This window comes from Euleptes europaea, chromosome 16 (genome assembly GCF_029931775.1).
Source record: "Euleptes europaea isolate rEulEur1 chromosome 16, rEulEur1.hap1, whole genome shotgun sequence".
NCBI classification, from domain to species: domain Eukaryota; kingdom Metazoa; phylum Chordata; class Lepidosauria; order Squamata; family Sphaerodactylidae; genus Euleptes; species Euleptes europaea.
The window spans coordinates 33,333,529-33,436,711 of record NC_079327.1 but is presented as its reverse complement, the minus strand read 5'-3'; the positions used below and the strand labels follow the sequence as shown (position 1 = coordinate 33,436,711).

Below are 103,183 nucleotides of genomic sequence, written 5' to 3'. Positions count from 1 at the left end.
GCGGGAAAACCTCCCAATCCCAGTTTACGGACTCGCCAAGCTAAAGGAGACAGGTAAGTGCAAGGACCAACAACACTATAGGTACAAGAAACAGGTATTAATAACAGAAGCTGAAAAAACACAAGGAACGATAAGAACCATTATAAAAAACATTAAGAAAGAACTCCTTCTGTGGTACGAGATGGCGGACGAAGCTGAAGCTGCATATCTGAAAGTGTAACTGAATCAGAAAAAATGATTTATCAAACACTGCTAACGTCTGGAGGTAAACTACTCTTGGGCGGGCAAGATGCCTTCGATCCCAGAACAGAAGGAGCCCTCACGTAAGTAAACAAGGCTCCATTCTCGTTCTGGGCTCTACAGGCATCTTGCAGACTGTGGGATCTCCAAGAGCTGATTAGTTTGGGTGGGCTTAGGTATCCTCCATGACATGTTGCAGAACCCTTCTGCCGAAGGCTGTGTCAGAAGAGGCCATGGAGTCTATTTTATAGTGTCTGGTAAAGGTAAACACTAATGCCCAGGTGGCCGCCCGACAAATTTCCTCCACAGAGGCCTGCCTATCAAAGGCCGCCGAGGTGGCTGCACTCCTTACAGAATGGGCAGTAATGCCAGCTGGCACCTGAATCTTACTGGCCTTGTAGGCTTCAGCGATGCACTGTCTGATGGCGTAACTAATGGCTGACCTAGACATTTTGAGGCCACAGTTTGGGTTGTTTATGGAGACAAATAGGGACTCTGAACGCCTAATGGGGGAAGTACGCCTAATGTAAACTTTTAGTGTTCTACGGAGATCCAGTTTGTGCCATTCCCTTTCTTTGGGGTGACTGGGATTAGGGCAAAAGGATGGGAGCTGAATCTCCTGTTTTCAATGGAATATGGAGTTCACTTTGGGAATGAATGTCGGGTCAGGCCGGAGAACAACTTTGTCCCTATGAAAAACACAGAAACCCTTTCGAACGGATAACGTGCCCAATTCGGAAACCCTACTGGTGGAGGTAACCGCCATCAGAAAAATCGCCTTCATCCTTAGCATTTTTACAGGTATTTCCCTAATGGGCTCGAAAGGTGACCAAGTCAAAGCTGTCAGCACTACATTTAGTCTCCAGGTAGGGAAACGGTGAATGGGAGGTGGTCTAGTCTGAATTATGCCTTTTAGGAAGGTTTGAATGTGAGGGTGTCTGGAAGGTATGATACCGTCCACTGAGGTGATAACTGTGGAAATGGCCGCCACCTGCCTGTGCAACGTGGCAGCCCTGAGACCCTGCTCTGCGCCCTCATGAAGAAATTCTAAAATTCTGAAGACATCTGGGATCAAAGGATCAGCCTTCTTACGTCTGCACCAGAGAACAAAGGCCTTCCATGAAAGGTCATAAATTCTCCTAGTAAATGGCTTTCTGGATTCAATCATGGTATTAACAATCCCAATACCATAACCTTGGCCTAGGAGGTTATTCTGCTCAATTTCCAGGCGGTTAAGTGAAGCCGTTGTGGGTCTGGATGAAAGAGTGGTCCCGGGATCAACAGGTCTGGGACCGGTGGCAGTTCCCACAGTTCCTGAATGGACATCTCCTTGAGACTGGGAAACCATGGTCTCCTTGCCCAGCAGGGGGCTATTAAGATGATCGTAGCTCTCTATTGTCTGATCTTCCTCATTACCTTCGATATAATGGGGAATGGTGGGAAGGCATAAAGAAGACCCTCGGGCCATGGAGACATCAGGGCATCCATTCCCTCTGCTTTAGGGTGGTAGTATCTCGTGAAGAAGCGAGGAAGAAGGTGATTCTGCTCGGAGGCGAACAGGTCCACTGATGGATGGCCGAAACTCTTTGCTACCTGCTGGAAAATGGATCTGTTGAGGGACCGTTCCCCCTCGTCTAAGGTCTGACGGCTCAGCCAGTCGGCTTGGAGATTGTGTACTCCCCTGATGTGCTCCGCCGCGATGAAAACCACGTTGTTTTCTGCCCAGGAAAAAATTAAGGTTGCTTCCCTGTGAAGCTTTGATGATTTGGAACCCTCCTGCTTGTTTAGATGTGCCTTGGCAGACACATTGTCCGTTCGAACAAGAACATGACGACGTGCAAGCAGGTTCTGAAAATGAATCAGGGCTAGGCATATGGCTCTGAGTTCGAGTACGTTGATGTGTAGTCGTTTCTCCGTCTTTGATCAGATGCCTTGAGCTATGTGGAATTGGCACGTCGCTCCCCATCCTGGCGTCGGTGAACAGTAGGATTTGATTCTCTGTTAAGAAGACGAGACCCTTGCTGAGGTTCTTGGAGCTGCACCACCACGAGAGGCTGTTCCGGAAGTCTTGATCCCAGGTTATAGACTTGTCTATCTTTCTGGCAATCAGGTGCTGATGAGGTTGTAAGAGGCTCTGTAGCGGTCTCAAGTGGAACCTGGCCCAGGGAACACAACTTAGACAAGACACCATTAAGCCCATGAGTTTGGCCAGGAACATAATTCTCCCTTTGTTGACTCTGATTAGTGACTACGTTATGGATTTGATTTTGGAAATCTTGTCCGGAGGCAGAAAGACCAGGTTCTGGCTGGTGTCTAGAATAGCACCTAGGTGTTGTAGTCTTTGTGTTGGGTTTAGTTGGCTCTTTTCTGAATTTATTAAGAAGCCACACTCTGTCAGCAATTGAACTACCCTGTGTGTGAGATATTGATTCCCCTCTGGATCTGGAGCATATTACAATGTCGTCCAGATAGGGAAAGATTCTGATTCCCTCCTGTCTGAGATGGGCCACGATGGTTACTAGAATCTTCGTGAAGACTCGAGGGGCTGACCCCAGGCCAAAGGGGAGGGCACTGAATTGGAAATGTTGTCCGGCATAACAAAACCTGAGGAACCTTCTGAGAAGAGGGTGAATGGGAACATGCAGATAAGCCTCCTTTAGATCTAATGAAGTCATAAAATCCCCTATTTGGAGGGCATCTAGGATGAACTTCAGCGTCTCCATCCTGAATTTTCTGTATTTTACCGACCTGTTTAGATGTTTCAGGTCCAGGATGGCCCTCCAATCCCTGTTTCGTTTTGGGACTGTAAAGAAAGTTGAGTATGTCCCTTTTCCCAATTCTAGAAGAGGGACTGGTTCTATTGCCTGTATGGAAACCAGATGACTTATGGCTGCCAGGGTTCTGGAATGTTTTTCTTGCTTCCCTGCTCTCAGGGAAATCAAGAATCTGTCCCTTGGAGTGTTTAAGAATTCTATTAGGTAACCTGAGGACACGACTTGGGCTACCCACGCATCTGTGTGGGGTGGAGGCCACTTGTGACTGAAGTTGAGTAGCCTCCCCCCAACTATCAATGAATTGGCGTCATTGTTTTGTGTTTTTGGAGAACTTATCTCCCTTGGCATTGAACTGTGTCTGTTGTCCCTGTTGGGGATGAAAAAATCTGCCCCCAGCCCCTTCAAAAGGATCCCCTGTTGTTATTCCACCAACCTCTTCGCTGCTCTGGTTTGAAGCGGTTGAGGGTATGAAAGGATCTGAAGCTGGGAAAGGAGGAAGGATTTCTTCCATCTTTCCTGTAGGATTTTGGTAAGAGTTTCTTTTTGTCTTTGTCCTCGACAAGAATCTTTTCTAACCTTTTGCCAAACAGTTTTCCCCCTTGGAAAGGGTAGGAAAGAGTAAGGGATTTTGTCTTAAATTCATTCTGCCAGGGTCTTAACCATAGGGCCCTATGGACCGCTATGTTGGAGGATAGACCCCTAGCTATGAAAGTCATAGAGTCAAGGGAAGCATCTGCCATAAAGGCTGCTGCCTTTAGAGGTCTATTGAGCCCATCAGTGATCCTGCGGTTGTCGCCAGAATATAGCTGGGCTATTTTCCTAATCCACATAGTGGAGGCTCTAGCCATGATGGATGTGGCTGCTGAGGCCTGAATGGCCAGCGGTGAGGAGTCATGGACTTTTTTAGTCAAAACCTCAGCTTTCCTATCCATTGGGTCTCTTATATTTCCCATCCCATCCTCCGCAGGGAGGTCGGGAGAATGCACTGCCGCGACTGGGGCATCAATAATGGGATTTTTAAGGAGATCCATGACTTGAGGGACAATAGCATACATCTTTTTGATATTGGCTGGGAATTGTCTGTTGGCTAGGGGTTTGTCTAGTTCGGCTCTGACCTGGTTTTCAAAGAATTCTGGAAAGGGAATGGTATGGATCTGAGAAGTAGATCTAGGGAAAAATCCTTTTGCTCTCCTCTTCCTAGATTTCTTGGACTCTGGGGCAGGCTCAGGATTCTTATCCAGGTCAAGAGCCACCAGAGCCTTGCTTAAAAGGTTCGGGAAATCCTCAGCCCCCAAAAGGCGAGGCTGTTGTTCTTCTAGTATGACTGGGGAATCTTCCTTAGATTCATACTCCCCGTCCTCTCTACTTTCGTTTTCAGAATCGGACATTTTGGAGGAATCATCCTCCTGTGTAGGTCTAAATTGGTTTTGAACAGAGGCCTTTCTGGCTGCCTTCGGCCAAAGTCCTCTAGAGGGTTCCCCTTTACCGTGCTTCTGCTGATCTAAATGGCTCTGGGAGAGAGGATTACTCCTTGGATCAAGTCCAAGATTTTTCAGGAAAGGAGAAATAGATTCGCTGAAAGCTTGAAGCATTTGCAACTGTCTATCTAGAACCTCATTAAACAAACTGAAGTCTTCCCTGCGAAACAAAGGGGACTCTGGGTTGCTTAAGCTTACGTTACTTCCAAACTACGATACTGGACTCCATGCAAGAGATCTATCCGCTCCTTGTAAAGGCTCTCCCGCCTCATTGTGGCGCGTGTCCCTTTTGGCGCCATTTCCAGGCGGGCCGGAGGCGCGCGCCTTTTTTGGAGCGCTGGGACCGTCCGCGCCGAGCTCCGCGGGATTGCAAGAGTGGCCGTTGGAACGATCTTTACGACTCTGCCCTGTCAAGGCGACGAGGGCTCAGTCGTTGTCTCCCTCGGAGAGGAGCTCCTCTTCCAAAACCTCTCATTTGGCCGCCATCTTGCTCTTCAGAGCGAAGAAGAAACAAAAAAGGGGGGAGGAGCGGGAGGGAGAAAAATGTTTTTTTTTTTTTTGTGAAGCGGGGTGGGTGATAGATAAGACGGTGTAGGTAGAAGAATGAAGAGAAAAAATCCTCCAAAAGGTCGTCCTTTGACGGAGCCGAATGGCGAAGCTGCCTCCCTTTACAAAGGCAGGACGGAAACTGGGATTGGGAGGTTTCCCGCCCAGGAAGACAGGAAGTGAAATTTTTAGTCCTGCCTCCCTGGGCATGTGATGGTAAAACCCACAGTCTGCAAGATGCCTGTAGAAGGCAGAATGAGAATATTTATTTAAAGTATTCAAAGAGCATTTATAAATATGAAAGCAAGAAAAAATTCATACTGTAGAATCTCACTAAATTTGTTCCTGTCAGGGATGAACAGAAACAACACTGGATGCAATCATCCACGTAAATCCACGTTTATACCTTTGGGCTACAGTTGTATGCACACTTACCTAGAAGCAAGTTCTGTGGAACACAATGAAGTTACTTTTGATTGAATATGCAGAAGAGCAGCCTGTATGTCTTATTTGATAGACTTAAAATTTTCATACATGTGTTTGTCTTGATTGCTTTGATGTGAGAGATGCAAAATGTTAACAAACCTTGTTTTCCTGTCTGCAGAAGGCTGTGCCCAAATAAGTGTTTAGTAAGGCCAAGGCCGATTGCAAGCATAAACATAAGAAAAGCTGTGCTGGATCAGACCGAGGCCCATCAAGTCCATCAGTCCGTTCACACAGTGGCCAACCAGGGGCCCCTAGGAAGCCCACAAACAAGGTGACTGCAGCAACATCCTCCTGTGTTTCACAGCACCTAATATAATGGGCATGCTCCTCTGATGCTAGAGAGAATAGGTGTGTCATGACTAATATTCATTTTGACTAGTAGCCATGGCTAGCCCTATCCTCCATGAACATGCCCACTCCCCTCTTAAAGCCTTCTTAAAACTTACATACCTGCCTGTTACTGACAGTCCTCCACCCCAGTTCAAGCTTGATTAAAGGGAGGGGACATACTAAAATCCCTGAGCCCAACATCTATCTCTTGTAGAGCTTGGCTTGTTTTCCATTAGAGTGCTATCTTCTATTAAGAAACAAGACACTGCGTTTTGAGCATTACATGTAAAAAAAACCCAGACTATTACAATCATCAGTGTGTTGTGGGCCATTTATGAATAAAAATTTTATCTAATTTTTAAAAGTTTATAACTATTTTGGAGTACAATTCATGTCCTGTTTGGGGAAAGAGAAGAGGGGCAATTGTCCTCATTTTTTACTTACCAAGTAACCCAGTGGTTTTCAGCTGCTTGAGTATATAATCTTTTGGCAATTTGGGTACATGAATAATCCTCAGGAGACAGTTATGGTCCCATTACTGAGAAGGCCCTGTTGTTTATGGCCACACCCTAGCTGGTAAAGAAAATGGACAAAGGCACCCAAGAATTATCTGAGATCAGGCAAGTTTTTAGACGAACAGCCCTTAAAATATCCCTACTCATTATACAGGGCTTTAAATGTCGCTGTCTGTTTCAGAAACAAAATGACAGCCAGTGCAGAGCCGAGAGATCACTGAAACGATATACTCTATTCCGTCAAAAATTCTGCACGAGCTTCAATTTCTGGAGCCATCTTACATACAGTATGCTGCAACAGCTGATCTGTGAGATCAGCAAGCAGTGATGACAGTGGTGTGGTCTCTGTTCTCCAAAGGTAGTCCTGCCCACTGATGTCAGCTAGGCATCCAGGAGCAAACTTGGGTCACAGAATATCCCCCAACTGTAAACATGCCCACTAGAGAGAGAAAGAGAGAGAAGGGTGAAAACGCATGGTCGCTTTAGCCTCCTTTATTCCCGTTTCAGCCAGGATCAAACGCACATTCAGCGAAATGCATGCGTTTGATCCTGATTGAAACGGAATAAAGGAGGCTGAAGTGACCATGCGTTTTTGCCCAGAATAGTCCCTCCTAGGCCAGGCAAACCCACCACCCCTAGAGAAAGCAGGCCAATCAGTACCATTTCCAAATTATTTAGTCAGCCTCCACTTGTGTGCACATGTAAGTTAATGTGTGTGTGTGTGTGTGTGTGTGTAAAGTGCCTTCAAGTCGCAGCCGACTTATGGCGACCCCTTTTGGGGTTTTCATGGCAAGAGACTAACAGAGGTGGTTTGCCAGTGCCTTCCTCTGCACAGCAACCCTGGTCTTCCTTGGTAGTCTCCCATCCAAATACTAACCAGGGCCGACCCTGCTTAGCTTCTGAGATCTGACGAGATCAGGCTAGCCTGGGCCATCCAGGTCAGGGCATGTAAGTTAATACAAGGCAAAAAATCAGTGTGAAACTGCATGTACAGTCTAATATAGATTTTACATTCACACTGCAGGCAGGGCTAAAGGGAGTTTTTAGCATGATGCAAAAATGCTAATTGGTTTCACTAGAATTTTAGCATATTTAACATCTGTGGATGGTGCCTAATATCAGTTAACCCAACATCATATAGTAAGTAATGTCCAAACATGATATTCTGAACTCTTGAGTTTATTACAGTTCCCTATACAACATTAAAAATAATTTAGTGGAGACTAAAAACTTAGGCTGCAGTCCGAAACACACTTGCCAGGAAGTAAATCCCATTGAAAGGAACAGGATTTACTTCCAAGTAACATACTTAGAAATATTTCAGTATGTTACAGAAATGCAAGTTAGGAGGAGGTAGATTACATTATATTAAGCCACTGGAAATGATGCAAGTCTCAAAACCTACAAAATGTTTAAAACCTTTCTAAAAATATATATAATTAAAATGTACATAGCATGAGTTATTTAAAATCAGAAATGTTGCTCATCCAAAACTGGTCTTGCATTTTAATCCATTTGCAGAAGGGTTAATACATACACCATCATTTTTACAAGACATAAGGGAAAAATAAAATCCCTCCTCCTCTTCACATTCATTAGTTTTGTTACAATCTAACTAGCATTTGGTTATTTTATTGTACATAGTCCAGGATTAACCATTGCATTTCTTTCTGTAAACCAAATAAAGTACACAGAAGTGGTTGTCGCAGTTACTAGACAATAAAATAGAGCACAATCCAATCAGAAGACAAAATTTCTTAGAAGTTCATAACCTGCAATTAATTTAAAAAGTAAGGTATTTTTCCCCAGTCCAAACCATGCATTTGTACTGCAGACCAGGTTTGCCAAATTTAAACATTTGGTTGATGCAACAAAATGTGAAATAATTTTGTACTGATGTTGTTCTAAGTTTGAGATGAAGCCCAATATTAACTATAAACAAGTCTGTGAATAATGCTCAGAATGAGGGACATCTTTGAACATGTGCTTCATTTGTTGGAAGTCTGTCTGTTGTTTGCAGCTATGTGTTGGAAAGTTGGCTTCTACTGATTTTGCCAGAATGCTTTTTTTGGTAAAACACCACTAGAACCATATTCAATGGCATATAATAAAAGGTGTGTTGCTGAAAATAATCAGGTCTGCCCTTCTGTATAGGTTCTCAATACTGAAAGCAGACATGTCCAAAGCACAAACACATTTGCCCAAAGGGGTACATGGTTTTAGAATTAAGCTTCCTTCAGCTCCGGCTGAGAGCAATACCATAAAGCCAGCCTGACACATAACCTACATCCTGAATTTGAGATGTTTAAAAATTATGGTCTTTTGGTGCAGATACACAGTGCAGCCACAAGCTTTGTCTTCCAAGTTAGAAGCTGCTGTTTCTCAATTGACCCTCGAGCCTTATACACACGAAGCGTGGAGTCTGCCACTGATCTACTGCCTTTCTGCAAACTGCATAACACCACATAATGCACACCTTCAAAAAGGGTAAAAGAAATACATGTATAAATTTATACATACATGTATAAATATATGTATGAATATACACACAGAGAGAAATATAAGGATTCTATCACATAGAATCTACTCTTTTAATGACTAGTACTGCAAGGTTCCTATGGAACTACAGCTGGAAAATTGTCCAGCGGTATATTGTACAATGTCCCCTCCCAGTAGATCATCTGTAACGTAAGGGGGCAGAATCAAGGCTGCTCCCCCAAATTTAAATCACTGTAGACATTCATATAAACTTGATCCTTCACTGTATTCAAAAGGTAGGCAGTGTAAGATTTTCTGCTTTATCTAGCAAAGTCTCATCTTCAAGCTAAATACAAAAAACGTATACCGGTAAATGCTGCCTTCTCTTTCTCCATAATAAAGATTATTGTTTTGCTTCTAAAAGCAGTAATGTAGCCACTGACAGAGCAGACCTAAACACAGCTACATCCCACTGACTTCAGTGGACTCAGAAGGGTGTAACTCTGTTCAGGACAACACAGTGAGTCTAGTGAAAGCGCATTCCTTCATAGGCTCTGACCACTGCAGCTGCAAGGTTCAGGAAGCAGGTACAAGCAAATGTTATCTTTAGTTTCTGCCGTGATGTGTGTGAGCTTGGAGAAGGGCATTTTTTTTTAATGTGCAAAACTTAAAGCATGCAGACTCTAGAAGGCTGTGCCTCAATACTGCAGACATCGCCAGAGTTCTCCAGCAGTAGAAAAGATCAGGGTACGAACACAGTATTTCTGAACACAGGGCTACAAAGAGAAACTAAATTACAGCCTAGTCCTTGGGCATGGATATAGATTAACCCTTCATCAGCTCTGCTCAGTTGCGACTTCTCCCCCACAGACCACAACGTGCCACAAAACTAAGAGAGCTCCCTCACATGCTCCCTCCCCCACCCCTCACCTCATCTAGGAAGCGATGACTGCATGAGAGATCTCAGCTTTTAAATGCAGGTCCTTCTTGCCCCTGTGATAAAGCACCAGATCAGGACTTGAACAAACACAGGATCACCCAATTCAGTGCTGATTTTTTTAAAAATAGTGTTTTGAGGAGGTAGGGGAAGGAGAACATGACACTTACTTTTGAAGCAGTGTCTGAATAGGCCTTATGAATAAAGTAATGCTGGGCGACTTAACTGGTACAATGGAGATAAATAGTGTGTAATACTACCCACTTTTCTTCTTTCAGTATCTGTTATTTTACAGTCAATTTATTTTTCATGTGTTTCCAGAGAGGAATTATTATTAAATTCTTACCGAACTATATAGAGAGTTTTTATTGTTTAATGTCTGGGTTTGAAATTGCTTGTAAGATTCGATGTAGTCAACAAACATCTGTATGGAGGATAATTTGCTAACTAGTAAAACAATGGTTAACACATTTTAGTAGACACTCTAGGCATGTTTGTGACAAATCACACTGCAGGGAAAAAGAAATGCAGAAAGTAAGAAATAACTCCTGCAGAAGACTATTTTTCTGACACTTCTTCAAGAGATAAGCAGGCCTTTATCACACCTTTCTAGTGGGTTAAACATATAAACATGGTTAACAATTCTTCCTCCACGTTCTTGTTTTAAAGCCTCTTTGATGCTCTGTGGATTTCATTGTGATTAACTGTTTTTTATCAATTTAATTAAAACAGTGTGTTAAATTATCCTAAGTAGCAACTACTACCAGTATAAAATGCTTGCCCTATTTTATCATCTGGGGCATGTCGCTCCAAGCTTGAGATTTCTTTTTGGCAAGTTCCATCCACGATGGCTGATCTGAGGAAGAATGAGTGACATTCTTAAACAGCTTCATGTCTTCTTTTTCCGACGGCACTGAATATTGAACTGTGCGGAAAACAAAAATATTTCCACCTTAGCATCTGAGGGCCCAGCAGTTATACATGGTTTCCCCTTATCGTCTTAACTGTTCTGCTACAACACTGAGGTGCCATCAGGGAACTGCAGTAAAATTTTCAGAACCTTGCCTGTGGTAAATGTCCTATGAATAATATCTTTGCTACAAAGGCAATTCTGTAGCGTACAAGCGCTAATTTCATCAAAACCAACATTGGTAGGGACACGTTTATTGAGTGCCTGGGCTGTTCCATGCACGATACAGATGCAAAACTAGGTTTGCTACCAAACAGGCACTCCGCAAGGAACAGGAGCCGATCCTAACTCTCTCATGTGTCTGTTTATACAATACGTGCATTTACAAACACGTTTATCCCGTTCACACTTTGTTTTCAGGTGCACACTTTAAAAATAGAAGGGTGCAAAGTGGCCCTCACATTAAGGACATGTGAGAAAGGGGAATAAATTTGGCCTGCAAAGAGCAGTATTCTTTAGAATAAAGGTGCAACCCCCTCCCCAATATTATGAACACATAACATGAACTGGGAATACTGACTTGGATCCGATGGTGTCCTGATACCAGTGGCAGGAGGTGGTATTTCCCATTTCTACCCACCCCACTCAGAGCTGCAGCCCCCATGCCTCATCAAATGCCATTCTTCACGGTCTTCTTACCCTCAAGAGTTGCCTTTCTGGGGCACAGGGGTTGCAGCTGGAAAGAGAAGGGAAGCCACTGCCTAAGAGTGGAACTCCATTTTTAGGGACTGCACATTCGACCTGGGGTTTATATCAGTATCATGAATGCTCGATTTCCTACCAGGGCTATGATGTGACAGCAAGCCAGCTCTGGGCAGCAGCTCCTGTGTATTAGATGTCGTTTCTTTCATCTCTTCTTCAGAAGGAACTGTGGATGGCAAAGTGCTCCGGGTGGGGTCTGTCTGTTGCTTGACAGCTTCCTAAAAAGGGGTGGGGGACAGAAAGCGGGATAATACTATACGAAATAACTGAGCGTGAAAGATCCACAGCAAGGATTTAAAATAACACGAGGAATTCAGGAGTAAATATGACTAAATATTGTCGAAGGCTTTCACGGTCAGAGTTCATTGGTTTTTGTAGGTTATCCGGGCTGTGAGACCGTGGTCTTCGTATTTTCTTTCCTGACGTTTCGCCAGCAGCTGTGGCAGGCATTTTCAGAGGAGTAACACTGAAGGACAGTGGAGAGACACTGTCCTTCAGTGTTACTCCTCTGTTGATGCCTGCCACAGCTGCTGGCGAAACGTCAGGAAAGAAAATACCAAGACCACGGTCTCACAGTCCGGATAACCTACAAGAACCAAAATATGACTCTCCTTCTCAACAATGGAATAATCCTGTCACATGGCACTTGCCTGCCCTGTTTATGTCGTTTGACCTATAAGCGCTCCAAAACATTTTAATGTTCTGTGGGCTGTTAGGATGTAAATCTGTATTCAAGATTTTGAACTGTGTAACTACAACTACCTGGAAATAGGTTGTAATCACCATTACAAATTATTCAATGATTTCTGCTCTTTGGCAATGAGGACAAACACAAAGAAAGCCTGACAGAAAAAGGCATGTGATGGACAAGAGGTAACTGTGGAATTACAGTAATATTCTATGCTCTTTCAAGAGAAGCACACAGTTGTGCGCATCTTTGTCCCAAAGGTTTTTTTTTTTTTAAAGCCACAAAGCACCTGCTAATTTGAATGGAAAGGGGGTAGGGGTGAGAAAGATCTTTCCAACCATTTCCCTGCTCATAATCACTTCCATCTGCCAAAGTGAATGTGTAACGGAAAATACGAACATCTTCCAGAACAACATTCAAATAAACTAAAGGTATCAATAATGTTCAGAAGATGTGTTTATCCCCTGCAAGTGAAAGATAGTGTGTGCATAAGAAAGTAAATTCTACGCTGCTAAAATCAGTGCACATTTACAGTCATCTAAATGATGATTAACAGTGCCTTCCTAAGCAGAATAACCCCTTCTAAATCCATTGAGATCAATGGGCATAGAAAAATATAACCCTATATTGGATTACACTGTGCATTTCCTCTGAGACCATATCTACCCAGGACAGTCCAAAGGAAATTCTGCAGACTAAAAATGGAAGTTTGCCTGGACGTTATTGTTTGGAAATTTCTTAAGAAATCAGATAAGTTGTCATTCTTTGTTATAAGTACTACTAATCTGGCTGAAGGCTACTGTGTGCTGAGGTATGATTCAAAAGCAACATTCAACACAGAGATGAACCACGGGGAAAAGTACAGTTTTGATTAAACCACAGCTGCCGTAGTTTGTCTTCTTTTCATAATTTAAAGGCTGAACTAGTCATTATCACAATGCAATGCAGAAACATTAATTTACCGGAGAAGCGGTATGTAAGGATTAGAACAGGGTAAAACCCTTTTAAAGCACCATTACTGTGTCATGCGAGTCTGATTTTTCCATATATGATGTTCCAAAATAGTCTCGCCAGCCTCCAGGTGGGGCCTGGAGGTCAGTTTCCCTGGAAAGAATGGCTGGAGAAATTGACTGGTAAGACGGAGGTCCCTCCCCTCCCTAAAACCCCACCCTCCCCAGGCTCCATCTCCCAAATCTCAATGGATTTCCCAACCTGGAGTTAGCGACCCTAGCTCCAAATCTAAATCACAGTGCTGGCCTTAAGCATTAACAAGAAAGGTTTCTGATTCGTTTCATTTTTCTATATCCTGACATTTTTTCCATTGCCGTTTTGAAAGTCTAAAGTTCTCACCACCTCAAGTCTTTATGAAAGTTTGTAGGCATGTGAAAAGGTAACCTTCCCCCCGCCAAGGAAACGATCCCCCCCTACAAAATGAATTGTAAAATATATGTATGTATCTGATCCTACAAATATTTATTTAAACTTCCAGTACATGTAATCAAAATTGTTTGCAACCCTCCCTGCTGGCAGATTTGAAAGAGACTTTCAGGGGGGGAAATGCAAACATTCCTAAACTTAGGTATGAAGGGTATTTTCTGTTAACTGGAACTTAAGGCGCTTTCAGAACTGACTCTGTGGCTCATTTCACACAAGCGGGGATTTTTCCTTGCCTGGAAAGTAGGAAGCCCCCACATTAAAGGGAAACGTCCACAGGGTTGTGGCATTCCTGGGACTTTCTCCTTTAAACCAGATTAAAAATAAATATTTTATTCTAGTTCAAAGGGGAATCCATGGAGAGTCTGTGGGGACATTACCATATGAGGGGGGACTAAGCTAAGCTCCACTTTCAAAATGGCACAAGGCAGTTCATTGTCCTGCACTATCCCCCCCTTGTATCCCCTTTAAAGGGCTTTCCCACTTTCCCTGTCAAGCCATGCTGTGGGGAGGAGAAGGTAGGGGGCAGAAGCAATGGAACAGGGCTGTGGAGATGCCAGCCCCACCATCTTGCTGCTGCTGCGGCTTCTGCTGCCATAGCAAGGGTATGGTTTTTTTTGCACCTTGTGGATGCAGTTTGCATTCCCATTTCCACATTTGTAAATCAAACAACAGCCACACAGAATGAATATTTGATTTAAAAGTGGCTCCCTTATGCCAACTGTGTTGCATGAGCAACATTCAGAAGCGATGCTCTAGCAATTAAAAGGCTCTCGGCTCTTCCTAGCAACCATATTATTGCAATTGTACAAATGGAATGAAGTGAAGCATTCGCCTATGGGAAAAAACCCACTTCCTGCTTTTTTAACAAAGAAAAAACCCACAGGAGATCTGAAGTCTGGTGATTGGGAGGGATGGGTATATATATATTGCCCCCAAAAAACAAATTTGAAAATGCAGAAACTACATAATATGGAGGAAAGGGCATCACGTCTGGTGCCCGGAGTGATAAGAGAGCTCCCTGTAGACTGGCTGCCATCTGGAGTGGAGTCCTGGGCCAGGAAAAATCAGTGATCTGACATTGTATAAGGCAGCTACATACCTTTGTAAGATGTAATAAGTACTATCCAACAGGTGCCTGTGTCAATGAACAAGACAGCAAGTTTTGCCACAATTACAGTGTGAAATTTGAGTAATGAAAAAAAGTTGGGTTATTCAGAAATGGAGCTGTGATTGGCAAGAAAGACATCTATATCCCTTTCAGCCAGAATACCAGACAATCAGAGCCGTTCCTCAGTTGAACAGGCTTTCTTGGGAGGTGGTGGGCTCTCCTTCTTTGGAGATTTTAAAGCAGAGGCTAGATGGCCATCTGACAGCAATGCTGATTCTGTGAACTTAGGCAGATCATGAGAGGGAGGGCAAGAAGAGTTGTGTCAGTGTTTGGCCCTCGTGGCCCTTTCTTACATGCCCAGGGAAATGCTGATCACCACTTTGGGGTCAGAAAGTAATTTCCCTCCAGGCCAGATTGGCCAGGGATCCTTTTTTGGCCATCTTCTGGCCATGGAATAGGCGTCACTGGGGGTGTGGGGGAGGAGGTAATTGTGAATTTCCTGCATTGTGCAGGGGGTTGGACTAGATGACCCTGGCGATCCCTTCCAGCTCTATGATTTTACCTTAATCTTAGCAAAAGGTAAATAGTCTATACACAGCCTTTGTGTTGTACATCAAAGTGCTTTAGGTTCACAATGAGAGCCAGTGTGGAGCAGTGGCGCTACAGTGTTACATTCCCAGGTTCAAAATCCTACTTTGCCATGCTTCAGAATCCTACTGGGTGACCTTCAACCAGTAACCATCACTCAGGCTAAGCTTCCTCGCATTCTGTGGCTAAATTTATTGCATCAGATAATGATAATATGCAATCACAAGAGATCTCAGAGAATCAATCACAATAGTGAGATAAGCAAAGAAAGCCACTGTAACATTAGAAAGAAATCAAACAAATAAGTGTGATCACCTCTGCTCTCTCCATCTCTTTTTTTTGCTTTTCTGCATCCGTCTTAGAATAAACCACTGGTTTTTCTTCTCTGCTAAACTCCTGTTCTATGACTCTCTGCTTTTGCTTTGCTATAGTAACCCAGGCTGGTATTGTCTGGCTTTCCATTCCTTTTGAAATATCCACAGCACTCACAGGAGAAGGCACACGTTTCTCTGTGGAGAGAATTTGAGAGGGAAGTTATTTAAAAAACAGAACAAAACAGTTGTTCCATTTTGGAAGCATTCACCAGGGATGCACAGCGCAATGGAGAGCACGCCAGCAGTCACACTTTTGTGATAAGATGACATCGGTACAATGAAAGAAACCAGGACTCCCCAGACCCCATTAACCTAAGCCTTGAGACTCATATCACTGGGCAAAGCCTGGTGGTGTCATTGGAGAGGGTCTAGTGATGTCATGAGGTGGGACCTGTCGATGTCACTCTGAACTGCAGCATTGTTGATTTATTTATTGTTTATACTTGTATCCCACTCTCCTCATGAGCAGGGCTCAGGGTGGCTAACAACAAACAAATTAGTAGTAGTAGTAGTAGTAGTAGTAGTAGTAGTAGTAGTAAAATGACCCTGGCCCTTGTGGTATCCCAGAAGTTGACAGTATATTTTCATTCCAAGCTCAAGGTAAGCAGAATAGGAAATATGTTAGTCACTAGTAATTACAGCAATTTTGTATGCTATCTAATCCTTAGGGAAGGTTCAGCACTGTGCCCATATTGAGCCCAGAATTAAAATGAATCAGAGATGAAACAGGGTTCAGGGAACTGGCTTTCATTCTATGTTTCCGTTCCTCTGATTTACAAAAATAGAGAATTAAAAAGCCTTTGCTCCTCTGCAACTCTGAGGTTCACTTCCTTTAGGCATTTTGACTCATTACTGTAAGGTAGGTTTTCATTTGTAAATGTTTTTGCATCTTTACCCCCTGAAGTTTCATATCCAATTGTGCAGCTACAATGAGTGGACCTTGCCAAAAACACTTTCTAAAAATATGTACTCTTAGGCATTGTTTAGACATGTAGCAGAACAAGGTTCCAATGAGAGCCACTGAGCAGAATGGACCGTTTTCCACTTCAGATACAGGACAACCCATTTCAGATTTCCTCGACAATATTAATTCCCTGTAACTGGAAAATTAGAACAGCATCTGAAGGACTAGGCCAGAACCTCCCTCTGTAACATCTAATGTTTACTGGAGAGTTTTTTTATATGGGGGAGCATTTCAATGTGAGTCTCTGTACTTGCAAGTATGAAGTGGTACAGCCTCTTTTGCCACTTCATAATTCTACTACCGGCTGCTACCAAGCTTCACTCTCTACATATTAAGGGAAAACTTTCATTGCATTAAGAAAGAGACAGAAAAGTCATTACTAGAAATGGGTTTCCTGCATCTCAGGGCAATGGATGGTACAGTAAAACAAGCCAGGAAGGGTCTAAAAAAACGAGCAAAAATAGGCGCTTCAATGTACAGCTGACATTGCTCTGCATGACACCACCTTTAGAATCATATGATTGGTAGAAAGAAGGTGCACAATTAGTGACTCGATATGAAATCTTTAGTATGTAAAGATGCACGAGAGGATTTGTAAGCCAGCATGAGAGAGCAGGCATAAGAGAGAGAAATGAAGCACGTACAATGTCACAAATTTGCAAACCCATCTTGTACACTAGTTCCAGCATTAAGTGAGGAAAGACAAGGACTTTTAATGAAACCCACAGCCCCCATACCTTGATTCCCACCCTTGAATGGAACTACAGGAAAAAAAACCGTCTGCAGCTTTTTAAAGACAATAGCGGTGGGGTGGGGGGGGAGTCACAAAAGGTAGGAAAGATGCCTCCACCCAGGTCACCAATAATTTGAGCACTGTTCTAGCCACTAGTGATAGCGCTAGGTAGACTGTAGCAGGTGTGTGAAGGAAGCAAAGCAGTCTAAAGCCACCACATTTAAACATTCTATTCAAAACTTCTGGAAATTACCAGCTTGGATTTTGGTACCTGTACCTCCTCCAAGCCCCTATATACTTTTTTGCCCCAAACCTGGAAAAATCTGTCTATGCCAATATGCACAATCAATATATCTATTTCCAAATCATGCCATCGATAGTATGACTAATAGAGATGCAAAACAGAGCTAGGGACAAACTTGGGGGATGCTCTACAAACCTGAGGGAAGTCCCAGGGTTGCAGAATATCTGAAATCTAAAGGGAGGGATTAAAACACCACAAAATAACAGAAACAATGCCTGCACCTTTGATAAAAGAATGCCCACTGAACTCTTAGCAGCTGTAGGGAGTTGCTAGGCAACTACAACAATATTACCAAGCCTTCTTCTGTAAAGCAAACTGGTGTGTGTGTGAGGGGGGGGGGGAACAGGAGTGGATTGGAAGGCTGAAATAGCCCTGGGAGAGGTTCCACCCCCCCTTCCACTGTAATGTCCTTTGATGGAAGAGTACACACTGGGGTCAAGTCCAAGGACGACTACCATAAATTCACTATACACACAACTTGGTCCAGTCCGACCAAGGCCTGGGGGCCACTGTACAACTTGGCCAGACTTTTCTTGGGGAGAGGCTATCAAGGGGAGGTAAGGAAGGAAAAAGCTGAATACCGGGGTATGTGTGTGTGTGGTTAGATAAAGGTTGGTTGGCTGGTGGATGGGAAGGAGAAAAGGAAGCAGGAACAGAGAGAGAGCCTAAGGGGGCTGCCAGAGAAGGAAAAGGGGAAATGGTGGAGTAGGAGGATACAGGGGAAAATGAGATGTCCTCACAGGTACCTGAAGATCCCTCACTTCTTCCTCAGATACCTCAGATCTCACTTTGCATTTGCACGTTCCCAGAGAGAGGAGGCAGCTAGGTAACTCTTCAACAAAAAATGATAATAATCTGTCTTTTACTGTTCTTCCTTCATTTGTTAACCATCTTTGAACTGGCTATTGTTACTTTATTATTATGTTTTCAGTATAAAATATAAGTGCAACAATATCACCTTTACAAAGAGAGATGTGGCTCATTATAGATTGGGAGATATGTACAGAGGAGGAATCCTAAAACCTTTACAGGAGATAGTAGAAGAGATAGGCAAGCAACATTGACTAAAAACAACAGGCCTTTATAGAAGGGTTAAAATGATTAACGAAAAAGGGGAAATATGGTCAGAGGAACCAATGGAAGAAATATATAAAGAAATGCAAAAATCAAAACAAGGATTGGCAGGAAAAATCTACAGGAAAATGATTTCAAATAAAGATAAGACAATAACATATTTACAAAAAACTTGGAGTAAGGAAGGTCAGATATCAGAAAATACAGCATGTAAAATTATAAAAGGACTAGAGGAAATAAAAGTGATTAAATTCAATGAATTGGAACATAATTTTTTTACAAAATGGTACAAAACACCAGCGCAATTAGAAAATATGTTTCCAGGACTAAGCCCCATGTGTTGGCATTGTAGACAATCTAAAGGTTGGTTCTCCCACATGTGGTGGGAATGCCCAGAGGTTAGGGACTTTTGGACACAAATATTAGAAATTATAAGGAGAATATGTAAAGTATCCTTAACCATAGATTTTAAGCTAATGTTAATGAGCACAACAGGGAACTCGGGGGTAAATAAGAGGGATCAGGCCATACTCAAGGCTATGCTATTAGCAAGCAAAGCAGTAATAGCTCTGGGTTGGAAGGATAAAAGTAAATGGACTATAGAAATCTGGCACAACTATCTGTTTGAATTTATACAGTCGGATATCGTCGAGATGATGCGCCAGAAGACTTCATGGGAAGACAAGAGCAGGGAAATCACGAGTAGATGGAAGACCTACTTAGAGTGGATATCAGTGGAAGGAAGAAAAGACATTCGGTGGAAGATCCAGACTTTGTGCCCGTGGCTGGGGACAAGAGACTAAAAATTACGAGGAGAAGGAGTGGGGCTAGGGAGGGGGATGGGAGGGATGGGAGGGAATGAGAAAAGTATGTTATACAAACATTGTATGTAGAATAAGAAATATATAATTGAAATTTGTATAAAAAGAAATAAAAAACAAAAACAAAGAGAGATGCGGCTCAAGACATTTTTAACACCATAACAACTATGTTGCCAATCACAGAAAAGTTACTATATAAATGAGACGAGGTCTTCATTTTCTTTTGATACTCTTAAAAAAAAAAAAAAAAAAAAAAAAAGCACAACCCAAAACCATCATGTTCCATTGACAGGCATCATTTGTTAAACAACATAAAATGAGTAAAGAGAATTACAGTGTGATCCTAAGCAGAATTACCCCCTTCTAAGACATTGACCTCAGTGTTGATATTTAGGATTAGGTTATGGGATCTTTTAATTAATCAGAATACTACACATGATGGAGACAATACCAGAAGTCTAAACTTCTATATAAGCTTTTGGCCTGATCAGCCCAGACCATTATTATGTCCTCCGCCCCCCAGTATACCACCTATGCAGGCTGCACCATCAGTTGCAGTTCCACAGTAGCCCATCAACTGCATGGACCTGCGTGTGAGGGCTACAATGATCTGATGCACATCCCCTAAATTAGACGTGTGTGGCATATGGCCACTTTGTGATGTCCAAACTACATGTGATGGTAGCAGATCTTTAGAACTGCCCCAAAACAAATCAGCCCCCCCCAATGTAACCTCCCCCACCACTCACCCACTATTTTTTGCTCTTTAAAGTCAACTCCTCAATCCCATTTTCTGTTTAAGCACAAAGAACTGCCATCACCACGTGACGTTTGAGCCTAAGATTGCTCGAAACTTTGAGTTTAGAGAAGGAATGCAGGCACAGTGCTCTCTGAATAATTGCTTGTAACATATTACTTTCAATTCATTTGCCTGACACTAGGTCACCTTGAATGATTTTGTTTTTTCTGTCATGTTATAGTCTAGTGAGCATTTGTGGCTCACTCTGGCAATGCAAAGCACTGGGGAATTCGTAAGCCAGAGTGAAACCCTGAATCTTTTTACACAGCCTGATTGTTATTTCTGTCTGCAACCACCACAAGTAAAAGCTATAAATGGTTTGATTTATTTTGGGATCACCAGCAGGCTCTCTATACAAGGAATCAGGAAGGGTGAGGTGGCATGCCTCAAGGAGAGGATCTGGGATACCATTAAAAGGCAGAAAACTATTATTGTGATGCTAACATGGGGGGGGGGGGTTGGATTTTATGCTTCAGGTATCCAGACAGATAAGAGGACAGATGAAAAAGGGAGAGAGAGGGTTAGTTCACAGGGAAAGGCTGCTAGGAATACTCTTTTCTTTCCCCTTGTGGTTCTACAATTCTGCACATCTTGTCCGAATAAACAAGCAAAGCTTTACTGGATCATTCAAAGCACATTTTGAACAGCAAACATTTTCGTAATGAGTGAAAATGCCCGTTTCTAAGCATGACTTTTGAATTACTAAAAAAAAAAAATGGGTTGGATACATGAAGAGCACAAAAGCATGGAAGCAATTTTTTAGCCTTCTTCTCCCCTTAGCAGCCCTCTACACCCCCTGAAAAGCTGATGCTGTGTGTCACTCTTTGGAGCAATATGCCATGTGACAGAAGTGGTTGCTGCAAGGAAGTCACCTAGGAAACTCCAGTCAATACAGAATGCTACAGCCTGGTTGCTATCTGGCACTCGGTGGAAAATGCATGTTCCACCCATTCTGCAGACATTCCACTGGTTACCGACCAGTTATCGGGTTCAATTCAAGGTAACAGTTATTACCTACAAAGCCCTTAATGGCCCTGTACCAACACACCTGCAGGAGCATCTCTACTGCTGTGCCCCACCACAACAGCTACTCTTATTTGAGCATAGCGTTCTGAAGGTCCCACCCTGCAAACGGGTAAGACCAGCAAGTGCCCGTTCACATGCATTCTCCTTGGTAGTTCCCACCTTGGAGACGACCTGCCTGAGGTTGTCAGGAAGGCCCCCACACTTCTATAATTTCACAGAATGAGCAAAACAGAAATGTTCAGGAGGGCTTCCTTATAAAGGGATTAGAACTGTAGTATAATGGAGCAGCTCAACTGGTCTTTTCTGCAAGGGTGAGTATTGCAGCCTATTGTAATTTTAATGGATGTATCACCTCCTTTTTTACTACAATGTCTTCTGCCTTTATAACCCTAACAGATTTTGTCTCTAGCAGATTTTGTTGCATTGTTTTCAACTTCTGTAATCCTATTGTACTATATACTGTAAGTCTTTGATGTCTGATTGAATTCCTTTTCATATTTTGTAATTTTCTCTTGAATCTAAGTGAGAAAGGCAAGCTATAAATGAACGCAAAACAACTAGCACAGCAGGGAGAAAGTTTTTTTGTTGTTATGGTGTTCTTTTTTGTTTGTATTACGTTTTTGTGTTTAATGTAAGGAAGCATTCAAAAATGTGATTCCCTCCCTCACTCTGAAGCAGTACAATCTATTCTAGCACTTCAGGAATCTACCACCGCATTTTGTCACATGTGCTGATCAGGCCTTTTATCTTCTGCATATAGAAAAGGCTTTGTTTGACTGTCGCCCTTTTGTTATTTTACCCAAATTCCATTGTATAGAAGTTAGGGTAAAGGTAGTCCCCTGTGCAAGCATCGGGTCATTCCTGACCCACGGGGTGACGTCACATCCTGACGTTTACTAGGCAAACTATGTTTATGGGGTGGTGTGCTTCCTCAGTCGTCTACACTTTACCCCCAGCAAGCTGGGTACTCATTTTACCGACCTCGTAAGGATGGAAGGCTGAGTCAACCTTGAGCCGGCTACCTGAAACCAACTTCTGTCAGGATTGCAGTACTGCAGCTCACCACTCTGCGCCATGGGGCTCCTTATAGAAGTTACTCTCTCTCTAATTTGGAGTACCTCTTAAAATCTTATAAATAAGAGGTTCACGGTGCTCTAGAGAAAAAGAGGGTTCCGTTGAATATATGAAATCACACATTTCCTAACTTCCAGGGGCATATAAAAAGGGGAATGAAAACTGGATTCAAATATATAGCCTACTTGTACTGCTGAAGCAGCATACACTGAACTTATTATGAATGAACACTTTATAATGACATTCATTCTTTAGGATTTAGCTCTGTAAATGATGGCCCAGCACTGGCATAACTTATTCCACACATTTAAAACATAAGACCCTCCTGAATTATGATTAGTAAAAGTTTTTGCTTATTCATGTACAAAGTCACGGGCTACAATTGCAAGTCAACAACTTTTTTTTGCATCTAAAACACCATTGATGGAACTTATTTGTAAAATACAAGAATATTATTTTTAAAAAATCTTAAAGACAATTTTATTCAAAGACAGTGTGCGCCATATTATTTACATAGCCGACAAAACCACTGAAATACAGGTAACTCTGGGTTAGAGGATGGCTGCCAGCTGGCACTGTACCAACCTTCGAACAGAAAAAACAGAGAACCTCTGTACAAGATCACATTTTAAAAACCTCAAAGAACAACCACATTTGCAAATGCTTGGAAAACTGAATGAATTCTCTGCCTCACTTTATGAACAGCAGCGGTACAGGAGGCCTCAAATAGAAATCGGGTTGCCAGGTCCCTCTTTGCCACCGGCGGAAGGTTTTTGGGGCAGAGTCTGAGGAGGGCGGGGTTTGGTGAGGGACTTTAATGCCTTAGAGTCCAATTGCCAAAGGGGACATTTTCTCCAGATGAACTGATCTCTATCGGCTAGAACCATGTACGGTTCTAGTCTTTCCTCAAGGCAAGAAGCAAGAGAGAGAGACCTAGACCTTTATTTTCGGCCTGTAATTTCCCAATACTCAGGCTTTTCTCCTCCAGCCTGCAGGTTAGTTCTGGGCAGGGAAGAGCAACACAGGGACAAGACTCACACCTTTGCTTAAGTAATATAAACAAATTTATTGGTTGCGAGAGAGCAAAAAAGAAAATAAGCTCTTACACCATTACAGGCAATTTAAAAAGTAAAACAACAAACTCAAAGCAGCTAGAAATCTACTCTACTTACAACACAGTTGTAACAGCAGATCTCCAGCTATTACCTGGAGGTTGGCAACCCTAAATAGAAAGCACAGTACCTGTGAGGCCATCTCCCCTCCATGCGCTCCCACCTGCCCTTTTCTGCTCTCCACTGAGGCTTCCAGTGAGTCTGCACTGGCCTCAGAATGGGAAGAAGAGGAACAGCTGGACTCAACTCTTTCCCTGGCTGCTGGGCTTCCCATTGTGGAAGAACCTCTCAGCCCGCTTTGTCCTCGGCCTTGACTCATCAACAGCTTTTTAAAGTGTGGGCTCCACCCCTCAAGCCCATGCAACTCACCTGTGCTTGCCCCTGCAAGTTCATGGCTCGTTCTTTCCCAATTCCACCCGCATACAGACCTCTCCCTCATCCGTGCTTGTCTTCTCTGGTGGCTGTAATCCCCTGCACCTGGAGCCAACCCCAGGACTTGAGGCGAGCCAACTGCTCCAGCCTCGTTGGGCATGAAGCCCTTTGCTGTTGGATGAGTGGGGTGTGTGTGAAAGGAGGAGGGCTGGGATGCATGAGTCTGGGGCGGAGCTCTGTAGAATCCTAATGAATTGTATCCTTCCCCACACCACACACACACACCATGCAATGTGTAGTATGCTTCAAAAGTTATTTAAATGTTTTTTAAAAAGCCAGAAGTCTTACCAGGCACTTCAGAGGGACCAGATTTCTTCTCTAAACCTTTCTCCTCTTCATTTTTTGATTCAGAGCCTTTGATCACCTTTACCTGCTTTTCCAAGCTGGTATTAGTGCCAGTAATAACGTGTTGTAAAACAGGTTTCCTTGGCAATGGAGGTTTCACACTGGACTGTTCAGAGGCCTTTGTTTTAGTTTTGCAGGTTTCATTTAAAGTGTCACTGATATTTATGTCTGTTATTTTTCTCACTTCTGCCTTTTCACTTTTCAACAAAGGTGAAGGCAGCCCTTCTTTTTCTAAGTTAAACTCTGCGCTGTGTCTTTTAGTCTCCTTTGATTCCCGTGAGGAGCTGTCTCTGTATCTCAGCGATAATGAAGTCGATCTCAGTTTGACTTGAAATGGATTTTCATCTCCACAGCCTGACTGGCTAGCACTTGACTGCTGTGGCAGGCCATTGCCAGAACTACTCAGCACGGATGCTGGATTTATGGCCTGGGGCAGTGGCTCATGCACCTCCCTACCTAATCCCCTACCTGTGCTCTCCATTTCTGACTGTGGAGGAGGAGATGTCTGTTTGCTACTGCTCTTATTCTCTTGAGAGGTGCTTGTCTCATTCAGCTTCTCATTTCTTGAGGAGCTTTTAATTTTGGTCAGCAATGCCTGTATGTTTATTGGATGTTCACATTCTGCATTATCTTTCATGTTCAAGCTGCCAGTCCTTAGCCTCTCTCGAGATGATGATACGGAAAATCTTTTCAAGGCATTGAGCTCGCAGGCTTCTTTCTCAGTTTTCTCGCCCAAAATCAATGTACCAGGTGGTGCTGGAGGGCCGTTTTCCTTATCAGAGGCAGGGAGCTCTTGCGTAGGTTTCGTCTTGACTGGAGTCCAGAAAGAAGGTGTGCCTTTCTGTGATGAAAGAGCTGTACATGGTGATTGAGAATAACTACTATTCTCAGGACTGGTTACATCTGTAAGCTGGAAATAACTTTTTGGTAAAAGACAACTAGAGTTAGCCAATGAAGAAGATAACTTATTGGAAATGTCTTCCACAAGTGCTGGGGCATCCTTCTGTACATCTTTGCTTGTTTCATCTAATGTAGGGAGAATATCGGTTTTGTTTGAGACATTCTTATCAGACAGCAAGATGCTCTTGGAAGGCACATCAGAAATGTGTTTATTTTCCTGGTTTAAAATACTACTTAAATTCCCAGAGCATATCTTTTGTGTTTCATAGCCCTCTTTGTCCCTTTGTGTTTTCAGTTCTGGAGTAAGATGGAGGGTGGTTATATTTTCTTTCTGTTCAGAAGAGGGCAACGATGGTACGGTGTGTGATAATCCTTGCGCTGTTTGGCAACCCTCAGAAATATTTTCCCAGGGAGGCAAGTGCAACGGAGAAGCAGAGGGCAGCACGGAAGACTTTTCATCTTGGTGACTCAAGCTAGGCTGTAGGCCCTTTGACATTTCAAGTTGCTGGGAGTACGCTGCATTATTTGACGAAGCTGTGCTTTCTGTCAGGGACTGACAGTTGGAACTGACACCTTCATAGGCCAGCTCAGCCACTGCCTCTTTCCTTTCACATTCATCTTCCTCAGGGGTAGAGCTCAAGTCATTTTGAGACTCCGAAAGGCTCTTCTGCAAGAAATGAACAATAATATTTTTAAATTCTCTGCATCAAAGCATTACTTACTTTGATTTGCTCCCAGCTGAGGTGGCAGAATCACCAGATGTTTACCCTGCCCTGGTAGTCTTCAAAACATGTAATACATCCATTTCTTACTGCGTAGTCTTGACAGCACACACACAGAGAAATTATTATGCATGAGAAAAAAAGGAATGAGATTACTTAAAAACTTTGTTCTACATCAACTGAACAGAGACGGTGAACCAGAGGAGTGTAACGGGGGGGAAATTATGAATCAAAGTTTCATATTTCTTACTCTCATATCTTTCCTGGTTTAAAAAGGGGGGGTAGATCAGTCGATTCAGCCTATTATCTCACAAGATGTAACAAGATGCAACAACCTGAAATCTTTTATATTTGACATCTTTTTTTTGCTTTCAGGTGGTAGCAATGCTTTCAGAAAGCTCATAAATCATGAATTTATATCTGAGGTATTTATAATATGGCTTCAGAAAACTTGCTGTATAAATATGACTCTAGGACTGGCAAACTACACTGGATTATTTTACAGCAATCAGTTTATTAAGCATCTTCCTGTAATGCTATATTTATCTGCTTATATCATTGAAATCTATTCTGCAAACAGACTGAACATCCAAACAAAGTCAAATATTTGCGTTATATAGAAGTCCAACTTTTTGTGGCAGTTATTTCTTTATTATATTTATATCCCACCTTTCCACCTAAAAAATCTGAGGCAGTAAAACAAAAACCAGAAACAAAACAAGAAAGAAATGCTATAAAACAATTTAAAACAGCATCAGTTAAAGCCAAGAGAGTCATATGCAAACAACTATGAGATAAAAGAAAGACAATCTGATGAAGCAGCTAGTACGATTGCATGATTATGGAACAACCTTCCCAAGGAGGTGCACCTGGGCCCCCTCAGTTTTGATCTTAGGAGGCAGCAGAAGATGGTTTTATTTAGGACTGCATTTGATTGAAGCAGTCCTAAACTGTGATTTTAATTTTTTGTTTTATGTATTTTTATGTATTGTATTTATATTGTAAGCCAACTTGAGCTCCATCAGGAAGAAAGGCGGCTAATAAATGTTTTAAATAAACAAATGAACAAATAAATGAACAAACAAACAAATATAAATCTAAACTATACATAAATAAATAAAACAAAACAAAACATACCTTAGGGCCTACTTTTATCACCCAAACTGATCTGTTATTTTAACCGTGAATTATTTCAATCTGTTTTAATTATAAAATGAGTTTATTCTGGAACACTCATGGAGCCAGCAAGAGAAAAAGTAACCTCTGAGTTAGTCCAAATTGGTAACCCATAATAGGGGTGAAATGTGAGCAGCTTTAATATATTTTGCCTGGATTTTGTTGACCAAAGCTGCTGATTGTGAAATGAAGTTTCATATCTCTTATGTTTTGGTATATTTTACAATGGCTTGTTTTGATGCTTCTTTAGAATTATTGTTACCTGTCCTAAGATCAAACAAAATGGTGAGTTCCCAAAAAACTAAGCTAACAGTGCAACCCTAAGTAACATTACACCTTTTTCAGTCCACTCTGGAATAGAGGCTATTGTTAGGACAGAATATGGAGAAACAGAATGGTTTCCAATTGGCAAAGATGTTAGACAAGGATGTATTTTATCTCCCTATCTCTTCAATCTGTTTGCAGAACATATCATAAGGAAAACTAGATTAGATTTAGATGAAGGTGGAGTGAAAATGGGGGGGCACATTAACAATTTGAGATATGCCGGTGATACCCCATTGTTGGCAGAAAATAGCAAAGACTTGAAATGACTACTGCTGAAAGTTAAAGGAGAAAGTGCCAAAGCCGGACTACAGCTGAACATCAAGAAGACTCTTTGGGGAGGGGCTGTGGCTCAGTGGCAGAGAATCTACTTGACATGCAGAAGGTCCCAGGTTCAATCCCTGGCATCTCCAGTTAAAGGGCCTAGGCAGGTAGGTGATGTGAAAGACCTTTACCTGAGGCCCTGGAGAGCTGCTGCCAGTCAGAGTAGACAATACTGACTTTGATGGACCAAGGGTCTGATTCAGTATAAGGCAGCTTTGTGTTTAAGTAATGACTTCTGGGAAATTACTCAGCTTTGAGGTGGACAATGAGGAAATTGAAACTATTCAAGACTTTCTATTCCTTGGCTCCATCATCAACCAAAAGGGAGACTGCAACCAAGAAATCAGAAGTAGATTGAGACTGAGAAGGGCAGCCATGAAGGAGCTAGAAAAGATTCTTAAGTGTAAGGATGTGTCACTGGCAACCAAGATCAAGTTTATTCATGCCATAGTATTCTCTATTACTTTGTATGGGTATGAAAGTTGGACAATGAAGAAAACGGATAGGAAGAAAGTATATTTCTTTGAAATGCAGTGTTGGAGAAGAGTGTTACGGATACTGAGGACTGCCAAAAAGACAAATAAGTGGGTTCTAAATCAAATCAAGCCTGAACTGTCCCTAGAAGCTAAAATGACTAAACTGAAGCTATCACACTTTGGTCACATCATGAGAAGACAAGAGTCACTGGAAAAGACAATAATGCTAGGAAAAGTTGGAAGTCCCAATGTGAGATGGATTGACTCTATAAAGGAAGCCACAGCCAGTTTGCAAGACCTGAGCAAGGCTGTTAACGACAGGAGGTTTTGGAGGACATTGATTCATAGGGTTGCCATGAATCGGAAATGACTTTAAGTCAGTGGGCTTAAAAGAATGTAACTCTGTTTAGGATTGCACTGAAAATAACCGTTCCACAAATTCTCTTGCTCCAGCTATATTTTGTTACTTTCTACTCTCCCCAAGCTTTCTAGCTCTTAGACTTACAGAACAAATTACAGACTATCATTAGGAACAAACTGGAAGCAGACAGCTTTGAGTAGCAGATTCAGACACAACTTCAACTTTACCAGCTCTCCTTTCCACTATATTAGTCTGAAAGCGTTCTGCTTTTCAGGTGTATTTAACTCTCTGGGAAAAACATACATGCAGCTCTCATTATACAAGATAAAGAAGCAATAACGTAAATAAGGGTAGAGAATGGAATGGGCATTATGTCTTGGATTTTTTTGTTTCATTACCGAAGGTGGTCTTCTCATTTTGCTGGACCTCTGGTTCCGTGGCTTTACTAAAAGTTTGTGCTTAGCAGCCGAGTTATCCAAGACAGTGGTGAACTCAGCAGGAGTATCAAAATCTGCAGGAGGTGAGAGGCTGCCATCAGAGATTGGTACAGCCATGATTTTAACACTCGACTTCCTGGGGAATAACTGGCATTCTGCAGAACAGGTTCTCCAGGGGCTTGATGTGACCTAAACAAGAACCCCAACAGGGGGGAAAAGTGTTACATAGAAGAGTCACAGTTTTAATGTTTTTTAATTGATCAGCAACACAACCAGCAGCTATAGCTGCTTCTCTCACACATATAGTTTTTCCTCACTCAGACATTAATCTCTCTCCTAGAGAAAGCTATCTACTTTAAAACTTACAAGCAGCTGTACTTGTATGTAGGCTTCTCTGTCCCTATGTAGTCAAATAAGGAAGCCAACACACGCAGTGGCTTTCCATTCATTGCATGGATTGCCTAATAGACACTTGCAAATAAACCTTTTGAAATTTTCATTTTCTTATGATACAGATGCCAACATTCAGAAAAGTGAAGTACAAGAGGGCAAAGGAGAATTATCATGTTAAGGCAGTAAAACACAAAGTTGCCAACTCTACTGAGAACACATGGCAGGATATTCATTTAGTAAATTAAAACAAGACTACCTTGCCCTCACATTCACATTTCATTTAGAAATTATGAATCATATTTAGACTGAAGAAAGCCAGTGAGAAATTATGGGGACTGGGGGATTTGGAAATTCCATCTCACATCTCAAAATGTCCCCCTCAAACCACCCAGGGCCTTGAGCATGCTTATTCCCCCCCCCCCTTTAACTGACACTAAGATATCTCACCACTCTGTCTCTTCTGGAATGTATTTTGCTATTTCTGACCATTGCTAAGGGTTTTCTTGTCTTCTGGTTATTTTATGAAGTCATATTTTTCTGCATAGCTGAGAAGCTTCTCTGCTTGATCAGTGGATGGCCTTTGCAGTTACTGTTATCCAGACAAAGGCCAGCTAGCTTACTATTGGACACAGTGATACTGAAGGGATAGCTCTTCCCATTCCCAGTCATCCAAGTCACTGCATTCCTGCCTATTCCATTTTCCAGTTCTATCGTACAAAGAGAAAATACTTTTTACAAAGTCATGTTTCTTTTTAGGAAAATATTAGAATGGCACTGTGAAACTGGAATAGTTTTACCAAACGTTCTCCTTCAACAGAGCCTACAAGCAATCTAAAATTTTAGTACCTTACGTCAACAAACATATGTTTTGAGTACTTCAAAATTTTGTACCTTTCTGCAACAGAGGTTTAATTTTCTGGTTTTCTCCCATTTTTTTAAAGGATGATTGTGTTTGAATTTTATATGCAATTTTTAGCCCCCATTCACAGGTACAATGTAATTTAAAAAATGAATTTGAAGAATAAATCTTTTAAAATCTTTTAAAATGTTTCTTAGAAGAGATCTGTTCACAAACCTGATAGGATTTTATGTAGACATATTCTTGCCGCATTTTATTTAAAATATTCCTAACCCTCCTTTTTCCCCACAGGGGACTTAAAGACTTGCACAATAAAAATTCAAATTCACAAGTTCCACAATAATAAAACCAAAACAAAGAAACTCCACTAGACAATGCCACTATCTGCTTACAAATATATATATATACACACACATTTATATATAATATACATTTACATATGTATATTACAAATATAATATACATTGGGGGGGGGGCTGTGGCTCAGTGGTAGAGCATCTGTTTGGCATGCAGAAGGTCCCAGGTTCAATCCCCAGCATCTCCAGTTAAAGGGACTAGGCAAGTAGGTGATGTGAAAGACCTCTGCCTGAGACCCTGGAGAGCCACTGCCGGTCTGAGTACACAATACTGACTTTGATGGACTAAGGGTCTGATTCAGTATAAGGCAGCTTCATGAGTGTTCATGTGTTTGTGTGTACATATAATCCTCTGTTGCTACATACATGGTACTGGGATATGTGGAGGCAGCAGTCAAGATGAACCATCAGGCCAGGCCTCCAGGGGCTACACAACTCCACAGGCTGCTTTTGGGGAGAACTTTGTTCTCAGTAGAACAGCTCTGTCCGACAGGGCTGGTTCAAATGTATGTGCAGCACTCAGCATGTCATCACACAGAGTCTTGACTTAATGTGAAAAGCACCGTAGTATGTCTAAGGCAATGTGAAGGAACACAGAATCCCACCTATGGATGGAGTTTGTTCAGTGACATTGTTTAATGCATGTAAGTCACTGCTTAATTCTGAAGTCATCCAACAGTTAACACTGCATGTATAAAATTGTCTACAGCCATACCTTGCTGAAGCTCAACTCATCACTAATTACCCACACTGACAAAGGGAGCTTTGGCTCTCGGACGTTTACCGGTATATCCTGAAAATCTTGTTTGTCTCTAAGGTGCCACTGGACTCAAATCTAACTGTTCTACTGCAGACCAACATGGCCACCCTTTGAAACTTCCCACACTTGGAAACTGAGCTAAATGGTCTGATCACTTGTCCATGGCCAAAGCAAGTTTACAAGTCCAAGAACAGGAGTTTTATGGCTTGTGCTCTGCTCCCCGGACCAGCGCGTTCCACAAGAAAGTGATGCACAAAGCAGTAGGCATTATTATTCTCTAAACCCCCTGGGTTTAAAAGTATACTCAGTACATCAAGTAAATGTTCACTTAGGAAGTAATAAAAGAGCTAAGTAGTTCCGTTATCCCCATTGCTGCACTCTCCCTCTACCACATGCTGACTGTCTTTAGTTCTTTTCCAGCTGAGAATATCTAAATGTGATCTTTCAGGGGCTACTACAAATACTCTTCAGTCTTCTGGGTGTGTGTGCTGCTGATTAAAGAAAGGCATCTATTCACTCTACTCAAAGATGTGTGTGTGTGTGTGTGGGGGGGGGGAAACATTATTTCCGAAATTATCTTAGCTCATGCTGGGCTGGCTGAGAGCTGACTAAGTTCAGAGCCAGGTCTCTCAAGACCAATTGTCACCATCAGCAAAGAACATTGGGTTAGATCGTAGATGGAACAGCGATCAGGCAGTTAGAAAGGAATAAGGGGATCGTTGTTCCCCAACTTAGTGGACTGTTATTTTTAAAACTTATATCTAGCCTAAATGGCTCTCATAGGGGGCTTCCGAATAAAAGAACAGAACATTCAACAAGAGAGCAAAAGAGAAACCAAAAAAAACCTTCCTCTCCAGCAACAAAAAACAGATTAACACTAAAACCCTCTTAAGTTACTTATAATAATAAAAATGAGTAAAATTCAGTAAAACAACTACAGTGACAAATCTAATACATGAAATACTAAAAGGCAGCAGGCAGAGGAAGGAAGGGAAAAACTGGTCCCAAATTGTTCAGGGCTTTAAAAGGCAGTAACTCACATTCTGAATAGGGTCTGTAAGTGAATAAGGAAGGGTGTAGCTCTGTAAAACCAGGGGGTTACGTAAACTTGCATTTTGTACCAACCGAAGCTTCAAAAGGCACCCTCATAGACAGTGTACTGCAGTAATTAAGTCTGCATTTGGTCACACAGCATGGGGAACTGTGGTTGATTCATGACTCTTAAGGATTATATGATGAATATTGGCCCTGATCATATGCAAGTTCTGGGCAAGGAAAATTGGGAGAGGATGCGCAAGAACTCAAGACTCCCCTGTGTTATGATGCTGACTTCCCATACTGAGAAGTAATCTGATTAAGTCTGTCTCCATTTTGCTTCTATCTCCATTTTGCATTTGAAATTTCAAAGCAGGGCAAAGTATAGTAAATAAATGAACTCTTCCAGTATTTATAATGCAGTCGTGTAAGCCCCTAGGCAGGGAGCTTTTTGTTAACCTCTCAGAGAAGAGAGTTCTATCCCCTCCTTGTGTACAGTACTATGGAGGTACAGGAGCCTTACAGTGGACTGGGATCAGTGCCATTATGTGTTGTGTTTCTGCCCCTTAATATACATATAATATATAAGATTAAAGTTACCTGTTCTTCTTCTTCACTGCCTGTTCCAGCTAAACTCAAAGAGCTAAGATGCTTGTGAGAGTCAGAAAACTGTGGGGTGGAATGAGGAAAAGATTCAGCGATGGATGACAAAAATGAGATGAATTACACACAGAAGTTATATGCTATTCAAAGTACACCAGGATACAGAAAATGTAAGGTACAAGTGGAAAATCTCGGCAAAGCTCTAAGAATTAGTAATGAAGTTTTGAAAATCTTAAATTTTGGGGTGGGGAGTGAAGGTTCCACATAACAATACTGATTTAAAGCAATGTTACATTACTGTATGTTTCTTAGGTAACAGAAAGTATCAACAGGTTGAAATCAGTCATAATTTCATTCTTGTAACTTCTCTGCTACTTTTCTGGCACTGATACAGCGTCCCAGTCCAAATAAACAAATAGCCAAATATATTCCGGAATAATCTGCTATAACCAATAAGTCTTTGCCAAAGATATTCTATCAAGGTGTGTTTTAGAATCCTTACCTTTGTACATTTTTCTAAATAGCCTGCCTTTAACAGAGCAGGGTCCTACCTACAGACTCATATCCAGCAAACCAGAAGCAGAGCTTTGATCACAGAACACGTTCGCTTTATCTCCCCTTTCCTGGTGCAGCCCTTCCCCAGACTCCAGAAGATCAGAGGACTGCCAGGAACAGCATGAGATGTGGCATACTGGGTAGGCAGAAATTGCCACCCACAAACTCTGGCACATGGACAAGTCTGGGCACAAACTCTTGGTTATCCATCTCTGTGACACTCATTTCTGTCTTTTATTTGACTGGCTGTTTCTATAAATTGGAAAACCAACTACTAAACACAACAGAATATATTACTCCCCTGTCCTTTTGCTTTGTTTTCACAATAACATTATTGAATGGCATGCTTTAGTTCTTAATATTGCAATTTATCCTACCTGTGCTGTTCTGGAATTCAGAATTTCCTGTAGCAAAGACATTTCAGGTGGGCTTCTGGGTAGCCCGTCATCCTCTGAACTCATCCCAGCATCATCCACTCTCTTTGATGGAGTTCCAAATGGAGAAGAGCGGCCAAATTTCCAATTCTGTTGCAGTTTCAACTGCAACAAAATGTTTCAAGCACATTTTTTATGCATTTCTGCTACCATCAAACGACTGGCTCATAAGAATTTGTTTCTTCCCATGAGTGCATGCATACATAGAAAAAGTAATGTGAATCAGCAAATGCTGTCTTTACAATTTCTCTTAACCTCGGTAGCCCCATTTCCCTCAGATATGGCAATGACTAGGGATGAACATTATGAAATTAACTAATCAGGATCTGATCTGAATGTACCCTGTTTATTAATCTCGGAAGGATAACTAATCCAAATGAATTTCTTCTGACTTTGGAACCAATTAGCCCGGATCTGATCATTTTTCTTATGCTGTCAGAAAACTTTACACCAGCTTTCCGGGGGAGGGGGGGAGTAAAGAGTGAATCATCAGATATGCACCTGAAAAGCACATCATCCAGCCAGAATACTTTGTACCATACACCATCATCCCTGACTGGTGTTCATTCCAGTAGCACAGTGTTCATCCAATCCCATTAATGACTCACTAACATAGGGAGAACTCTCACACTATACATACGGGGGTGCTTGGTGAGATTTAGTTTAAACGAACAAAGGGACCTTGGTATTCCAGTTTTTTGGGGGGTAACCAAATACTTCAGAACATTAACTTAAAAGGAACTTTATTGAGAAATGGTGCTCTATATTAATGCCACTTGCATGTTGCTCTCAAGACAGGAAAAAGCAACTGCTTTGTTCAAGTTGGAACTTGGCAGAAAAATGCATTGTATATATTTTTAGATTACCTGCAAAGCCCTAATCCGACCGGAAACATTTTCTTGAGAAAATACTCGTCCTGGCCTTGCAGGCTCTTGTGCAGCCTCGGGAATGAAAATGCTGTCGTGGGACAGGGCTCTGCTTCCCATAATACTGTTGTGTATCCTAGAAGACAGAAAGCTAATAAAATTGCCTGTGCTTTGTTTTTAACCTTCTTAGTGAATATTTAGATTTTTTCACAATTTTGAAATTTAACTTTAAAATCGGAGAATAAATAAATGAGAGAACTGAAGGCCAAATCGATTTAATGGCCATCCAACACAGTAACCTGGGCCTCCATATTTTTAGGGAGAACATTCACTTGTTAATATTAAATGGATAAGGGGTGCAAATCCAAGGGATATACCACAGGATCTTTTGTGACACCACAGAAAATGTAGGAGAGGAAGTCTGGGCTTGGGCTTAGTCACAGCAGCTGTCCATGAAGCTTGGGCAAATGGAGACTTGCAACCCAGCATACTTTGCAGCATTGCAAAGGATTCTGGGATATACACCTGATCTAGAGCCACTTTGTACAGCATCTTGACGGAGACAAAAAATTCCCAGGTCTATTATACAGCAAACCTGGCTAAAACTAAAAGCCACAGGACATAAATCTCTGTGTTTCTTTGAAGCACCCCCCCATCAGTTCTTCTCACACCCATCTACAGTACTCCTCCCCACAGCCAAGTCTGCTTTTGGGAACTCTAATTTTGCTTCCTATTTCTTCTCGGTTCTCCTCACATGGCTTTCCTGATGATCATTCATGTGTCATAAATATGCAGTTTTCAGTTTGGGGGTGGGGAGGAGAGGAAAAAGTCTTTCCTTAAACTGTTAAATCTGCAGTAGGGGTAAAGTGTCTTCACCAGAACTCAGAATGTAACTTCTATTATAAATCTTATGTGAAAGCGCTAATGCAGGCTTGACAAATTTTCTTTGGCTGCAAAGCCAGCCCCAAAATTTAGGAGCCAGACTCATTTTTTCATCCTTCAGAGTTTTGTATTCATTACCTTATTTTTTAATGATTGCTACCCAAAAACCTAATCCTACACTCTTCACAATTTCTCATAACTTTATTAAAGATATGACCGGAGTATTGTAGTACAAAAATTAGTATAGGGGGTAACCCTGGTTATCATCACCAAAATAAAAAGCTAACCTCTGACCCTAGCCTAACCTCTCCACATTTTTCTGTAATTCTATTATTGTTCAATTTCAATTTAATTGAATTCTGAAGCCAGTATAGAAGGCAACTGATTAAGAAATGAATTTATTGAATGGTATAAACTTAACTTATAAACAAACAATAACAAGAACTTCATGCACAATAATTTTTATGCCATACAACAAAGCATTTTGATGTTTTTGTTCCATCTCAGCCAATTCGACAAGACCCTGTTTTATGTGGCTTTTGTCCATGCAGGTCCCATGATCCCAAACTCAGCCCTTTTTGGTGGTCAAAGGGGATGCTTTCCTCCCTTTTTCACCAGTGGAAAAACTGGTTGGATCCAACCCTTCATACATCCACTGAGAACTGCTGAAAGACACTACACAATATAATCACTGCTGAAAATACTAGGCACCACAATGAAGTTTCTAGGCACCACAACAATCTGGCTCCTGGGATATGTCAAGTCCTGCACTAATGTGATGAATACCCTGTTCCTAAATAAAGTTCACAGGGCAGAACTATGAACAATGGAATTTCAACCCCGTCTGGAAACATCCAAGATAATTTAAGCTGTGTACTAAACTTTATAGGAGCCCCGTGGCGCATAGTGGTAAGCTGCAGTACTGCAGTCCAAAGCTCTGCTCACAACCTGAGTTCGATCCCAACGGAAGTTGGTTTCAGGTAGCTGGCTCAAGGTTGACTCAGCCTTCCATCCTTCCGAGGTCGGTAAAATGAGTATCCAGCTTGCTGGGGGTAAAGGGAAGATGACTGGGGAAGGCACTGGCAAACCACCCCATAAACAAAGTCTGCCTAGGAAACATCGGGATGTGACATCACCCCATGGGTCAGGAATGACCCGGTGCTTGCACAGGGGACCTTTACCTTTACTAAACTTTATGCCATCGCTAATGGCATACAATAGTTTACAACAGATAAAGATGCTATTGTAACAAATTCAAGGGAAACACAAATTTCTCTGATTTTTATTATTTTAATTTATAGGGTTTTATTGTTGATTGTTTATTGATGCCGGTGTGATTACTGTATGGTTTTAAAGTGTTGTTACCTGCCCTGAGCGGGCTGCGGCTGAGGAGGGCGAGTTAGAAATGTGAAAAATTAAATTAAATAAATATGAACGGGACCAATGAAATTATGGTAGCAAGAAAGTCTATAATGGCATTGGTTAAAAAACAGATTTACCCCACCTAAAAGAACTGCTGTAGAAGGGGGGGAAATCATATCCAAGTTCAATGAGTTGGATCTTATGAACTGTGAACAGAAGAAGTTTGTGGAATGGCTCTCTCTCCCTTCTCCCTACAACACTGTGTTCTCCTTAGGGTTAGGTACCCTTGAGATCAGAGGTGAATGCAATGAGGGGGACTGCAGTTCAACAGCAGAAATCGCCCCCTCCCCTCTTGAGGAGAGCTTCTCTGGAAACACAAAAAAGCCTGCGAAACAACAGGGGAGAATTTAATGTTGATTTTTCATTCTTGCCATAGCCCACTGCACTGCACCTACACTGGTCTTCAGAGTTGTAGGGGGACTGGAGCAGAGAAAAGAATTCCTGTCTATGCACACTTTCTGTTTATGGTTGTGGTTGTTAGGATCCAGCCAAATGTGTCTGGCATCATTAAAAGGCAGTTTGAGCTTTCTTTGAAATGAAGGGAAATTGCCTAGAAAGAACTGCTTGACTTGAGCCAGGTAGCACTTTAGAGACCAACAAGATTTTTGGAGTATACGTTTTCGAGAGTCAAACTTAGTGGTAGTGGCTCAGTGGTAGAGGATCTGCTTGGCATGCAGAAGGTCCCAGGTTCAATCCCCAGCATCTCCAGTTAAAGAGACAAGGCAAGTAGGTGATGTGAAAGACCTTCGCCTGAGACCCTGGAGAGCTGCCGCCGGTCTGAGTAGACAATACTGACTTTGATGGACTGAGGGTCTGTTCAGTATAAGGCAGCCTCATGTGTTCAAAGCTTATACCCCAAAAATCTTGCTGGTCTCTAAGGTGCTAATGGGCTCAAATCTAGCTGTTCTATCACAGACCAAGATGGCTACCCACCTGAAACTTAGAACTGTCATGGAATGTGCAGAACTCTCTTATTAAAACTCTTCTGGCTTTTATTTGCATTCCGTGGGTGCATGAGCTCTGCAGGGACCTCCAAATTTGTTTCAAATTTCACTTTAAGCAAAAATACAGTGATAATCTAGAGATACATGGAACCCTCTAGGATATTTTGCTGGTATTATCAAATCTCTTATCAAAACCAGTTTTGGCCTCCTTAAAAATTTGCTGTAGGTGACCTTTTTGATGGTAACTCTAAATGCAGTTGTTTTATAGCATTTACTAGCATAATTTTTTTACAAAACTAGAAGTTATAAAAAAACTAAAAGGAAGAGATAAAGTGTTGGGTTTTTGTGAATTATTACAGAAGCTCTTCAGCAAGCCTAATCTGAAATACTTTAACTTTTCAAAATTGTAAACCAATGCTTAACAAAGCCAAAAATTAAGCTGTTGATGTTGTGATCTGGCACTCCCTAGTGGTACCACAGTATAAGCTTTTAACAGCATTAGAAGCTAAGCAAGAGCCCATTTTTATAACCTCTTCTTGGTTGGGCTTCATTTTCTCTGTCTGGTCTCAGTGCCACTGTGTGATCTGTTTCCTGTGCCACTTTGGCACTATGTTATTTTTCTACAAATTAATCAGCTGGCCAGTGCAGCATCAGGTGGTACTATAAGAACATAAGAAAAGCCCTGCTGGGTCAGACCAAGGTCCATCATGTCCAGCAGTCTGTTTTTACAGTGGCCAACCAGGTGCTTCTAGGAAGCCCACGAACAAGACAACTGCAACAGAATTGTCTTGCCTGTGTTCCAAGGCACCTAATATAATAGGCGTAAGAACATAAGAAAGGCCCTGCTGCATCAAACCAAGGCCCATCAAGTCCAGCAGTCTGTTTACACAGTGGCCAACCTGGTGCCTGCCTTTAGGAAGCCCCCAAACAAGACGACTGCAGCAGCACCATCCTGCCTGTGTTTCACAACACCTAAGATAATAGGTATGCTTCTCTGATCCTGGAGAGAATAGGTATGCATCATGACTAGTATTCATTTTGACTAACAGTCATGAATACCCCTCTCCTCCATGAACAGGACTCAAATCACAAATACTCTGCCCAGCCTCAACTTAGGCTGTTAAATACTTAGGGGGGCTGAAGTATCAGTTACAAGTTTCATGACCATCACACATGAAATTAACTGCTCTAACTATGGAAGTTTTCCTTGGGCTTTCAAATGATACCTTACACATTACATATTAGTCTTTGCTGGAACAGAAGAGACATTTCTAGCGCTTATGAAGTAGAAACTCTTCATTGTGTTACATGGCATCATTTTTTAAAAAGAAGTACAGTTGGTAATTCTCCAAATACACCATAATTCTGGCTATTTTGGAGGGGTGGGTGGGACAGATTTTGTGTTCCTTCTGTCCATGTTGATTGAAAAGTGTTATTTTTTACATGCATATTAAAAAAACTGTGCTCTTTTTATATAATGTATTGTGATACTTTACATGCTCTGTAGACCAGGTACATTCAGGCTACAGTCCTCCACACACTTACCTAGCAGTAAGCCCCATTGAACAAAATGGGACTCACTTTTAAGTAGATGCCCCTAGGATCGCAGGGTAAATAGCTAAACGTACTGCATGCAACCAATGTTCACAAGTGGAAAAATTAAAACCTATTTTCCAACAAAAGCTTTAAGAACAAAAGCATGTATATAAGGTTGGATCCAAAGAAGCCCTTGCTTGACTGGAAGGCACTTTTACTCTATAAAAGGAAACTCTGTAATTTCTGTTGATTTCCCCTTTGAGCTGCAGCCTCCTCTGCTGAATCCTTTGCTGTTTTCACCATGACACACTTACATGACCTTGTCCAAGTTGAAACAATCAAACTTAATTGCCATCTTTTCTTGATTTGGGACAGAGGTAAATGCTTGAGCAGGTAAGAACCCAAGACAGAATGTTGGGTATTTGATCCACAGATGACAAACTGGCGTTGTGAAAAGTAAGTTCTATGCTTTACAAAGAACAGGGGTTTCTGAAAGCTGACAGATCAAGATTCCCTTTGGGCCATCTTTACACCACCCAGATCCAGCCCAAACATCATGTGAAAACAAATCATGTGACAAGGATGGCCCCATGGGCCCAAAGTGACCACAGCCTCTGGTATTTTGTCTCCCCCACCCCAGCAATCCAGAAAACAAGCCACAGATAGTTCTGAGACTTACTCAGGTTCATCTTCTGAATCGTAGCCTATATGCATGGACTCAGCGGTTGTGACATCACTTGTGGACTGATATAGTTTCAGACTACCACTTCCCGAAGATGGTAATGTCTCTTTTCTTTTCCTTTTTCCAAAGAATTTTTTTATAGACTTGAACTTAGATTTTTTCTTTCCTAAGTAAATAAATATTAAGAAAAGAGTTAAGATTAGTGCAGTGAAATGCTGTTCATAAGGTAGGTGTGTGTAGCAAGGGAGTAGTTTCCCCCTTTTCTCTCTTCCACCAATGTTTTCTTGAACTCACTCATCTGCCTCTACACTGATTGCCACATAACACCATTACCAGTGCAAATGGATTGTGACAGCATAGGTCTTGTTTAAAAATAAAGACTATTTAATTATATATTCAGCTACTGCCCAACTAAGACTTATACTGCAATACCATGCAAAGTTACTGCAGACTAAACCTATTAAAACCAGTGGGCTCAGACTGGAGTAACTCTGCACAGGATTTGAGTGGTAGCATAACAGGAATATGAAGTATATATTACATTTTAACTGTAGAGGACAAATTAAATTGTGTGTGTGTAAAGTGCCTTCAAGTCGCAGCCGACTTATGGCGACCCCTTTTTTGGGGTTTTCATGGCAAGAGACTAGAGGTGGTTTGCCAGTGCCTTCCTCTGCACAGCAACCCTGGTATTCCTTGGTGGTCTCCCATCCAAATACTAACCAGGGCTGACCCTGCTTAGCTTCTGAGATCTGATGAGATCAGGCTAGCCTGGGCCATCTAGGTCAGGGTCAAATTAAATTAAAGTCTGGTAATTCAGCATTGCTCTTCACTAAACAAACCTTAGATTACTTACTGTGAAGGTTCCTTCTGCTCTGAGGTAAGGAGGGCATCTTGCAACATTGGGTAATTCCCACTGGTCGCTCGGGGAGGCAGGATCAAATTTCAACTTCCTGTCTCCTAGGCTGGAATCACCCACTCCCAGTTTGAAGACTATACAAGCTACAATGAGGCAGGAAGGAACCAGAAGCTATACCTAACTAGACAAAAAACAGAATAAGTGCCAACGGTTACACGAAACAGAGTGAAGGACAATGGAAGGACTGCAGAGGATCACTAAATTGACCTAAGTTGTCCTCCCTTTAAGTATTCTCAAACTTTGCTTGAGATTGTTCCAATAGGGAAAGCAGCTGCCAAGGGTAAATAAATTATGATGTCAGGGATACATCAAGGAAGGTGACCCTTGTAAGATCACGACTTGCCCCTGGGATGCAACAGTCCTGGGTTTAACTGATAATCTGTAGCATGGGCTAGTATAGCTCTTGTGATGATGGCTGAGAACACTGTTGTTCGAATGGCGGGAACTGGTACCTGTGTACCTTCTCAGGAGCTAAGACTGCTCTCCTAACAAAGGAATCTTGGTTGAACCCCAGACATCCACTGATAGTAAGCTCTAGATAGGAGCTCCTCTAGAGGCACCCCCCAGGTCACCTATGGCATAGCCATGGTACAGGGGACTGAGATATAAGGCCCCTTTGGTAGTGTTTGTAGTGATCTGCTTGCCAGGGTTTTTCCCCATTCGGCCTTAACCAGTGACTCAGACATGCTGGGAGCTGTACTATTTTAACTGAGCCTATTTGTATGTGAAAACCTTAGAGCCCTTGGCCAAAATGCCTTGGTCTGGCTCCTACGCTGAGTCTGGAGTTTTCTACAGGACCCGAACCATTAGGTTCGGCAGGGAATAGTACTCCTCTTCGTGGAAGATGCTGGTTATTACACCTCAATTTGCCAGTTCATCCCTTTTGAAAGGAACTTTCCTTCCTCCCTTACCTTGTCATTAAGGACAGGAGGAGGTAGGAAGCATGTTGTGCCACGTGGCTGGACTGGATTCCTCAGGGGATAAGCTTCCTAGCTGCCTTATTGGACCCTTTTCTATGGTCCTCGCTGTGATAAGCATGAAGTCCCATCCTTATGCTTTCCTGATCAGAATGTCCTTGCAGGGGGAAGCTTGGGGGAGAACCCTGCATTCCCCTAATGAATGTGGAGGGGGGAGGGCAGTTGAGAAACTGCAGTCCCTTCCCAAGGGCATTTATATGCTATACGTAATTGGCATACAAAACTGGTTGACCCCCCTGCAGCTGCTGCAGGGGGAAGGCTGGTACATTACTGTTCAATGAAAATCTCCGCTGGAGCAGTCTGCATCAATAGGCTGCCCTCTAGAGAACTATGCATACTCTCATGGCTGTTAGTCTGGCGAGCAATTTATTAGCCTGACCTTTCCTGGTCACCACGTCATTGCTGTTTTCTGTGGCCATCGTCAGTTTGCCCCCGTTTGCCGTGAAAATGGCTGCGGGAGGTTTCGTCGCTCCTTGCCCCTGCTCTCCTCCTCTGTTTTGCCGTGAAAATGGCTGCAGGAGGTTTCATCACTCCTCCCCAGATAGGCAGCGAGCGGACCCATCCAGGTCTCCCTCAGGGATTAATCTGTCTTTGGTGCTGCCGATCCACCATTTTGTTTTGGCGGGAAGAAAAATACAGAGAAGAGAAATGGCAGAGGAGGACAAGGTTAAGAGGAGAGAGGGCAAAAGCCAGCTCAGAGATGTGACTGGAAATGAAAGAAATACTTTTAAGAAAGAATAGAGTAACGTAGGTTTCCTAAATTAAGAAAAGAACTATTTGCAGCAGAGAGCCTGTGCCAGGCAGGAAACAAACTGAGAAGTGGGCAATTCCAGCCCAGGAGTCAGGAAATTGAAATTTGATCCTGCCTCCCTGAGCGACCAGTGGGAATCACCCAATGTTGCAAGATGACCTCCTTTTCAGAGCGAGAACTTGTGAATGATAAAATAAAAGATAAAGGTAGTTTTGTTACAAATTACAAGACTAATTTAGACACAAATAGCTCAATCAGGTGGAAAATAAACTCTTGATAGTCTGAATGGTAATTATGTTACCATGTTGTGCTTCAAACATTAACACAAAAGCCAAGCAATAATCTTGAAATGTTACGGTAAACTACATGCCAAAGAAAGAAAGCTTAATTAGGGATAATTACAGGACTCAAGCATACCTACTACTACTGATGATACAAGGTTTTTTTACCAAATGAACAAGATTCTAACTGCTTTTGGAGGTGAATCGCTAATTAAATAAACTAATATAGTACATGCTTGAATTCTGAACATTACATAAGACAAAAAGTGTTATCAAATAAGTTTGACTATGTCCTCTTTAATCTTCCTTGAACAGCCAGTTTGTCTTTCCTTGCTTTAATCTGCACCATACAATCTGAACAATACAGATTAATGTTTTACAGTCATCTCTAGTCTTGAGTTGGGGTGCTGTGACTGCACACAGAATGTTCATGAACATCTAACTGTTCAGGCCCAATGTTGACAAACAGTGCAACTTCTGTAAATAAGCAAACTGTCCCTCTGGGTAACAAAATCCCTCATAAAGGTAGTTCTGTAGGGTGTGTGGGAAAGCTGAAGGTTTGGAACAGGTGGGCAGATCAACTTGGTCCAAAGCCACTCAGTGAGCTCCCTGACTGAGCAAAAGCCTTGAACCTCATCATGACACACTTATTTGACCTATGAGTGAGGCCACAGAAAGTGAGAAAGTGGAAAGGGCATGAATTAGAGGAAGCAGGAGAGGCAAAGGGGGTGGGCGGAAGCTCAGAATGACAATAGAATGAGCTCAGAATGTCTTATTACAAAAGGGAGGCTAGAAAATTTTCACTTCTGATACATACTTTTTTGATTAATATTAAATGGACAGCAAAGCAAACTTTGAAGGCAGGGTACTGAGTGGAAGGAAGAGATTACATGCTTCATATTGATTGGAATTATGAATGCAAGTTTATGAATGCGAGAATATTGAATTATGAATGCAAGTTTAATAGGGAAAGAACTGAGGAATCTGACCCCACGCAAAAAAGACTAGAATCCACTTCCATTTCAACAAGTCTGTGCGTCATTGAAGAAGCAAGATTAAAACCTAGGTAATCTCAGTTTTTGTTTTCAAAAAATTGACACTCTCGTAGATGAAGAAAAAGGCTTGAAAATATGAATCAAAAACCACAGGAAATTAACCCAGAATAGTCAAGTTGACCCATGCATCTAAACCCATACATACAGTTCTGGTCTAAAGTCCCACATACAAGGGTCATTCATTAATCAGATAATTAGTAAATCTGCTTATAGGACATTTGAAACTCTAAATTTTGATCACTATAAATTGCAACTGAACATGCCTTGTTTGCTTTAGCATAAGGTGAAACAAGCATAGGAAAGCATTTATCGAATAAGCTATGGCTATGATTCAATTAATTGGTTAGCTTAATTGATTAAAAGGGCGGCCAACTAAACAGGGACCTATTTCTTAAAGTTGATTTTAACTAAAGTACTTCTCAAAACCACAGGTAGTAGGCATTCTTCCCCTTTCACACAGGATGAAACACATCCTCTAAAATGATACAACATAATCTGAGTAGGTCTTTTTTCTCAGAAAAATGCTTATTCATATGTAAATGTATTGAAAATTTGATGCATTAATTTATCAAATAATCTATTCTCATTTCTATGATTAATTGGTTAACAGTTCTTAATCTGGTGAGAGCCTTAGAACAAGTAGAACGTAAGCTCCACAAGAAGCTGCAACTTAACAATATCCATAATAATGAGGTTCTCTCAAATATAACTTTAAAAAGATATTTTACCTGAACTTTCCTCACCAAATCCTTCCGCCTCCTGTAGTTTGATATCCATTATCCTTGTACAGCTCATGTGGCAGACACTAACATGGAAAATAGACAAGTATCATTTTAACAATTTAAGTTAAAATTATTATCATAAATGTATTATAAAGACTTATTTATCTATTACACCTAACACCTTAAGATTCAGAAAACCTGATGCACTCCAAATCATCATGCCTTTTGCAGAGCATGCAGTTTCAGAAAGCAAAGTGATTTAATAATGAACAACCATTGCAGATGACACCAAATTATTTAGGGTGGTTAAAACAAAATCGGACTGTGAAGAGCTCCAGAAGGATCTCTGCATACTGGAAGAATGGGCATTAAAATGGCAAATGAGATTCAATGTAAGTGTAAAGTGATGCATATTGGGACAAAAAATCCCAAATTCACATATACGCTGATGGGATCTGTGCTGGCAGCAACAGACCAAGAAAGGGATCTTGGGGTGGTAGTGGATAGCTCAATGAAGATGTCAACCCAATGTGCGGCTGCTGTAAAAAAGGCAAATTCCCTATGCTGGCCATAATTAGACGAGGAATAGAGAATAAAACTGCTGCTATCATACTGCCCTTGTACAAATCTATGGTGAGACCACACTTGGAATACTGTGTACTGTGGAATACAGTTCTGGTCACCACACCTAAAAAAGGATATTACAGAGCTTGAGAAGGTGCAGAAAAGAGCAACCAAAATGATTAAGGGACTAGAGCAACTGTCCTATGGGGAGCGGTTAAGACGCTTAGGGCTGTTTCGCTTGGAAAGAAGGCGGCTGAGGGGAGACATGATAGAGGTCTATAAAATTATGCATGATTTGGAGAGAGTGGACAGGGAGAGGCTTTTCTCCCTCTCCCATAATACTAGAACATGGGGTCATCTGCTAAAGCTGGAGGGCGAGAGATTCAAAACAGCTAAAAGGAAGTATTTTTTCACACAACACATAGTTAAATTGTGGAACTCTCTGCCCCAGGATGTGGTGATGGCTGCCAACTTAGAAGGCTTTAAGAGGGGAGTAGACCTATTCATGGAGGAAAGGGGTATTCATGGATATTAGTTAGAATGGATACTAGTCATGCTGCATACCTATTCTCTCTAGTATCAGAGGAGCATGCCTATTATATTGGGTGCTGTGAAACACAGGCAGGATAATGCTGCTGCAGTCGTCTTGTTTGTGGGCTTCCTAGAGGCACCTAGTTGGCCACTGTGTGAACAGACTGCGCCTTGGTCTGATCCAGTAGGGCCTTTCTTATGTTCTTAACCAGTTCTGTTGCCACTAAAACCAATGGCCACAATCCCATGCAAAAAGTCTAACGGTGCAATCCTAAACAAAGTTACACCCTTCTACAGCCACTGACTTCAATGGACTTACAGTGCAATTCTAGTAGAATTACACTCTTCTAAAACCACTGATCTTTGTGGGCTGAAGAATGCTCAGCTCTGTGTTGAAGTGTAATATCGAAAAATTAAGTTGCTTTCTTCAGCTAGGTGAAATTTAAGATAAACTTCTAATGCATGTCCTAGAGTAAAGTAGGTAAACTCACAAGATTTGTGGCAATTTTGTAGTGGTGAAAAATAAAAATTGGTTTATGGATCTCTGAGTATGCATGTGATCATGACTGAGGATATCAAATTAGAGACTGAAAGAGGCAAGTGCACCTATCAAAATCAATAATATTATTGACACTGAAGTGTTGGACACATATGCAAGACTTGTGGAAGTTTGTGGAGCTCCTCTTGAATGGTTCTGATCATCCAGGTCAGGCAGGCCCTGGAAGAGTTAGACAGCAATAGATATCTGCTTTTCATCTGCTTGGGATTTTCCCTATGGTGTACTACATGGGCCATCCTGACTGCCTCCCTGTTCATCATAAGAAGTAAGTCTTGTAGTTTTATGTTTACCCAGGTTGCAGGAGAGCAAATGATGTAAACAATGCCAAACATAAAAGTAATAATGTTTGGGCCCCATGATGTAGTGGAGGCTGGGATTCCCACCATAAACAGGGTTTAACTTCTGGTTGCCACACAATTTAGTAGTTGTTGGTTGATCCTACATCTGTGTTTGGAAGCCATTTTCTTATCTTCATTACTTCAAACTAGAATTCTGCAATATGCTCTTTGCAGCAAAGCCCTCAACAAATATTGAGAAGCTTCTGTTGGTGCTAAATACAGTGTCCAGAAGCCTGATGAGGGCTGATGAAGAAAGTACATTATATCAGTGCTCTAATGTGCACACTGAATCCCTCTTATCTTCTGGAACAATTCAAGGTGCTTTGGTTCTTGTAGGTTATCCGGGTTGTGTAACCGTGGTCTTGGTATTTTCTTTCCTGATGTTTCACCAGCAGCTGTGGCAGGCATCTTCAGAGGAGTAACACTGAAGGACAGTGTCTCTCAGTGTCAAGTGTGTAGGAAGAGTAATATATAGTCAGAAAGGGGTTGGGTTTGAGCTGAATCATTGTCCTGCAAAAAGTAACAAAGGTAATGTGCTAACCATTGTCCTGTAAGTATCAAGATAATGTGCTGATGAGGGTGTGGTATGTTAATATGGAACCATTGTATCCTGAAGTGATCTGTTAATGTGTGAAATCCAAAGCTAATCTGCATGGCTATTGTTGACTGTAGTCTTTGTTAGTCTGGAGGTTTTCAAGACAGGAAGCCAAGCCATTCTTAAACTCTCTTCTTTTCTGTTAAAGTTGTGCTGATGTTTATGAATTTCAATGGCTTCTCTGTGCAATCTGACAAAATAGTTGGTAGAACTGTCCAGTCTTTCAATGTCTTGGAATAAGACCCTGTGTCCTGTTTGTGTCAGTCCATGTTCAGCCACTGCTGATTTCTCAGGTTGGCCCAGTCTGCAGTATCTTTCATGTTCTTTTATCCTTGTTTGTATGCTACGTTTTGTTGTCCCGATGTAAACTTGTCCACAGCTGCAACGTATACGATATACTCCTGCAGAGGTGAGGGGGTCTCTTTTGTCTTTGGCTGATCGTAGCATTTGTTGTATTTTCTTGGTGGGTTTAAACACTGTTTGTAGGTTATGTTTTTTCAAAAGTTTCTCCATCCTATCAGTGACTCCTTTAATAAATGGCAAGAATGGAGCCTTGACTACTTACCGTGAGGGCTCCTTCTCTTCTGAGGCGGAGGGCATCTTGGAACTGTGGGTTATTGTCCACGCCCTATCTGGGGAGGCAGGACCAAATAAACTTCCTGCTGCCCCCTATCGGGACACTAACCCGCTGTACCTCAGTCACAGGCTTGCCTAGCTCCTAGACAGGAACAAAACGAGGTATAACGGAACGAAAACGTAACCTTAACCAATGAACACATGAAGAAAATATTCCTATAACATTACAAACAGACAGGAAATGGGACCGGAATTAGGTCCGAAAATGGCTGTCTTCTGAAGGTATGGTCGATAGCACGTTGTCTTGACTCTTCGCCCGGGTGGGCAAGATGCCCTCCGCCTCAGAAGAGAAGGAGCCCTCACGGTAAGTAGTCAAGGCTCCATTCTCCTCTGAGGCTCGGGCATCTTGGAACTGTGGGACCTATAAGAGCTCCCATCAGGGTGGGTCATGCGTTCTCTTCCACTATGTGCTGTAAGACCCTGCGGCCAAAGGCCGCCTGTGCAGATGACTATGTACTAATCTTGTAGTGCTTGACGAATGTTGACACGCTTGACCACGTGGCTGCATGGCAAATTTCGTCAACAGGAGATTGCTTGTTAAACGCCGCCATTGTAGAGGCGCTGCGAAGCGAATGAGCCGTAATTCCCGGTGGAAGAGGAGCCCCCGCGGCTTTGTATGCCTCAGCTATTGTTGACTTTAAGGCATAACTAATGGATGCCGCTGACATTCGGAGACCCTTGTTAGGGTTGGATATGTTGATAAACAAATAGTCTGTCTTTCTCAGGTCTGATGTTCTATCAATGAAGATGCGCAAAGCTCTACGTGGGTCGAGAGAGTGCCAAGATCGTTCCTTTGGGCAAGATGGTTTAGGACAGAACGATGGTAAGGAAATGTCCTGACCGCGATGAACAGGAGAGTTAACCTTGGGGATGAAGGTAGGGTCTGGTCTTAATACCACCTTATCCCTATGAAAGATGCATAGTCCCTGACGAATAGACAGGGCTCGCAATTCTGAAACTCGACGAGCCGATGTGATGGCTACGAGGAATAGAACTTTCATCCTAAGAAGCCTAAGAGGAGCTGTCCGAAGGGGCTCGAAGGGTTCCATCGTTAGGGCCTTAAGAACGATGTTAAGATTCCAGGTAGGGAACCGGTGAACAGTAGGAGGTCGAGTCTGGGAAACTCCCTTCAGAAAGGAGATGATATGCCGATGCTTGGATAACGCCACTCCATCCACCATTGGAACAACTGTTGCTATGGCCGCAACCTGTCTGCGAAGAGTAGAAACTGCCAGGTTTAGTCTCACTCCCTCCTGTAAGAACCCCAGGATGTTGTTAACTCCTGGTTGAAGAGGGTCAAACTTCTTTCTACGTGCCCATCTGACAAACGCTTTCCATGATGCGGAATATATGCGACGGGTTGCAGGTCTGCGCGCCTCAAGAATGGTGTTTACGACCTCTGTAGGGTAATCCAGTTTGACCAGGCTCATCCTCTCAAGTGCCAGACGGTCAAGCAGAACCAGTGGGGGTCTGGATGGACTAGAGGACCTTGGCGTAGAGTCCCCCACTGAGTTGGAATTCTCCATGGTTCTTGAACTGCTAGTCTTTGTAGAGTGACGAACCATGGACGGCGAGGCCAAAATGGGGCCACTAGGAGCACATTGGCTTTTTCCATCTGGATCTTGCGAAGGACCTTCGGAATGATTGGCAGAGGCGGGAAGGCGTACAACAGAGTCCTTGGCCAAGGACTGAGAAGAGCGTCGATTCTCTCTGCGTCTGGGTGGAAGAATCTCGAGAAGAATCTTGGAAGTTTGGATTGTCTGACGAGGCGAACAAATCGACCTCTGGAAGACCAAATTTTTGAGTGATGAGACGAAAGGAGTCCTGGTCTAAGGACCACTCTCCTTCGTTTACTTGCTGCCTGCTCAGCCAGTCGGCTTCCACGTTGAGAGCGCCCTTTATGTGTTCCGCTCGTATTGATAGAACCTTGAACTGGGCCCAGAGGAACAGTTTGACTGCTTCCTGATGTAACGTCGATGACCTTGTGCCCCCCTGCTTGTTCAGGTGGGCCTTGGTAGTCGTATTGTCCGTCCTGACTAGGACGTGATGGTTGCAAATGTCCGCTGAGAAAAATAGAAGAGCCAGTCTCACTGCTCTTAGCTCCAGCACGTTGATGTGAAGGGTCGACTCCTGAGCAGACCAACGTCCCTGGGCCATTTGCCCATTGAGGGTGGCTCCCCACCCTTCCAGACTGGCGTCCGTAAAGAGCTGGAGAGGATGCACGAAATCATGTGCCCTAAAAGTTTCGCTAGGGACATTAGCCTGGCTGCTTTGGAACTGGCGGCCGAAGCTGCCCGACTGACAATTTTTTCCACTCTCTCTCGGGACAAGGTTACAGTATTTTTCCGAGAGTCTATCCGCACTCCCAGGTGTACCAGAGATTGTGCGGGGCTGAGGGAACTTTTCTCGAAGTTCACTAAATATCCATGGTCTTGAAGAACCTGGACTACTCTGTTGGTATGGGTCCGGGATTGTTCCCTGGATTGTGCACAAATCAGGATGTCGTCCAGGTACGGATGTACCTGGATAGACTCCTGTCTGAGGGTGGCCATAACAGTCACCAGGGTCTTTGTGAAAACCCGGGGGGCAGAGGCTAACCCAAAGGGGAGGGCCCTGAATTGATAATGATTGATGCCATGGGTGAACCGAAGGAACCTCCTGTGGGCTGGATGGATAAGGATATGGAGGTAGGCCTCCGTCAAATCCACCGCCGTCATGAAAGTCTGAGGCTGAAGGGACTCTATGATGGATTTTAACGTTTCCATCCGGAAATGTTTGCGCCTCATTCTCCGGTTCACGTACTTTAAATTGAGGATAGCCCTCCAGTCCCCATTATTCTTCGGAACCGTGAAGAAGATGGAGTAGATCCCCAACCCCCTCTCCTGGTTGGGGACCCTCTCCACGGCTCCTATGTGCAAAAGATGTTGAATTGCTGTGGCGGTTCTGGCCCTCTTCTCTTTCTTTAGGGGTAAGGGGGAAGAAAGGAAACGATCCCGGGGCAGGGAAGGAAACTCCAGGAGATATCCCTGAGAAATTATTTGGGATACCCACAAATCCGGGTTGGATCTGGCCCAAATGTGACTGAAAACCTGAAGTCTCCCCCCCACTGCCAGCAGTGAGGCGTCATTGTGAATTGTTGTTTTTGGGGAACTTATCCCCTTTGTCGGGCCTAGTCTGGCCTTGTCTCTGGAACTTCCCCCCTTTCCGAAAGGATCTACTCTGGTTCCATGAGTTACTCTGGTTCCAGGAGCCCTTTCTGTAATCTGCCCGGTATCTGGGAGGGACCTTGGAAGAACGAAAGGACGGGTAGGAAGAGGATCTATTCTCCTTCCGAAGTTGCCTAGGGAGGACGTGTTTCTTATCCCTAGTTTCAATCAAAATCCAGTCCATTTTTTCTCCGAAAAGCCGGCCCCCTTTAATGGGGTAGGACATGAGAATAGTTTTAGATCTGAAATCGGCCGGCCAGGCCCTTAGCCACAGGGCCCTTCTAATGGATGTGGTAGAAGCCATGGCCCTAGCCGTGAAGGACATTGTGTCCAGGGAGGCATCTGCCATAAGAGTGATGGCGCTAAGCACTCTCTCCAAGCCCCCAACAACCCTGCGGTTGTCAGGCGGTACCAATTGTAGGAGTTTTTTGACCCATAAATAGGAAGCCCTCGCAAAAATGGAGGTAGTAGCGCTAGCCTGGATGGCTAGGGCCGAAGCCTCATGAGACTTTCTTGCCAAATGATCAGTCTTCCTGTCCAGCTGGTCACGGATGGATCCCACCCCATCCTCAGGAATCAACCCAGGGGTCTGAAGGTCAGCCACTGGAGCGTCGACTACATGAACCTTCAACATCTGCATGGCGTGAGGAGCCAGACTATAATGTTTTTTAACGTAGGCCGGGACCTGTTTATTAGAGGAGGGGTTATCCCACTCATCCGTGAGGGCCCTAATAAAAAACTCTGGGAAAGGAACTAGGTTGCTTTGAGTTCTCCTTCTGGGGAAGCACTCCCTAACTCCTTCTTTGAATTTTGATTTGGGTTCCTCTGAGGACTGCTGTTCCTCATTAAGATCCAAAGCGATCATAGCCTTTGCCAACAAGCCCTGGAAGTCCTCTCCCGAGAACAACCTGGGCTGTTGGTCATCGGGACGGGGGGTCTCGTCCTCGAACTCCCCCTCCTCGCGTTCTTCCCCTTCTGACTCCTGGTCGGTGGTAAGGGCTAGGGGATTCAGAGCCAGATTGAGAAATCGGCTGTGACTGTGCCTTTCTGGCGGCCTTAGTGGGCCATGAAGCGGATGTCTCCCCTCTGGATGGCCCCCCCGAGGTGGATGAACTGCCCTCTTCCCCCTGGGATTGGGGGACTAAGGTAGGAGGGGATCCTGAAACCCTGCCAGAGAACTGAGGCAGGTGCATTTGAAAAGCCTGGAAGGCTTGCCACTGCCTCTGCAAGGCTATATTAACCATGTCGTTAGCTTGATCTGCAGTTAAAAACCTCCCTGTTGCCGCCCCTGAGGTGGGAAAGGGGTTAAAAAATGGTTGCTGGATTGATGCCTGCTGCATAGGCATAAAGTGGCCCCCTATAGGGCCCAAGGAAAAGGCGGGAATAGATACGGCTGGCTGCCTTTCTGTTTGCTCCGAAAGGGGGGGAGATACGTTACCACCTCCCGACGGGAGACCATCCATCGCCACAGGATCTGAGGTCGCGGGCGAAGTTGCTGATGAGGAGGGCTGGATTCGCGAGTAGACAATCGGGACTTTCCCGTTGGCTCTCGCTGCGCCAGTGAACTTCCCACTGCCGCGTTTCCTGCATTTAGCGCCGGCAAGGGTCGGCGCCGCTTTTCGCGCCTTTTTCTGTTTGGGCTGAACGGCGGCTCCCCGAGCCTCCTGCGGCTCTCCGCTCTCCTCCGCCGCCAAAGTGGATCCGTTCTCGGCGCCCTTGGACAGCGCGCTGTTGGTCGGGGCGAATTGGACCAGCCCTACTGCGTAATCCTTCTCCGAGAGAAGGTCGTCTTCTCTGTTCAAAATGGCGTCCGCCATTTCCCCCCCCCCCTCTTCTTTCCGATTCAATGCTCAGGACGACACCAGGAAAATCGGGAAAAGAGACACCGGGTAGGACGGGTCGGGTGGGGAGGTATGGAAAGAAGGTTGAGGAAAAGTTTAAGGGAAAAGACACAAACAAGCCTCTAAACCTAAGCCTAACTCACAGAGCTGTGAAAATCACTGCTCTCCCCACTAGGCAGGACAAAAGACTGAGGTACAGCGGGTTAGTGTCCCGATAGGGGGCAGCAGGAAGTTTATTTGGTCCTGCCTCCCCAGATAGGGCGTGGACAATAACCCACAGTTCCAAGATGCCCGAGCCTCAGAGGAGAATACCTTTCCTATGGGAGACTGTTTTTTCTGAGTTTTCTGATTTTTGTTCGGTTTAATGGCCCTTCTGATTTCATTCCTGGAATAGCCGTTTGCTAGCAGTGCATGATTTAGATGATTAGTTTCTTCCTTGAGAAACTGTGGTGCTGATTTTGTTGTTACAAATGGCTTAGATCCATCAATTCTATTTCAACCACAGCAAAATTTTATTCAGTGTGATGAACTTGGGATGCTTTTCAATTATTATTACCTCCTCACATCTTCAAAATAAATGGTTATACACTGAGATATTTAAATAAAAATATCTTTTAAAATAATGTACTTTGGATGCATAAATATTTTGTTTTTGCTCCAGCTAGTCATAAAGTTGCACAGTCCACATCCAGCCTTTTTTTTTTGAATAAGCTAAGTCCAACATGCTTACCAATCTGATCATACAGAGGCTTGTCAAGTTTTTTATGAATGAAAGCATTGATTGTCACAATAAAAGGTCAGCAGTTCCTCACAGTTGCTATATTGTCCAAACTTTATATCAAGTACTTAGTCATCTTGATGACTAAAGATCAGGAAGAATGACAACCAGCCCCTCCCTACCTAATTTTTTGTATATTACCTCTGCATAAAGGAATTATTTGCTTATGCACAGTAGTTTATAGATTTAAAGGGCTCAGCATAACAGCGCTAACTGTGGTTTGACTGAGAGTATCTTTGTGGCTGAGATGAGATCTCACGGAGTGATTTTTCAGCTTACATTTCACACATACCCATGATGCTATACCAGTAACTATACAATATATCTTATATAACTTTTTGACAAGGGAGACTTTCCTAACAGCATTAGTTCTCGCAACCTTCATGATGGAAGGGGATGCTTAGTGATGGGGACACCAAACTGCAGTCATGTCTCCTTCCTACAGTATGCAGTGAGGGACAAAAATCCATCAGTAATAACATCCTCTGACCTTCAAGCTAGAATTGCAAGTAGTTACATGAAATAGGTCACAGGAAAAAAAGATAATGCTTAAGAACAACCCACTGTATTGGTCAGGAATCCCTGCAGAGTAAATAATGTGCCATGGACAGAAATAACTTAATTTTACCATGAAAACCAGTTGCTAATTTTTTTTTTTATTGGAGCAGATGGTGTGGCTTGGTGGAAAGCAATCCATCAGTCTAGTATATGATATTATAATTAGAATATGAAAAGTCAAAATGTCAAGTTGCTTCTCATTAAGCACTCTCTAGTAGTAAAAGGAAATAATGTTTCCTGTTTGAAGCTAATGCACCTCCTCAGCCAACCTACCAACATGTCTAAGTCAAAAGGAACAAGAAAGGTGTACAACACTAATCAGAAGCTGGAAACACTGGAACCCACCCAGAGAGAGAGAGAGCGATCAAGACTTTTCCCAGCATTCTTTAGGCCTTATAACACTGACCAGAGTCTAGCCACAAAAGGCAGTAACTTCCAACACAGAATTACTATCCAGGAAGTTGAATCACAGCCAGAACAATCTCAGTCCACTGAAATCTCCCCAGGCAACAAAGCTGAGTTACTTTAACAATAACCACTATGTGGTAAACACATTCCACAATCTCTTATTTCACAAACTCCCTCGAGGACCTAACACAAAGGTGAACAGGCTGAAGTCTATTAGCTTTGAGCTAAAAGATGCATGGGAGATTTCTTTCCTTTCTCCTTTAGAAGTTCCTTGATTCATAACTCTTGAGCAGCATAATTCTAAATCTATTGTTTAAAAGATATAAGGACTAAGATGAATTTTGCCAATGTAACCATAGGATCACTTTCACTTAATAATTATGGTATTAGCTCAGACACAGAGTTACTAGTCCGATCTGTTAGAAGAGGAATAATATAGCTTGATCTTAGATCCTCATAAAAACGATATTCCAGGAGAACATGGGCTAGAGAATCAATAGAACCAGAAGAACACGGGCAGGTCCTTTCCTAATATGGTAGGTTCATGTATATACCTTGCATAACCACAGAAGGGTTAGCATTCAGTCTAGCAAGAAAAAAGTTCTTAAGAAATGAGGAGTTGTCAAGAAATAGATATAGTCAGGCAAGCAACATGGGGGAGGAACTCCAAAAAACAGAGACAAGCAAACGCGACGAGCACAAAACGATATGCTAACATAATCAATTTTTTTAATCCATTTTATTTCAGAAGGCCTCTGATTTCCCGAGATCTCTTATCATATCCCATGATTTGCCCATTAATGACATTTTCTCATCAAACATTTTTTGCCGTGAGGATCTATATGAGTCATATTTTTTAAAAAAAACAACCTAGATATCCCTCAGTGCTAAAAAACAGCCTAAATTGTAGTTTAAAGGCAAACAACCATGCCCTTGCTTCAAGAGCTATTTGGCCAAACTTGGCATGAAGGACAACTCCAATGACACTCTGAGGGGCATTTATCAGCCTCCATAAAAAGGATGATCTATAAACAGCAGTTATCCAAATAGGAGCACCAAAATGAATAATGGGAATAATTTTAGATGAAACAGTTTAATAGCTCCAGGCATATATTTTCCATTTTTGGTATAAAAATAATTAACAATTGCCCCACACCATGTTTGATTTTATTAGATACTGCCTTTTGGTGGACGTTCCAGAACAGATTATAGGAAAAGAGAATACCAAGATCAACTAACTCCTTAACCTGATCAACAACAATGCCACCTAGTACCCAACGGAAAAAGGGCAGTTTTTTCTTCTTAGAGAAGTTCATAATCTTTGATTTATGGTGATTTATTGGAAGACCTTCCCTAAAGCAATACTCAGAAAAAAGTCGTAATGATCTTTGCAATCCAACTCTTGTATGAGACAAAAGAACTGTGTCATCAGCGTAAAGCAAGATTGGAATACTATAGTTTGCTAGGTTTGGTGGGTAACAAACATTTTGAAAATTCGCTGCTAAATCATTCACATATAAATTAAACAATAAAGGAGTTAGAAGGCAACCTTGTTTAGTGCCCCTCAACAAGTCAAAAGACTTGGTCAATTCCACATGGTCACCACAGAGAACCTGAGCTGTAAGATTTGTATGAAATTGCTGTATGAGGCATAACAATCTTCTATCCATGCTGGGATTAGATAATTTCCTCCAGAGTCTATCCCTAGGAATATCATCAAAGGCTCCTTTAAGATCCATGAACCCAGCATATAGAGCCCCATTAGGAGGGGAAGAATAATTCTTAGCTAGATGTGAAAGTATCAAACAATAGTCCATAACAAACCATTCCCGTCTAAAACTGATTTGCTCCCAGCCAAGGACATCATTTCGCTCAATGCAATCTAGTAATTTCCTTAGCGAGTATGAAGAATACAGTTTGCCCAAAGAAGATAACAGGCTGCCTGGTGATAACAACTTGGATCAGAACATTGACTCTTTTTACAGACTTAAACTATTATGGTGTCTCTCCATGATTTTGGAATGGCTCCCGAATCACTGATCTGTGTGAAAACAGGAGCAAGAATCTCAGCCCACAAATGAGGGTTAACTCTAAATAGTTCAAAATAGTTAACTCTAAATAGTTCAAAATATTTAACTCTAAATAGTTCAAAATATTGTTGAAGGCTTTCACGGTCAGAGTTCATTGGTTCTTGTGGGTTATCTGGGCTGTGTAACCGTGGTCTTGGTATTTTCTTTCCTGACGTTTCGCCAGCAGCTGTGGCAGGCATCTTCAGAGTAACACTGTCCTTCAGAGGAGAGACACTGTCCTTCAGTGTTATTCCTCTGAAGATGCCTGCCACAGCTGCTGGCGAAACGTCAGGAAAGAAAATACCAAGACCACGGTAACACAGCCCGGATAACCCACAAGAATCTAAATAGTTCATTTGGGATTAAATCAGAACCTGGGGCTTTTCCCCGATGTAAACAACCAATGAGGAACTTAATTTCATCAGGGGATACATCTGGTAGACTAACCTCTACCATGTGTGCAAAACGGTAGAAGTTACTACCATTCCAGATCCTTGATTATCTGGAGGAAATGAAAAAAAGGTTCTTAAAATAAATTACCCAGATGGAAGATGGAATACAGGTAGGGACTTTCACATGACCGTTATTTGTAAAATTGACAATAGACTAAAAGGCTGAGTTGTTATTTATAGCTGTAATCAGACATCTCCAGTTCTTATATAAATCCTCCCTTTTCTTCCAGTTAATCAAGCTCTTATAATTCCTCTTGAGATCTAACAACTCCTTCAGAACACAGATAGAACTACTGCTTTTGAATTGTCTATGTTTCCGAGAAATTGCTCTTTTAAGGAGACTGTACTCTCTATTAAACCAATAGTTTTGCCTAGTTGAAACTAGTAGTTTTAAAATATTTTTTTTAGTAAATAAAAATTCAAATAAACCAATTAAATTTAAAAAATATTTAAATCAATGACAAAAGTCTTAGGCCTAAGAAGAGCTGTTCTTAGTGAAGTCACCTCTGAAGACACCATTCTCTGCAGCACTAAGGAGTCAAGCTTAGGGTTGCATTGGACACGTGCTAGGCCCTTTTGGCTTTGGTGTAATGAGTGATGATGAGTGTGTTAAACGACAAGCACAAGATAAGTTAACTAAAAGAGAAATAGGGAGATGATCACTACCCATATAGTCACAGACTTTCAAACTATTAATTAAAAGCAAAAGGGCCAATGAGACTTTTGGGGAGGGGCTGTGGCTCAGTGGTAGAGCATCTGCTTGGCATACAGAAGGTCCCAGGTTCAATCCCCGGCATCTCCAGTTAAAGAGACTAGGCGAGTCAGTGATGTGAAAGACCTCTGCCTGAGGCCCTGGAGAGCCACTGCCAGTCGGAATAGACAATATTGAATTTGTTGGACCAAGGGTCTGATTCAGTATAAGGTAGCTTCATGTGTTCATGTGAGACCAGGAAGTAGTCAATAACACTGGCACCATTTTGTCCCCAAAAAGTAAAATCTCCATTTGGATCAACTCACGATCACCCATTTACTATTATTAGGTATCTCTGAATAGCAAATTGAACCAAACAAAAAACAGCAGAGTTAATACAGAATCCTTGATTCAAGTTGATTATACGGTTTGGCCTTCTTCAAAGGTCCGTATCAGGTTTTGGAAAAGGATGTAATCATCCTGCCCTATCCGTGCATTAAAGTCACCAGCTATAAGAATTGGGAGTAGTTGGCTAGCTGTTTTTAATATAAACAAGTAATTCTCCCAAATGAGTCCAATTCATACACCGCTGCTTGACATAGCAGGGGGTATATAGATGGAAAATAAAATCAGAGAGAAGGAAGTCAGATTTAGCCTAATTGCAAGAGACAACTCATTGGCAATGAGAAAATCAATTGATTTTGTGCTCAGAGAGGTAGAAACAAGACAAACCCGGATGACAGCAGACCATAGGTCCTTTGATTGCTTTCTTGGAAAAAGAAGAGAAATCTGGAAGAAAAATCTAATTGGTAGCCCATGTTTTCTGTACAAGAATAACACCAAAAGCTGAAAAAAATGACAACGTATCAAAGCCAGTAATTCTAGCTCATCAACCAGCAACATTCCAGCACAGGAATTTATAACAGGTAAAGAGTCAGTCCTCATCAGGAAGAACTATGGGAGATGTCTCCAAAGGCAAATATGAATTTACAATAAGGGCCCATATTATTATTGTTGGTTCTAAAGGAATTGGAACATTGCCTTTAAGTAAGATGGAATCATGTAAAGGCTTCTTGGCTAAGTAAGGAATGATATCACCCATTAGGTTGGACATAGATTGATTCTCAGCTTTGTTAAGCAATGTAGGAGTCTTCGTTTTAGCTAGTAATATTTGATCCTGAGTTTGCCTAATCTGGGTGAGAGTGTCTTTAAGGTCCCCCAACCTCTCAATTATATTATTTTGTTCCTCCGCTGGAAGAGCTCAAAATGAGTGAATTAAATTTGAATCTGCATTATCAAATACATAATCCTTCAACATAGTTGGCAGCATAGGAGGACATTTAGAAGCAGCAAATAGTCTAGTATTACAATTCATGGAGGTTCGATTCTGGTCAGCTGGAAGGACACTCTTGGTTTTAATCGGAGACAAATCTATCAGAGGCTTATCGCCCTTATGTATCTCAACTTGATTTTGAGGGGCAAATTTAACTGAGTTATTTACCAGAGACTTTGATAGGGCTTTGGTCAGAAACAAGGGCACATGGAAGATTTCTATACCGTATAAACTCTCCACTAGACTCCTTCCAACCCCCAAGATGGATTTGGGCTTCTTTTTCCTAAATTCCAATTGGAAGACTAAATTCTAGACCACTTTCTATATTCACCATTCTCAAACGGATACTGAAACCAGTTAAATTATATGAGAAGTACAGATGTTTCAGCCAAAACATTCACACCCATTCACTCTGTAACACTCCACAGTGCCTTCTGAATCATAAAAGAAATCACATCACTTGGGGAGACAATTTTTTCTGCTTATTTTCCTGAAGCTAAATTTGTATTGTTCTTATACTTTCTGAATTGAAGTACTACTCTCAAATCTACAAGTGTGCCTTGAATTAACTCTCCTCTCTTTAAAGGATACTATAATTATTAAGAAATCAAGTGTTTAATTTATTATGTTTGCATAATGCATTTGAAGTAAAGATAGAGAGAGAAGGCATTATGCAAACAAATTGCCTCTTGCTATCCACCCTGTATTTAAGAAAACAAACAATAGCTACAATTCAGAGAAAGTCAGGCACACCTAAGTTCTATAGAAATGACTGGGACTTCAACACATGTTAATGTCAGTGAGATTAAGGCACACCTAAAATTTGTTGGACGAAATCCAGTATTGCTTTCTCACATTAATGAAAGTTATCTAGCAAAACTTCTTTGGGAAGGAAAGCTCAGTTGCGAGGAGCAAGTACTAAGGATTTATACTTCCTCTTATAACAAATTCTTTATTTACAAAAGGTATAGACTGAGCAGATGAAAACCAAGAGTTGCATACAGGGACTTCTCCTCTCCAGGTAACAGTAGTAGCATTCAGTCCCCCCCCCCAAAAAAAAACAATGGCATGCAGCTGTTGCTAAACGGCAGAACACCTGCTTTACATACAGAAGATTCCAGATTCAATCCCCGGTGTCATGGGTCAGGACACCTAGCATCTCTACTATATTAAAAAAAGATCTGCTAGTAGAAAATATGAAAGACCTCTACTTGAGAACCCCCAGAGCTTCTGCCATTCAAAATAATAACACTGGCCTGACCCAGCATAAGTCAGCTGCATTGTGTATGCTGCCAAACAAAGCCATGGCAACCTTGCCCAGAAAGCTTAGAATCCAAGTTGCCTTCCCCCTCTGCCTAAATCCAGAACTATCAGGTTTTCCACTCTTGGCACACACCTTTTCAGACAGAACACTGCCTTCAGCCACCACCCTGACAGGTAGGTGCAACCTGGCCTTCATGAATTAGCACCTGTTGTTCCTAATCAACCCAAAATTGAAGGCAGATTTTAAAACCATTTTCACCCCCGAAGGTTATGTATAAAATAAGAGTTTTAAAAACTACATTCAATTCTACATCCCTTGCTTCTGTGTCATGCATGGCCAGAAGCATAATGCAGTGGCATATCTGGCCAATCTGGGATCATTTTGCCTGAAAATTATTACATTATTTTAATGAAGTGGACTGCCAAAAAAAAAAAAAATCAGTGGGTTATAGATCAAAGCAAGCCTGAACTGACCCTAGAAGCTAAAATGACTAAACTGAGGCTATCGTATTTTGGTCACATTATGAGAAGGCAAGAGTCACTAGAAAAGACAGTCATGCTAGGAAAAGTTGAGGGCAGAAGGAAAAGAGGAAGACCCAACAAGAAATGGATTGACTCAATAAAGGAAGCCACAGCCCTGTTTGCAAGACCTGAGCAAGGCTGTCAAAGATAGGACATTTTGGAGGACATTGATTCATAGGGTCGCCATGAGTCGGAAGCGACTTGACAGCACTTAACACACACACACACCATGCAGTGTTTTAATACAGTGTTTCCCAAAACTACTCTCTTTTTCTAAATTAAAATTTGAGGCACTCTTCATTCTTATACGTGGAAAGATTTGCTTTTGGAGTGTGTAAAAATTTACCCATATTCAGAAGAGCCCACCTTACCTTCTGGTGTCTTTGTAGGAAACACTGACCTGGGCACAGAAATAACAGGAAGCTTCCTCTGAGGACAAGCAGTTCTTCTGCACTTCTGCATTAGAAGTGACTGAATAATCGGGTTGATATGATGCAGATATGAGGGAGAATTACTTACCAGAGTAAAAACCTTTTAGAAGGAGGAAAGGTAAGAACAGTACACCATACAGAGATGTAGCAGATAGCACTTTTGGGGGAGGGGAATACTTTGGGCTCGCAAGGGTTATTTCTCAAGACAGACTAGCAGTTTGCAGCTCTCTCAGATCACACAGTTTAGGAAATAGTGCTTTCGCATTAAAAAGAAGAAGAAAACCATTTCCTTGCAGAACTCCTGGCATTAACACAGAATAGTAGGATCTGGAGTCGACAATCACCAAAAACACTGCATATGCAATATCCTTGCAATATCTCAATTATCTTCTAGAAATAATACCTGCAATGATTCACAAGTTTCCTTTGTTTTCCTGACACCCTCATGTAATTATTTTATTAGAAGGGTCTCCCTTACCTCCTCTCTGATTTTCACTTATATCAGGAGAACTACAATCCTTTAAGCTCCATAGTATCTGCTGCCAAATTAATCCAGATCTGTGAAGAAGAACAAAAAGGTCTAAATCCCCAAGAGAAAGCATAGAAGATCAAGGTGCATCAAAACTGTAGCCTTACAATGGTTTAAAAATAATTCTTTCTCCCCTAGTACGGCAGAAAATTCCTCACTAAATGATAATTATCAGGATTCTGTGGGGAAAACTACAAGGACAGTTACAGAAGTAGAAAACCAATGTTACTTTTTAGAATTGCTAGCTAAAGAGGCACAGATAAGAGCTGGCGGGAAATCTGAAACTCAAGATGTAAATACCTAGAATTCATCCTTCTAGAGTTGGATAATAAAAATACACAGCTTGCATAGGTTAAGGTTGATTTCACCTTCAAATTGTCTGCCTAGCAACTAAGCACTATCCAGGAATTAATGTCCCTTCTCTTAAATGTGAAACTTTTACCTCCTTGATATCAGTGGTCTTCTATTAATAGCGACATGTAGAAAATAAACATTCTCCACTGAACTATACAGGAGGGTGTTTTTCTAGAGGGCGGTAGTTTATCACATCGTTTATTGTATATGGTATCTTCTTTCTATTGTATTATTTTCTAACTTTCATAATGCAGTTTTTGTTTTGTATGCATTTTGGTATATTATATACAGTTTTTATTACATTGTTTTAAAATGTTGCAATCTGCCTTGAGTTTCAGTGAGAAAGCAAACTATAAAAACATTCCTAAGTTGTAAAAAGTTGACCTATTGCATATAGCACCATTTTTGATACCTGACTAGGAGTGATGTGAAATACAAATACAGAAACCTCTTCTGCATTTTTAGTCTTCCAAAATAACAATATTAACATAATAGGAATATTGTACTCCAAATTGATCTCATGGGCAAGTAATATAGAGCAAAACACTATATACTGCCTTAAATGTAGGGTTGCCAGGTCCTTCTTCGCCACCGGCAGGAAGTTTTTGGGGCCAAGCCTGAGGAGGGCGGGGTTTGGGGAGGGGAGGGACTTCAATGCCATAGAGTCCAATAGCCAAAGAGGCCATTTTCTCCAGGTGAACTGATCTCTATCGGCTGGAGATCAGTTGTAATAGCAGGAGATCTTCTGCCAGTATCTAAAGGTTGGCAACCCTACTTGTATGACAGAATCTGAATTTAGAACTTTCTGTTGGATTCCACCCAAAAAAGCAGTGGGAGATATTTTAAATATCATAACTTGAGTAAAACTGGCACCTCTGCAAAGAAAGGGGGAATTTCAGTCTTTTACAGCATTGACCAAGTGGTCAACATTAAGTAAAAGGGTAGAGAGAAGATTAAATGTCTAGGCCATGGTGTCTTCCTGAGAGGTTGCAATTACGGTAGATAGCAAGGTTTTCTGTGAGAACAATCCATGCAAGCAGGTCATGGACGTCTACTGGATGGTAACCTTGGTTCCACAAGTGACAATCAATGCATGTTAACCCCTTACACACAGAGACTCTTCATTTGTGCCATTTTTAATGTTTCGGTTGGGTAGGTTTTAAAAAAATTAAACACTTCCATTTAAACTACAGCACAAGTATGCTCAGGTAACTGTTTAAATGAAAAGTTCTAAATACCAGCAAGGCTGTCTTCTTCTTTCCAGCCAAAGTAATGCCTCTTCTATTTGGGAACTTTCTTTTTCTCACCCTAAGCAAGCAGTGCATTCACTGTCTCCAGCACAAAAATGTCCAGCCTGAAAATTAAAAATGGTTACAACACATTCCACCCTCGACAAAACCTCCTCCTATACAGAAAGGCTACTCCACTCAGTATTACTGATAGATTACGTATCACATTAATTTTACCAAGCAAATGAATCTTGCAGAGGTTAAAATATAATTAGAGATCACTGTACAAATAAGCTCTCATTGTAAGAATCAACAATTAAAAAATGTTCTGGTATGTACTACATGTTTGTTTGGTATTCATTAATAAATCAAAAGGAGAAAACATGAGAAAGTTAAAGTAGCTTACACCACACAAGGAAAATGTTTGCCACAAATCACAAAGATCTAGCCATCTATAAGCAAGATGAAATTGGAAAGCAAAAATTTCTAGTATTTTTAAAAGATCAGCAACTCGTGCAAATCACTGTTACTAACTGTTAGACAAACTGTTGAACATGTTTTTGTAATGTCTTCTGACCCATTATTCTCATGGCCTTAAGGGATTTTCTTTAAATTAATTCTTCATCAAATTATCCAGAAAAGTGTAAAGGTTGTTTTCTGTATTGTAAAAATGAAAACAGCAAGTAAAAGCAGGAGACCACCTGATGGAATACAGCAAAGCAATGCTTGCATAGTTCAGTGCTGTTTGCCTAAGAAACCAAGCCCATTAACACACTAGGAAGTTCGCCTTAGTTTAGACTAGGAACATTTGCTTTCCAGCTGCTTACCTGTATACATTTTGGTTTCGCCAGATTCAGTTAGACACAAAGGGCTACATGTTTCAAAAGAAATCCTTCACCTTGCCAAACGTCTAAGATGTAATGAAAGAAGAATGCCGGTGCTTTCAAGCTCACATGAAAGGATTCACAGAAGTAATGATGATTCCATCTGATGAAAAGGCCCAGCCCTCTTTTCATAAACATTCAGGCATCACGCTACTCTACTATGTGCCTTCCAAATGTATGCTCAACATTGCCTTGGGCTGCGCAAAGGATCCCCGTATCTGCCTCTGAATGATTTCAGTCAAAGGAGAAAGCACTACTATCCTTGAGTTGCTAGGAAACAGGGAGGGAGTTCCTGACCTGAATTCTTAGTAGAGTTGGTTGCTGCCCAGGAAGCTTAAGGTCTTCCCAAATCCTCAGAAATAAAGACTATAAACCTACACACACAGAAATCTTCCAAAATGTAATACTTTCTTCCCTTTTCACAGGAGGTTGTTATTTAATTAGATTTCATTTCCTTTTGAAAAATGGCAGGAAAAAGATCCCCACAAAGAATTATTATATTCTAGGGCCAAATGTTTGCACACTTTTAACTATACAGTATTATTTTAATGCCTCTGAAAGATACCCAGCACTCTTATTACAATTGCGAGATCTCGCAGAATTACAACTTATCTTCAGATGAGAGAGATCAGTTCCCCTGGAGAAAATGGCTACTTTCGAGGATGGACTATATGGCATTACACCCTGCTAAGCGCCCCTCCAAATCCTGCCCTTCACAGGTTTCACCCCCAAATCTCCAGGAATTTCCCAACCCTGAGTTGGCAACTCTGACCCTTAACCTAAATCCCTGGTCAAAATTACTTATTGGAGAGCTGCTCTGTGAAATATGGGGGAGGGATAGTTGAAGATCCCAACTCCTATTGCCCAAATTGAGCTGCTAGCAAATCCTAATTCCACAGATCCCTGTCACTGTTCCTCTCTTGCTTCTGAACTGGCAACTAGGGTTCAGCGCAGAATTGGCCTAGGGAACTCATTTGCTGACCCTTGACTTCAACAGCTTAATTTGACAACCTCCTCTACATGGGGAAACCTTTTGAGCAGAATTCTCCACAAGTTTTGGGATCTTTGTGTGTATAGCCTGAGGTTTATTACATTATTTTCTCCCTGGAGGAGAAAACCTATAATGGCAGTAGGCTGTAAGAGACACCCAGTTTGGGAATATTTCAATGACGTTCCTCTACCTATGGGTAAGGCAGGCATGTGTGCAAAATACAAACACTGCAACAAACAAATGCAAGGCCTGGTAGCCTGAAGGAAACAACATCATGAGAAGTGATGTTTATGTAGAAAACCATGATTTACATCTACTGACTAGCAATTTAAATCGTGAAAATCTAGTCTTACTGAATATATATGTAAATCGTGATTTAAATCGTGATTTAAATAAATCCACCCTGAAGAACACTGAGACTGGCCCAAGGTCACCCAACAGGCTTCATGTGGAGGAGTGGGGAATCGAACCCAGTTCTCCAGATTAGAGTCCATCGCTCTTAACCACTACACCATGCTGGCTCCTTTTAGTAGGTACTAAATGTACCTAGTCTTGTGACACCTTAAAGACCAACACAATTACTGCAGTGTAATGTTTCATGGCCCTGACCTGGATGGCCCAGGCTAGCCTGATCTCGTGAGATCTCAGAAGCTAACCAGGGTCAGCCCTGGTTAGTATTTGGATGGGAGACCACCAAGGAAGTCCAGGGTTGCTATACAGGGGAAGGCACTGGCAAAACCACCTCTGTTAGTCTCTTGCCTTGAAAACCCCATAAGAGGTCGCCGTAAGTCGGCTGCGACTTGACGGCACTTTGCACACACACACACACAATGTTTCATGAGCCAGAACTAGGGTTGCCACCTGAGGGCTGGCAACACTTGGAAACTTCTTGGGGTGGGGCTGGGCATTGCAAAATGCTACGAAATCACTTCTGGTAGTATCATCAGGAGTTGCATTGTGGCATTGCCATGATGTCACTTTTTTGCCCAAATTTCTCCCACTGCTGCACCAAGCAGCAGCTGGGAATCAGGGGCAGGAAGTTTCCTAGTCCCCTTAGCCAGAACCTAGTCTGTTATACGGAGAAGGTGACACCCTGGCTCACAAAAGGTTTATGCCACAATAAATGTCCTTATAGTGCCACGAGACTGTCATTTCAATTGTAGCACTTAATAGGGTATCCCTGTGGAATATGTGCTTATGATGCAATATAGTACAATCTAGCCTTGAATTTCCGCAGAAGAAAACTTAATTAAAAAACGAATGGTCCAAAGTCTGACCCCGCGCACACACACACCTGAAGAATTATTTTAAAAAATAAAAATAAAAAAAAGGGTAAAAAAAAAAAAACCTCTTACATTTGTGTGCCATTAGCTGAACATTAATTACGATATGAGATTTACCCAGTCACATCAGAGCATATCACACTAATAAATTATTGAGAAATCACCTTGCAGTTTGGATCCCAAATAAGCCACATGGAGCACTGATTCCCAAGTGATGAAATGTAACCAAGCAACACTGCCATTTTCGCTCTAGCCTGTTGTTATTCTGACTTGGAAGAAAGAATCGCCTCTCAATTACCACAAGAATAGCACTGAAAACCTGCCAAAGTCAAGCAGCCTAATTAAAAGATTCCATCATTTAAGGGCTTTAACATAGCAGATCTTAAACTGTAATAGAATATAATCAGAGGATACCTCAAAGAAACAGATAAATGTCAGTTTTTCCACAATGAATAATGTTTACAAGCAAAGCAACTTAATTTCACCAACACAAGATGTGCAGCGTAATGAATTATGCATTAAAACAGCGAGACAGAACTAGGGATTGCTTGATAATTAGATTATTAAACGTTATGAGAAAAATGATGACAGTTGTACTCCCTCATAGAATTTGACAAACAAAAATCATCGCTAGATTTAACTTTAAAATGAATGTGGAATTGGAAGAAATGTAATTTCTAATTTTTCATATGCTACTATGATGTTCCACCTCATGGGAGCATTTTAATTTACAGTGATACCACTTTTTCCATGTTCTAAATCCTGTCGAAAATATGAATTGAGGTACAGAATATTTTATTTATATACTCACTTTACTTATAGACTTCTTTCTTACTGAGACTCAAGGTGAATCACAAAATTTAAAAACAATAAGATAAAAAGTATAAAATATTACTGGATTACAGAATTAGAAATCACGCAATAAAAACAAGATAACACATACAATAAGTGTAATAAACTACAACCCTATTCTTTTTATAAAAAATGTCCTTCTAAACAGTGCCATTTGACATATTCAATAGAACGATTAAGTTAATCGGCTCAGAATGGTACAATTCTGCCTAGGATTATTTATTTATGTACAAAATTTACATCCTGCCTTTCTGCCCTCATCAAGGCTACCAAGGCAACTAATAGATTTAAAATAGGCATAATAATAAAATGCACACCTTAAAATCATTAAAACTAAACAAAAACACATACCGTATATACTCGCGTATAAGCCGAGTTTTTCAGCCCAAAAAAAGGGCTGAAAAAGACGAACTCGGCTTATACGCGGGTCAATACGGTAGAGGGGGGAGGGAGGAGGGAGGGGGGAACTTACTGCCGCCGCCTTTTCCCGGCCGGGAGCGGCCTCCAGAGGCCCCCTGTAGCAGCAGGGAGGCCGCGCCGCCGCCCCCGCACCACTTCCCACCGCCAGGAGTGGCCTGGGGGGGCCTCCTGCAGCTGCAGGAAGGCCGCCCCCGCCGGATCCGCCGCTTCCCGCCACCAGGAGCCCAGAAGGTAAGCCTGCTTGACAATTCTATCTTTAATAATGCTTTCCACTAATTTACCCGGAACAGACGTTAATTTAACTGGCCTGTAATTTCCTGGGTCCCCCCTGGAACCTTTTTCATAAATGGGTGTTACATTGACCATTCTCCAGTCCCCTGGTACAGAGGCTGATCGAAGGGACATATTACATATCTTTGTTAGAAGTTCAGCAATTTCCCATTTAAGTTCTTGAAGAACTCTAGGATGAATACCGTCTGGTCCCTGTGACTTGTTAGTTTGCAGTTTGTCTAGACGTTCTAGGACTACCTGCCTTGTTACCACTATTTGCCTCAGTTCCTCATTTTCCCCTCTCCAAAATCTCTGTTCAGGAGAAGGAATCTGCCCTGTATCTTCAACAGTGAAGACAGATGAGAAGAATTCATTTAGTTTTTCAGCAATCGCTTTATCCTCCCTTAGTTCCTTTACTCCCATTGTCATCCAATGGTCCAACCGCTTCCCTAGCTGGTTTCCTACTCCTAATATACTTCAAGAATTTCTTATTGTTTGTTTTGCTGTGTTTAGCAATATGCCCCTCAAAATCTTTTTTTGCATCTCTAATTATCTGCTTGCATTTCCTTTGTGCAAGTCTGTGTTTGCTTCTGTTCGCCTCGTTTGGGCAATCCTTCCAGTCTCTGAAGGAAGACTTTTTTTCTCTAATTGCTTCCTTCACCTTACCAGTTAGCTTGGACTTATTACTACCTTTCCTGACCTACAGTATACAAGCTAGCTGAGCTTCTAGTAATGTGGACTTGAGTAACCCCCAAGCCTTTTCAAGAGATTTAACCCTCTTAACTGTTCCTTTCAACTTCCTCTTTATCAGTTTTCTCATTTTAGAGAAGTTCCCTCTTTTAAAGTCAAAGGTAATTGTGTGAGATTTCCCAGTCACTTTCCCATTTGCATATAAATTAAATTTGATGCCATTGTGATCACTATTGCCAACTGGCTCAACTACATCCACATCCCGCACTAAATCACTGGAAGCACCACAGAGTATTAAATCCAGGATCGCCTCCCCTCTGGTTGCATCTATCACCAACTGTTCGAGGGCACAGTCATTTAGGATGTCTAAAAATTTTATCTCTTTGCCTTGACTGGAGCATACATTTATCCAATCAATATGAGGGAAGTTGAAGTCTCCCATTATTACTATTTCATTACCTTTACACGCTTCCCTAATTTCATTCTCCATCTCAAGATCACCCTGAGCCATTTGGTCAGGGGGCCGATAGAACGTCCCCAGTACTAATGACTGTATCCCACTGGTTCTCTCCCCTCCACCAGGTTTCTGTAATGCTCACTATATCTCTGTTTTCTCTTAAAACCATGCACTCTAATTCCATTTTTGCTTGGAGGCTTCTAGCATTAGCATAGAAACACCTCCACACTGTTTCTCTCTTTCGACTTGCCTGGCCTGTGCCTTTGGGCATCTTTAAGTGGCTATCCATCATTTTTTTCCCATTCCCTTTCATGTCTAAGTAATTCCTATGTGGGCAATCCGAAGCAATTTTCCCTTTGTCCGTATGCACTGAGTTTGCCCGAACCGGATGCTTCTCAGCTCCTGTCGGCTTTCCCTGCAGGTTCAGTTTAAATGCTGCTCTGCCATCTTTTTTATATTACGCGCCAGCAGTCTGGTTCCATTTTGGTTCAAGTGGAGCCCATCCCTTTTGTATAGGCCCGGCTTGTCCCAAAATGTTGCCCAGTTCCTTACAAATCTAAAGCCCTCTTCCCTGCACCACCGTCTCATCCACGCATTGAGACTCACCAACTGTGCCTGCCTAGCTGGTCCTGCACGTGGAACAGGTAGCATTTCTGAGAAAGCTACCTTGGAGGTCCTGGCTTTTAGTCTCCTGCCTAGCAACCTAAATTTGGATTCCAAGACCTCTGGACTACATTTCCCCACATCGTTGGTGCCAACATGCACCACAACCACTGGCTCCTCCCCAGCACTACCTACCAGACTACCTATATGACGGGTAATGTCCGCAACCTTTGCACCAGGCAGGCAAATCACCATGCGGTCCATGCACCCACCAGAAACCCAGCTATCTACATTCCTAAGGATTGAATTTCCCACTACAAGAAGCCACCCTCCCCTCTGAGGCATATCCTCAGTACGAGAGGATATCTGTTCATCCACCAAGGAAGAGGTCCCTTCTAAGGTACCACATCCCCCTACCTTAGTGAGATGGCCTCCTTCCCCAAGGGCTCCATCATCCGTGACTGGCAGATTGCTGTCCCCTTGGGACTGGGATGTGACTATTTCATCCCTGGAGTCCTTAGTCACCTTTCTCTCTGCCTGCCTCAGCTCCTCCAGTTGAGCTAGCTTAGCCTCGAGGAAGTGAATTCGCTTCCTGAGAGCCAGGAGCTCCCTGCACCGAGCACACACCCACAACTTCTGTCCAGCAGGCAGATAATTATACATGTGACACTCCATGCAGCACACTGGGTAGCCCCCCGACCCCTGCTGGCTTTCTACCTTCATAACTGTTATTTTATTAATTAATTAATTATTATATTATTATTTGGTGTTGTAACCCTGCCCTTTACTCTCTTGCACTCTTCCTATACCAAATAAGAACCGAGTGCCGAAGTTCCTTGCCCTGCAGCTATCTGCTGCTAATTCACATAGATATTCAAGTTGCTCGGTACTCCCACTGGATGGAGAGAGTTACTCTGCTAAGATAAAAAGATTTTATCTCCCAGCACAGGTCAATCTAGTCTGTTTCAGCCCCATAACCAGGCCTGAAACCAGACTGGAAAAGATCCAAACAATCCACTTCATCCAGGAATGCTTGAAGTTTTCCAGCTACTGCATGTTTAATCACTTTGCTCAGGAATGGAACATATGAGACTAGGTGACCGTTATTGAAATCTCCTGGGTTCTGGGTAGCATTCTATAGTAGCAGATGCACCACAGCCTGTTTCAAGGTTGGGGTGAGCACACTCCTCCCTCAAGGAGGCGTTTGATATCTCTCAATCCCAGTCAACTACCCCCCAGCAGATTTAAATAGCCAGGGAGGGCAAGGGTCATACAAGCTGGTGGCAGCCCTCAAACCTCCAAGGACCCTGCCCACATCCTCAGACTGAATAAACTGAAAATTATCCCAAACAGCTGGACAAGTTGCCACCCTGGCACCATCTGACCCTGTTACTGCTAATGTAGAATCCAAATCTATATGGATGTGAGAGATTTTATCAGCAAACTGCTGAGCAAAATGGTCATAGCTTGCAGCCAAATAGTCTGCCTCCTCCTGAAGCCCAGATCCCAACAGACCTCTGACCACCCAGAACAGCTCCCCTGGCCTACACAGTGCAGATAGTGAGAAAATATTGCTTTTTTTGCTGCCATTGCTTCCATAGAGTATGCTTTAGCCTTGTCCTATTGGATTTGTTCAAAGTCTTCCTCCACTGTCGCTACAGCCATCTCTCTTGTCTTTTCATCGCCCATTGCCCCTTAATACACCTGAGAGAAGGTACCTGGGAGTGATCGTGTCAACCACCCAGGTCATTTCCTCATTCTCATGACTGACTGATGTATTATGTTGGCCACACAAAGGATCAAATCAACCATCCAGTGAAATGAAATTTAACAAATTTGAATAGGCACTAAATCAGTCCAATTTAGTTTTCGGTATACACCCATAACAAATCATGCATTCGGTCAAATAAATTCCTTCACTGTTGAATGGAGTTATAGGACCTTCTTGCTTTGATCCTTCCAGTAATACAGTATAGCTAACACACCCACTGTTCTAGGGCATTGCCCTGAAGAATGTCTAAGCTGTATTCTGAAGTTCATACTAATGGGTCATAGACATAATTATATAATGTTGTTTGACTGAGACAACAGAATAAATTAGTAAATACAACAAATCAGTTAAAAAAAAAGGAAATTCAAAATCATGTTTCCACTAATAGAAGCCAGCAAAAGTTCACTGACAGGTTTGTTTGAATTACTTTAATTTCAGCCTACCTCATCTCATTATAGCATTTTCTACTAACGGTACTCCTGTGTGCTAAGCAGAACTTTTAATTCTGCATAATGATATCTTCAGAAGGGCACCCAAACATCCCATAAGTTGTAGAGGACATGTCACAAGTTCATCCCTTCTAACCACATGCATATCTTCAAACCAACAACACACACTTTCACTGACATTGTGTGACATTTATTCTCCTGAACATTCTGTGATATGCTAGTAGAGAAGCTAACATGGTGGGCTGAGGGATACTTAAAGCAGAACTGGAGCCAACCCACGTCACAAAAGCTGTGTGGTCGTTTACACTGTAATTAATAGCCCTTCCACTGCCTTTCAGAAGTCATATACAGAAAGCATCCCCTGGTCCAGCATACACCTGCACATTAGCTTGTATGGAATTATGCTACATCAAGCAATAGTGGCTATCCACATCAACACAGCATTATAGGTCTACTTTGGACTGTGGACACAAGTGAAATGCCACAGTTAAACATCATGCTGATGGAACATACATTATGCTCAACCCAAAGTATTTATTTCCACAGCATTTTCTCAGGGAATGGGAATGTAACCTTAATTGGAAAAAAACTATTAGGGCACAGTTAAAATTACAGGTATGTATTTTATGAATGTTATCTTCTCCGTGCACAAATAGGGTGTATATCTGTAACTATACGCAACAGCAATAATTTAATTTGAAAACAAGCAGCATTTACTTGCTTCTCATGCTCAACCATCCAGCAGTTTTAGTCAAAGTTGACCCAGCGTTTTAAGAAGAAACTTCTGAGATCTCACAGGGCCTACTGGCTTAGTAAAATAGCCTCAAAGGCACCTTAAATGTAATTATCTATATTATAATTATATTATCTTGTGCTAAGATTGGTAACATTTCTTTGTGGCTGACCCTATTATACATGTTATTCAACCGTTTAAGCCCCTTTTGGGGAAATGAATGGCAAGCTAAATGCTGGTCCAATTTCTAGATATTCCTGATATCTAAACATAAAGTGATAGCCAGAGCAGAACAATCGTTTTGTTGATCTTCTTTCAGTTCATGATGGTTGTGTATTTTCAGTCTTTAAATATCTCTGTCATTCCTGAAAATCCAAGTTCTCTGTTCAGCTAACCAGATGACAAAAGGGACCCCAGCCCTGGTTAAGCATGTCTTGTTTAGGCTGGTTGGGCTCCATGCAACTGGGAACACGGACTGAAGTTTGAGAAGGGTGGGTAGACCACTGGTGGTCAATATCAGGAACAAATGAATAGATCTTGGAAAGCAGATTGCAAGGAGAGCGAAGGAAGAGAGATAAATCTCTAATCAGACCTAGGAACCCACCAGACTGGATAAAAGGAGAGGGGAGGAGACTGTAGTCTTTGTCACTGACCAGAATAATGCCATCACTTTCATCAAAGCAAGATCAACCTGGCCCAAGTGTATATAAATGCTGTCAAATTGATCTCCTAAACTTACTCCCTTTCCCTTCCATGTCTCTCTTGCTTTTGTAGATTTTAAGCATGAAGGCAGGGCTTGTCTCCTTGGTGATATAAACAGCTTTGGAAGACAACGATCAGCAAAGTAGGGCATAAGTATCCAAACAACATAAACAAACAAGAGCCCTACTTTGAATGTTTCCTGCATAGACCTAGCATGAGAATTTCTTGAGCACATTTTTACGCAACTTGTACCTCTTAAATTGTAATTTAGGGGTGGGGATGAAAGGAAGTAGTTATAGATAAAAAGCACATTGGTAGGAGCATGAGGTATTACCAAGGAATGTTTCCTATATTATGTTCCCCTTAACTAATATTGATAGTATTCAGGCCACCTAAGAAAAATGGCAGAATACCTGATGCTCCCCTACTCGGCAAAGGAATGCCCTTTGAATTTAAAACTTGCTTTGAATTATTTCACTTAATATTACTACTTTTCTACACTCCCCCCTCTCTCTTTTTACTTCAAAAAACAAATGAATGATTCATCTTAGCTGACCCAGAGATGTAGAGGATACACACAAGCCATGCTGGGACAAATGTACAATCCCTTCTTAAACTGTCAAATAACCAAAAGTTCACCTAATGAATTTCTCAGAGAAAGTATACAAAGTAACATGAAAATAGGAGCTGATCCACTTCTTTTCACTTCCTTCCTTCCAGATTCCAAGAACAATCCAAGGATAAGGTTGCATTCAAGAAACATCTATATATCTAATATATCTATATTTACTTAAATCTGCAGAAAGGGGCACACTCACCCCAACAGTTTTTTCTGCAGACTCAGGGGACTCCCTGGGTCTGCAGAAAAATCTTAAATTTTAAAAAAGGGCTGTTTAAATCCCCCGTTTTCAGCCAGCTGAGGGGAGGGAGGCTTGGACCGCAATGGGGGGGGGGAAAGATGCGATTCCCCCCCACGAGTTTCCCAGGCCCCCACTTGTATCACCTATTTTTAACATTTCTTCTTATTAATGAGGTTATTATTGCTTTGGTCCAACTTAATAAACACTAAGCAAATTTCTCACATTTAACAGTATAAATTAAAAGGAAATAATAAGCTAACTTATGCGAGAAGGGAAATAGGACAAGTGGGCTTAGGGACTTTTTCTAAAGTCTTCATCTAAAAAATATTTAATAAAGAAAAAAATAGCACCTTTGCAGTATCTTGTCTTTTTTCCCCCCAAATATTTTATTGGTTTATAATATTAAATAGGGATACAGGAAAGAAGAGAAGGGAGGGGGAAAACATCAGCAAGAAAATACATATTTCTACCCCCTTATAATATTCAAGTTATCATTTAAATTCTCATTCAAATTGTCATTCAAATTATCATTGTTTGTTAACATAATATATTTAATCATCATTAAAGCTTTCATAGTATTTATAAAAAAATTATTGTTGTTTTTTGTTTGCAATAGTTCTGTTAAGTGTGCCATTGTTATAAATTCATATGCTTTATCAATCCAAATTTCGATTTTTGGTATTTTATCTGTTTTCCACTGTGATGCTAACATTGTTCTTGCCGCGGTTTTTAGGTATTTTAATACGATCTGTTGATCTTTTCTGCATTAATCTGGTATTTTACTCAGTAGGAAAAGTTTGGGATCATATGAAATAGGTTGACCAATTATCATTTTTATGTTATGAATTTTCTTCCAAAATCTTTGGACTGAAGTACACGTCCACCAGCAATGATAGAAAGTGCCTCTAGCTTTACCACACTTCCAACACAAACCAGATGTCGAACTTGTCTTAAATGCAGCAAACAAATTAATTTCCAAGCAACATAAGAAAGCAAAATCCCTGCTTCAATACCAGAGTTGTATAAAAATACCTGCTCCCCTGCTTGTGATAAGGCCACAATGATATCATGCAATCTTTCTTCCAAGGACTACAAAGCCAGAAAAGCAAGCCCATATAAGAATGGTAAGCTTTCCCCCTTCCTAATCTAATCTTTGTCTTTGGGGGGTGGGGCGGGGGGACTGCTGACTGAAAGTTCCACTCTAGAATGTATATAAAATCAAACAGATCAGTACTCTTGGAAAGTCAAACCCCAAACAATCTGTGGCCCAATGAGTATAGGAAATATTTGTAAAGAGCAGCAAAAATGCATTATCTGTTTTCTTCCAAAACATGTAATTTTGGAAGTAGTAAGGAAAAGATTTCTGATAGTTTAAACTTCCATTATTTTGTAACTTATGTTCAAAGTCATAAATGGCTAATGAGTGAACTAACTCTTGAACTATAGCTCACGGTATGAGATATGTCCTATACCATAAGATACATCATGGATATGCAGTGTGGCTTTAAAATATATTATATTTAGATGTATTCTGGAATGTTTTAACAAGCTGCAGAAATCACACAATAACAACTTTTCTTAAGTATTATGATAAGAACTAGTATTGCACATAAACAAACAAAGTTTAATGGACACTTGATGACGATGTGAATGTGAACTATCATACTGTATCACAGCAACTGCTCAACTATACATAGCAAAGACTATACTTAGCATTATACATTGCAAAGATATCTTCTGTATTCATGTACACAAACTCTAAAGACCACATTATACATTTTGCAGTAATACTGCAGATACTCTGTATCCTCATTACAGAACAGTGACCCATGTGGCTATTACTCTACCCTGGGAGTCGACTTTCCTGGGAGTGGAGGTGAAAGTGGAAAAGGATCTACTATCCTTGTGCAAAGACCCTGATCTGGGTAATAGTGGATTATTGGATTCAAACCACAGTATTCGTGTACTTTTTTTTAACCAGCAGGTCACAGCTGACTTAGGGTGACCCTGTGGCGTTTTCAAGACAAGAGATGTTCAGAGGCATTTTGCCATTGCCTGATTTCACCTATTCTGTGCCTCTCTCCTTACAAACAAGTGTAATTCAGCACTATTTGATAGGTAACCAGGATAACCCCCTTTTGTGGGGTTAAACTTTAATAACTGCCACATCCCAATACAAGTTTATAACTACTTCGTGCACATTAGTTACCCAGGCCCTTAATATACTGTAAACATCCCATCCAATCAACATGGATAACATGTGGTAAAAGGCTAACGTTTGACTCCCAATATAGCCTGCTGTGAGAATAAGTAGGATTGCCAACCTCCAGGTGGGGCCTGGAGATATCCAGGAATTACAACTGATCTCCAGACAACAGAGATCCCTTCCCCTGAAGAAAACAGCAGCTTTGAAGGGTCGACTTTAAAGCATTATGCCTCTGCCGAAGTCCCTCCTCTCCCCAAACCCCCATCCTCCCCAGGTTCCATCCCAACCCCCAGGAATTTCTCATCCTGGAACTGGCAACCTTAATTTATTATCAGTATGGCTAAGAGATGGAAGCGTCTGAAGTTTAATTAAACCACAGAGAAAAACCAAAACAAAACCTCGAATCTTGCCTTTGTAGCGATTGGTTCCATTTATGCAGGGGAGGTTTTGCCTTGGATTTGCCACTCTTTAGATGCACATTTTCCCCATCCAAATTCTCAAAAACTCAACAATAAGGCCCCATGCAGAGTTTTGAGAATTCGGGCGGGGAAAATGTGCATCTAAAGAGCAGCAAACCCAAGGCAAAACCTCCCGTGCATAAATGGCTTTTGTAGCGATTGATTCCATTTACACAACGATTAAACAGAGATCTCCGTTTCAACAGGTTACCGCACTTGTATTCCCAGCGATGTATTAAGACACTGTCCTTTAGTGTTACTCCTCTGAAGATGCCTGCCACAGCTGCTGGCGAAACATCAGGAAAGAAAATACCACGATTACACAGCCCGGATAACCTACAAGAACCAATGAACTCGGACCGTGAAAGCCTTCGACAATATTTTGATGTATTAAAAGTTTGAAAATGTTATAAAAAAACCTGTTCACACTTTCTATGTGTTCCCACCGTTGTATTAAGAGTTTGAAAACGTTATAAAAAATACTGTTCGCACTTTTTTGGCTGTTACCGCACTTGTATTCCCAGCGATGTATTAAGAGGTTGAAAAACGTTATAAAAAATACTGTTCGCACTTTGCTTGGCCCCTTTAGCTGTGAAGACATCTTCCAATCATTTATAAGCCGCGGTATCCAAAAACCCTTTTAAAGCGATGTTTCAAACACTTAATACATCGCTGGGAATACAAAGTGCGGTAACCCCCTCAGTTTGGCCCCTAGCTGTGAAGACATCTTCCAACCATTTATAAGCTGTGGTATCCAAAAACCCTTTTAAAGCGATGTTTTTTATAACACTTTCAAACTCTCTGTGTCAAGTGTGTAGGAAGAGTAATATATAGTCAGAAAGGGGTTGGGTTTGAGCTGAATCCTTGTCCTGCAAAAAAGTATCAAAGGTAATGTGCTAATCATTGTCCTGTAAGTATCAAGATAATGTGCTAATGAGGGTGTGGTATGTTAATATGGAACCATTGTACCCTGAAGTGATCTGTACCCTGAATGTGTGAAATCCAAAGCTAATCCGCATGGCTATTGTGGACTGTAGTCTTTGTTAGTCTGGAGGTTTTCAGGAAAGGAAGCCAAGCCTTATTCATTCTTAAACTCTCTTCTTAATACATCCCTGGGAATACAAAGTGTGGTAACAAGTAAATAAAGGTCTTTTTTTTTTGAAGCGAGGAAACCAATAGCCATTTACCACTTAACAACCCCCCCATGGACTTGTGAAAAAGCCAAGGAATTTTGGGAGATGATATATCAAGAACTAAGAGGGATTTTACAACAAAATATGTCTAAAACACCTGAAATGATGCTATTAAGTATGATACCGGATACAATTTTTACTCATCGAACTTTTCTGATATATGCCACCACTGCTGCACGTTTGATATATGCAGCTAAATGGAAGACTGACGAGATACCGACAAAAAAGGACTGGATAAATAAGATGCTGGAATTGACAGAAATGGCAAAACTTACGGCTTTGATAAATCAGACTGACAATGTCAGTGGGGGGAATGGGAGGCGTGGAGACTTTACTGTGAAAAGCAATTTTTAATGGGATCATTCAAAGGATACTCTTTGATTTAATCCCTTATATAATTTTGAATTATGGTTATATTAAGATATTGAATTAACAATCAGATGAGATAAGTATATATTAATCAACAGGATAGGGATTAGTGTTGTCAGCAAAAGTATATACAATTTAAGTTAGGATGGAAGAGAGTGAGGGGGAAGTCACTTTATATTTTAATTGTTATAATAATTATTTTTAATTAACTTGTTAGATTTTAAGTAATTGATGTTTTTTGTATATGTGAATGAAATGAAGAAAACAATAAAAAATGTATTATTTAAAAAAAAAAACCCTCAGACTGACAATGTCAGTGGGGGGAATGGGAGGCGTGGAGACTTTACTGTGAAAAGCAATTTTTAATGGGGCCATTCAAAGGAGACTCTTTGATTTAATCCCTTATATAATTTTGAATTATGGTTATATTAAGCTATTGAATTAACGATCAGATGAGATAATTTTGAATTATGGTTATATTAAGCTATTGAATTAACGATCAGATGAGATAAGTATATATTAATCAACAGGATAGGGATTAGTGTTGTTAGCAAAAGTATATACAATTTAAGTTAGGATGGAAGAGAGTGGAGAGGGAAGTCATTTTATATTTTAATTGTTATAATTATTATTATTTTTATTACCTTGTTAGATTTTAAGTAATTGACGTTTTTCGTATATGTTAATGAAATGAAGAAAACAATAAAAAATTTATTATTGAAAAACAAAAACAAAAAAAACAACCCCCTCCCCCCACCCCAACAGGAAAAAGACATTTACATGGACTTTGAGTCTACTTCTTAAGTCACCCGCCTGAACTCTGCTTCCTTAGGGGGATGATTAACAGTGTGCGTGTGTGTGTGGGGGGGTCACTTCACCGTCAACAGGTCCCCTGTGCCGCGCAGGTGAAGCCAGCGGGGGGTCAAGCCACAGAGAGTCGAGGCAAGCGAAGCGCTGCCAGGCGACAGCTGGCGGCCCCGGCCTGCTCACCTTGCGACATCCGGCCGAGCGCTTTCCCTGAGAGCCGCCAGGTGCGCCGCGTCAGGCAGCCCGGCGCGCGCCTTCCCAACCGCCTTTCCCGCCCACCCAACCGCCCTGAGGGTCGCCTCGCGCTCACTCACCCTGCCGCTGCCAGGCCGAAAGGGGGCTCCCTCGCGCGCGGGGGGGACCCGGCTGTCGCGGCGGGAAGAGGGACGCGGACGCCTCGAGGCGAGGCGACGAGGAGGAGTTGGGGGCGGAGCGAGACGAGGAGGCCCCTCGAGGAAGGGGGTCGGTCGTTGGCCCTCTGCCTGCCCCGGCCGCCCGGCGCTCGCCCCCTTCCCCCGACCGCCGCCCACGGCGCTCTGGAGCCTCGGGGCGGCGGCTCAGCCTCCAACGCCCGCAAAGCAGATTAGCCAGCCGCGCGGGGGGTCACGGCGCGGGGGTGGGCCTTGGCCCGGCGGCGGCGGCGGCGGGATCACCTGGGCCCCGCCGTTTCTCCGCCGGGCTTCCCTCGCAGGGGCGTTGCGAGGGCCAAAGGGCCGGGGGGGAGCGTGCCGTGCCGCTCGGAGCTCCCTGCAAGGAAGGGTGGTCCTGCGAGCTTTGCATTCGTGCAGGGAGAAAATTCACCGTGGGTCGCCGTGTTCGTCTGTCCGCAGTAGTAGAAAAGGGCAAGAGTCCAGTAGCACCTTAAAGACTAGCAAGAATATTTTCTGGCAGGGTGTGAGCTTTCGTGAGCCACAGCTCACTTCTTCAAATACAGCTAGAATGTGAATCCATCTGTCTCTAAGTATAGTATAGAAGTATAGTATATAAGTACTCTCCTCTACTTAAAGACAGATGTAGAAAAGGGCAAGAGTCCAGTAGCGCCTTAAAAGACTAACAAAAATATTTTCTGGCAGGGTTATGAGCTTTCGTGAGCCACAGCTCGCTTCTTCAGATGCAGCTAGAATGTGAATCCATCTGTCTTTAAGTAGACACTTGAGCTCACTCTCCTCTACTTAAAGACAGATGGATTCACATTCTAGCTGTAGCTGAAGAAGTGAGCTGTGGCTCACGAAAGCTCACACCCCTTCCTGGGGGAGAAACTGAAAATATCTATAGATATGAAGTGTACATAAATTATATATAAAATATAATATATAAACATATATATATATGTGTGTGTGTGTGTGTGTTCAAGTAAACTTCAAGTTAAAGGAAAAAAAATCATACAAAGCTATATTTGACTAATGTTAAGATATGAGTGTCCAGATTTCATTATTTTGGAGCAGAGTCTCTGAAGAAGTGGCATGTAACGCTTCTAAATAAATCTTTTGGGAGTATTAATGCCAGAGGCTTGGAATTTACAAACAGTTCTGAAATGTAATCAGCCAGCACCTCAACTTTCACTTTTCTAAAATACCAATTTTATCGGTGTTATTCTTCTGACAATATTGCCAGGGCGAGTGAATACATTCTCACTCATTTGTTATCAAATCAATTAAGTAAATTTAAACCTTTTGCATAAAAATATCTTCATAAACTGATGCAGACCAATCCTAACGGGGGTTAGTTCTGCTGCGGCCAGGGACAGCACAGCTGTGCTGCCTCCTGAGCAGCTTGCTGCCTGGTGCAGCAAGCCAAAAAATACAATTTCAAGGGAAACCCTGTGGAACTCTGTGTTGAATTCTATGCAGCATTCAAACTTGATAGTGTCCCTTACCCACCTGCCTGGTGGAATGCCTGGAGATGCCCCCAACATTTAAGGACCTGGCATCAGTTGTACAGCTGTTGGAATCGCTTGGGTCTATCTTTAGAATTGGGACCACCCTGGAGGAATCTTCTCCTTTCATTGGAGATGGGCTTGTTGGCTTGCCTTGGGTTGGACCAAGTAGGCCTGTGTGTCTTGGATCTGAAACGGGGGAAGGTACATTGAGTACGAAAGGAGTGAGAAGACTGAAATGGTGTTGATCCTCCCTTATGTTTGCCCAAGGCATGGCCTTTTTCTTATCCTTTGTCTCAACAAGAATATCCAGATTGTTCCCAAACAGTTTCTCCCCCAGGAAGGGAAAGGAAGCTAAGGACAGCTTAGAGTGGCTATCTATTTTAACCACAGAATACGTTTGTTCATCACTACTGAGGAGATGGCATGGGAAGAAAACTTCAAGGAATCAAGGCTAGGGTCTGCCATATAAGTCACAGCTCTGATGAGCCTGGCTGTCCCTTCTCTGGTCTTCCTATTGTGCTCAGGAATGAATTGCAATCACTTTTTGCCCTTGCGAAAAGCAAAGTGGTAGCAGACATCCTTATGGCTAAGACAGAAGATTCAATGGAACTATGGAGGGTGGCCTCAGAGTTGCGGTCAGCATGGTCCTTTAGGGAGCCTTCTCCATCTTTGGTAATGAGGGCCCCTGAGAAGAGGGCTAGCACAGGAGTACCCAGTAGAAAAATCTGCAAAAGATCCATGGCACTGTTAGGTAGGATGTATAACTTCTTGGCTACAGACAGGTTCCTAATGCTGGATAGCAAGGAAGACCATTCCTCCCTCATTTGATTTTTTTTTTAACTTCAAGGAATAGCAGTACTCCTTCCACTCCTGGCAGCCTAGAGAAGAATTGGTTCCTCTGGGTTTGGCCTTAGGATTCACTTCTTCGGCCTGAGAGAGTGGCCAGGAGAGCTCAAGAGCAGATATTGCCCTTGTCAGTCCTCCTTGCAGGGCTGCTTCCCTCCAAAATGGCCCTCCTCTCCATCATTGTGTGGTCAATCAGCAGCCTCCACTCTTGTCACTGTGTTGTCTCAGGTCACATTTCAATGCAGCTCTCCCAGTGTCCTCTTCAGGGAGGGAAATGGGCTTTGCTTCCCAATTTTGGAATTAGGAGAGGGTCTCTGTTTTCCAGAGAGCAAAGGAAATTGTTGGAAGTGGCATCTGCCTCATTACAGTTAATCATTGCCTTGGCAATGGCAGAACAGTTGAGCAATGGAATCCAATGTGGAATTACTCCGTCTAAACTTATTGAAATAAATAGGCTAAACGTGCAGTAACTGTTTAAGATTGCACTGTTAGGCAGCTGTCCTAGACATATGAAAATATATCTTACTACACATCGTGAGGCTTCCTTATGAATAAACATGCATAGCATTGTGCTGCAAGACAATGGTCTTAAATATTGTCTTAGTTGTAGACAAGCAATGACATTTATCTTATACTTTTTGGAGGGTCCTATGTATTAGTGTGAACTTCCTCACTATGGAAGAATTAAGGTAAATACATGTCATCTGTGTGTGTGTGTGTGTGTTAAGTGCTGTCAAGTCGCTTCCGACTCATGGCGACACTATGAATGAAAGTCTTCCAAAATGTCCTATCTTTGACAGCCTTGCTCAGGTCTTGCAAATTGAGGGCTGTGGCTTCCTTTATCGAGTCAGTCCATCTCTTGTTGGGTCTTCCTCTTTTCCTGCTGCCCTCAACTTTTCCTAGCATGACTGTCTTTTCCAGTGACTTTTGTTATCTCATGATGTGACCAAAATACGATAGCCTCAGTTTAGTCATTTTAGCTTCTAGGGTCAATTCAGGCTTGTTTTGATCTCTAACCCACTGGTTTGTTTTTTTGGCAGTCCATAGTATCCGTAACACTCTCCTCCAACACCACATTTCAAAGGAATCTATTTTCTTCCTATCAGCTTTCTTCACGTGTCATCTACATGAGGAAATTGACCAAGAGATATTTTGCATATCGAACTATATATTTATCTGAAGTGTTCATATACCTGCAATTATATACTAGAAAAGTATAGTTTTGCTCCTGTTCTCAGTTACATTCCCCTTTTGAGTTTCATCATTAATTTATGTTACTGTATCATATGCAAGATACACTGAATTATTTCTGATTTCATCCAAATTTTCTGTGATAAGTACATTGCCTAATGTTCTAAATATGTTACATCAGGAAATATTTCTAAACATTTGAAGCAATTACCTGCTTTGGATTGGTTTGTCCATGATCTTTTTCAAAAAGCCAATCTAAATATTATATTTTATGTAACAAAACCATTAAAAATATTAAAAGGCACTGAGTAGTACTGGGGTAATTGTTACTTGAAACTGCTTGATTATCTGAAGATTGTAAGATTGACATGTATTGCGCAGACTGAATATATAAAGGACACAGGGTCACAGATAATAACAGTAGTAACTGAGTACCTTCCCAAAGAAGCATATGTAAACATAGATAAAATTATCTACTATGATTCTCACAATTTCTTTTATCAGTATAAAGGAGGTAAAAGGCTTTAATCTCTAAACATTAAAAGTCTTCTCTATGAGGCAATATTTATGAGGAAGAATAAGAAACTGTCGACATTCAAATATATGTATGGAAATTCAAATATATGCATTACCATTCCGGTTGACTTGTCATCTAATTTCTTTTGACACAGAAACATATGAATCAGATAGCACTCTGTTTGGGTGTACTAGATAATTTAAATTACATGTACCATATTGGAGATTACTTAGGCATCCTGATGTGCAGCTAGTAATTTCATTACTATATACCTAACAGTAAAGTAAATGTCTTATGCCAATCAGAAAAGCAGCAGCCCCATAAGCAAGGTTTTTATACTTTCAGGTGACTCTCCAGGTATGCGGAAAAATATGACTTTAAGCTAATCGAAATAAAGTTATGTTTATGTGACCTGCTGAAGCCACTGAGAGCTTAAAAAATCTTGCAGGGAAAGATTTGTATCCACCCTGCGATTTCTCACCAATTCCCAGTTTTGGTCAATTACCAAACTTCGTGGTTGACTGTCAAGTGGACAGCAAAATGACATCACCTACATAGAAGTGGCTCCACCTGCATACCATGGGTCTTCCTAGATATCACTATGTAATTTTTTTAGAAGAACAGTTGGTTTTTATATGCCAACTTTCTCTACCCCTTAAGGAAGAATCAAATAGGCTTACAATCATCTTCCCCTCCCCACAACAGACACCCTGTGAGGTAGGTGAGGCTGAGAGAGCTCTAAGAGCATTGACTGGCCCAAGGTCACCCAGCTGGCTTCATGTGGAGGAGTAGGGAAACCAACCCCATTCACCAGATTAGAGTCTGACACAAATGTGGAGTGCAGCCGTTGCCACACCAGGACCTAAATCCTGGAAGTGGTAGGCCACGCCGGCGGTGGGGGGACATTCCCAGGGAGTTCCAAGGGGTAGAGCTGATGCAAGTCAGCTTCCTAACTCCTTTCCCCCCAGAAACGCCCCCTTGAGTTGCGGCATGGTTGCTCCACCTTTTTCGGTGGTGCAGCCTCACTGTTTGCGATGGGGCATTCCCCCTTTTTTATCTTAGTATTTTTTTAAAAAAGCTTTTATTCTCCATGGCGGCCAGGCAGCTTCTGAGGAGGTGGCCTAGCTGCACTGCTCCCAGCTGCCATAGATGTACTCCCCCCTCTCAGAAATAGGCTGCCTGTAACACAGGGAACAAATACATAGTAGTACAAAGCTTTTGGGGGCAGGATAATGAGGACATAATCATTTTTTTGCCCACCTTCTCCCAAAGGAGGCATTGGATGAAACATAATTAGAAATATTCATTAAAAACTCAAAAGAAAGGTCCACTGTGCTGCCCCAGCAGAACGCGAAATGTTACATAGAAAATGTTTGTAGTAGTTAGCCCTTTAAGACTTAGAATCATGGGAAATGTAGTCCAGACCAACACTAGGTCAGATGTGTCTGAACTGCACGCTAATTGGCTATCAGAGCTTCTTCTTCCCACAATTCCTTCTGGCCCGGGTAAATTGAAATCCTTTGTTCTACCAAGACTGAGTCAGAAGAGGAAGGAGGCTCCCAATTCATCTGTTTTTTTTCACAGACTCTAGATATGTTCTGCATCTACTTCCTGTTCAGCGATGTGTGAGTTGAGAGATTAATCCTTATGCATTTATGTGAAGAAATAATAAAGATGTAATATTTTGGACATTAAGAGTTCTGTTGTCACTACTCAAAAGGGGCCTGGGGGCCGAGCTCCAGGCGCTGGACGAGACAGTGAAAAAACAGTGACTATTAAGAGCCTATGGATATTTTGGATTTATACAGACAGACTGTATCAACAAACTTTATAAACTTGCATGCCTGCTCTGCAAACTGTTTCAGCCCATGCAAACGGCTTGGATTTTAAAAGGACATTTTTCCTGTGCTTGAAGCTGGTCTAGTCTGCATGTGAATTGCAAGGAGATTGCCTATTTGCATTTGTATATGTCTCCAGCTTACCCTCTCCAACTAGCTGAAGAAAGGGTGGGAAACACAGATCTCCCTGCAGTTTGAACAGTTTAAAAGGTTTTAGTCTGCATGCTCCTGTTTTGCAATGTCTACAGCATTCAGCTCACTTCTCCTCTAAGTAACTCCTGGCCTTTAACCTAGCCCACAAGGACATTAAGGCAGGAAGTCTCTGGTTCCCTGAAAGCAAAGCACGCCACGGTCACTGGAGCCCCATACAGCTCAGACAGCTAACGAGGTCCAAGCACCAGACGGCTAACCCTTTGCAAATCAGGAAAAGCTCCCTGTTGTAAGTTGGAGTATAAGAGGCCAAAAGACAACCAGGGAGTGGGGAATCAGGATCCCAACATCAGCATAGAAGGAAAGTTTAGGATCATCACCACCTAGTGCCAGCCCAGAACAACTGAGGCCCGGCAACCGACTCACCCAAGCAGACCAGAACAGCGCCACCTGGTGGACGGCAACGGTACTGCGCCCCCAGAGAGGACAGCACCACCTGGAGGACAGGATGTCCACCAACGTTGCAGCCGTGGGAGCTGACAACCTCCAACCAGGAGACGAAAGCCTGATCGTGGGTCCAGATGGAGCAGACAGCAACCAGTCCACCTCTGCAGCAGCAACAAATCAAATGCACGGAACGACCTCAGTGCATCGGATGCCAATGCTCTCAGCCAAGATGAGAGACTATCTGTTGAGCCAAAAGGATGAGCTTCGCGATAAGGCGGAACGCGCATGGCAGAAGGCGCAACGAGAACTACAGAAAGACACTACTAGCTGCAGCGTAGAGGAACTGCGCGGCCTTCAGGCCCGTCGTGTACAGCTGTACTCACAGTGGTGGGGGAACGAGGATCGAATTTCGATAATCCTGGCCCAACTGGGCTCAGAGGAGGCACCACAGTTCAAGGATCAACGGGAGACCCGAGAGAGATTCCTCGAAGGCGCTGCACAAGACCTAGACATCCGCATTAAGGCAGCAGAAAAGGGGAACTCGACCACACAGCTCTCCTCTCCACCATCACACCTGGCATCAGTGAAAGACATGCCTTCGACAGCCCACTCCCTTGTTTCTTCAAAACGGCAGTCTTCCAAGGCCCTCTCCCACGTTTCTGGAGGTACCCGCAAGTCCGGGGCCTCTGTCGCCTCGAAGGTTTCTTCCCACGCTGCTAAGGGCTCCCACAGGTCAAGACCTGCCACCTCTAAGGCCCGTTCTCACGTTTCTGGGAGCTCCTATAGGTCAGGATCAGACGCTAGCCTGGCATGCATAGCGCTGGAAGCCAAAGCTGACGCGGCAGCAGCCGCCAAACGAGCAGAGTTTGCCAGGAAGGAAGAAGGCGTGAGAAGGGAAGCGGCATTGCAACAAGCGGAGTATGAGGTTCAGCAAGCCAAACAACGAGCAGAGCAAGAGGTTCGGCAGACCCAACTCCGTGAGGAGCAAGAAGCTTGCGAAGCCAGACAACGAGCGGTACAAGAGGAACGAGAAGCGAGACTACGGACGTTAGCTCGGGAAGGTGAGGCCGCAGAATTGGAGGCCCGGGCTCGGACCTTCGATTTGGCAGCGCGGCTGGATCTGGGTTTCCGGCCTGAGGAGCTAGAAGAAGAGGATACACAGCACCGCGTGCTGTCCTTCGTACAGGAACAGAATGCTCTCATCGGCGTACCAGGTGGGTCCGAACGCAAGGCAGATATCAGCCAATGGGCTTTGAATCCAAATACTGCAATGTTTGCTCCCACTGTTCCTGCACCCCAACCATCTGCTGGGCCCGCAGCTCAGCCACTCCAGTCACCTGCCTTTCCTGCGACTTGGCTCACTGCTCAGTATCCCACACAGCTCATTCATGCCGTTCCACTCCCAGACCCTACCCGCCTCGCCCAGTACAGTGGCAGCTACCTGGGATCACGCAATCTCAGGAAGAATTTGTCCGAGCAGGGTGTGCAGAAGTTCACAGATCGCGTGGAGGACTACTTCTTGTGGAAGGTCATCTACCAGAGGGTCACAGGGGAGATGGGATTGCGAGCAGATGAGGAGTTAACGCTCTTGATCGCATGGCTGGGGCCAGCTTCTTCGGATGCAGCCAAGCGACTCTATGCAGCGCACGTCGAGAACCCTGAAATGGCACTCAGGACAGTGTGGCAAAGGCTTGACGAACGCTATGGCAGACCTACAGACATCGAAAACGTTTTCATGCGGAAACTGAAGGACTTCCCTAAACTGACTTTGAAAGACACTCCCAAACTATGGGACCTACTGGATGTCCTGCTGGAGGTGGAGGCGGCCAAGAAGAATCCACAGCTGTCCGGTCTCGTGTGTTTGGATCAATTCAGCGGACAGGACAGGATTATTGACAAGCTGCCTCTCTTGCTGCGAGAGAAGTGGGGCACAGAAGTGGCTACCTTCAAGGTGAACAACAATAATACCTACCCCCCCTTTTCATTTCTCGTTGACTTCATTAGGAGGACAGCGAGAGACAGGACTGACCCTCACACTGGTTTGGATAAACTCTACGGCGAAGCTCATGAAGAGAAGTTGGCGTCCAGAGACACGAAAGTCAAGGCCACTATCTCTGTGCAGAAGACGGAAGTCTCAGCTGCCACGCTGCGACCTAAGACGGAGAGGCCTGTGGGAGCTTTCTGCCCACTGCACAAGAAGCCACATTCGCTCAATAAGTGCAGAGAGTTCGGGCAGAAAGGGCTGGACGAGCGGAAGGCTCTGGTGAAGGAATACAGATTGTGTTACAAGTGCTGCGAGTCTAAGGACCACTTGGCTAGGGACTGTCCAATCAGCATTCTGTGTTCGGCCTGTGGCAGCAACAAGCATCCCACAGCTCTTCATGCTGACCTCATCTTGTCACAACACCCTATGATGGGCACCACCACACAGGCATCACTGGAGCCTGCAACGGGTCTCCCTGCAATGGCGACGCCAGTGACTACTGCCCCTACTCAGGACAATGCTGTTAGCACCCAGTGTACTCGTATCTGTGGTGCTTCAACGAAGCAGAGAACCTGTCATCAAGTGTGCCTTGCTAGAGTTTTCCCCACGGAACGCCCTGACGAGGCTGTGAAGATGTATGTGGTGCTCGATGGGCAAAGTAATCATTCGCTAGCCAGTCCTGCATTCTTCCAGCTCTTCCACCTGGATGGTGACGAGATACAGTACACCCTCAAAACGTGTGCTGGTGTCCAGCTCACGGCGGGGAGGACAGCCAGTGGATTCCAGATTGAAGCACTGGAAAGTGGTGCTCAGTTCCATCTCCCAACGCTATTAGAATGTGATGCGCTACCAAATGACCGCGGACAGATTCCCACACCAGATGTCGCACTCTGCCACCCTCATCTGCGGCCTATTGCTGACCACATACCTGACCTGGACCCCGAAGCGCAAATCCTGCTGTTGCTGGGAATGGATTGTTCTGACATGTTCTTATGCCACGAACAAGTCAGAGGTCCTCCCGGCTCTCCGCATGCTCAGAAGTTGGAACTGGGATGGGTTATCATGGGGAACGTGTGTGTGGACCGCCTCCAAACCCCAGCCACCGTCAGCATCTTTGCCACGAACATCCTGGACAATGGCCGTGCTCCTCATGGGAAGCCATGCCCGGATCATTTCACAATCACTGAGAAAAGTCTCTATACCTTAGGCTCCACAGTATTCCAGGTGACCAAGGGCGACAATGAGCCAGCCTTGCCCATTGAAGACAAACAGTTCCTGAAGCTGATGGAGTCAGACCTCGAAAAGAATAAGGAAGGAAGTTGGGTCGCACCACTCCCCTTTCGAACACCCAGGCAGCCCGACCGGCCCGAGACGAGGTATGACCTCTTAGCCCCAGATCAGGATACTGACGTGAGGCCCGAAGTTTCCTGCATGCGGACTGAAGCGAGGACAGGACTCCAGTTAGGGACACAACGTTTCCACCGCTACTCCACCTGGGCAGCGCTCGTTCGGGGAGTAGCCCGCCTGATCCACTTTGTCTGCCACAGAAACTCTGAGACAGTGTCACCAGACGAACGACACCACGCAGAATGGCTGATTCTGTCAAGCATACAGCATCAGGCCTACTCAGAGGAAATCAGGTGCCTTGAGAGCAGGAGAGCAATCCCGAAGACCAGCACCCTCGTTAAGTTAAATGTTTACCTCGACGACGAGCTGTTGAAAGTGGGTGGGCGTTTGAACAGAGCGGACCTAGCTTCAACAGTAAAGAACCCCATCGTCCTTCCAGCACGGCAGCATATCACCATCCTTTTGGTGAAGTATTATCATGAATCAGTCCACCACCAGGGACGGCATTTCACAGAAGGCGCCGTCAGAGCGGCTGGACTATGGATTGTGGGCGCGAAACGATGCATAGCAGCCATCATTAGCCAGTGCGTAAAGTGTCGCAAACTCAGAGGGAAGCATCAGCACCAGCTGATGGCAGACTTGCCAGCGGATCGACTCAGCATGGACCCTCCCTTCACCAATGTAGGGCTTGACATCTTCGGACCCTGGAACATAGTTGCACACAGGACGAGAGGAGGACAAGCTTGTAACAAGCGATGGGCAGTGCTTTTCACGTGCCTGAGCATACGAGCTGTCCATATTGAAGTGGTCGAGTCCTTGGATGGTTCCAGCTTCATTAATGCCCTCAGACAATTCTTCGCTGTGCGCGGACCTATCAAGATGCTCCGTTCCGACCGTGGCACAAACTTCGTGGGAGCCTGCAGAGAGCTGGGGATACGAGGGACTGCAGACTTTGATCCAGCCCTCAGCTCCTACTTGATCTCCCAGGACTGTACATGGACATTCAACCCACCCCATGCATCCCACATGGGAGGTGTATGGGAACGCATGATAGGAGTAGCACGTCGCATCCTAGATTCCATGCTGATGGGAACTCAGTCACTCTCCCACGAAGTCCTAACTACTCTTCTGGCAGAGGTTGCTGCCATCATCAACGCCAGACCCTTGGTTCCGGTTTCCTCAGATCCTGACCACCCAACGGTACTGACACCAGCCACCTTGCTGACGCAGAAGACTGGAGACTGGCCAGCACCCCCAGGGGACTTTGTCGCTAAAGACTTGCACAAGCACCAATGGCGACAGGTTCAGGTGCTAGCTGACACCTTCTGGAAGCGATGGCGACAAGAATACCTCCCACTTCTGCAAGGCCGCCACAAGTGGAAAACCTCTACACCTGATCTACACGAGGGAGATGTGGTCCTGTTGAAAGACAAGGAAGCTCCTCGGAATGCATGGCCTATGGGACTTGTAGAGAAGGCCATACCAAGCGCAGATGGGCGAGTTCGCAAGGTCGAAGTACGCGTCATCAAGCCAGATGGCGCCAAGACTCTTCCCAGACCAATCACTGAAGTGGTGCTTTTGTGCGCCAAAGAATAATTCCGGTGAATCCTGTTAGACCGTGTGCATGTTATTTGGATATGCAACCTAGTTGTGTGTAGTATTGTATAATCCCAGTTAGACTTGTTATATTAACCATAGTATGCATGCAGTTAGTGGAATTCATAAGAATTCCAGGCGGGGAGTGTGCTGCCCCAGCAGAACGCGAAATGTTACATAGAAAATGTTTGTAGTAGTTAGCCCTTTAAGACTTAGAATCATGGGAAATGTAGTCCAGACCAACACTAGGTCAGATGTGTCTGAACTGCACGCTAATTGGCTATCAGAGCTTCTTCTTCCCACAATTCCTTCTGGCCCGGGTAAATTGAAATCCTTTGTTCTACCAAGACTGAGTCAGAAGAGGAAGGAGGCTCCCAATTCATCTGTTTTTTTCACAGACTCTAGATATGTTCTGCATCTACTTCCTGTTCAGCGATGTGTGAGTTGAGAGATTAATCCTTATGCATTTATGTGAAGAAATAATAAAGATGTAATATTTTGGACATTAAGAGTTCTGTTGTCACTACTCAAAAGGGGCCTGGGGGCCGAGCTCCAGGCGCTGGACGAGACAGTCCACTGACTGACTTTGTTTAAAAATATAAATTTAATGAAAAAGTAATAAACAGTTTTAAACAGTTAAATTAATATTTTTGGTTGACAAGTGACAAAAACAGTTTAATACGTGAATCTAAGAAGCACATGATATCGTTATGTGTTACCTGTAAATGTGTCTTTGAAAAAATATATATAAATGGTGATCATCATATTTGCAAATGTCACTACACTACAAAACACTTCATAACTGAAATATATTGTCCAATTACCTGATTAACCTGACTTGCTACCACAGCAAGTTAGTGTTTAGGACTGGTTATACAACTGCAGGGTCAGTTCAGTATAACGTGCATATACGTTATGTCCACAGATATATTGTTGGTTTACTTACTTTGAAATCAAATTGCTTTTGACTTTAGCTTTAGACTTATATTAAAACTTCAGTATGTACTAAGATAATATCCATCTTAAAGATGATATTCTTCTCAAGTGAAAATACTTCATAACTCAGCAATAATACAAACAAATTACAACAGATGGATAAAGAAATAAGGAAAAACGATTTAATTATTTACTATTTTCCTCTTTAAAAGGATAGTAATAGCTTTCCTTGACAATTCACAGTCATATGTTCTTTTCCATATAACATTTTAAAAACAAAATATTTTATTTAGACCATTTGAATGAAAGCTGTTTTCATATTTTATATAAATAAATGTCCATTATATAAAATATGAAAACAGCTTTCATTCAAATGGGCCAAATAAAATATTTTGTTTTTTTACAGTTAATAAGTATTTTGAACATTATCCAGCATCACTTGGATTAAAGCAGTTGTTTTAGTAAACCCTAAATTCATTTTGACACCTGCATTTTTCTAATAGATTTCATTATTTTCCATATCTTCCTCAATTATAGTCCTTCAAAATACAATTCCTACAAGAGAGGGGAAATTGTGGCATTTTAATTGTTTTATCCAGTGCTGACGATTGCCTTCTCAATCAAGTGGTAATCACAAGTCCCCTTTATTGGTTCTACCTATAAAGCCCTCAATAAATATCAAAAAATCTTGAGACATCATACTTATATATATTATGTCCTCACAAGTCTACGTGTATACATACCCTTTTTTTGTTCCACTGCTCAAGTTTTCATCTGGTCCAGCAATTCTCTACAGTATTCAACTTTCAGAAAAATAAGCTCCTATAAAGAACACACACACCCCGATCTAAATCTATGTGTAATGGAATCCAGCCTAAGGTTAGGGATTGCTGAGAATCCTCTGCTCCTGTAGTTCTATAACTCCTTGTTTTTTTATTTAAGGCTCAATTAATAAAAAAAATTCTTCCTAATACAAATCTTTAAACAACAATATAAACTAATTTGCATTTTACCTATTTTTAACAAATCAATACAGGACTAATTAATCTACTTTCAGTCCCATCACTCCTTAAAGGGGAAGTGGTTATTATAAACAAAATCCATCCATTCACTGTTTTCTATACTTTCTTTTGTAGACTAAGCCAATTTGTTTTTACCAGTGAATAACGGTGATTTCCTATAGCAATAAAAATTCAACCAAGAATGGATCTGGTTTTTCCAAACATCTGGAGAATTCTTAGTTAAAAAAAGAAAAATAAACTTATGCTTTTCATACACATTGGTCTTTTATGCATGGGCTGTTTCTGCTGGATATGCTGCATTCTTGATGCACAGTATTTGTAGTCGAATTGTCAAATCACTCTGCACAGGGGCTTTTTCCTCTGAAGAAATTCCCGGAGAAGTTTCTGCATGCACCAGTGAAAATTAGGATGTGTCTGAACTAGGGGTCACTGATGTTGTTGTTGTTACGTGGCTTGCCAAATCCTTTTTTAAAAACATGCATGCGTCCTAGCATAAATCAACCTCCCAGTAGATCTCGAGCGACGGGAAAATACTGCTTTGTAATTGGCTTTGGTGTTTTTGGGAAAGACGTCACCAGCCCCATGGTAGGATTCTTTCATTTTAACTGAGCCAATGATGAAGGGGAACTCAAGACACCCCAAATATTGGTTTCTGGATATCTCAATGCAGGGGACATAAGAATAGAAGAATACTCACAGTCTTTTTTCATCGTTTTAGTGCTAGTGTTGCATTCACAAATAAATAAAGATGGGCAGGGGCAGCAGAACAGGACAGGTTAAATGGAGATGGGAGAAATAAGCAGTCACTGGTGGCCTCACACACACACCCTTATCTTCTGCCATATGAAAGTCAAACGAGTGCTTGAGAGCGGCTCCCAGTCTTCGAAAGAAAGCTCGCCCAGCTGGGAGCAGTGGAGAGAGGGCGGGGAGAGAGCTAGCTAGAGTCACCCAATGAGCTCTCTCTGGTGTAGCGGAGACAAAGCGAATCCTTTTGCCCTACTGCTCCAGGGGTGACAGCGCCTTTCCTTGGTCTGCAGAGACCTGGCTCCCAGCGCCAGCTGTACTCCGGAGGTGTCAGCCACGAGGGGGGATCCCTCTCAAGTGGTGCCTAAAAGAACCCCCCCCCCAGCTTTTTTTCTTTTTCCTGGCTGAGTGTCAGCTTGGACTCCTGGTTCCCATCAGCAAAACTCCCTTTTCCCCAACATAATGGACACATGGAAGGCAATAAAGAGAAAAGAGAAGGGGGAGGCCGCTAGGAAAGGAAAGGAGCAAGGACGGGGCGGGGAGAGCAAATGGGACGGCCCAGCCAGCACATAGGTTGTTTGTGGCTATTCCAGTGTTCAGTCACTAGTCCTGCACTCACTAACAAAAAAATTAAAATGCGCTGGGGGGCGGTTTAAGAGGACATTAAATGGAGACTGGAGAAATAAGCAGCCTCATGGGTCATTAACTATTCCATCGTCCTCTCACAAACAAACAAACAAAAAAGATGGCTTCGAGGGGAGGGGTTGGATGAGTGGGAAAGACAAATGGATTGGAGAAGTGGGAGGGAGAAGTGAGAATGGGCATGGGGAGACAACCCTGAATTGACAAGTATGCACAGGACCAGCTTTCAATTTGGGATCGAGGCAGACACAAAATTTGGGGTAAACCACCATATACTAACTGTGGGGAAAACATGAAGGGAGAGCGAGGTGACTTCTAACAGTCAGAAAATACATACATATTTTCTGTACACTACTTGACAGTGACAGAAACAACCCATGCATAAAAAGCCATTCTCTACAGTGACTCCCACCATGTGGAACAGCCTGCCTGAGAACGCCTGCCTCTCACTCCCCTATCGTTTGTAGAATGTGCAAAATGGAAGTGTTAGAGGGGATTTTTATAAAGGGATAAGAATTAGGAGGTTGCTTTCATAAAGGAATAGGATTTTAGTCTATTGCAATGTTTATTTTATTGCATTTTCTTCTACCTCTGCATTATGGTATGTCACGTCTTAGGCAGGTTTTAGTGTTTGTTTATCTGTACTGTTTTCCAGTTCTGTAATCCTAGTCTTACTAAATTGTTTATTAGATCTTATGCTGCTTATTTTTATATTTTGTAATCTGTCTGGAGTGTCAGTGAGAAAGGTAGGCTATAAATGAAGTAAATACAAATAAATAAAATCCTCAGATACAAGCAAGCCCTCCCCTGTCCTCAGTTTTGCCGACCACTGGTTTTCTCCTTCCTACACCATTGTTCAATTACCTCATGAAGAAGGAAGAGGAAAAACATTAGCAGGGAAGGTTGTGGATGCCACAGAACCTATTCTTGAGCTCCCCAGTGTTCCCAGTAACAAAAACAAAGGCTTCTGAGCATGCTCAGAAGTGCTCCATTGCCACTGAGATTTATAGTTTTTAATTTCTTCTTTCTGAATGGACTGAGCAAGGGTGAATTAAAATTCAGATCCCAGCATTACTGATGGTAATGAAGAACTTTTAAGCATGCTCAGAAGCCCATCCCCTTGAAAAATAAGTGTGTGAAAGGCAATAGAAGAAGCAGAACCAGAAACGGAAGTTCTGTCACAGGTGGCAACGGGTCAAACTATAAGATAAGCTGAACTTCAGATGGCATTTGGCTAAACTCACAATTGGCCCAGGTTCTGAATCTTGGGGGAGTTAATTTCAAACTCTCTCCCCCCCCAACCAATTCTAAATTTGCATACAAATCAGGCATTGTGGCCAAGTTAAATTAATTCATTGATTGATCTAGTGCTAGTGTACACATTTTAAAATGACAGAAATGTCACAGTAGCGTCCCTCTTACTACTTATACCAATGCTTAGGAGAAGGAAAGTCCAGTATATTAATAAAAGGAACCAATTTTAATAAACAGGGTTAGTATTTGGAGGGAGACCACCAAGGAATACCAGGGTTGCTGTGCAGAGGAAGGCACTGGCAAACCACCTCTGTAAGTCTCTTGCCATGAAAACCCCAAAAAGGGGTCGCCATAAGTCGGCTGCGACTTGACGGCACTTTACACACACACAAGTTAACTCTTACTATGTACTGTGCATGTGCTATTTTTCTTCTGGTATTATGGGCTAGTTACTGAGAAGCATAGGGGGCATAGAGGATGTGTCATACGGAGCCTTCTGAGAAAGAAAAATGCTGTTTTTACTTAAATGTCTAAAAGGGATATTGTACATATAAAAACGCCAATTAAATTTCAAAAGTACTGAAATATCAGCACTGCCACGGAAGTAAAAAGCACTTATGGTTTCTCAAGGTCAGATCTTAAGCGTCTTCCTGTCTCTTTAATAGGGTTGTATAGTATGGGATTTTTAGTTTAAGGAGAGATTGGGATAGTTCTATACAACACAAAATCAGGTCCAGACACCTGATTATATATGGACAAGGTAACTAATGGGCCTTGGGCAGAAATTCTCAACAAATTGTTGGCTGTAAATTGTAAAGCTGTTGTTTTTGTGCTTTCAGATTTCAGGAAACTGAATGTGGATAGAACTGAGGCTGCAGTCATAGGCATGGAAGTAAATCCCAAACAACTCACAAGTCCATATACCGCAATACTGTGTAAGAAGTATTTTGTTTTAATTTTGTGTTATGTGAGAACAATCTTGGAGGTGAGATTATTTTTGAAAGCATTTTATGTTTCAAGAGGCTGATGAGGATGCTTTGACACAGGTTGAATACTATTCATATTGAGGGAAAGATTTTCTCTTGTTTCTACATCTTATGTAGTCTGCTGTTAATAACAAAGTCTTAACAAACCTGTGAAGAACTAGATTTTTGGGTATAACTTTATGATTCCCCTTTGGACTATGAAAACATTGAAGAGGGCTAGTTCAACACCATCATGCTACGTGGGAGCAATGGTACAATGGCACCCTAGGCTGGCTCCAACTTGTGGTAAATCAGATAAATGAAGCCCAACTCCAAATGGTGACTTCATCACAGATCATCTTGTGACAGTCCATAACAGCTGCTCAAAAGTGGCAGTTAGAATTAAGAATCAAGCACCAATTCTTGTTAAATTCAGCATGTGCTGCTCACCTCCACACAAATTCTTTTACAGAAACTGAGACTGGCATGAGCGCAGTAGTCACCATGTCTTGGCTACTCAATTGAACTGACCTCAAAAGACCAATCCTAAATTTGAGTGAGTTATGATACCAGGGAAATGGATTTGTCAGAAAAACACTTAAGTATAAGCTTAATGTGCCACAGTTAAGTCAGCAGAACAAAATTAAATAGGCTGTAAGGGATTGTGACTGAAATAGCAGTAATTTAGATTCATCTGCATCAGAATTAATCTGGAAAAATTTGATAGGAGTCCAGCAGCACTTGTTAGTGACAAAATGAAGGATGTCATGTGTTTCTTAGATTTCATTTATTCAGATCTATAAACCCATGCCAAAAGAAAGGCATTTGAAACAGAGATTGTCTCCTAGAGTCTCTTCTGTAATAACATCACACATATCTGAGAGTCTGTCTGTCTGCATCTTCCTCTTCAACTGTTTATTTGATGTGCACAGGAGATATGCTGTTGGAAAACTGAGAGGGAGGAGGAGATAAGAGACTGTATTTTGGGAAACTTGAAATCTTTCACATGGGAGAGAAGATTGCAAATGCTGTTTCCCACAAAAACTGCATTAGGGGTGTGGCTTTCCCTTGCTTTAGAGCAGGGATGGGGAACCTCAGGCCCGGGGGCCATATGCGGCCCCCGAGGACATTTTCCGTGGCCCTGGGGAGCTCCGGGGCCGGGGGTGTGTGTGGGGGGGAAATGTGGAGGCTGGGGCCTGGTCGCGTGGGGCCAGCGTGCGCAGGTGTGTGTGTGGGGGGGAAGGCTTTTCTTTCTTTTCTGCCTCTTTTTCTGTCACTCTCCTTTCTCTCCCTCTCTCCCTCTTTTTCTGTCTCTGTCCGTCTCCGTCCTTTTCTTTCTTTCTCCCCCTCCCTCCATTTCTTTCTCCCTTTCTCTCTCTTTTCCCCTCCCTCCCTTTTCCTCTTTCTCTGTTTTCTTTCCTTCCTCCCTTCCTTCCCTGTGGATTGGCTGCGGGCTCAGCCCCCCTGGTGCCTTGTTTGCTCGGGCCCACCGCTGGCTGCCCTCCCGTCTGGGAGGGGGGACGGTGGGGGGAGCGGGGGCTCCCTCCAGGCCTTCTCTGCATGGCCTCCCCAGGGTTGCCAACCTCCAGGTGGTGGCTGGAGACCTGGCAACCCTAGCCTCCCCCCCCCGCCGGGAGATCTACACCTGGTTATGGCCCCCGAATGATGTTATAAATGTGCAAATGGCCCTTGGCAGGAAAAAGGTTCCCCACCCCTGCTTTAGAGCAATATAAGTGCCTTTATGATAGCAGCAATTATACCAGTTATACCCCTCCCATCTCAGACTCATTTGCATGTTTACCAACCAACACATCTCACAGTAAGAGGGAAAAAAGAGGGAAAGACCATCATGTTTAACAAACCTCGAAGCAAATCAAGAATTAGCCAGTTTTGGCCATGGCTGCACTCCTCCTAAGGCCGTGTTGGCGAACCTATGGCACGCGTGCCGACTCCGGCACGCGTAGCCCTTTCTGCCGGCACGCGCATGACTCAGCTGAGCCGCGCATGCCCCGCTCGGATCTTTGCGGGTCGCTGGGAGGAGGAGAATCCGCAGGATGGCCAGCAGGGGGCTGCTGCGCCTTTCCCCGCTCGGGCCTCCCACCGTCCCCACTTGCCGAGCTGCAACAGCGGCGCTCCCCTCCCCCCCCGGGTGATATCCATCCGCCGGCGCCGGAGTGCAGGCTTCCCCGGGCAGGGAGCGAACGGGAGCGCGAGGCGCCGCGATGCAGCTAGGCCTGAAGCTGACATGCAGCGTGTGTCGCACCACCTCCTCCTCCATGTGGAAGAAAGGCGGCCAGGGCAAGATCCTTTGCAACAACTGCACGGGCCGGCTGGGGCCGGAGGGGCCGCCTACGCCACCACCTCAGCTGCCGCGCAGCACAGCAGCGGCGGGAGCGGCGGCGGGAGCGGCGGCTGAGGGAAGCAGGTGAGGCTTCCCCACCCCCTGCTGCCGCCGGCCAGCTGGCCGGCCTTCCATCACGGGCTGGAGCGCCGCTCTGGAGGAGTTGGCTTGGCTGGGCCTCTCTTGCCCAGAAACTGCCGCGTTGGCCAGTTCACTTTAGGGCGAAAATGCATTGGGGGGGTGGGGGGGTTGCCTTGGATTTGCCGCTCTCTGGATGCACATCTCCCCATCTGAATTCTCAAAACTCTGCACGGGGGGCTTATTGTTGAGTTTGGAGAGTTTGGATGGGGGACATGTGCATCTGGAGAGGGGCAAATCCAAGGCAAACCCCCCCCCCCGTGCGTTTTCGCCCAAAATTTATTCTGGGTTGCTGCGTAGTAAGTCGAGTTGCTTCTGCTAGCATGAGTGAGAAGCACCTTCCCCAAATGGTGGGAGGATAAAGGGGAAACGCTCTTCTCCCCCCCCAGGGCGCATATTCAAGTATTGCAGCCCCAGCGTATGTTTGTTTACTCGGAAGCTGGCCCTCCCACAAGTCAAAAGGGCTTCCTCACAAGTATCTGTTGAAGCTGGAGGGTGACCGATTCAAAACAGATAAAAGGAAGTATTTTTTCACACCACAAATAGTTAAATTGTGGAACTCCCTGCCCCAGGATGTGGTGATGGCAGCCAGCTTGGAAGGCTTTAAGAGGGGAGTGGACATGTTCATGGAGGAAAGGGGTATTCATGGCTATTAGTTAGAATGGATACTAGCCATGCTGCATACCTATTCTCTGCAGGATCAGAGGAGCATTCCTATTATCTTGGGTGCTGTGGAACACAAGCACCCAACAAAAGGATTCTTCATAATAAGCTGTACAATAGTGAAGAAAATTTCATTTTTAAAAGATCCCATGATCAGAATACTTACACTTGTTTTAAAAGTATAGTAATTCTTATTGGTAGTGAAGTGTGCAATGTCCACAACGGACTAAAATGCCGTTCTTATTTTTTTTAATGTATATAAGTCGCCAAAAGCTAAGCAACTTGTTGCATGATTTAACTTTCCCGTTCAGACTGGTAAGACAATTCTGAACATTTAAGAATTACATGCTAAGAATGTTCTGTTTTCTAAGAATATTTCTTTAATACAAGAAAAATACATTTAAGTTTTTTCAGCTGTGAGTAAAGGTCCATGGGTAGAGAAAGCTCTCCTCACACAATGCAACCTCATATTTTTTTAACTTAAGATGCCAGGCACTGAATCTGGAATCTTGTGTATTTTAAACAAGGGCTTTACTACTAAACTACACTCCCCCCATGCCATCTCCACACTTTTTGGTTCTCTACTTCTACAGAAAACTTACCTTTCAATAAAAAGTTGTTTGTATCATTGAAAGCTCTGTTATTGTGTTTTTCTTTTAACGCAAAATATGTGAATGTATGAGTTATTTTTTCTAAACTAAAACCTCAGTATTCTGGTTAAATTGCCGTATTGGCACTTGGCGATAAATAAGTGAATTTTGGGTTGCAGTTTGGGCACTCGGTCTCTAAAAGGTTCGCCATCACTGTCCTAAGGGAACAGGCTTATAGCTTGCGGATGCTATTGTGTGTGTAAAGTGCCGTCAAGTTGCAGCTGACTTATGGTGACCCCTTATGGGGTTTTCATGGCAAGAGACTAACAGAGGTGGTTTGCCAGTGCCTTCCTCTGCATAGCAACCCTGGTATTCCTTGGTGGTCTCCCATCCATATACTAACCAGGGCTGACCCTGCTTAGCTTCCGAGATCTGATGAGATCGGGCTGTACCATGCTGCCTTCCCTTGGATGCTATTAGAGCTGAAGATTTTTGGTAAAGGCCCTCCTTTGTGTGTTGTTGCCCTCGGAGATGCAGCACGTAGCTACTAAGAATACAGGTCTGCTCTGTGACAAGTAGAGCCTTTGTCCAGCTTCACTTGTTGCACCAGCTGTAACGTTTCTTAGAAATGTGATCTGGCTATAGTTGTCTGTGCTCTGATCATGTGCAGACTGGACTACTGAATGTACTATAAGGAGTCTGCCTCTGAAGACTGCTTGATGCTTCCATTAGTGCAAGATATGGCAGTGACTGGCACAAAATATAGACAACATAATTCACCTGTGTTGAATTTCAATTTGGTTCCACGAATAATTCAAAATGCTGGTTATTATCTTTAAAATCCTAAACAGTTTATTGTCAGGGCACTTAAGGGGGTTCTTGCTCGCATATCAACTTGCTCACCAGTTAATATCTTTGGCAGAGACCCTCCTTTGTATGCCCCTGCCCCCAAAGATGCAACATGTACCTATTAAGAACAGTGTTCTCCATGCTGACACGTCATCTCTGAAACTTCATTCTTCCTTACAGGTATGCCACCTGGCACATAAATTTTAAAGTTTTTAGGTGCTAAAGAAAAACTTTTTCATTCAGCCTTTTTGTTACTGACTTTTCTAATATATAAAAAGATGGTGCTGATATATTTAATGTATTGTTTGCTTGCTTTTATATAGTATTAATTGTGATTTGTAGAAGTCATATCAAAAGCTTTGGCTGAGAGAATAGAAATTGAATAAATAGAGGTGAACAGTAAGCAATAACAGTTATTGTCTGGAAGCATAACTTAGTCATGGTGAGGAAGGATTCTTTAGGTTTTAGGGCAATTAAAAAAAACTCTTATCATGTGCAAGAATTCCTATATGGACATGCCAGTCTGTTTCTCCATTCTGTGGGTATCTTGCTAATAGGGCTGAAAAAAGACAGGAAGGAAGTAGATGCTTGTGATAAATGCACGATCGATAAGGCAGCAGAAAGAAATAAGGGTCCCAATGGATGAGTGGAAGAACAATGGTCCAAGAGAAAAGAAAGGAAGGAGAAAATGAACTAAGAAAACTAAAAAAACTAATAGCTGGTGGTACTCAGCTACATACCCATCCATTGCTTACCTTTATGGCTAAAGCTCCACAAACATTCCTGATATTTGAGGATATTTCGTTAGTTACTTATACTGTTATATCAAAAATTACATCATTTAACATCCTTTAATGCAGTTTTGCCCTCCTTGGATCCTGAGTTGTCAGGAGAAAGGTAGGTTTATAAATATTTTAAATAAATCTCTGAAAAGCAGGCAAAAAAGATGCATGAGTTATTCACAGTTGTTCCTGTGTTTCTAGAAAGAAGCATATTGCATGTTTGCCTGGTGCAACAAGAAAATACACATCTACTAACAGGAGAAGTTTGCATCTCTTTCTTTTACGTGAGATCTGGAAGTGTACAGTGAAAAATGTGAATAATTCTTTGCAGTCTCTAATTTGGAAAGTATAATTAGGAGAGTGCAAAAGCATCAACTTGTATGTGCATGTGTAAGAGAGAGAGGAAGCAATCCTGGTTTGTTTTTAATTATCAGTTTTATTTGTCTGTACTGTTTTTAAAAGCTGATTTTATTCTCTTTTAATTGTTTGCTGC

The 103,183-nt window shown here is 42.7% G+C and overlaps 1 protein-coding gene across 1 annotated transcript; it reads right to left on the bottom strand.

Annotated features, from left to right (window-relative positions):
- Positions 1-10,547: 10,547 nt before the first annotated feature.
- Positions 10,548-64,931, bottom strand: CRACDL (CRACD like). Its single transcript, XM_056861985.1, has 11 exons — positions 64,799-64,931; positions 45,091-45,167; positions 40,380-40,548; positions 34,917-35,052; positions 33,994-34,155; positions 33,059-33,127; positions 29,017-29,244; positions 24,279-25,902; positions 15,593-15,786; positions 11,536-11,674; positions 10,548-10,709 (listed from the first exon to the last, which is right to left on the bottom strand). Exons 2-11 carry the CDS (start codon positions 45,155-45,157, stop codon positions 10,567-10,569), a joined length of 2,931 nt encoding a protein of 976 aa, XP_056717963.1. The 5' UTR covers positions 45,158-45,167; positions 64,799-64,931; the 3' UTR covers positions 10,548-10,566.
- Between the last annotated feature and the right edge of the window lie 38,252 nt (positions 64,932-103,183).

Coding starts and splice junctions, on each gene's coding strand:
- CRACDL (XM_056861985.1), bottom strand. CDS start 45,157: ATGAGCTGTACAAGGATAATGGATATCAAACTACAGGAGGCGGAAGGA. Junction 35,053..40,379: donor GATTCAGAAGATGAACCTGA/GTAAGTCTCAGA, acceptor TCTGTCTTCTAG/GATACACAACAGTATTATGG. Junction 15,787..24,278: donor TGGTCCCTCTGAAGTGCCTG/GTAAGACTTCTG, acceptor TTCTCTCCACAG/AGAAACGTGTGCCTTCTCCT.